The 121,799-nt window shown below is 35.7% G+C and overlaps 2 protein-coding genes, 2 non-coding genes and 1 pseudogene across 6 annotated transcripts in view; 2 read left to right on the top strand and 3 right to left on the bottom strand.

Moving 5' to 3' along the window:
• Positions 1-32,091: 32,091 nt before the first annotated feature.
• LOC136216738 (arginase 1, mitochondrial) lies at positions 32,092-36,878 on the bottom strand. 3 transcript variants are annotated; one of them, XM_066003300.1, is made up of 8 exons: positions 36,381-36,878; positions 36,058-36,217; positions 35,481-35,614; positions 34,630-34,839; positions 34,180-34,290; positions 33,868-34,095; positions 32,634-32,705; positions 32,093-32,540 (listed from the first exon to the last, which is right to left on the bottom strand). In XM_066003300.1, the coding sequence occupies exons 1-8, from the start codon at positions 36,519-36,521 to the stop codon at positions 32,535-32,537; spliced, it is 1,062 nt and encodes a 353-aa protein (XP_065859372.1). In that variant the 5' UTR covers positions 36,522-36,878; the 3' UTR covers positions 32,093-32,534. The 3 variants fall into 3 exon arrangements, with proteins under 3 accessions (XP_065859371.1, XP_065859372.1, XP_065859373.1); XM_066003299.1 differs by having other exon boundaries at positions 32,092-32,705; XM_066003301.1 differs by lacking the exons at positions 32,093-32,540; positions 32,634-32,705 and adding an exon at positions 32,733-32,929.
• A 30,289-nt stretch (positions 36,879-67,167) lies between these two features.
• On the bottom strand, positions 67,168-75,805 carry LOC136216675 (uncharacterized; annotated as a pseudogene).
• A 9,284-nt stretch (positions 75,806-85,089) lies between these two features.
• On the bottom strand, positions 85,090-85,196 carry LOC136221192 (small nucleolar RNA R71). The gene has a single exon (XR_010684974.1). It is a non-coding gene; the product is annotated as a small nucleolar RNA R71 (small nucleolar RNA).
• Positions 85,197-96,569: 11,373 nt separating this feature from the next.
• Positions 96,570-96,676, top strand: LOC136221191 (small nucleolar RNA R71). Its single transcript, XR_010684973.1, has one exon. It is a non-coding gene; the product is annotated as a small nucleolar RNA R71 (small nucleolar RNA).
• Positions 96,677-117,874: 21,198 nt separating this feature from the next.
• The window catches only part of LOC136216737 (uncharacterized), a 9,073-nt gene continuing 5,148 nt past the window's right edge, over positions 117,875-121,799 (top strand). The window contains exons 1-2 of the mRNA XM_066003298.1: positions 117,875-119,606; positions 120,789-120,978. Coding sequence (XP_065859370.1) covers positions 118,014-119,606; positions 120,789-120,978 — 1,783 coding nt within the window. The 5' untranslated portion in view covers positions 117,875-118,013. The remainder of the gene's footprint in view (positions 119,607-120,788; positions 120,979-121,799) is intronic.

Genomic DNA, 121,799 nt, shown 5'->3' with positions numbered 1-121,799 from the left:
TGGAATACAACTCCTTTTCTTAGCAATTTAGTTAATGGACCTACAATCAGAGAAAACCCCTCTACAAATCTCTTGTAATAACCAGCTAACCCAAGAAAACTCCTAAGCTCTGTAACGTTCTTTGGCGGTTCCCATTCATCAATAGCTTTAATTTTGGAAGGGTCGGGTTGAACCCCTTCACCTGACACCACATGACCAAGGAATACAACTTCATCCATCCAAAATTCACATTTGCTCAGCTTTGCATACATCTGATTATCTCTTAAAATTTTCAAAACAATTCTCAAATGTTGTTCATGCTCACCCACAGTTCTTGAGTACACTAGGATATCATCAATGAACACCACAACAAACTTATCTAGATATGGCTGAAAAGTCTTGTTCATTAATGCCATGAAAGCTGCAGGAGCATTAGTCAAGCCAAAAGGCATCACAAGAAACTCAAAATGACCACACCTTGTACGAAAAGCAGTTTTAGGTATGTCAGCTTCTGCAACTCTCAACTGCCAATAGCCCGATCTTAGATCAATCTTTGAAAAATGACGAGCTCCTCTAAGCTGATCTAGCAAATCATCAATCCGAGGCAATGGATACTTGTTTTTCACTGTCATTCTGTTCAGCTGTCTGTAATCAATACACAATCGCATACTTCCATCTTTCTTCTTCACAAATAATACAGGTGCTCCCCACGGTGAAGTACTAGGTCGTATAAACCCCTTCTCAAGTAGTTCTTCTATTTGTTTCTTCAATTCTTGTAATTCCATTGGAGCCATTCTATATGGAGCAATTGATATAGGAGATACTCCTGGCATGGTCTCAATAGGAAAATCAATCTCCCTATGAGGTGGTAATCCTGGTAGTTCATCTACGAATACATCTGCAAAATCTCTCACCACTGGAATATTCTCCAATTTGCCTCCATCCTCCCTAGTGTCCACAACATGAGCTAAATATGCCTCACATCCATTTCTAATCCATCTGATTGCTTGAATTGCAGATATTAAACAAGACGGCACAACCTTTCTCTCCCCCAACAAATAACACAGTTGACTCTGAAGTAAAATGTAACACAACTTCCTTTGAACAACAATCAACTTTAGCTTCATATTTACACAGCCAATCCATCCCCAAAATAATATCAAATTTTCTAAACCCCATAACTACTAAATCTATAGGGAACTCACTTCCCCTCACTTTTATAGGACAATCTCTCAGAACCTGATTTACAATAACATTATTCCCAACTGGTAGGATAACTCCCACATCATATCCTAATGGTTCTACCTTCCCATTTATTTTCATTATAAACTCAGGTGTTATGTATGAATGAGTGGATCCAGGGTCAATCAAAACAAAAGCTAAGGTATCAAGGATAGAAATTGTACCGGATATAACCTCTGGTGCTATTTGAGCTTCACCCCTCGTCATATTGAAGGCTCTATTTCGTGGTAAATTTTTGTGTCTGTCCACCCATAGGAGCATCATGTCTACCCCCTCTACCTCCTCCTCGACCTCTGCCTCTGCCTCTATCCACTCCAGCTGCACCACCTCCTATATTAGACTGAGGTTGAACTCTCTCTCCTCTATCAACTAGTAAGGGACAATCATTACGATAATGGCCTGTTTCTCCACACTCAAAACATGTACCCTTCTTAAATGAACCATAACACTCTCCTGTGTGAGATCGGCCACATTTGCCACAAACTAGGGAAGGTCCCCAACACTCACCTCTGTGTACCCATCCACATGTCTGACAAGCTGGAAAAGATGTTGTCCTCGCTCCTCTTCTATACCCACTATTAAACCGACCACCTGAAAATCTGTTACTACCAACAGATGGAGCACTACTCAAAACATCTCCAAATCCGCCCCGTGATCTAGTCCCACCACGATGGATACTACTACTACCTCTAAATTGTTGAGAATAGCCTCGAGAAGAAACTGAGAATCCACCTCTCTTTGATGGCCTGCTAGACTGACCCTCTGTATCAAATCTAGCCCTTTTGGTTACAAAAAGTTGTTCTCTATCTTTCACAATTTCCTCAGCTCTGAGTGCAGATTCTACTAACAATCTAAAGCTCGTTTCATGTGCATGAATCCCCATTCTAACATCTGGGTGTAGACCATGTTCAAACCTACGACATTTTGCTTCTTCTGTAGCCACATTTGCAGGTGCATATTTGGCTAAGGTGTTAAACTTAAGCTTGTATTCAGCCACATACATATCCTCCTGCATAAGGGTTAAAAACTTTGTTTGTTTCCTATCTTTGTATATCATTGGCATGTACTTATTAGTGAACAACTTCTTGAAAATATCCCATGTTATTTCAGTTCTAATTCTTGTCCTTTTTATAGATCTCCACCATTCTAAAGCTTCTCCAGTGAAAAGATTAGAAACACATTTGACCATTGAGTCTAGTCGACATTCTGTGTTCTCAAGTACATCTTCAATCTTGGCCCACCATTTATCAGCTATATCAGGATCTGTGCTACCCTCAAACTCTGTTGCACCCATCTTTTTAAGCCTTTCAAAAATTTTATCAAAGATTGGCGCATCTCGATGAGCTTGAACACGTGGCTGAGGCTGACCTTGAGCCAAATAGATTCCCATCATTTCTGCAAACTGGTTGTAACCCTGCGGATAACATGCATGTCCTGAAGCTCCTATATGTTCTGAGCCCCCAGACTCATGAACATGACCAACTGAACCATGACTAGACACATTACCGGATTGTCCATTCTCACCATCAGACTCCATAACCCTACATGAAACATGACCATGTCAACATGCTTTAGAATAAGAAAATATGATTATGTGGTCTTAACCTAGGAATCCAAAACAAGTCATACACAACCTAATCCCTAGGAAAGTAGACCCGCTCTGATACCACTAAATGTAACCCCCTTACATGGATCACATGATATCTCACACAATATCAGTTATAGATATGCTTTCAATTCTCAATCATATAAACTTCAATCTCATATAAACTTTACATATTATACATAAGAGAAAGCATTTACAATACACGTTTAAGTCATTATCCTACATAGAGGATTTACAAAACAAAAGTACATCACAAAACTCCAAAATGCCTAGATGAGAATGGACTGACACTGCTGGTGCGACCTTAAGCAAGAAGAACTCCACCTAACCTGTAAAATCTGTTGGCAAGGGGTGAGCTGCCTACTCAATAAACATATTACGCATATATGTATATACAAAAGTAATGTAAAGAGCACAAATCAAAATATATCATCAATACCAAGTTAGAATTTATTCACCTGTTTCACTTATTATAGTAATACTTATTTTAGAAAGGCCTTGCTGTACTTAGACAATATATATAAAATGGTCCTTGGGCCCAATCTGTATTCCGGCTCACTAAATTCGGAATACAATCATCTGTGCTACGGAGGAGTTACACTCAACTCACGTACTCATATATCTCAACACATGTGCTTCCGGGTCACAATATTCGGATAGCACTCTCAACTTGGACCATTTCACATATTCATCTAAGCAAGCTCATAGTCATTTATAATCCAACCATTATTCAGTTCCAGTATGTGCATAAGGCTCAACATGCCGTATTTACTCATAACACTGCAACATACTCAATCATATCACTTTCTTATCAATGATGACGTATCACAAACACTCAAACATTATTCACATCATTCACATCAGATTCAACCACATCTCACACTCAACAAGTTACAAGGCACAATACAGTCATACACATATATAAGCAATATGCTTACCGTCGCACTTGGTTCGATCTATTCAACACGATCGGGTGTGCGTTCAATTGCACCTTGTCCTCCTAATGTCACATAACATTTATACAATTAGCCTTAACATAAACTTAATGAAAATATAAACTAATGAATGCTATATGATTTACAAGACACTAACTCCACAAAGTTCATGCAATCTAATCCTTTTGTCTTAGATCATCACATGACCTACTTACACACATTCTGCCATAACTCTCTCTATATAAATCCAAATGCCCTGTTTCTTGAACCTACTGAAGCTAGACATATATGGGTATAACATATCCAAAATTCATATTAAGATCACTTCTACACAATCTATGGCATGCAAAATGATTCTGTCCTGTTTCCAGCCAAGAAACAGACTACCCAGATTTGCATCTACCATAATGCACTCAACCTATCTCACAATAAACACAATGTATTTCCAAATCCTTTTACAGACATATACTTCAAGTAGTTAGGAACACTTTTGTATAAAGAAACTTTCTCAATTCAGACTCTAAGGTCCTCAAAATGCTACATCAACATGGCTGCCTCACATGACATTCAATTTCGAGGCAGTCATGATCCATCTAAGTTTTCTTCCTCTATATATGGAATTAAAGTCCCATATTTTACAGAGGGTTTCATAACACATATAGGAACATAGTTTATTCTTTATGTATCTTCAAATTCGAACAATATCAATATGAAAAGCATGCTCCAAAATGACTGAAAGCAGTACCCTAGATTTCTATTTAGGGCACTTGATACATATCTTTCATTTGGACAGCCTATAACCACTTTAAACAACACCAAAACTCAACAAACTCAATCACAACTCATCCACAACAAATCCTATGATCATACTTAGGTATTTCAGAATCTCAAACTCATAGAAAACAAGCTAAAACAACATACTAACCTTCAACTTGTGTCTATCACCTAGTATGCTTCCTAACTTGACTTGTTTGACTTGAAACTGGAAGAAATTGGAAGAGTTTTCTTTGGAGGATGTTAGGGTATGAAAAGGGAAGATTTGATGAAGATTTTGTCGAAATTGTGGCTGGAAAGCATAAAGAATGAGTTGTGTACATCCATTTGAAATGAAGAGGTGCATTTTGTCTCAATCTTGGATGACACCTCGTGCTTAAGTGAGGTGCTTGCTCACAAAACTCATTTCCAGCCCTCCACAAGTCTAATTTGATCAATTAAGGACATATTCATTCATTCATTTAAGTCCTAACTCAATTAACCAATCATTACATCTTAACAACACACTAATCGTCTACTAATCGTATGATAATCGCATTATGCATACGAAACTTCCAATGCCAATTAGATGAATCTAAAATGTATGTATTCAATCATGAAAACATATATGAATGTGGGAAGATGTATATGTTAGGGTTTTAGGGATGTTACACTGACTAAGTCAGAGCCTATAAGATTGACAACCTTATGGAAGATTAACCCAAATTTCCGAGCCTTAGAGCTAGTTTCGGCCTTACAAGGGAATCACGCGCTAGGAACCATAAAAGGATAAGTAGGGTTAATCGCCTTGGGCACAAGTGACTCGGATTAGGTCAATAATTGAATGATAAAATAGGATTGGAATTGGTATTATCGTATCACCCCATATCATTCCAGGTCTAATTAGGAGTAGTTTAACTTTACAAACCATCAATCTCAAACCCCTCATAGCCTAGATAACATTAGAAGCCTAGTAGTTTGGTACTTGCGGTATAAATCATGTGGATTCGATACCTGGACTTGTCCATATTTATTACTTGATAACGATGGGGTACACTTATCCCTTAGTGAGTCCTTTAGAGCGACAGCTCCGGGGCGCATCACCTACTTTCATGAAACTCTTCATGATAGGCCACATTCACTATGAACAATTCCAGCTCCGCCAAATCCCCGACGGTAATGTTCCACGCCACCATCCACTTCTCCATATCTTCTCTCTTCCACTCTCGTAATTGGGCCAAAATCCATTGGCTCTAGATCGATCAACTAGAAATCATAAAGCTTTCAATCAGCATCAAGACATCTTTCTTCGGCTTTGAAGGGATCCCCTCCAAATACAAAACCAAATAACTTCTTTGATGTTATCAGTCTCTCCACCATCCAGTTTCCAGGGTCCATTGCAAGACCGTTACAGTTTACTAAATGGGGAAACTCTCGGTCAGCCATGTTCACTTTAAAGAACATGTGTCTTCACTCTGGTATTTTGTCCAATAGACCTCCGATGGCATTAAATTTCGGGCGGGAGAATGTTATATGTTGCTACTTTTCCCTCTTAGATGGTTTAAACAACTTCCAAAACACCAAACTGGTCACTTGGAACCCCACTTTCCGGCATAGTGAGTAAAACCTGTTGAAACACCTTTCCACATGATTTTGATTTGACAAAATTATTCACATGATTAAAACAATTAAATTTAAGTGCTTTGATTTAATTGTACTAATGTGTTTGTTCAATGTTGAGTATGTTGACTAACAAGGACAAGAACTAAGAGTCTATAAAAGAAAGACAGAACGAAGTCAGCATAAGCAAGGCACACAGCAGAAGCTAAGTAAGAATACAACTTAACATTACAAGATAAATGTCTTCTTTAGGAAAGCTTGAAGGCGAAGCTGCGGAGTCAAGCTGAGCAATATTCAAGTCGCCGCTAAGTCAAGCTGAGTGATAATCAAGTCAGTGTCCAATTATCCGTCAACTTGTGAGACAAGGTCTGACACATTTCAGAAGCCTCGGAAATCCGTTTCAAAGACCTTTTCGAGACGCATGGATCATATGACGTTTGGCAAAAAGACAAACCTGGCGCTAGAAGACGAACCTGGCGCAAGAAGACGAAACTGGCAAACCTGGCGTCTAGTAAAAACAGAAGACAGGATTGGCCTGCAATTCTGGAAGCTGACCTATCAATGACGAAAGAATACCATTTATTCTCAACGGATATGTCTTAATTCAAATCATTGAAGCTTCAGAATTCACTATAAATGGACAAGTTTATCACTTGGATTATTTGCTGCATATACAAGAGAGAAACAGACAAGCAAAATCTTCACTAAGTCGAAAATCCAAAATAGAAGCTGTCTGAATAGAAAAGCAAGTTCTTACACCAAATTCCTATCATTGTGTAAAAGTCTAGAGTGGATTTTATTCATCTAAAGTGTTCTTCGTTTTGTGAGAACAATCTTGTATCAATTGTAAAGGTTAGAAGAGTGAAGCTGAGTACTCGGTTATAGTACTCAGTGGTAGAGAAAATCTAAATACTCGGTTATAGTGTTCAGTGATAGATAGGATTGAGTAGACGAATAGAGGACGGTACTCTTGCATACTCAGTTACTATTGTAAACGGTTTGTGCTCTACCTTTAAAGAGCTCAGTAGTGGATTGAAAAATCCCGGAGGTATTCTGGGGACTGGACATAGGCGATGAGGCCGAACCAGGATAAGTCTGCTGAGTAATCTCTAACCCTTTCTCTTGATATATATATATGTGTGTTGCTTGCTTAAAATTACTCAGCAAATAATTTGTACAAGCTGACGCTGAGTAATCTGATTGATGAGTTGGAAACTGACCTAAGTGTTACTTCCCATCTCACAACTGAAATAGCTCTAGTTAGTATCTGATTAAAGCTGTCTCACACCACACTCAGCCCTGCTGACCTAAAACTGAGTTAAATTATCATATAATTAATTAAGTCAGCATTATTAAGCGAAAAAGTTATATTAGTTCCTAACCCCCTTGGAACTAATCCTATCACATTACACGGGACCAATAAGTGGTATCAGAGCTCAGTAGCTCACTATTTAAGATAAAACTATCTTGAGCTGATCCCTATAATGGCTGAGAACAGCACTCATTTTCTCCCTGGAAACCAAACAACTCAGATACTCCCTGAGGGATTATCTATTAGTCGGCCTCCTCTGTTCTTTGGATCTAATTATACATTTTGGAAGAACAAAATGAAAAATTTCATTCAGACAACAAACATGAGTGCATGGCTAGCCATAGTCCAAGGCCCGTTTGTTCCCTATGAAACCATTGAAGGTGTAAAGTCTATCAAAAGTGAGGATAAATGGTCAGAAGATGACCTTAAGAAATTACAAAATAATGCTTCGACTATCAATATGCTTCACTGTGCGTTAGATGCTGCAGAATACAATAAGATTTCATTTCAGGCTGTGAGTCAGCACAAGAAATCTGGAAGAAGCTGGAGGTAACCTATGAAGGAACAAGCAAGGTCAAGGAGTCTAAAGTGAATCAGCACATGCGGCTATACGAGCTGTTTGAGATGAATGAAAATGAAGACATCTTTGAGATGAACTCAAGATTCACTAACATCGTAAATGAGCTTAAGAGACTCGGCAAGAACTTCACAGAAGAAGAACAGGTGAAGAAAATCTTGAGAAGTCTCCCCAAGAGCTGGCAAGCTAAGAAGACAGTTGTTGAAGAAGCTCAGGACCTGACCACGTACAAATATGATGAGCTCACCGGTTCTCTGCTGACCCATGAGATCTCCATAAAAAATTTTGAGGCCAAAGAAAAGATTGAGGACAAGAAGCAAAAATCTCTTGTCATAAAAGCTGACTCAACGGAAGCTGACTCATCAGATGATGAGGAGATGGCCATGTTTACCAGGAAGATGAAGAAGTTGTTTAGGAAAAATGACAAGAACAGCAAAAGGCCATTTAAAAGAAGCGATAAGTACAAAGTTGAGTCTAGCGACAGCAGACACAAGAGGGACAGCTCCAAGCCTGTTACTTGTTTCGAATGCCATCAAGCTGGGCACATCAAATCAAGTTGTCCTACTCTGAAGAAAGAAAAGAAAGGTAGTAGAAAGGCAATGGTGGCCACATGGAGTGATAGTGATGAGTCAACCTCATCAGAAGCTGATGCCATTGAGTCAGCAAACATCTATTTTATGGCTGACGAATCCGCTGACAACTGTCGATCTGAGCAAGCTGACCTCTCCGATGGGTCTGACTATGAGGAACACTCTAATAAGGTAACATCTATACCCTTGCTCAGAAATGAAATGGTTAATGCCCTGATTGATCTCTATACACTGATCAAAAAGTGTAACAAGAAAATAAGAGCACTCAGCAGGCGGTGTGATGAGATTGAAGAGGTCAAACTCAGTGACCTCCGTCATCTTCTCCAGGACAATACCAGGCAAGATGAAAACTTGAAAATCATGCACGGGTTTGTCTCTGAAGTCCAATCAGACTCTAAAAAGCTGAGAAAGGACATCACATCCATACAGAACTAGCTGAGTTCATCGGCTAAGAAAAGGTACTATCCAAAAGCTGAGTATTCAGGTACTAGTCAGCAAAGGCGGTACACTCAGTAGAACAGTCAGTGTGACTGTTGTGGAAAGAGAGGACACACTATAAAAGTGTGTTGGTATGCTCAGCACCATCGTGCTGACCAAAAATGGAAATACCCTCAAAGGGTAGTTTTTTGTGACTTTGTGGAAAAGATGGCCACACCATAAATGTATGCCGTCACAAACTTAAATATGATGCATCACCTGTTAGCTCTAACAAACAAGGACCCAAAAAGAATTGGGTACCTAAAGATAACTAGTTCAATTGCAGGTGAGCCTGAGGTGCGCAGAGAAGTCAAAGCTATGGTACATTGACAGCGCATGCTCGAGGCATATGACTGGTGATGAAACTCAGTTCATCACACTTGTGCATAAACGAGGAGGAAATGTAAGTTTTGGAGACAACAAAAAGGGTAAGATAGTAGGGTCAGGTATCGTTGGTGGTAATCCTATTATTGAGTCAGTCTCCCTAGTCAAGGGTCTTAAATATAACCTATTGAGCGTATCTCAGCTGTGTGACAGCGGTAGAAAGGTTGTATTTGATGCCACTGAGTGTAGGATACTCGAGGGAAAAACAAATGAGTTGATTTTAACTGCCCCTCGTGTTGAAAATGTTTTTATGCTAAACTTAGAAAAGAAGTTTTCAAAAAATATATGTTTAGTGTCAAAGGAAGATAATTCCTGGCTATGGCATAGGAGACTTGGTCATGTAAGCATGGACCTCCTAGCCAAATTAGCAAGAAAGCAATTAGTTGAGGGTTTGCCCAAACTCAAGTTTGAAAAAGATCAGTAGTGCAATGCTTGTCAGCAAGGTAAACAAACTAAAAAATCCTTTCAAAGCAAAAATGTAGTCTCAACCAAGCGTCCATTAGAGTTGCTACACTTGGATCTTTTCGGACCAGTCCAGCCGCTGAACTTGGGTGGTAAGAGATTTTCCTTGGTCATTGTAGATGACTTTTCTCGGTACACTTGGGTAATCCTGTTGAGTAGCAAGGATGAAGCCTTTGAGATGTTCTCAACATTAGTTAAAAGGCTTGAAAATGATAAAGACCTAAAATTAGCTCACATCCGAAGTGATAATGACGGAGAATTCAAAAATCAACAATTTGATGAATTCTGTGAAGTCAACGGCATTGACCATAATTTTTCTGCTCCTAGAACTCCTCAACAAAATGGGGTAGTTGAGAGGAAGAACAGAACCTTAGTCGAAATAGCTAGGACAACGCTGAGTGAGAATAGGCTTCCAAAATATTTCTAGGGTGAAGCTGTTAACACAGCATGCTATATACTCAACAGGGCTCTAGTTAGACCTATACTTAAGAAAAACCCCTTTGAACTTTGGAAAGGACGAAAACCCAACATTGGATACTTTCGTGCCTTTGGCTGTAAATGTTTTATCCTTAATACGAAAGACAACCTTGCTAAGTTTGATTCTAAAGCTAACGAAACTATCTTTTTAGGCTACTCAACTAACAGCAAAGCATATAGGGTGTTTAATAAAAGAACTCAGGTCGTAGAAGAGTCTGTACATATTGAGTTCGATGAAGTTGACCCTATAGGGAAGATAAGTCAGCCTACCGAAGATGACCCATGCGCAGCTTCCGCTGATCAAAACGGAGCCATTGAGTCACTACCTCAAGGGCTGACCAATGGTAAGAGTGAACCTGAATTTTTTTTTTTTCTGACCAATATAATCCTGCAGAGGTTGTTGAAACACCGACTTTTGAAAACTCCACACTGCCAAAAGAGATCAAGGTTCCAAGAGGACACTCAGAGAAGTCCATTCTTGATGCTGCTGAGAACACCCTGATGAACAGAAATCAACTCAGGAGATATCTCAGTAATGTTGCGTTCGTCTCAGTTCATGAACCGAAAAACTTCTCAGAATCTGAGCACGATGAATTCTGGATCAATGTGATGCAAGAAGAACTTGATCAATTCAGGAGAAACGAAGTATGGGATTTAGTGCCTAAACCGAAGAATCAAAAGACCATAAGGACAAAGTGGGTATTTCGAAACAAACTTGACGAACAAGGTAACGTAGTCAGGAACAAAGCCAGACTTGTAGCTCAAGGTTACAGTCAGCAGGAAGGTATTGACTATGGTGAGACCTTTGCACCCGTAGCTAGATTAGAGGCAATAAGAATATTGTGTGCATATGTGATGCGCCTCGCGGCGTTCGGTATTGCAAGGCTCGCTAAGGGATAAGTGTACCCCGTCGTTATCAAGTAATAAAATCTGGAAAGTCCAGGTATCGAATCCACAGGATTTATTCCTGCACGTATCGAGCTACTTGGTCTCAGGTGTTATCTAGGCTGTGTGGGTTTTGAGGTTGTTTTGATTAAGTTAATCTACTCCTAGCTAAGTTATCTAATTCTAATTACGTTATTCTACTCCTAATTAAGTTAAACTACTCGTAGGTGATCTTTCACTAATTCAATTCCCCAAAGGAACATGGCATGAACAATAATAATGAAGTTAGGTTATTAGGTCAATAGATTAAAAACCTAATCTAAGTCACTTGTATTCAAGGCGATTAACCCTACTTACCCTCTTGAAGTCCCTAGTGCGTGATTCCCTTGTAAGGCCGAAACTAGGTCTAAGGCTCAACAATTTGGGCTTAATCGACTAAGAGGTCGTCAATCTCCTAGGCTCTGACTATGTCAGATTCAGCTCACAATATGTGCCTACTAGATTTTGCGGCTTTTGAATGAGTTAAACCAATTGAATAAAGCGTAAGACAAAGATTAAACTATAAATCATAGAACAAAATAAGAGCTAAAATATTATTAAAGGCGAAGAATATTGTCACGGGATACAATTAGCCTAGCATTCATAGACTGTATCAAAGGGTACAAACATAGTAAGATAAAAGGTGATAAGAAAATCCCTTTCAGGGAAACTGTCTACCCTGCAGCCAGCTTCCTAGGTCTTAAGGACGGACCTTGAATAATCCTCGGTGGATGGAGCTTCGGAGCTTCGGACCTTCTTCAATGGAGCTTCGGAGCTTCGGGCCCTCTTTCTGACCTAATTCATATCCTTTTACAGGTGGGAAGTCGTGGAGTCAATCGTGGCCTCGTGGGACCGGGAATCAGTCTTTTGACTGATTCCCACAGGGCAGCTCGCCGAGCTGGGCGAGCCAGCTCGGCCAAGCAGCGCCTGGACTGCTCGTCGATGCCCAATTCACCGAGCGACTGCCGAGGGTCCCCGAGACGCGATTTTTGCCTGAAATTGATCATGTTTTAACCTGCACACACACATAAACTCCAAACAACATTAGTCCAAAGGCTAAATTGACCCACCAATCGCTAGGTTTGAGTAAAAAAACTCCGTTCGGTGCGACTTTTGGCGAATCAATTAGCTATAAAAGATAATGGAAATTTAACGTACATGCCAATTTGGCCATATTTGCCTAAAATAACTAGAAAACGAGCCTAAACAACGAAAAGTAAATAGAACATATCCAATTTCTAACTAACTCACACAAAAGCATATAAATGCGAGAATTGCTCGCTTATTCATAAAATAACGCTAAAACCCGTCCTAAAACCGTACCCAAAGATAGGGGTTTTTGACCCCTATCAATATGCTAGCTTTATGAACTTTAAATTGTTCCAAATGGATGTTAAGAGTGCATTTCTTAATGGAGTTATAAATGAAGAGGTTTATGTTAGTCAGCCTCCAGTGTTTGAGGATCCAAAATTCCCAAACCATGTTTAAAAACTCAAAAAGGCTCTGTACGGCCTAAAGCAAGCAACACGTGCTTGGTATGAAAGGCTGACCAATTTTCTGCTGACCAGGAACTATGTCAGAGGAAAAGCTGACACAACCTTATTCATTAAGAAAAAAGGTAAAGATACCCTGCTGGCACAAATATACGTAGATGATATTATCTTTGGTGCTACTACTGAATCTATGTGCAAGGAATTTAGCAAACAGATGCAAACTGAGTTTGAGATGTCAATGATGGGAGAACTCAACTTCTTCCTTGGACTTCAAATCAAACAAGGTAAAAATGGCATCTTCATTAGCCAGACAAAGTATGCTAAGGAGATATTGAAGAAATTCGATATGGAAGGTTGTAAGCCAATATCTATCCCAATGGGTACTGACACTATGCTCTGTGCTGATGAGAAAGGTAAGTCAGTAGACAGCAAATTATATCGAGGTATGATAGGCTCTCTACTCTATCTAACTGCAAGTAGGCCAGACATTCAGTACTCAGTATGTTACTGCGCAAGATATCAAGCTGACCCTAAGGAATCTCATTACATAGCTGTAAAAAGAATCCTTAGATATTTGCAAAGCTCAGTGAATGCAGGTTTATGGTATCCAAACACAAATGGTTTCACATTTATCGGATACACTGACGCTGACTATGGACAAGACAAGCTCGAGCGGAAAAGCACTTCAGGAGGATATCATTTCCTTGGAAGCTGTCTAGTGTCTTGGTTCAGTAAGAAGCAGTCGTCAGTTGCCCTGTCAACAACTGAAGCTGAGTACATTGCTGCCGGAAGCTGTGTTGCACAAGTCCTATGGATCAAGCAATAGCTGGATGATTATGGAGTTCAAACGAAAACAATAGAAGTCAAATATGACAACAAAAGTGCCATTGACTTATCTAAAAATCCAATCCAACACAACAGGATGAAGCATGTTAGCATCAGGCATCACTTCATCAGAGATCATGTACTCAAGGGTGAGATCAAGCTGACCTATGTCCCAACGGATGAACAGCTTGCAGATATCTTCACGAAGCCATTGGCTCGTGAGCAGTTCAGCATACTAAGGGAAGCTATCGGTATGTGATAGGGGCGTTTCGTCCCTATCTTTTAGCGTGATTTACGGTTTAATTTTAGAAGAAATAAATAAGTTTAATTACAAAAATAGAGTGTTTTAATAAAATAACAAAATAAAAATAAATTCCTTACTTTCTGTTAATTTTCCTTATTTTGGATTAATATTAGAAAATAAAACGTCAAGCTAACTCGGCTCTCAAGATTTGTATTTCAGGTACGAGGAAGGAGTGAAAATCTACTCAAATACGCGGGGCGTATCATTATTTACGCGGGGCGTATCGTCATTTACGCGGGGCGTATCGTCATTTACGCGGGGCGTAAAACATGGTGTCAGAAATAATTGCCTTATCCGCAGGCACCATGTGGAAATGACTCAGCATACACGGGGCGTATGACACCTTACGCGGGGCGTATGACACATGTCAGCAATAATTGGCCTAATCCTGAAAGTCAGACTGCATTGTCTCCCAGAGTCAACTCTCCTTACGCGGGGCGTACCACCAAACACGCGGGGCGTAAAAGGCAGTTCTTCAACATAAAAAGATCAGAGACTCTTTTACGCGGGGCGTACTTCAGCTACGCACGGCGTAAAAGCACCAATTCAAGCAATAAAACTCCAGAGACTCAAACACGCGGGGCGTACAATCCTTTACGCATGGCGTGCTTGAGACAACAAGACAACGAATTGGTCCACATGCAGGAGATTTCTGACGGAATGGGCATTTACACGGGGCGTAGTCCAATTTACGCGGGGCGTATCATGGGATTTCTGCACCAAATAATGTTGCTCCATACTTGTGCTTTGAGAAATTACAAACCTGCCCTTGCTTGATGTCTATAAATAAGAAGCTCTTGAACTTCATTTGATACTAATTACATACTAGAGAGCTACACTATACTCTTTTCTTTCCTTGTAGTTTAGATTCAGATTTATGTAATAAAACTCTCCCACCTCGAGAGCTTGTTCGGTTATTCCGGCGTTCCATCGAAGTTCCGCTCCATCATTCATCACCAAGCTCGAGAGTTCCACCTCCAAGTCCTAAGAGACGGCTTTGAGTCCGGTTGGCTAGTTCCGAGGGCCGATTCTTCCCTCTTCGCTTGCTAATTAGCTTGCACTCTTCCTATGTACTAGGCTTGGTTGTATTCTTCATTTATGCTTTCCACATTTATAATATATGATTTGCAATTTCCGTTTCTATATACGTGTTGATGTTTATTACTTGTTTTGATACTCGTAATTGACTATTATGTAGGGGAACACGATTTCCGACGCCATTCGGGCTATCTTTAGGGATTCATATAGGTGTTGCCCTACCGGAAGTGACGCTCCGGAAGCCGTAGGAATTGACACACCACGGAACTTACGGGCCCTAGTTTCTGATCTCCAGCATTAGACACGCCTTGACTAGGAACCACGTAGTCTAAGTACTTCACGGGTCGGTCGAACTACACGTAGTCGTCTTTGCAAGAGTAAATCGTCAATCGAATATATTCGGAGTCATTGCCTTTTATATTTATAACTTATCGTCGCCCATATCATTCCGTAGAGTTTTCCGTTACATAAATCTGTCTCACCAATAGGTTAGGAGTAGTTTGTAGTTGCGTCCCACACCAACTCAAAATATTCACTGCTTAGATAACGTATAAAACCGAGTCGTCTAATACTTGTAGTTATAAATCCCGTGGATTCGATACCCGGTCTTAATCGGATTATTACTTGATACGACGGGGTACACTTGCCCCTAAGTAGTCGTAGCGTCTAGTGAATTTAGAGCAATTAAAAAGACCACATCCATAGTCCCATAGCACACTCATATCACACTACATCCGTAAACACACACTAGGCGTCGCGCCATCAAGTTTTTGGCGCCGTTGCCGGGGATTTATAATTTCTTGCAATATTAGACAAAAACGTTTTATTGTTAGTTTAAGCATTTGTAAATATTATTTTCTCTTTTTGTGAATAATTTATTTCATTTTATGTTGTTACTAATGATTTGTTCCGTGGTATGATGTCTCATAGTCGTCATCTATGGGGCGATCTCATGGACGACGAATGTTCGCACCAATATTCAGCCTCGCAATTCGATGTGGTAATCTCTATGCTTAAAGATATTCAAGTGAGATTATCTAACAATGAGGCATATTGCAGGGATTTAGGAAGTCAAATCGCCGGATTAACGTCTCGTCTCGATTCAACCGCGGACGAATCGATTAGAGACGCCAACCCGAGTGATCAAGATGTGGAGGTCGAGTTAATTGAGCCCTCTCAAGAGGAATCCCCAAATCATGTAGGTTGTCTCAACTGCGAGGAGCCGGAAATCCTAATCGATAAGCCGGTTATGTGCGGACCCATGGAAATAAACCTAAAGCTAGAAGAGTTCGAGGTTCCATCTGAATTTTTCACTCTTTTTGAACTACCAAAGGAGTCAAAAAGGGAGCAAACTAAACTCTTCAATAATTTCTGTAAATATTGTTTTTGGTTTTTGTTAATTTTTTTTGAAGCTAACAATCCGTTTTGTAGGTACGGATTGTTTATTCAAGAATTTTCATTTCTAACGCGAATGGAAGCATACACCTAGGAGGAAATGCTAAGTCGAGCTCACCGACTATAACATAGCGCTTCTTGGGAGGCAACCCAAGCTCGAATAAGGGAGTTTTCCTTCCCAATTTTTATTTTCCGCATTTTCTTTTCCAATTTCGTTTCTTTTAAATCACCGGAAAAACAAATCCCATTTTAATCCAAGAAATAAAATAAAATAAAAAAATAAGCCACGCGGAGCGTACACACCAGTACGCCCCGCGCAGCTACGTTTCTTTTCATTACCGTGCTTCTTATTTCTGTTTTTGCGTGAGTTAATAACATTCACGTGGGGCGTATCCCTGTTACGCCCCGCGTGCTCCACCTTTTCCATAATAAGATGGCTCAGAGCTCGGAACACGCGGGGCGTCCCTCTACGTGCGCCCCGCGTATCTGAGTCTCTGGCCCCGGTGCACTTAAAAAGCCTCTTCTACGCGGGGCGCCCCCAGGGATACGCCTCGCATAGAATCTGACCTTAAGGGTCCCTTTTTCAGCTCATTCTTTATTTTTGTTTTTGTTTTGTTTTCTTTTTGCGACGCCCTTGGAATAGGCATCATTTTAATAACGCGGAGGGACGTGCAACCCCGCACTTTTAGTTTGGTTTGCACTAACAAAAACAAAAACAAAATCAAATAATTATCAAAATAATTAAACAAATTTATTAACTCTTGAAATTCTTCCGACACGCTACACCTCCCTCGGAAATTAATTAAAGTTCCGTTATTTGTCGTTAAAAATAAAAACATCGGAACACAAAGGATGGTTTAACTGAGAAATTTTAGTCTTCGTTTTGAAGTTAGGGAATTTATGAAAAACTTAGGCTAGTACTAAACAAAAGCATTGAGTCCTAACTCACATGTCACCTCCATAATGAACTTTAAAAAGGCAATAAAAACGGGATAGTTGAGAATTTAGCGAAAACTTGATAGTACACAATTTAAATCCGAATCTTTGTGAGGTATTTTTGAGCCTAAAGGAGTTCGTACGAGAACTCCAATTCTTTCACAATTTTTCGAGAGCTTTGACTTCGCTCGACTCATAGAATTTGCATCCAATACCGGGTTAAGTACACTTATTTTTGGTAAAAAGGCAATAGATGATAAACCGAACCCACTTAGGCTAATTTGTCTTAATTTTTTCTCGTTTTCACTAAACATTAGGAAACCCCTTCGAGCCTATTAACCAACTTTTTTGCTAACACCCGTGTAACATTTAACCCTTTTTTCCTCTTGTTCGAATACCGACAAAATCAATTTGCACCCAAATCACTTGGAAAAAGTCACGGCCTTAACAAACGAGCACCATAAGCCTTCAAAATATTGTTTTTGTGCCTCTATCAAAACAAAGGATACAATAAAAATAAAAAGGCATTCTCAAGCTCCGCCCGAGCAATTTTGAAGTATATTTTGTAAAAATCGCCAAGGCCGAAATAAATAAAAACACGGTGCAATCACAAAACGGTATTTTGGAACTTGAGTCTCTTTAAACTAACCACTAAAAAGCCACCCACATTACAACCCCCCTCCGGGTTCATTTTTAATGTTGCCTAACCATGTTATAGGAGGAAAAAACCGGATGAAAATGCAAATTCAACATGATCTTGAGTAAGTGCAAAGAAGAGTGCTAAAACACCGACCCACCAAAAATTGAGCGTAAGAGTGAAATTCCTTGGTGAGGTACTACCGAGTTCTCAAAAGATGATCGGCTCCCATTGATATCGCCTATTAAACTTAATCGTGGAGGTCTCAAATAAGTTTTTGTACTCAATTTCTTGCGTATGTACTTACCGAAACCTTTGCATAAAACCGTAACTTTGAAATCACGCACTTGGTAAAACCAACCTTCGGTTTGTTTCTCAATTATCTCAATCCCTTGTCTTTCGATTTCTTTTACTTGAGGACAAGTAAAACTTTAAAGTCCGAGGAGATTTGATAGGGGCGTTTCGTCCATATCTTTTAGCATGATTTACGGTTTAATTTTAGAAGAAATAAATAAGTTTAATTACAAAAATAGAGTGTTTTAATAAAATAACAAAATAAAAATAAATTCCTTACTTTCTGTTAATTTTCCTTATTTTTGATTAATATTAGAAAATAAAACGTCAAGCTAACTCGGGTCTCAAGATTTGTATTTCAGGTACGAGGAACGAGTGAAAATCTACTCAAATACGCGGGGCGTATCATTATTTACATGGGGCATATCGTCATTTACGCGGGGCGTAAAACATGGTGTCAGAAATAATTGCCTTATCCGCAGGCACCATGTGGAAATGACTCAGCATACGCGGGGCGTATGACACCTTACGCGGGGCGTATGACACATGTCGGCAATAATTGGCCTAATCCTGAAAGTCAGACTGCATTGTCTCCCAGAGTCAACTCTCCTTACACGGGGCGTACCACCAAACACGCAGGGCGTAAAAGGCAGTTCTTCAACATAAAAAGATCAGAGACTCTTTTACGCGGGGCGTACTTCAGCTACGCACGGCGTAAAAGCACCAATTCAAGCAATAAAACTCCAGAGACTCAAACACGCGGGGCGTACAATCCTTTACGCAGGGCATGCTTGAGACAACAAGACAACGAATTGGTCCACATGCAGGAGATTTCTGACGGAATGGGCATTTACGCGGGGCGTAGACCAATTTACGCGGGGCGTATCATGGGATTTCTGCACTAAATAATGTTGCTCCATACTTGTGCTTTGAGAAATTACAAACCTGCCCTTGCTTGATGTCTATAAATAAGAAGCTCTTGAACTTCATTTGATACCAATTACATACTAGAGAGCTACACTATACTCTTTTCTTTCCTTGTAGTTTAGATTCAGATTTATGTAATAAAACTCTCCCACCTCGAGAGCTTGTTCGGTTATTCCGGCGTTCCATCGAAGTTCTGCTCCATCATTCATCACCAAGCTCGAGAGTTCCACCTCCAAGTCCTAAGAGACGGCTTTGAGTCCGGTTGGCTAGTTCCGAGGGCCGATTCTTCCCTCTTCGCTTGCTAATTAGCTTGCACTCTTCCTATGTACTAGGCTTGGTTGTATTCTTCATTTATGCTTTCCACATTTATAATATATGATTTGCAATTTCCGTTTCTATATACGTGTTGATGTTTATTACTTGTTTTGATACTCGTAATTGACTATTGTGTAGGGGAACACGATTTCCGACGCCATTCGGGCTATCTTTAGGGATTCATATAGGTGTTGCCCTACCGGAAGTGACGCTCCGGAAACCGTAGGAATTGACACACCACGGAACTTACGGGCCCTAGTTTCTGATCTCCAGTATTAGACACGCCTTGACTAGGAACCACGTAGTCTAAGTACTTCACGGGTCGGTCGAACTACATGTAGTCGTCTTTGCAAGAGTAAATCGTCAATCGAATATATTCGGAGTCATTGCCTTTTATATTTATAACTTATCGTCGCCCATATCATTCCGTAGAGTTTTCCGTTACATAAATCTCTCTCACCAATAGGTTAGGAGTAGTTTGTAGTTGCGTCCCACACCAACTCAAAATATTCACCGCTTAGATAACGTATAAAACCGAGTCGTCTAATACTTGCAGTTATAAATCCCGTGGATTCGATACCCGGTCTTAACCGGATTATTACTTGATACGACGGGGTACACTTGCCCCTAAGTAGTCGTAGCGTCTAGTGAATTTAGAGCAATTAAAAAGACCACATCCATAGTCCCATAGCACACTCATATCACACTACATCCGTAAACACACACTAGGCGTCGCGCCATCAGTATGTCTAATCCTTTTCAATAAATTTCTGAGTAAAATGAATGTTGAGTGATTATAATATGCCGAGTGACAATTACATGTTGAGTAACTATCATAAGCTGAGTAAACATGAATGCTATGAAATCACTATGTGCTGAGTTGTGCCAGCATCATTGGATGGAAGGGGAGGAGCATAGAACGTCCCCTATTGAACAGCATGAGTCAGTATGGATGAATAATGTTGCATGTGACCCATACTTTCTCGAAGACCCTTAAAGACCTGCACGCCATCGGCCATACTTGAAGCGGGGATCTGAATGTTTGCACTGAGCATACTGAGTAAATACTCAAGAGACTTCCCAATCCAAGTAATCGAGTCCGTCATCCGTGCATAGGATTGATGGTACATCCTTAGCATCGCAGTATCATACGAATGACGTTGAGCATTGATGTGCCGGACATGCGCAAGTGTTGATCGAGTGCATTGTAGAATATCATTGGTCTTTACTTGGTCAGTGTCCATTTCCTCTTTGCTCAGGTTGAGTAGGCGAATGGCTTCACCAATGACACGTTCGGCGTATGGGTTTCTAATCATTACACTTACGTCATCCTAGGTGGCTACATAAATACGTGTGCAAGTATTCTACTCAACATCTAGGATACTTAACGTTTAGAGTTCTGAGTGCATAGGTTATTATAGAAGGGATTACCAAATGCTGAGTTACTTCACATGATATGAATCCCTTCTACAATAACCTATGCACTCAGAACTCTAAACGTTAAGTATCCTAGATGCTGAGTAGAATACTTGCACACGTATTTATTTAGCCACCTAGGATGACGTAAGCGTAATGATTAGAAACCCATACGCCGAACGTGTCATTGGTGAAGCCATTCGCTTACTCAACCTGAGCAAAGAGGAAATGGACACTGACCAAGTAAAGACCAATGATATTCTACAATGCACTCGATCAACACTTGCGCATGTCCGGCACATCAATGCTCAACGTCATTCGTATGATACTGCGATGCTAAGGATGTACCATCAATCCTATGCACGGATGACGGATTCGATTACTTGGATTGGGAAGTCTCTTGAGTATTTACTCAGTATGCTCAGTGCAAACATTCAGATCCCCGCTTCAAGTATGGCCGATGGCGTGCAGGTCTTTAAGGGTCTTCGAGAAAGTATGGGTCACATGCAACATTATTCATCCATACTGACTCATGCTGTTCAATAGGGGACGTTCTATGCTCCTCCCCTTCCATCCAATGATACTGGCACAACGGGGGAGAAAGATAAAGATAAGCAGCCAGCTGACGGAACTCAGCAGAAGCCTAGTTCAACTTCTGCTGTCCCGAGCAATCAAAGTCAACAACAAAGAACAGCCAAGACCAAAGGCAAATCTAACCAAGTTCAAGTCAACATGAAGAAATAGAACTAGCAATAGTCTTAGCTTGTGACTTGTAATTTTGTATCTGGCATGCGTTATCTTTGTTGAACTGACTATCTATACAAGCATCTTTTTCTACAAACTGCTATGCTTACTTGCTATGCTTATATGCTGATTGAACATATGACTACTCATTGAACAACAAATTAAAACTTGTGAACGTAGAGATTAAACAAGTAAACCATACTCAGTACACCTCAATTCTGATAAATGACTCCATCTCTGATACCTGAACTTAACGAAATATCTCTGATACCTAAAATAGCTAAGTATCAAAGCTGAGTAATAACCGAATGTTCCAAGTATTGACCTACTTCTGAAAACTGACCTTAGGCTCAATTGAATTAGATCTTAGAAGGTCTAGAATTGAACTAAGTCAGTAAGAGCAAGCCTTAGTTACACTCGATTAGATCTTAGAAGGTTTAGAGTTAAACTAAGTCAATAGATCCAACCCTTACTGGGGAGTAATTTCAGAAGAATAAGAAAGGTCAACTATCATGGGGAACCTCAACACTGAGTTCCGTAATTGAATACTTTTGCCAACATCAAAATGGGGGAGTTTGTTGAAACACCTTTCCACATGATTTTGATTTGACAAAATTATTCCCATGATTAAAACAATTAAATTTAAGTGCTTTGATTTAATTGTACTAATGTGTTTGTTCAATGTTGAGTATGTTGATTAACGAGGACATGAACTAAGAGTCTATAAAAGAAAGACAGAACGAAGTCAGCATAAGCAAGGCACACAGCAGAAGCTGAGTAAGAATACAACTCGGCATTACAAGATAAATGTCTTCTTCAGGAAAGCTTGAAGGCGAAGCTGCGGAGTCAAGCTGAGCAATATTCAAGTCACCGCTAAGTCAAGCTGAGTGATAATCAAGTCAGTGTCCAATTATCCGTCAACTTGTGAGACAAGGTCTGACACATTTCAGAAGCCTCAGAAATCCGTTTCAAGGACCTTTTCGAGACGCATTGATCATCTGATGTTTGGCAAAAAGACAAACTTGGTGCAAGAAGATAAAACTGGCAAACCTGGCGTTTGGTAAAAACAGAAGACATGATTGGCCTGCAATTCTGGAAGCTGACCTATCAATGACGAAAGAAGACCGTTTACTCTCAACGGATATGTCTTAATTCAAATCATTGAAGCTTCAGAATTCACTATAAATGGACAAGTTTATCACTTGGATTATTTGCTGCATATACAAGAGAGAAACAGACAAGCAAAATCTTCGCTAAGTCGAAAATCCAAAAGAGAAGCTGTCTGAATAGAAAAGCAAGTTCTTACACCAAATTCCAATCATTATGTAAAAGTCTAGAGTGAATTTTATTCATCTAAAGTGTTCTTCGTTTTGTGAGAACAATCTTGTATCAATTGTAAAGGTTAGAAGAGTGAAGCTGAGTACTCAGTTATAGTACTCAGTGGTAGAGAAAATCTGAATACTCGGTTATAGTGTTTAGTGGTAGATAGGATTGAGTAGATGAATAGAGGACGGTACTCTTGCATACTCAGTTGCTATTTGTAAACGGTTTGTGCTCTACCTTTAAAGAGCTCAGTAGTGGATTGAAAAAGCCCGGAGGGATTCTGGGGACTGGACGTAGGCGGTGAGGCCGAACCAGGATAAGTCTGCTGAGTAATCTCTAACCCTTTCTCTTGATATATATGTATGTGTTGCTTGCTTAAAATTACTCAGTAAATAATTTGTACAAGCTGACGCTGAGTAATCTGAGTGCTGAGTTGGAAACTGACCTAAGTGTTACTTCCCAACTCACAACTGAAACAGCTCTAGTCAATATCTGATTAAAGCTGTCTCACACCACACTCAGCCCTGCTGACCTAAAACTGAGTTAAATTATCATACAATTAATTAAGTCAGCATTATTAAGCGAAAAGGTTATATTAGTTCCTAACCCCCCCCCCCCCCCCCCTTACAACTAATCCTATCACGTTACACAGGACCAACAAAACCCCACCATCATCCTCCATCCATTCGAAAGTATCTTCCCAGTACAGATGTTCAACTCCCTTAATACCTTAATAAAAAATGGCAGCAATAGCTAGCACAATTTGGCCTCTAGTTGCTCCTCATAAATAACCATCTCGTTTTGGCTCATGTGATCATTGGCCCTGGCAGCTTTGGGTAGGGTTCTCAAGTCATAGGGCTCCCCCATACGGAACGCCATCGAGATGGCTCCCAAATCTTTCCTCCTGATAATGCTCCAAGCATCCTCCAAACGCTTAAACTCATGAGCACTCCACCTGTCCTCCAAATTATAGCACGCGCCGTCAGATCCTACTGCTCCAACACCGCACTGCTGCACCTTACCTCGCATCCTTTTGTACAGGTCCACAAAGGTCTCCTCATCCTTTAACAAGGTCTCTAAAACTATCACCTTAATAGCTGCCTCGTTAGCATGGACACCGGTCAAAGGACGGGACAAAAATGGAGCCATCTTCACCACCGATGGTTTGCTCACAAAAGGCTTCTCCACCAGTGTTCTCCATTTTTTATCCGTCTCCAACTGATCACCCTCCAAAGCAGCTCCTTTCCTTTTTTTCTGTCTAACACGCCCACTCTATTGAGAGTCATTTCCTTCAGAACGGTGCGTAACAACCCTACTCTCCTAACAATAGCCTCGTCAGACATATTAATTCATCCACTAGCCCAAGCCACTCAAAAGAGGACCTAAGAAAAAGTAGAAAAAGGCTAAGAAGAAGAAGTAAGAATGAGACACTAACCTCACTACTTTTAGCGTCTCCCTCACGCCGTGAGTAGCTACTCACGATGAAACACTTGCCAACCACCGTCACCACAAGCATAAACATAGAAAATATGAGACTCAACTCTCACTTTTTACTTTGCTCTAAGTAGAATACACAACTTGCAAAATTTGTTGCAAGACGCAATTCTCCCGTTTTATAAAGCACAGACGGATAGACGAAGAGTCACACCACCCAAAGGTCACACCCAGCAATTGGTCCCCACGTGTCATGTATGCTCTATATAACAACATCACCTTTAGCCTTTTTAATGACATATGCCTTACGCAAAGCATGTTTCATCTTCGATCTTAGACAAGTGGCAGCTTTACAAACGCCACGTGCCACTTTTATAAATTCTTCTTTGATCAACCCCAACACTAGGCACAAAACACGAGGTTTTGGCCACGAAACATTCCTCCTCTATCAATTCCCATCCAATGGATTGGTCACTAACTTTTCGGAAGGTGGGACTAATTGATGAGGGAGGTGGACCAGCAAACATACAAAGTCCAGCAAGCCCACCTCCGCCACCATCCAAAGGGTTGGTCCAACTCAGGTCGCTAAGTCGGGTTATACAATGTCCATCTTGCTCGAAGTGGAGTTCCTTATCGAATCTAATGATGATACATTGAATTTATTGGGCACTAGGTCATTTTCCCAAAGGCACATTGATCTCTAAGTCCACTACTCAATCCCTGTAAATAGATAAGTTACTCCATTAGTAAAGTAATCGAGGAACTAATCTCTCTTTCTCTCTCTATTAATTGTTTATCTTGCTCTATCACTCTTCTACTTGATTATCGGAATGTCCACAAGGACCGTTCCTGGGACAGGAGGAGAACCAAGGGAAGGCATTGCCTGGAAATCTATAACCTTATTATATATGTTTTAATAATAAAAATCAAATTTTTATTTAAAAATAAATATTTAATATAAAAATATAAATTTAATTATTAATATTATGGAGTCGGACAAGGTTGGCCCTTTCTATTTCTACAAATCTCAAATCCATCCTAAAAATAGGCGGGTTTTGATGGATATGAACCGAGATTAGAGGTGGCAAAATGACACACGACCCGATTATACGACACGAATTTTTAGTGTTAGTGTTGAGCTTAATAGGTAATGGGTCATTTTTTGGGTTGACACGAAACTGACACACTAATTTTTGGGTTGGGTTAGTGTTGATATGTGAACCCAAAAACGACACGAAATGACACGGATATTGAAAATTATTGTTATATTCTCTCGTGTTTTTTATGTCACTTTATTAATAAAGATAATAAAATTATAATTATTAATTGCAAATATTGATTTGAATTTCCTAAATTGTTATAAACACATCACATGACCCTCTAACATGATATTATCGAACCTTTCGATAATTATTGTTAACATACTAATCTAAAAATGATATAAATTGTTTAAAAATAGTACCATATCTTCTTATATTTTTCAGAGTTATTATTAATATATATGCATAACAAAATTACATGTAACCCGAAAACACGACACGAAATCGACACTAACCCGAACAGGTTAATACGACTTTGACACGAAAGTTTTTGGGTTGAGTTTGGGTTTACTCTTTTTGACACGAACCTGAAATGACACGACACGAATACGACTCGAACACGATAATTGCCAGGTCTAACCGAGATGCACTAATGTCAATTTTCTTTGTTCAAATCTAATCCATTAGACTAATTGGACGGATACTTGTAAAAAACAAAGTAACCATAGAATGCATAATTTTCTAATCCATAGGTGCCTTCTATGGTTACTTTGTTTTTGACAAAGTAACCATTACTTGGTGTTTTTCACCATTGGATGATGGAGTGTAAAATTAATCCAATGGTGAAAACATACAAAGTAAGGCTTACTTTGTCAAAAACAAAGTAAGCATAGCCTCTACCATCATCCAATGGTGAAAATACACCAAGTAATGGTACTTTGTAAAAAACAAAGTAACCATAGAAGGCACATAAATTAACTAAGAAAATGAATGATTGTATATTCCTCCTTAAATATAAGAAAATTAATAACGGCTCATTTCATCTGCTTTTTTCACTCTTCTTTTCTCATTGTACAAATTTCATCATCTGAAGTTTCAAATTGTTATCTTTTGAAGATCTACTTTGGGTAGGAAGAAGAAATGAAGTTTGTCTTCCTTCTTCATACTCCATCAGATTAGATTTGATGTGTTTTCTTTTGTTATTTTTTTCTTTTTAGTCAGTTTTCATATATTTTATCGGATATCTTCATCCGTTTGAATTGTATTTGCTATCTATTATACTTTCATTTATATCATTTTCGAATTTAGTAAGTGCGGAAGCGGTTTATCTTGTTCGTGGATCAATAGATCTACGTAGTTGCATCAAAAGAAATGACTCAAATCTGAATGTTCGGAATGACATAAATGCTGAAGATTTGATTGCATCTACTTTTCTGCATATTTCGATTTACGATAATTATATGTTTTATTATTGTTTTGTGTTTTTGTATGCCTTTATGGTCTTTTTTGCTCTTTGTAGTCATTTTAGTCTCTTTGTAAATCTCGTAAGGTTTGATTCCTTACTATTGTTTTATTACTGTACTTATTGTGTTTTAATCTAATCAAGTTATAAGCATGTTTATAACATAAATATAAGGTGAATCACACTCTCAAATTCAAACTCTGACATGATCTATAATTCCAAAAATAGAGTTCATAATAAATCTATATGGATTGTGGAATAAATTAGTTTTATGCTTTTTTTAGCATCCTAATAAATCTATATCTCATTATTACGTATCCAGATGAGGGAATCTTACATATAATTTTCTTTCTTAATTTTATTTATATATTTATATAATGTATTATATATCGATTCACTAGTAAGAATAAAAAATATTATCAAAATACACAACAATATTATATACATAAATATTTTTTATATAGTTATATGATTTTTTAGGTCGTATACATCACCAGCTCCCTGAATTTGAACTTGTCCATAATAATAGATTGGCTCTCTAAATTTTACAAGTGTGTCACCAGCTCTTTAAACTTAATTATTCCATATCACCAATTTCTTGAACTTGTCAATAAAAATAGATTAGCTCCTTGAACTTTATAAGTGTCTCACCAACTCCCTAAACTTCCTTATTCAATAACAACTAAATACAAAAACCATAATACTAACTCTCAATTCTCATCCATTCGATCTCTCAAATCTACAACAATAACTCTTATAATAGGTTGAAAGGTAGGAGAGAGAATTTTTTTTTATCTTTGATGATAACATCATTTATATGTAGAATAGATATAACGAGATTAATTGTTCTTGGTTGAAGTTCAGCTCAACTTTCAAATGTTATGGGTCGAATTCGCTCAACTGTATCATTTTCGGCATTAAAAATAAAATTATTTTTGGCTTACCAACATTATAACTTATCCGGCAAAATAATATAAATATTTATAAAGTTGTTATTTTAAATATTTTAAAAAATTTATTATCTCTTCTAAAAAAAAAAAAATATTATCTAATTATTTAGATTTTTACAAATAGTCTTATAATATTTTTATTTATATAAACTTTGTATTTTAAAACATATTGTTAAATATCTTATATTAATTTAAACGTTATATGACTCTTTATATACATGACGTGAAACAATCCTCTTATTTTAAAGTACATTTTGAAATGTGTTAAACATTTATTTACATGGTATAAGTTGGATTGTCCATTTATATTTATTTCACGTCCCAAATGATTTGAACCTCCTTATATATGTGAGATAACACTCTCTCATTAAGATACCTTTTGAAACGAGCTAGATATTTATATATATATTAGTAACAAATTATAGGTTTATGAAACATTAATTATCAATCCGAACAACACCGAATAGTTATTATGGAAGGAAAATCTGATAATATCTCTAACAACAACTAAATTAAATAGATAGTACATTCCAAACAAAATTATCCCAATGAAAAAACCAGCAATGAAAATACCAGTAGTTTGTACCACAGAAAATAAGAGATCAATTAAATAAAAAAAATTAAGAACCCATAGAGAAAAAAAACAAAATAGAAAAATTAATTCAGGGGCATAGTAATCTGTTTTGATTTATAGAATTCAGTAAATTGCTTTTAATAATTGCATGAAATGAGGCATCACAATGGATATTTTTTTCCTTTAAATGCAACACCAAATCACCACACTCTCTCTCTCTCTCTCTAGAATTCAGTATTATCTCTGCTTTAGATTTCTTGAAGAGAGAAAACCAGACTCCATTGTTCGACCTTCTGAGATTAATTAAGGTACGTAAATAATCACTGCACTATCTTGGTCCTGTTTGGGAATTAGCTGTTAGCTGATTACATTAGCTGTTAGCTATTTGACTAGCTGATTTGATTAGCTGTTTGTGTAGACCTGTTTTAGTAAAAATTAGCTGATTGATAATAACGGTTTGTGTAAAAAGACGAATAAGGGCATTAATTTTGGCGCAGGAGAAGATGGAGTCTATCTATTAGGGTTAAAGAAGTCCATTAATTTTAATATTGCAAAACGCTAATTGAAAAAGCTCTTTTAAGAGCTTTTTCTAAATTAGCGTTTTCATCCCAAAACTCTCTCCTAAACATCTCTCCACCAAACACTCCAATTAGCGGTTTCAGTGGTCAAACCTCTAAAATTGGTCAAAACCGACTCTTTTTATTCCAAAACGCTCTTTACCAAACAGGGCCCTTGTCATAGTTTTATTCTATTGATGAAAATAAAATATGTTAAAAAATATATACTCTTATTGGGTCTAAGCATTGGTGATAGATAATTCTATAGCTAATACTAAATTCGTTACGCAAGCCATTAGCAACGAAAAATTCCATTTGATTTTGATTTTTTTTTTTAAATTTACGGATTCTATGACTCCCTGGGTAATGTCGATTGTTTGTATTAAAAGATGCATAAAATAGTGTCTGCTGTTGTAAAAGTAGAGATTCCTACTGTTTGCTGTAGAAAAAATGAAAATTCACTGCTGTTGTGAAAGGCAGAAAATAGAGTATACAAAAACCCCTAAAATTTGGAATGCGATTTTGGTTATGATTTGAGTTTTTTTTTTTTTTATGTATTCTTTTGTTCTTTGGGCTGTAATGCTCATTTTTTTATTTGTTATTCTTTAAAAAAAAAATGTGCAGAATTTTTAGCACTTCATCATTTTCAAACAAGTTAAATACTGCTTTCATTGATTGGTAATCTTTCACTGAAAATTCTTAATTTTCCTTTTTAAAAGCTAATTACAATATCATATTGATCATAATCTATAGGATTAAAAATTGCCAATTTTCGTTAGCGTAGGCAGTAACCTTTTTTTCGTTTTAAGAAAGACTTTATGATTTTTCCTTCTACCTAGAAGAAATTTAAATACTACTTGTTTTGCCAATTTGGCAATGCTTATCCTCCTAACTTTTTCCCCTAATTTTGTTTTCATTTGTTGATTTTTTTCATGTGACATCTTAAATTATTGTTTTTTGAATCTTAAAATCTTAATTTGATGCCATGTTAAGCCAAAATTCTTTATTTGCTAAACATACAGAACACGACTCCTTTTACAATAAAACATCACACTCTTGTATTAACAAATAATTAAAACTACATGGATTTTTTTGGTACTTTTCCATAACTTGTAAGATAATAAATTTATTAATTCAGTATGAATCATACTATGTCAATAAAAAGAAGAATACCACGGTTATGCTATATGAATGTTAATACAGGTGCCTTTTTATTTTATTTTACTCCATGCTATTTTTATTTTTATTTTAAATTGACAAGTTGAAGAGTACAAAAGAAGTTAGTTTTCAAACTAGAAATTGGAACCGTAATTCAGGTACTTGTAGCCATTGCAAAAATGTTCTAGGAATACATTACATTTAAAAAAAAATGATAAAAAAGAAAGAAAGAGAAAGACGTTAAGGCAGATATATACATCTATGTGCTGATTTGAGTTGTCAAGGAAACGATCACGTATTAAAATTTAATCAATAAATGAGATTGCTAGAAATTGAACCCTCGACCATTTGGTCTAAAAGACATACTATGTCAAGGAATTGATTGAACTAAAAATTTAAGCTACTAGTTAAGGCTCAATAATAGTTATTATTATTATTAACTCTAACACGAGTAAACTCTTTTCGTTTGAATGAGATCAGATGAGGGAGGAGGTACTTGAGGTGGATCAGTCGGGAATTTGTAATAAAGTCACAGGAGATGGTTCAGTTGATTGGCATGGCAAACCAGCTCCCAAAGCTACCACAGGTGGATGGAGATGTGGAATGATGTTATTAGGTACGTATTAAGTATAAATTCAGAGGCGGACCTACAACAAAACTGTATTAAGAGGCGGAGCTAGAACAAAATTCTTTGAGTATTAAGGAGACGAGGAACTAAAGCACTCGTGACTAGAGATGCTGAAGTAGCCCTCTCCTTAAGAACTCCGAGTGTTGCGAGAAACCGATGGTTAACAAATCTCATGACCCCTTTCATCTAGACCTATTCACGTGCTTGGAGACACGTATATCTGGGTCCACGTCTAATGGGCCAAACTTGAACAGGAAAAACGATATTGACCGACTCAGCCTGACTGCCTATTTTTGAGTCGGGTTTGAGATTTATAAAAATAGAGCCTCTCAAACCCAAAACTGACTCAGCCCAAGTCTAGTTAAAGGCTGAGCTTAGAGTCTTAGACAGGGTATTTTTAGATGTAACTCCTTGAACCTGGCTCAAACACGGCCCAATCCGAGTCATGAACATTTCTACTCTCATCTAATCAAATGAAACAGTTAATGTAGGACTAGTTACACTGGCATATACTGGAGTGGAGGTGAATATGGTTGTCTTCTCTAAATCTGTACTGAGGCAAGCCAATGCCGAGGCATCAAATACATTCAGCCGGTGGATGGGCACTACCCATCTATTCTCTCTAATGGGTGCCTTTCTTTGTGACTCCTACTTGGGCAGATACCTCACTTGTCTCATATTCCAAGTCTTCCTTATCCTTGTAAGTACCTGGCTCGGCATAATATTTTCGACTTTCGTCTAACACGTATAGTCTGGGCTTAATAAAACAATGTTGTTTTGGCCTGAGCTGGAAAAAAAAAAGATGCTAAGGCAGTTTCTTCATCTGCTGGAGGTGCAAATTGCACCCGAGCATATGAAATTGCAGGATTGAGGTAGCACAGAACTACCCTTCTCAGAGATTGTTCCGGGCAGCACGGGGTGCAATGGCACCCGTGCCTCCACCTCTGATAAGAGTCGAATGCTTTGAAAATAAAAGTGCAAGTCATAACTCTATGATAAGACCATTGTTATTGTTGCTAGCACAAGATCTCTTGGTGACATAACATTGTCTGTTCTTGCAGGGAATAATAGCTCTATCATTGTCAACTCATACATTTCTGCTTAAACCCCGTGGTTGTGGAACTATAGAGGTTCCATGTGAACCGCATGCACCAGTTGAAGTAGCAATATTCTACATATCAATCTATCTTATTGCTATCGGAAGCGGAGCACCTGAACCTGCTCTAGCTACGTTTGGTGCAGACCAGTTCGACGAAGAAGACCACAGAGAAAATCAATTAAAGAAATCATTCTATAGCTACTTCTACGTTGCAATAAATCTTGGGTCCTTGGTTGCAGAGACAGTTCTGGTTTACGTTGAGAATTTAGGGCACTGGGTGCTCGGGTTCTGGATATGCACTGCTTGTGCTAGCATTGCATATTTCTTGTTACTAAGTGGCACCTCCAGATATAGACATTTCAAGCCATCTGGTAATCCAATCTCTAGATTTTCTCAGGTAATTGTGGCTTCATTTAGGAAAATGAAGCTTCAATTACCCTCAGATGGAGAAGGCCTTTATGAATCCTCCCGAACAGAAGGTGAACTAAATTGTACAAGGAAAATAATGCATACCAGTGACTTCAGGTGAGCAGAGTTTACATGTTTTGCTTTTGTTGACTTGAATTAGCAGACTATTTGATCTAAATCAAGCTATGAATAACTTCCTTCCTACCCGATAAGCAGGTTTCTTGATCGAGCCGCCATTGTTACGCCTGTCGATATGGATAAAGGTCAACAGAGGAATCCGTGGCATGTTTGTACTGTTACTCAGGTTGAAGAAGTGAAATCCATACTGAGATTATTACCAATTTGGTTATGCACCCTTTTGTCCTCTGGAGCATTGGTACAATTGTTGTCACTTTTCGTTGAACAAGGAGCTGCAATGGACAGAGCAATCTCCAACTTCAGCATTCCTCCAGCAAGTATGACTGTATTTGACATCATCATCTCCACGGCTTTCATTATATTGTATGACAAGTTTATTCTTCCCTCAATCATCAAAGTGACGAAAAGGAAGCCTAAGCCTCTAGGTGAACTGCAAAGAATAGGCATCGGGCTCGCAGGCATGATAGTTGCCTTGATCGTTGCAGGTATTGTTGAACTACAAAGGAGAAAACGTGCAGGTAATATTGACAAGGAGACAAGTTCATTAGGGATTTTGTGGCAGATTCCACAATACATTATTTTGGGAACATCCGAAGCATTGATGTACGTTGCACAAATGCAACTCTTTGCATCGCAAACACCGGATGCATTGAAAAGCTTAGGGATCAGCCTGTCCATGTCTGCGACAGCCATTGGTAGCTTTATTTGCAGTCTAATTTTGACAATAGTTATGGCCGTAACAGCTAGAGATGGGAATTCAGGTTGGGTTCCTCCCAATTTAAATCATGGTCATATGGAGAGGTATTTCTTCCTCTCAGCTGCTTTGATAGCACTTAACCTTGGACTCTTCATAATATGTGCCAAGCGGTACAAGTTCACTTCTTTTGAGAAGCGAGATGTGGAGGCAAGTAACATAAATGATAGCCAGTGAACTATCTGGATTCTCACGATCTTGCTTATCTAGTATGATCTAATGAGCTAGAATTGTGATTTTTTCGAAAAATGAATAATAAAATGTAGTAGCAGGTAGCAGGACAAGTAGAATTCATGTTTAATTGTCAGTCTGACATATATGTAAACATTAAAAATGAATGAATGCAATTGACCCAACTGAGAGTATGATGAACCGGATTGAGATTGCCATGAAAGTTAATCAAAATGAATCTCGAATCAACTTTGAACTGGATTTATAAAATGTAAGTTGCTTTTATTTCATTAATTCGAAGCCCACCGGTTTAAGAAATAGATAAGTTGGTAAAACTATCTACTTTTCATGTTTCAGTACGAAATCAAGCAAGGCAACAGCATTAATGCTTATGCTAGAAGCCAGGAATTACTTGCAACATATTCCAGGTTCAAAAAGAACTATAAATGTGAAAAGTGTGAGAGAGTGTTGACATATCATTTTGATATCTTTGCAGTCAGTTCTCTTACCAGCTTGGCAGCAACCATTGCAGTCATCCCATCAACAGTGTCGCGCTGCGGATTGAACTCAACCACATCTGCTGCAACAACATCAGCTTGTAGGTTGTGGAGGATGTTGAGAACATCACGGAAAGAGAGACCGCCAGGTTCAATGTGAGATACACCAGGAGCAAAGGCTGGGTCAAGGCAGTCCACATCTATTGAGATGTATACACCCTTTACACCTTCCCCTAATTTCTGTTGAAAGGAATCCCAAGTTCAATTTTGTATAATCTACTAAAATACATGTGTGAAACATATAGGAGGAAAGAAGGGAAAGACCAAATTTTCCAAGAACTGTCGATCTCTTGAGAATGTCCTCATTTCAAATTGCTCCACTCCGAACCTTTTTCCCTGCTCACGGCCTTCTTCTGTTATTGATCTTATACCAACCTGAAAATGTCAGCAATCAAATTTACCATAAATCCAGAAAAAGTAAGCTCTCCTTGTATTCCTGGTAATAGAGATGGAGAGGACGAACAACAATCTAAATACCTACAAACAATAAAAGCATTACTAATCTCAAATTCATACAACAAAAGGATACAATTCCCTGAGGTACTTCTTGTACCTTTTATACACACATATCACATTTTTATTCTATACACAGTATTGTTCCTAGGTATGACACATAGATAAAGTTTCTGGCAGGTTCATTCTATTTCAAATTATTTACAGAATGGGTATGAAAGGTTAGAGCCGTGCATAAATATATGGTAATGCAGGACATACTTGTAGGAGCCTCCGTGCATATCCACCTTCCATTATTCGGGCAAATGAAGATGCGTGAGAATATTTATTTCCTTCAAACTCGTGATAGATATCAGGATGAGCATCTAGATGAAGAATATCGACCGGCCCCCCTAACTTCTCAGAGACAGCTCTTACCACAGGGAAAGATATTGAATGATCGCCGCCTAAAACCAGTGGACGTAATGGATCCTGGAAGAAACTTAAAAAAGTTAGAATTACATCCTTAGATTAGAACGTAACAAATGAAGAACTTAGATTAGAACGTAACAAATGAAGAACGTGGATCCGTTATTGCTGGAGACTGAAACAGAAAAAAAATTCTAGGAATGGAAATAACAGAAAAGATGTGTGCTCCATCACCAGGATCATTAGTTCAGTACCTCCAAAAATGTAATTCGAAAAAAAAAGTTGGCCTTGACATGTAGAAGCATATAGGACCAGAGGGATCTGAAAACATATTCCGGAAATCAAATAATTCCTTTCCAGTACCTATGCAAAAAGCTCCTAGGGTGCAAAGGAACTCGTCGTCCATTCAGACTAATACTTCCCCCATTGATAGAGATACCATTTAATGTTGTGCATCATTGCATATATATATGGATTAAATTTGTTCAGTTTCACATAAAAAAAAACATCTCACCCAAGTTTTGGGCATCTGATAGAATATCATTAAGGAGCAAATGCAACTGTGTATAAAGAAGGGTAGACACAAATTCTAACCAATTATCCTAATTATCCCAAATTCTCAGCAAGAAAGCAACCAGGAACTCAAGATCACTAAATATAACACGAAGTTGATCAAACCAAATATACAAGGAAAAAACAGTCACCTCTTCCATCACAAGCTTCACAGACTCACTTATAACATTCATCAATCTGTCATCATCTACACCACAATCTCGAATTTCTTGGACAGGGACATCACCAACATCTGTTAGCACCCGGGGATCATTTAACTCTTTCCCTGCACACAACCAAGCATCATCCATAAGCATATGTGATTAGACACTATTACAAAGTAAAGGACCTAAATAGCCAGAACTCCATAAACCAGTATGAGATCCATGGAGGTTATACTCAGGTGTCACCTCTAATTATTTGCGCATCATCCGAACAAACAGTAACTTCGTAGCTAGAGAATCGTTAGTTCTAGTGCTGCTTTTCCTACAAGCATATGCAATTAAGCACATAGCTCGATGCAATAACTTACAAATTTGCAAATATTTGATAGAATTCACTTTTTTTTAATTGCAATAATAAATCTGAGCCAGAAATAATAACCAATTCAGAAGGAAAAAAAAAAACAGCTCCCAGAGAGTTCTAAATATAAAAATTGAACATGAAGATAAATCAAGTGGATCCTGTTTAATAATTTCATAGAAACAAAAAGCAGTGTACTGTATCTACCTTCTTCTGTTGATGAGTTAGTGCTACCACACCATATAGCCTCCCTAATACGAGGAGGAGCAAAAGCTGGACCCTGAAGAAATGACGAGTTATGCCCTATAGGAACTCCAAGAAGAGATGAAGACGCCACAGCACCACCTAGAGTACGCACGAGTTCTCCCTGCGAAATATATCAAAATTAAAATACGGATGAATCGTTTTACAGATAATAGTTTATTCATATAAACATTCAATCAAATCAGCATAATTTGATCCGAGAAACCAAAACAAAGGAATAAATTAAACGCGAATTCTGAGAGCGATCAAATAGAGGTAAACCTTACCTTAAGCTTTGCTCTCTCCCGAATAAGAGTAAGCGAAGCATCAATGACGCGATTCTGGCCCTTCTCTATCAACTCAGCAGGGATATTTGCATCTTTTAGTTTCTGCAAGTAATGAATTCCTCTCCGCGCAATACCTGACATTTCTGTAGATTTGGAAATTGGAAATGAAAAATCAAAAAAACAAACAAACAAATAACTCTCCTTCTCCTCAGTAAGCAAGAACAGAGATAGGAAGAAAGATTAGGCGGGGAAACAGCAATTGCGATTTCGTAGGTGATTTAAGGGGAAGCAGCCATGCAGCTTTTTCAATGTTGTGTGTTAAAGATTAGATAAGTGATCTGATTATCTGTGTAATAAAATAATTTGATTAAGGCATTGCTTTGGGATTTGGGCTATTAATTCTGACGAAGCAAGTGGCTGTGGCTGTGGCTGCTGAGTCATTAAGCAGATCGGAGAAGAAGGTTATGTTTGTTTTAAACTTCATTAAAAATGGATTAAGAAAACAATGACGATAAAATGAGGGAGGGGATTTAAGTAACTAGTGAGTGATTACAAATTGTGAAAAATTAGTAAATTCTTAAAATAATAGTATGTTTTAGTAATGGATATATTAAACAACGTGATACAAACAACAAATTTTGCAATAACCTTAGTTTCTACGTGCAAAAATAACCCTAACATTTTGAGTCAGGAGCAATTTTATCCCTAACGTTGAAAGTTAAGAGCAATTTTACCCCTAATGTTAATAAATTGGGTCAATTTAAGAAATAATTCATCAAACTGTCTTCTCGGTCATGAATCGTGTTATCTACACTTCATACGTGTGTCATTTTATCAGTAATAAATCACAAACATTTGTTGGAATGTGAAAAAAATAAAAAATATACTGTCTTTTTGTACAAATTAGACAAAAAAAATTCAAAAAATCCTCCGAATTTATAAATATTAATCTTAAATTCTATTATTAAATTATAAAAAACATGAAATCCTTTTTTTAGAATGAATTGTTATGCAATTGGTGCATAATAATGGACAAAAATATCTGAGTTTTATAATACTGTCCGAAATTGACCCAATTTATCAACGTTAGGGGTAAAATTGCTCTTGGCTTCCAACGTTAGGGGTAAAATTGCTATGTTATTCAAGCTTTGCTAGAAAATTCTTGTTAACGCAGAGTCTTTAGGTGAGAGTTCTTCGGGAAAAATATTGTAAAAACCATGCAGGTCTAGATGTGTTTTTTTTAAGAGGGGTGGATTATAGTATTTAACAGAGTATTGTGCATGACTGTTCTTTTTTATAGCGAAGTAGGGTGAGTACTTGGGAACTAGATGCACGTTAATAGGAGGATAGTGCGATGACATGCCTCTTTTGCATATGGCCTCATGAAATGTGGATCGAAATTTGAAAAGATTAACGGTGGCTGATTTTAGGAATGCTTCAGGTTGTTAGGATTGGTTTTGTAGGGAATATTGGTATTTGCACAATCACTTTAGCGAAGCTTTGAGGTTCTACTACGAGTTAAACTTAGCCCGTAGAAAAGGGTTTTCCAAAATTATTATTGAACTTGATTCTCAAGTTGTTGTTGTTGGATTTAGAAACAAGCGGATTGACCATCACCATATAAGTGGATTTGGGAGAGGACTTGAGATGTTAGGATCGTTTATTAGTGAGTAGGCAATAAAGCTACAAACTAGACAACAAGTATGTAGGAGAATCATCATTTAAGTTGTAGTCTTCCTCTCATAACAAAAAGAAAAAGCGCTTTAAACATAATGTTTGAAAGATCCAGTATAATCAATTCAATTTGTTTAATTTTTTTATTTAGTGAGCGTAATATTAATTTTACTTGGGAATGTTAAATAATTTTTACTACTTAATCCATTATGGATAATTTTAAGTTTGTTTTAAAGCATTATCAGTTCATGATCTACCCAAAATATTTGTATTCATCTTATAACATATTCTTTGATAATATTTGCCCCTAATCTCTTCCAAATATTGACCATTGTCTCTATTATTTAGGCCATATTTAACAAGGAGTGATTTGAAGTTTTTAACACTATTAAAATCTTGACTAGATAAATTTCTAACAGTGGTATTTGATCATAAAAAGATATTTTAAATAAAACTTCTAATTTTTAAAAGGTAGTTTTAATTTAATAGGTTTTTCAATTAAATTATTGATACATCTCTTTCTCTCCTAAGTAGCTGTATTAATTAAGCTTATTTATTTTGCTTTGACAATTATTAGATATTCATTAAAAAATAATTATTAGATATTAGTAATGTGAGTTTATATTTACATGTCTAGATAAAAATTATTTGATAGATATTTGACGTCCTGCCATAAGATAAAGGGATAAAGTACTAAAATAGGTTTTTGGTTTTTGGAAAAGTATCAATTTATACAAAATAGCACAAATATAGGCTTAATGTTTAAAAAAAGGTACCAATTTAGGCATCGAGAACGGATTGGACACGTCATTCCTATTAGTCTGTTAAGTTCTCCACATACAATTGATAGAACTTAACGGAGTAATAATCGTTCTGTTATTGAAACTTAAATTGATACCATTTTTTAAATGTTAAGTCTATATTGATTCTATTTTATACGTGGAGACTAAATTAATATTTTTCCAAGAACCATATGCTTATTTTGGTACCTTATCCCCAAGATAAAGTATCATCAATCGAAATTTCGTGAGATAAATTCAAGAGAATCTTGAAAAAAATTCAATTGTGTTTATTCTTCATTAAGAAGTTGTATTGAAAAGGCATTTGACATTTTGAAAGCACATAGAAAATATTCGTTGTAAGATCAAAATAAAATAATTTGTATTGCATTTGCACCATATAACTAAATGAAGATCACACTTTTATTAATAAAAACCTAATAATAATTTCATTCTTTAAATATATTTTTATATAGGCCTAATGCTCCCCTAACCCCCTTAACTTATCCAAATTGGCCATTTTACCCCTCCAACTCATCAAATGTTCTATTTACCCCATTAACTCCATAAAATTGGTATTTCTCACCCCCTCAACTTATCTATTTACCCCTCCAACTCATAGAATGTCCTATTTACCCCTTTAACTCTGTAAAAGTGGTATTTATCACCCTTTACAATCCTTTATCGAGGCGTAAATTGATACCATTTTTTAAACGTTAAACCTATATTGGTGTTATTTTGTACGTGGAACCTAAATTGATACTTCCCAAAAACCATAGGCCTATTTTGGTACCTTATTCCTACATATAATATCTTTAACTTGTTTATATTAATATTTTGATTCTCTCTCTTTTTAATTTTTTTTTCTAGTTAAATTTTGATTATCTAATTATTGTTATGTACTATTATTGTAATAAACAAATGAATGATCAATATAATTATCAAATTAAAACAAAATAAAAAGTTGATATTAAAAAAAATATTTTGAAACTCATTTGAATAAGTCCTATTAATTTGCATTATGAATGGGTAAGAAATACCACTTTTATAGAGTTAAGGGGGGTAAATAGGATCATAAGAGGTGAGAAATGCCACTTTTATGGAGTTAAGGGGGTAAATAAAATATTCGATGAGTTAGTGAGGGCTAAAATAACCAATTTAGACAAATTAAAGGAGTGAGAAATACTATTTTTATGGAGTTAGAGGGGTAAAATGATCAATTTAGACAAGTTAAGGGGGGTGGAGGAGTATTATGCGTTTTATATATTATAAAGACCTAAATTATAGCATATGTACATGAATTTTTTTTAGAATATGATTAAAAATATAAATTACTTTTTTTGGTAACCTACGTGGGGAATCCCCAAAAGAACAAAAACTAAAAAGAAACAAATCTACTTAAAGTCATTGCGCATAAAGTCCTGGATGTCTGTAGGAGACACATCACACTCATAATGTCCTAAGGATAGAGATTCTGCGTAATTCACTAACCAGTCAGCTGCTCTATTACTTTTCCTATAAAGGTGAACAAATTGGATCCTCTAATCCTTCTCCTTAAAGGTTATGGACTTCATAAATTAGATATAAAAAAAGAAAATAACAGCGATAAAATATTAGTCTTTATTTATCATTTTATACAAATAATGGGCTAAATTTTACATAACAGGTTTACACAAATAGCTAATTAAATCAACAGCTAACAACTAAATTCTATTTGCAAACATCAATAGTTGAGAAACTATAGAACAAATGGATAAAAGTCAAATTTAACTCTAATGTTTTAGAATAAGTGCAATTTTAATTTTAATGTATAAAATAGTATAAATTCAATCTTAATATTTTTTTAAAAATGTCAATTTTAGCTAATTGTTGCAATTTTTTTTAAAAGAACCTGACTGTTATTTAACTGTTACATTGGACATTCCAAATAAATTTATTGATGAATTGAATCAGTTTCATAAATCAATATTTTCTATTTTTTTAGAGGTAAAATTGATTTTACTTGAAAATGTTAAGATTAAATTAACAATTTTGTATGTTAAAGTTAAATATGCACTTTCTTAAAAATGGTTTGGCTAATAAAAAATTAAATTTTGTACAATTGAAACCACTGAATATCTATTTATAATTACGTCTAACATGTTTAACCCTAATATTTTAAGAAAGTGCATATTTAACCTTAACCTATAAAATTATAAATTTATTCTTAATATTTTTTTATTATAAAAAATTAAAAAATACTGGTTTAACTGTTACAAAACAAGGTTGTCCATCTGCAAATCTATTCGTAACAATTTGTTATAAATTAAATAGGGGTGAGTGGATTCAGAACCGAATTAAAAAACCGAATACCAAATTTACTAAAATAATTCACACAACACCGAAGTAAGTAACATATAAAACAGAAAGAGGTGACATCAATCATGGTGGCCAAGGAGCCGGATAATTTTGATGGTGGGAATAGGCGTCAAAAAGCGGCGCAGGTTTCATCACGCAACCCTATGCATCAACGCCTGCTGCCAAAATACTCCTATCTGTTCATATAATTCTTTACATTATCCCCGATATTAACACAATTATTTTCATATGTGCAGCTCCGATTATCGATGATTCAATTAAAAATCCCAAAAAAATAAAAATCAAACAACAACAATCTCAATAGTTATACGATGAATAAAAAAGAATAAAAGAAGAATAGAAAGAAGCATCAGAGTCATGGAAGTAAGAGATAAAACAGTGCAGGCATTAAAACAAATGCTTGCTTCTCATATCCAATATTCCTCATCATTTGCTTACAATTTTATAATCAGCAACTTGATCCTACTTTATTTGAGAAAATTGGTTGCCCCAAGGAGAGATTACATTAAGAAAGTGTGCGGTGAGATCCCTTTTATATACCAATTGAGAACCCTAGGGTTTATACTTTATGGGCTTCGGCATCCGACAAATCAGCAGCTGGGCCCTTTTCAGCCATAGGATTTTGGCCCACTTTAGATTTTGGTGCACTAGTTAAAGAGTCACAATCAACTCTCTAATCTTGATTCACAAGATCAATTTTTCAACATTAAATTTTATTTTATGTGATCAATTAATACAATTATTGGGCGAGTAATTTCATCCCTATTCTCATTCGTAATGAGAATTTTCCATCCCCGTCCTGTTGAGAAAAATGGAAATAAACTTGTCTTTATCCCCGTAACAATAAGTAACGGGGATTCCTATTGATATACATGTCCCATTTTTTAAATTTTTTTTCTAAACTAATATAAAAAATATATACGATTTATCGAATATAATTTATTTAAAAAAATGAACATAAAATTGTGTAGATCTCTAATAGTGACTAAACACACAAAAAAAAAAAACAAATAAAGAAACATAGATGAAAAGTAAATCAACTTGCCTTATTATACGAAAAATAGAGATGAGCAGACCAATTTAATGAATCAAGTGAAAATTGTGGAATAGAGCTTCCCGTTTGAATAAATAGGAAATTAGAATTTTCATAGCCATAATCGGAATTTAAATTTTGTTATAATAGGACATTAAGAATTAGGAAGTTTTAATTATTTAGAATTCAATCGAAAAAAAGATTCATAGTTGATTTTATAGACTATAGGATATAATTGCATTTTAGAATTAGTTTTTTTTTTTTTTTTTTGCAAATTATAAATTTAATATATATATATATATATATATATATATATAATATAATATAAAATATAATTTTTTTATATCAATATTACATTGAAGCGGCCCTAAAAGAGTGGGACCTAATAGATATAGGTGTTACCCGCCTTATTGATAAACCTAACTGACATGACCTATTTAATAAATGGATAACTAATATGATATGTTTAACTTATATTTTTTTTAAGCAGTAACCATATTATAGATTAAATTGAAGCAATACACAATTCGTTACACACAAGATGCCAAATAGGAGCCGGATAATCCTCAATAAACACTAGTGGGTCATTCGTATCAACTGCCCATGCTGCTAAAGAATGTGCAACCCTATTACCCTCCATATGAGTAAAAGTAAATGCGCATCTACGGAATATGGAACTCCATGCAAGTACATCCTCGTATAGAAAGAATAGACTGAGGAAGCACTTTAGTCTGTAATGCCTTCACTATCATCTCAAAATCTATTTCTATAATTATTTCATTAAAGTTGCAGTCCCTAACCAATATGAGTCCCTCATGTAATGCTTGGAGTTCAGCCTCCTCCACCGATACACATGCCCCGATTGGGATTCCCGCTGAGACCATTATTTCCCCAACCAAATTAAAATTAACTTATATTTTTATTATATAATAAAATTAACTAAACGTATAAAAACTACCAACCCATTTTCCTTTTTATATTATCACTTAATAAATTAAATTCAAAATATTCTACAACTTAAATCACACTATACTTCAATTAAACACATATTTAAAAAAATAACTAAACAAATTAAAATTCAATCTAACAAATCAAAATTCAACTAATTATAATAAATTTATACTATTTATCATTAAGTTAAACAAGTTGATGAGTCATCGCCCAATTATTTTACAGATTAATCGTGTCGACCAAGTTTTGAACGGACCCATTAGCCTCAACCCTAATTTAGTTAGTTTGAGGGTTATGTTATGTGTTATTGTGATATGACCCATTTGGACAACCCTATGAACATATATATAGATATTAAAACTCAATTCCTTAATTTGATAAACCTTGAAAACTCTTCCCTTCCTTTTTCTCATAGTGCTAGCTCTCTGTAACATACACCATTTCTGCTAATGGAGAAGAGAGGCAAGAATGGAGTTGTTGATCCATCTATTAGGAAGCGTATTGTGATTGAGAATGTAGAAATTGTTGAGGTTTTTGTTCGGTAGAAGTAGATGATACTGATGTCATGAAGGATGTGATTACTAGAGAATTAGCAATGGAAAAGTATGGAGTTGGTCATTTTGCTTCTAGTCATAGGAGACTCTAAAGGGAACCACCTTAGGTGTTGGTCTAAGCGCTCGCTTATGGCTCCAATTTCAAACTTCTTTTAATCACGATACAATAATTATTTTTAATTGCTAAAAAATATTTATATAAATAATTATTACTCCTTATGTTCCTTTACATAAGTCATTTTAGGATCTCACGCTCAAATTAAAAAACACAATTGATAACGGATACAGACCTAAAGAAGGCATTCAGTCTAACATCAAGATCCTAGCTCATACGCTAAACTGGTGCCCCTCATAGTCAGCATGACACATGAGTTGCGAGGAGATCACAAGACACCTTAGGGGCCCTTAGCATATTCCCATGGTAAAAGATTGGTATTTTTCTCCTCCTTAGCTCTTTCTCTACCTTCTCTCTCTTACTACATTTTACTTCCCCTACTGACTTGATTATCACAGTGTTTCCTAATTGATTTAAGCGCAAATATAAAAGTCCAAGCCTATCAAGAGTCCTTCGGTCCCAACTTCTCATCATTTGGCTCGGTAATCATGGACTGATCACTTAAAAACTCCTTCAGAATCATCTAAAAGATACATTAGTATGTGAGAAACACCTCCCCCGACGGACCCTACTGATAGGGGTCAAAAACCCTATCTTTGGGTACGGTTTTAGGACGGTTTTTAGCGTTATTTTATGTAAGCGGGCAATTCTCGCATTTATATGCTTTTGTGTGAGTTAGTTAGAAATTCTATATGTTCTATTTTATTTTCATTGTTTAGGCTCGTTTTCTGATTTTTATGGCTAATTGGTCCGCCAAAAGTCGCACCAAACGGAGTGTTTACTCAAAATAAGCGATTAGCGGGTCAATTTAGCCTCGGAACTAATGTTATTTGGAGTTTACGTGCATGTGCAGGTTAAAACAGGAATGAGTTCGGGTGAAAAATGTGTTTCGGGACATCCGACAGTCGTGCAAGGTGTTCTGGGCATTCCCGCTCGTCGAAATGGCCTTTTTGGGGTCAGATCGGTGAGCTGGCCCCTCAGGGGCCTGCTCAGGCGAGCTGGCTCGCCCAGCTCAGTGAGCTGACCTGCGGGAATCAGTCAAAAGACTGATTCTCGGCCCCACGACGCCACGATCGAACCGACGTCTTCCCACTTGCAAAAGGAAATGAATTAGGTCAGAAAGAGGGCCCGAACCGCGACTATAAATAGGATTTTCCAATTGTAAATTAGAGATCTTTTATCTTTTTGTAAAAACCTAGCTTCCACCTTGAGAAATCCTCTCCACCTCCTCCATCTCCTTCAACCTCCATTGAAGACACCTCCGAAGCTCCGTTCATCGAGGATTGCTCAAGTTCCATCCTTAAGTCCTAGGAAGATGCCTGCATTGGTAGACAGGTTCCCTGAAAGGGATTTTTCTTCTTTTATATTTTGTCTAGCCTATAATCCATGTTATGAATCCTAGGCTCATTGTGTAACATCCCCAAAACTCTAACATATGAGTCTTCCCACATTCATATATGTTTTCATGATTGAATACATACATTTTAGATTCATCGCATTGTCATTAGAAGTTTCATATGCATAATGCGATTACCGTGCGATTAGTAGACGATTAGTGTGTCGTTAAGATGTAACGATTGGTTAATTGAGTTAGGACTTAAATGAATGAATGAATGAATTCATATGTCCTAAATTGATTAACTTACATTTTTGGAGGGCTGGATTAGAGGTTTGTGAGCAAGCACGAGGTGTCACCTAATGTAAGACAAATTTTGCCTCTTCATTTTCAAAAGGATGTATACACCTTAAGTCTTATTATTTCAGCCAAAAACTTTCGACCATATCTTCATCAAAGCTTCCTTTTGCATACCCTAAACCTCTTCAAACAAAACTCTTCCATTTTCAAGCCAAACAAGTTAAGTTAGGAAGCATACTAGGTGGTTAACACAAGTTGAAGGTTAGTATGTTGTTTTAACTTGTTTTCTATGAGTTTGAGATTCTGAAATACCTAGGTATGATCATAGGATTTGTTATGGATGAGTTGTGATTGAGTTTGTTGAGTTTTGGTATTGTTTGAATTGGTTTTAGGCTGTCCAAATGAAAGATATGTATCAAGTGTCCTAAACAGAAATCTAGGGTACTGCTTTCAGTCATTTTGGAGCATGTTTTTCATATTGATATTGTTCGAATTTGAAGATACATAAAGAATAAACTATGTTCTTATATGTGTTATAAAACCCTCTGTAAAATATGGGACTTTAATTCCATATATAGATGAAGAAAACCTAGATGGAACATGACTGCCTCGAAATTGAATGTCATGTGAGGCAGCCTTGTTGATGTAGCATTTTAAGGACCTTTGATTCATAATTTGAGAAAGTTTATTTATACAAAAGTGTTCCTAACTACTTTAAGTATATGTCTGTAAAAGTATTTGGAAATCCATTGTGTTTAGTGTGAGCTAGGTTGAATGCATTATGGTAGATGCAAATATGGGTAGTCTGTTTCTTGTCTGGAAACAGGATAGAATCATTTTGCATGCCATATATTGTGTAGAAGTGATATTAATGTGAATTTTGGATATGGCATACCAATATATATCTAGTTTCAGTAGGTTCAAGAAACAGGGCATTTGGATTTATATAGAGAGAGTTATGGCAGAATGTGTGCAAGTAGGTCATGTGATGATCTAAGACAAAAGGATTAGATTGCATGAACTTTGTGGAGTTAGTGTCTTGTAAATCATATAGCATTCATTAGTTTATATTTTCATTAATTTTATGTTATGTCTAATTGTATAAATTTTATATGACATTAGGAGTGCAAGGTGAAATTGAACGCACACCCGATCGTGTTGAATAGATCGAACTAAGTGCGACGGTAAGCATATTGCTTATATATGTGTATGAATGTATTGTGCCTTGTGACTTGTTGAGTGTGAGATGTGGTTGAATCTGATGTGAATTATGTGAATAATGTTTGAGTGTTTGTGATACGTTATGATTGATAAGAAAGTGATATGATTGAGTATGTTGTAGTGTTATGAGCAAATACGACATATTGAGCCTTGTGCACATACTGGAACTGAATAATGGTTAGATTAGAAATGAATATGAGCTTGCTTAGATGGATATGTGAAATGGTCCAAGTTGAGAGTGATATCCGAATATTGTGAGCCGGAAGCACATGTGTTGAGATATATGAGTACGTGAGTTGAGTTTAACTCCTCCATAGCACAGATGATTGTATTCCGAATTTAGTGAGCCGGAATACAGATTGGGCCCAATGACCATTTTATATATATTGTCTAAGTACAGCAAGGCCTTTCTAAAATAAGTATTAATATACTAAGTGAACCAAGTGAATATCTTTCTATTGAAAATTCTAAATTGGTACTGATGATATATTTTGATCTATGTTCTGTACATTACTTCTGTATACATATATGCGTAATATGTTTATTGAGTAGGCAACTCACCCCTTGCCAACAGTTTTTACAGGTTAGGTGGAGTTCTTCTTGTTTAAGGTTACACCGACAGTGTCAGTCCATTCTCATCTAGGCATTTTGGAGCCTTGTGATGTACTTTTGTTTTGTAAATCCTCTATGTAGGATAATGACTTAAACGTGTATTGTAAATTGTAAATGCTTTCTCTTATGTATTATATGAATAAAGTTTATATGAGATTGAAGTTTATATGATTGAGAATTGAAAGCATGTCTGTAACTGATATTGTGTGAGATATCATGTGATCCTAGTGAGGGGGTTACACATTGTATCTTCGTGACAATACTTTTCATCTTTAATATATATTATAGTTTTGTTTATTCAATTGTTCTATTGCTTAAATCTCTGTGTTACGCTTTTTCTGATTGGTTTAACTTATTCGATAATCCCAAAATTAAGTTGGCACATATTACGAGCTGAATCTGACCTAGTCAGTGCCTATAGGATTGACGACCCTATAGAAGATTAAGCCCAAATTGCTGAGCCTTAGAGCTAGTTTTGGCCTTACAAGGGACTCACGAACTAGGTACCTCAAGAGGATAGGTAGGGTTAATCGCCTCGGACACAAGTGACTTAGATTAGGTTTTAATTCCGTTGTCTAAATAATTTATTTTCATTATTATCGTATCACCCCATGTCCCTTCGGGTAATTACATTGGTAAAAGATCACCTAGGAGTAGAATAACTTAGATAGGAGTAGAAGTAACTTAATTAGGAGTAGGTTAATTTAATCAAAACCAATTCAAACCCCCCATAGCCTAGATAACACCTGAGACCAAGTAGCTCGATACTTGCAGGAATAAATTCTGTGGATTCGATACCTGGACTTGTCTAGATTTTATTACTTGATAACGACGGGGTACACTTATCCCTTAGTGAGCCTTCAATGGGAGGCGCATCACCTACCCCCATCAAGGAAATGGTTGGCACTAGCTAACCTGATAAGAAAAATGAAGTATATATGACCAAAGTCGTTCTCACCTTTGAGGGTAGGGTAACAATGGTGACAGAATCAGAAGATGAATCCCCAAACCCCACAGGAAAGCTCATAAATATGCTACAAGAGTTCTAGGGGGCTTAAGCATGGTAGGTAGATGCACAATGACAAATGATGGCCGTATAAAAAGCCATTCATGAAGATAATAGAAAATATATATGAGCTCCTCCAAGCGAAAAACCATCCTCAATAGAAGGCCAATCCTGGGGCAACGAGTGAACCCCTTATTCTCCCCGTGGGATAACCATCATTGCACCAGCGACCAGAACTTCCCAAACAACCATCATCACACACAAAGTACACTCCGAGTAGGGAGAGGACTGAGAGGAAAGATTCTAGCGGTTCCTCAATAAAAAAAAGCCTTGGGCAGGGTAATAGGGGTAACGTCACATCAAGCAAGACCTTCACCTCCCTTCCTACATTAGAATTAAGGACCCTAATAAACATTACATGACCTTCATGAGCATGATCAACCTTTACTCTAAGGAAGAACATGTCATGTGCAAGGTCTTTCCAACAACCATAGTCAGGATAACTTATGAATGATATAGGGGTTAGAGTCCGAGTTCTTTAACTCTTTTGACCTACTCAAATAACTATCCGTTGCTTGTTTTGTCGATGCAGTCAAGGCCAAAAGGATCAGTTCTGATCTCAACAATGTCAAGCAATAGTCAACCGAACCTTCAATGGGTATCTCGCGCATTTCCACTATATTTCATCTCAAGTAAAATCCATGAATAAGGGTCACATCCTAAGCCATCCATTGGGATTCATCCAAGCAAGAGGTAACTAGAAAGGATGTCAACATTAGGAATGTGAATGCCAAATCAAAGTGGGATCGGCTAGGTGACCGACGAGTGAGTCGAAGTGGCCTTCAATGCCTTGGAAAAAGGGACAACATGCCAACCCCTTAGATAAGGTTGTTACACCAACTCTCCCTTAACCTTACACGAGCTTATAGTCGTGGGGTAGAGCTTCATCTGGTACAATGACAATATGCGACCACCAAACTATAAAGACCATGAAGACAACAAGAAGGGGGATAGGAAGGTTGACAACAGTAAGGCCCTCGTTGAAAAAAAGGGACGCCCGAGTCCATAGAGAGGGAGGCATTATCCCTTACTTTTATAGGAGACCATATGGCAACATAGATAAGATAAAGGCTCATGTCGAAGCACATATAGAGAGGTGCACTACTCTAATGACCAGCGCCCTCCCCTAGAAACAACCATGCAAAACAGGGCAATCTTACCACCCCTCAGTTGCCTCTGAACGCATCGTTCACAACACTGATAAGTGCAAACATTACTCCATAGAATGTGAAAAACTCATGCTCCAAAGACTAAGTCCTTGAAATAGATAACCCATGGAGGGATCCTATCCAATGGATGTCTCCCCACAACGATCCCAAGTTGCCACGATATTAGGGCAAAATCCAGGTCATAGACACTCCTGCCTAACCGGATAGCTCCCATGAGGGAATCCCTATCAGTGAACCCTCTACTCTGCATAATCCATAGTAAGTCCATTGTTGTTTCCTTGTCTACCAATAACTATATAGTTCACCAAATCTTGGTCTTTACATACAGTTTGATGAATCTCATTTCCTACCAGGCACTCAAGGCAGTGAGGCTCAATAAAACGCGACTGCGTGAAGGCACTTTTCCTCCAGTGGGCCTCTCTGACATCTAAGTCCCTATATTGGGAACCATATCCCTTTTGATGATCCTTAAAGATGGTGAAAAGTTGGTGGAAACTCAAGCAGATTGGGTAGTGGTTGATATCCCTCTGGCTTACAATGTTAGGGCATGCCTCTACTCTCGAACATCAATTCCACTATCAATATCTATGATGTCACCTTCACACTTCCCATCGCTTTAGGCAACCTGAAAATCCAAGACAAGGAAATTCACTAAGCATCCAGGGACCCTCCACGTACGAATTTGCCAATTGATTCCATGGGAAGGCCAAATGACTTATGGGGATACACCCCCTAGTTGTTGGAACTCCTAAAAAATTTTGAGAAAAGAGGGAATCGCTTGTTTAAGCTAGGCACACTTATAGGCACCAAGCTCAATATTAGTGAAGAACACTCCGCTTGACCACACTAACATTTTGGCCTAGATAACAACCAATGTCACATGGGTCTCCTTCGACCATGCCTCCTATTGCCTTAAATCTGATCCCAACATGTCACTTGTGCAACAAAGAAAATGACTTCTGCTCGGGATAAGCACATTATGCAGAAATAGATAAATTGAAAGTTATATGCTTCATCAAACCAGTCTACTACCCTTTATGCCTTTCTAATGTTGTTGTTGTAAATAAATGCACGAGGAGGTATGTGTGTGGACTTCACCGGTCTTAATAAATAATGCCCTATGGATTTTTATCCACTACCTAACATTGACCAGCTGGTCGACCAGACGACTGGTCACAAAATCATGTCCATGTTTGATGCAATTATGGGGTACCAACAAATACCTATGCACCCTCTAGACATCGAAATAACAAGCTTTACCACTCATGTCGACATATTATATTACACAGTCATGCCTTTTGGTCTCAAAATGCAGGCATAACATACCTAAACTGATCAATAAAATGTTTGCTTAATTCATCAGGAAAACCATACATGTCTACGTTAATGACATGGTCATCATCAAAAAGCATGGAGAGGATCATCCTCGAGATCTCAAAGATGCCTTCAAAATATTTCACCAATACCCACTCAAACTCAATCCGGATAAGTGCATTTTTAGCATCAGACCATGCAAATTGAAAAAGAAAGATAATCATGATATAAATAGAAATTTAAAACTATTAATTATCCAAGTAACAAGTTTGATGTGAATTGTGATTTTAGGAACGTGGTAGAATTGGTTGAGAAATCTGGATTTGGTTACTTAAGAAAGATTCTTGCGATTAGTCTAGATAATCCTCTCATCTCAAAACAAATTCTGATTGACTAATGACTATTTATAGCCGCCAATTGAAGCTTGCTGCTACAACAAGAGTTAGTGTCTATTATGGTGGTAATGGTGGAATGGGCAAGCAATTCATAATGTAGTTGAAATTTGAAGCATTGATGGTTTTGTTAGTATGGTATTCTAATTTCAATTTTCATATTAACTATAACAAATAGAAATCAAAATGTCATAATTGAAATTTCAACCTCGATAATTGTATAGTGAAAGCTTTTGTTTATAATTTATACTGTATGTTAGTGTATTAAAAGAAAACAATAATTAAGTGAACAAAATAGAATGAAAACCCATGATGGTTATTATCTAGTACTTCTAAATTTCTTGATTTCTAAAGTTTCTATATATATTTCTATTCTAGTTATATTTTTTTTGTTCAATTATATTCTAGTTATTTACTTCTTAATAAAGAATAGCTAGAATATACATTTCACTCTATTATGTTTTGTAAGGTTAAAATATTAAGGACATCCAGTTATCATAAAGGTATCTAGAAGAAACTTTACTCTATAACCATAAAAATTACTAATTACAATTGGATGGTTTGAGCTTTGAAACTTCAGTTGTATTCCAACATTGTTTTATATTCAAATTTGCTATGAAAATTACTAATGATGTAATTCAAGTTTTTGGGTTGTGATGAGGCATTGCCACTTCATAGGTTAGTTAACGATAACTAACTGATAACATAAAGAAAACTAAGCATGTATGATTTTCTTTTTGTTGATCTTCTGTTCAGACCAAAGATGTAGTGTAGGACTTGAATCAACACATACTTTCTGTGCGTTACAACCCAATCAATGCAGTGACACATTCCAATATGAGGATGGTAGTGGTACATCAGGATATTATGTAGCAGATTTGTTGAATCTTGATATAGTTTCGGGTGGGTTCATGACTAACAATTCTTCGGCCCTATTTATTTTTAGGTAATAGCTGTCTAGGATCTAAAAATTATAGATAACACTTTTTTTTATCATCTCAGACTTTTAGAAGTCAGATTTTAATACAGGTGTAGCATATCGCAGTTTGGAGACTTGACAAAGTCTGATAGAGAAGTTGATGGGATTTTCGGTTTTAGGCAACAATCCATGCCGAGGATCTCACATCTTTCCTCATAGGGCATAACACCAAATGTGTTCTCACACTGTTTGAAAGGAGATGATAATGGTGGTGGTATATTACTCATTGGAGAAATTGTGGCACCGGCTGGACAACGGGTCGAGGTTCAGAAACTAGATTTAACATCAATAATTGCCTAGAAGTGTTGTTCCAAATTGGAATATCAATCAAGTACTTGAAATTGCAAGGGGATGATTCAGACCACATCAAAACCTGGCAAACTAAAGAAGACATTATAAGAAAAAGTAACAATTTTTGACGACAGAGCAATAGGAGAGAACAATAAAGATCATATCAGTGCTTAACTTCTCTCATCTGGTGGCTGTTCTCTTTATTCACCCTGTTTAAAACAGAAATATAAATTATACTAATGTCTTTTTTTAATTGACTTAGATCAATATGCCAACCATCAATATTAATATAATTCTATATTAGATTATATATAATGTATATTTGAATATAATTTTATCAGTCCAACTGACTTATAAGGGCGAGATTTTGCATTTTCAAATGATAATTTTTTTTATAAATATCCATTTCATATGTTTAAAAGAAAGAATCATCATCATAAGACTAAGTAATATGTCAAATTAACAGAATTAACATATATGACGCTGATTTTTTTTCATAACATCTGAAGTATTACATGAAAGCACGTGAGCATGTATAATGATGCTTAGTCTTACTTGCCACGGAATTAAGCCAAAGTAAACTCTCCATACTATTGTTGCCATCAATATTAAATATTAAACCCAACTGATTTTATATTTCAAAACAAAACAAGACTCTGATTGAGATAAAAAAATAGTTATAATCAAATATCAAATTGTAAAAAGAGAAATTATACTAATATTATATGGTTTAAATATATTAAAATCAGAACTATTAAAATCGTTTATATGGTTGTATAGTTGTTATCAACTTGGTGAAATTTAAATGATTGAACTTAATGTAAAGTACAAACTAATTATAAGTAATCTATATAACAAAGTTTGAAAATTAGAACCATTAAAATCGTAAAAATGTTTACATGGTTGTTATCAACTTGGTAGAATTTAAACAATGAACTTGATATAAAATAATAACTAATTATATTTAATCTATATAACAAGCGTTTTTTTAACCATATAGGGCAAACTTTAAGGTAACCTTTTAATAATGAAGTGAGAAAATGATAACTTTTAAGATGTTATAAAATATATATTATTAAAATAATTTAAGATAATACTATCTCAAATTAAAAAAAAAACAATTCAAGATAACAGATTATGGTTATGTTTCTTTCAAATTTTAAAATTTGCTGTAACAAATATTTAGAATCCTGGTGGATGGTGGATCTAAATTGCTTTAAATATCACACTAAAATTTTCATTTTTTTCAATTTTTCTTTCAAACCTATTATCAAATTCATAGAAGCTTTCAAAATTGTGTAAGTATGGTTCATTTGCTTCAAATATTTATATTTTTTATGTATATAACTATGTAGAAACTCAATTCATAACAATTAAATTCAATAATCTTCAAATTCTCAATTCTTTTTAAAGCCTTCATGTATCCTAAATACGATTACATCCAAGACACACTACAAGAAATTTGATCTTTTGTGACGCACGAAAATTGTCATGAAAACATGAATTTTCGTCACAATATGCAATAGATGACAAAAAATTGTTGTCATAGTGATCGTCATGGTAGGAGCGTGGTATTATGTATATATGACAAATTTTACCTTTGTCATAAATGGTTTATTTTATATGACGAATAAGAACATGCGTAATAGTACTTTTTTGTTTTAATGACGCTCGTTTTGTCACTATTATTACAAATATTTTGTCACACAAAACTTTATTTCGTCATGAATAGTTAATATTTCAATGACATAATTCATTCTTCGTCATCTAAATATATAGTTAAAGTGACGAATTTCTATACATGATAGAATTGTATTGGCTTATAGTTATGATATTTGTTTGTCATTGGAAATATAATATTGTCGTGAAAAGTAAATATTGAACTCACAAAAACTCATATTTTGTCATAAAAAATATATTTAAGGTGACAGAATATCTATAAAACTAAAATTGTAGAATTTTAATGAAATAATATTTATAATAATCATTTCGTCATTAAATGTACAATTTTTTTATTGACTACGTTAAATCTAATGGAATTGTAATAACAAAATATTTATATCATTTAATATTACATTTTGAAATTACAATATGAATTCTTTTTAAAAGAAAAAAGAAATTACAGTATGAATTAAAATCTTAAAATAAAACATGAACAATTTAATAGATAAGGATTTCCATTTATATTTTTGTATTCTTCCTCTTAAATTCTTAAACCAAGTCGTTCACCATCCGTTGAAGTCCTCGTCTTTAAGGCGGGTGTCACCAGTTTGTGGATTTCAATGCAAAGATACCATCTTCAGTCGTAAGCAGTGAGAAATAAACAATGACATCCACCAAATCGAAGATAAAAAACGATCTTCTCCTTCGTGTGGCTTGCCTTTTTGTGACTTGTCAAATTCATATGCAATGGCTGCAGTTGTAGGTCCATTGGCCTTTTTGTCGCTTGTCAAAACCATATGCAATGGTTGGAGTTGTAGCTTCACTGACTATGCGCATAACATTAAGGTTAGTAGTGATACCAACATCCTTAGTTGACTGACGCCGAGAATTATTGATATAAGCAAAGACAGCCACAACTACATTTTTTCACTGTTGATCCATGATTATCCTCAGCTATTTCTTGCATCCTAGAAAGAACCATATACAAAATCTCCTCAACAGAAAACTATTCTCATCACCCTTTTGTTAACAACAATCATAGGCTTATCACCGGGACCAATAACTACCTCTAAATGGTCAATTCTTTATGTCACTATGTACAAAGGCATCGGAGTATCTCCTATCAATCAATCGATTTGCATCTGTGAAGCCATGTACAAGTAGATTGTTAGTGTCCCAAAAATGAAAATAAACTTCAGAAAATATTGCATATAATCTTAATAATGGGAACAAGTATAACAGAAAATGACTTGGATTCAACATTATAATTTGACACATAAGATTGATCAAGTTCAAAGCAAGCTAAGCCAACCTGCAACTGCATATCTAGTAAATAAACTGATAGTTGAAAGAGAATTATTATACATCAAGTGGAACAATGAGCAAGTATGATTTGTGAACAAACTAGACGATGCAAAGAGCAATGCACACTCTCTTCTGATAAGAACCTTAACATCCTATTTGGTAACCGCAGGACAACATTATAACAGACAGACATATCTATATTAAAGATAGTTTATTTATTTTTTTTAGATTTCGAACTAATAGAAACTCAATGTATATATGTTTTGCAAAACCAAATGACTAGTTTCACTGAAATCAGTGTCTATGTGGATGTAACCTGCATGTGAAGGATGGCTGATTGTGGAAAATGCACCTAAGCTGTTGTAACCCATGTAGAAATGTGGATTCCCAGCTTCAGGCGCCATGTAAATTGCAAGGAATAAGCTCTCAATGTCAATCCTCTAGGGAAGAACTCCAGAATCTGTGGGATCAACGGTACATGCCCATACTCAATAAGGCTAACCGAATATCAGTACAATATAAGTCATAAAAATTCACTGTAAAACTATTGCCATAATCAAAACGTTTTCCTAATAAAAAATGTACGAAGTGATAAAACCAAAAACCTACATTAATAGCAATCACAATTGGAGAAAATTTTCAGCAGCAATTGGAGTACTTGGGAAGAACTGAATCTCATCATCTTCGTTGGCTCCAAATTGAAGAGAAATTGAACTAGTTACCGTTAAAAGGCTGAAGAACCTTGTCAAGACCGAACTCAGTACGTCTCTTATTAAGTTGGCACTGAATCCATACTGGTCCCAAATCACCTAAACCAAATAACCAAATACATCAAATAAATCTCATTCTGATCTCAATAAACACTAAGTTGCAATTTAAAATCGTTGACAGCAGAGACACGAAAAGTAGACCTGCAGATGTAGTTGCTGGTGGCGATGTTTGGAAGTGGAGGAAGCTTTTCATCCGGCTTGGAGGAAGCTTTTCATCTGGCTCGAATTATCGTTTTCGCCATGGCTGCTTGACATCAGCAGCGCCACAAAGGAAAGTAATGAAATTAGGGGTTTAGGTTAATGGATGCGTTTTTTTTGTTACTGAGTCAAGGGATAGTGGAATAAAGGTTAGTGGGGTTGTGGGGAAAAATTAAAAAAAGTGTAAATAAAAAATTAAATTCTTTTTTTTTGTTTATTTATTTAAAAGTTAAAAAATATAACAAATATTTATGATAGTTTTCCATTATCATAAATTAAAAGATGGTGTTCATAAAAAAAAATGGATTAAGTTACTAAAATAGATCTATGATTTTTTAGAAAAGTATCAGTCTAGGTTTCACGTACAAAATAGCATTAATGTAACACTCCCCTTCGAATATTCTTTTATTTAATTAATACTAGAACCTTGTAAACAACTAAAACGTCACCAAAATGAACAACTATGATAAATACACTGATTTACTAAATGACCAAGCCTTACATCTCAAAACTTCACAATAAGTCTATATTATTTTAACTATAGACTGCAATGTAGTTTAACATACTGACCATCCCAACAGTTGAACCGATAGTCAATTAGTGCATTTAACCTGAAAGGAAAACTGGTGGAGAGTGGTGTGAGCTTTGGGGCTCAGTAAGATAACTAATTATACACATAGCACTACCACATACATACATATAGCTCATCTTACAAACATCTAATAATGATTAGCTGACCAAGCATCATAACACGACTTTTACTATTTATTTATTAACATTTGATTAAAGGCCCCACTTGTCAAGAAGAGATATACCCAATGGTTCACTGTTCAATTCAAACTATCACAGTCTCAATCACAATCTCTTCACATTATATCAACAGCATATGATACCGTTTCCCGTCAGGTATCCCCGCACCACCCCAGTGCGTAGCAAGAACAGCACTGAGTATCTCCTGCATCCCGAGATACTCCGACACCAGCCTCAAGGACAAGTGCCTAGCAAATCATATCTCAACTTAACCATATATACCATCAACTCATACACGAATGAACCATTGAATATATCTTCGTCAAGACAAGCTATTAATTATCCTCTATTTCCTTCTTTACCAAACACATCAGATATTCATTTCCTTTAACAGTAATTATTTCATAATATTTAATATCGCACGAATGTGTATAACACTAGCCGCATTCATTAAAAGGTCACAACAGTCACATAGTTTCAGCCTGCATCGATATTATTATCGATGATAAAAAGCATTGACGTCATCAACCGTTTCGTATTCACAAACTAAACGCATCAATCAACAACCAAATACGACAATTATAGGTTTACCGATCAGATACAAGGAGCATATAAACAAACATAACTATGTATATAATTAACCACTTACTTGGAATCTCAACTAAATTAACGAGCTATGATCATCTATCTTCACATTGGCATTCCACGGCATATTTGATTTATTAAACTAGCTCATTAATCATATATACATATGCATATGATTTAATATTCAGCTTTACCATATAAGATCAATTAGGTAATAATTTACTAAGACCCAAAAACACTAAATATGGATTATAATGAATGACATGATATTATATAAGCTACTGTTTATCAAATAATTGAGGTAAGAATACTAATTAACATATTTAACACTTCTAATTATTGTATTTTCATCCCATCTGTACAATTTACAGATAAGAAATTATTTCGGCATTTATTTTTGTCAAAAATTAAAATATATATTTAACTCACCAATATTAAATTCTTATAAACCCTAAAGTGTATTGAAATTGAAAGAAACAAATATACAAAATCCCCTTGAAGAAAAAGAAAGCACAACCCAACATCTACTTTTTTATAATTTAATTAAAAAAAATTATGAAGAATAAATGTGGAATCTTACAATGCAATTCTGATGCTTGGTTTTGACCTCCCATTATTTTCTTCAATCACTCTCCCACCACAAAAGGCTCGGCGGCTCCTTGAGTTATGAGGGGAGGTAGTGTTTTGTTTTTCTCTCTTATATATATAAGACAATTTTGATAAATTACGGACTTACCCTTATTATAAAATAAATTATGCACATAAACTAATAATTATTTCCAATTAATATTATTACACCACGTCTACTTTAAATAATATTATATTAAAATTTAAAATAGTTTTACAGTTCTAGCAATAATTTTTTTTTGAACTATGAGGACGGTACAGTTCATCCCTCTTTAAAGGGATTTCGTTTCCGAAATTCATAAATTACTTACTGTTTATGAAGAAAATATACTGATAATAAAATACGTAGTCAACTATATGTAATATAAAATATTATATATCACATATTTAACTAATTCAAAAGAAATAAATTTAAAAGTAAAGTAAGATTAAATTTAGAATCTTGTTTTCCATCAAAATTCAATTCAAATAAAAGACTCAATTGAGTAATCGAACCTAAGAAAATGGAGTTAATAACGAAATTATTAGAAATAATAACGCATGACTGTAATCAAAGTCTATATGAATATTTTTTTTCCCGGGCGTTACAATTAATATAGGTTTAACGTTTAAAAAATGGTACTAATTTAGGCATTGATAACGGAACGAGACACGTCATTAATATTACTCTGTTAAGTTCTGTCAATTGTACGTGGAGGGAGAAATAAAAACTTAACGGAGTAATAGGAATTACGTGTCCAATCCATTACCGATGCCTAAATTGATACATTTTTTAAACGTTAAGCCTATATTGGTGCTATTTTGTACGTGGAGCCTAAATTGATACTTTCCAAAAAAAACTATAGGCTTATTTTGGTACCTTATCCCTAAAAAAATATTATGTAACAACTGTAAATATATCATTACATATTGGGATAAAGTGCAAAAATACCTCTAATGTTAACAGCCATGAGTAATTTTACGTCTAATGTCTAAAATGGTGCAATTTTACCCCTAACGTTGGCAGCCAAGAGTAATTTTATCCCTAATATTGGTAAGTTGGGTCAATTTCAGATATCATTATAAAATATAGATGTTTTGCTACTTATTATGTATCAGTTACATATCGGTTAGTTCCAAAAAAAAAAGTTTTCACATTTTTTTATTTAGTAATAGAATTGTAGATTAATATTTTTAAATTCGACGAAATATTTAAATTTTTTTGTCCAACTCGTACAAAATATAATATAATTTTTTTTTATTTTTTTCACGTATATCCATATGTTTGTAATTTTTTACTAATAATAAAATGAAGTACATCTAAAACGTAAATGATAATTTTTTGTTGTATTCATGATCTTATACCTATTAATCCAAGTTATTATTTATTATTTATATCTATTTTTAGCCAAATGTTTTATCCACTGCATTTTTTTTAATTGTGACTTTAATATTTTGTCAAAAAAAATTAAATATATATAATATATTAATATGGCCACATATAATGAACCTTATAATAATTATTTTATATTTCTTTTATGAACATTACAAATTATTATATTTGATCATAAATTAATATTCAATTATGACAATTTACCTTGTTGTCACACAAAAATTTGCATAAATAACAATATATCACTATTGTAACAATAGAGTAACAAGACATGATAATTTTATCACATTTTTCAATATTTTATCACGTATTATAATCGTCATTAAAAGATTATTTGCAACTACGAAACATTAATCGTCATTTATTATAAATATTTAGTCAATAAATTATTATCTTTTTCCCATTTGATATTACTAAAAAAATTTCCGAAAACATTATAGTGACAATCATTCATATAACGTCATAATAATAGCACAATGCATGACGATATTTAAATAATATCACAAAAAATAATAATAAATGACAAAGTCTAATTTGTCACTGTTTGTTCGAATTAAATTATCACAAATACAAAGTGTCATTAAAAAATATTTCTTATAATGACGACAGATCCGTCACCAATTATTCTCATTTCGTCACGGAATTTTTTTCCATCCAAATTTATTCTACTAAATTCTGCCTCCAAGACTATAGGTTACGATATTTTGGTTATCGTCATAAAATATATCTAATAGTAACGAATTAATAGAATAATGGAGACGTTCTTAAAAATTGTCATGAGAAAATTAAAAACAATGACGAAAGATAAAATTTGTCACGTTTAAGTGATTATTAGTGACAAAATTATATTCGTAGAAAACAAAATCGTCATAAAATGTCATATTTCTTGTAGTGACATTACTACTGCAAAAATAAAATGGAAACATCCATGTTAGAATCATTTGACTGTGGACAATCTCATACAAGAACAAGGCAGACATCAGTAGTCTCCATATGGTGTGTTTAGATGAGAAGGTAAATGCGTTACAAACATTATCAACATATTTTCTTTACAATAGTTAAAAATATTGATAAAATTGTTCTTCATGATTAAGAAGATATCACTATTAAAGCCTGAGTAAGGGATACACAAGTTTATTGATGAGTTAAAGGAAGGGAAAACCTATTACTTTGAGTATTTGAATGTCACCGAAAATGGAGGGTACTACAAGGCGTCCAAGCATCCGTATAAGCTTAAATTTGTGATCAAAACATATGTTTATCAGAAAGAATTTTCTCATATAAAAAGCAATTATTCAATATTGTACCAATAGATAATATCCTAAAAAAATCTTTGGATATTATTTCTTAGTGAGTGAGTTCAATAAATTAAAAAGTGTGCATACGTGACATGTACATTATTATAATATATTGTTTGTTTGACATATATAATAGCTCATGTAACATCAATTTGAGACATATTTTACACTTTGCAAAATGACAAGTTCAGCAAGAAAGACAGCAAGAGGGTGCGGTTAACTTTATTGGACCTAAAGTAAATTCTATATTTTGAGTAACCCTCCACCCAAAATAAAACGGTTACTATGTATTATAAAAATAAGAGCACCGAAACATTAAAGAAATGGACATAATTTTATGCTGAGAAAAAAATAGTGAATGTTGACAATGATTACAAATTTAGAACGTGAATGAGATAAATATTAGAAACTTATTTCATTTCTAATTAATTTATAAAAAATTAGTGGACCAATAGTAATAGTCACTTCTACTATGCATATTCTCACTTTTATTTTATGAATATAAAAGGGGAAAAAAACTTAAATTTATAATAAAATAATATATTGTTAAAGAATGATCAAAATATTTTTTAAACCAAAGGAAAAACTCAATTTATTGCATGTTGTGGATGACTATGTTGTGGAGATAACATCTTATCTTAAAGAATTTAATACTCCACAAATAATCATTCTCCAATTGACACAAATTAAGGAGTGGAATGGTAAAGTTCAATTTTTATTTTCTATTTCCACTTAATTAATGTCTTTTACATGTTATTTTAAAATTTTCATGTTGGAGATGTAATGACAAATTACATATTGAAAACATGCATTTATAATAATTAAATTTTATTTGAGGAGTTTGAAACCTAATAGGTTTCATACTTTTAATCTGACTCTCTCAACGATTATCACATACATACTTCAAAATTAAACCATGAATAATATTAAGAAAAATTTGCCATATTTTTGTAGAGCCCAGAAATAATGAATATATACGTTGAATAACTCAAAAAAAAAAAAAGAAACAACTTTAACATAAGAATGAGTCATATCACTAAGAGCAAGATTAAGACTATGGTAAACATATAAAGCTCTAAGATTAATTTCAAAAACCCTATTTTGGACTTCTAGATGTTTTCCTTGTATATTAGAACCATTGTCATAATCATGATCTCTCACATCATCAACACTAAGATCAAGACATTTCAACACTTCTAAAAGTTTATTAAAAAGTCATAATATAGTTGTATCATCCACTTTTAGAAACTCAAGAAAGTACTCAATTTTTATTTTCTTACGGACATATTAACATATTGCACTACTAAAGTCATTTGTTCTTGATGGCTCACATCAGGAGTACAATCAAGAATAATGGAAAAGTAGTTGGTTTCTTTGATTATCTTGATTACGATTTCTAACATTTTGTGCCAAAAGAGAGCTTAACTCATTTTGCATTTTATGCCCAAGATAATGATAATGATTCTTACGATTTTCAATACGTCATACACAATCTTGCATTATAACATCAAATTTCGCAATCATTTCAATCAATCCTAAAAATATTGATTGCTATCTTGATATAACTTTTCATTAGAGCCTCAAAATGTCATATTATGTTTTGTAACACATTTCACAACAGAAAATATTCTAATTAAACTTGTCTCCGACATTCTTTCTCTTTCATAGCCTATTGTTGCAAGTTTTTGTCAATTGTTATATTCTTATCCAATTAAAACTCTTAAATCATTCCAAGTATTCATACTAGTCATATGTTCTATATTATTCCCATGTTGCCCAAGTCTCTCAGTAAGATGCTTCCAATCACCATGTCCATCATTTGCTAACAAAGTTTTGTTTGTGCTAAATTTGAACAATTTACAATAGAAATAATAAACTTTGTCAATATGTTTAGAATAAACCAACCATTTTCTATTATTTATCTAACCATTGCTTAACTTTTAGAGTATAAGGCATAAGAAAAATATCTAGAGAACTTATCTAAAGAAAAACTCAAATTCTCTTCACGTATATAACAAACAAACTCTAAATAAAATTACTTAACTATTATTTTAAATAATATTCATATGAATTACTTACCACTAAAGATAGCAAAGGAAAGAGAGAAGAAGGTTGCACACACCGCCAGAAGGAAGAGCAAAGAAGCAAATTAAAATTGAAAGAAAATTAGCACGTCGCACCACCGCATGAAGAAAATAGGCAACAATAGGGAAGGGAATGAGAATAATGCAAATCGCAGTTAAAGATGAGTAGAAAATCAATGGAAAAAAATCACAGCAAGCAGTTTGCATAGAGGGTCTCACATTGCTTTTTTCTAACAAATAGTATTAATATAGAATATTAGAATTTTTATTTATTTATATATATAATATTATAAATTTCTTTTGGGTCCCTTAACATTATGGGTCTGGGCTTGTGCCCCAAATTTGAAGGTCCAATGCCGGCCTTCAAGATTTATATTGGTCTAAATATCCAATTTTATGTGTTATTTTTTTTGGTAGGGCAATTCTATGTGTTATTTAATTGTATAAGAATTTAAAATAAATAAAATTATTACTTTATAATTTTATTTTGTTTAATTGGTTTCATTGAAATTAAAAATTGGTTTCATTGAAATTAACATTTCTTAATAAATACACATTGTTTGTTTAATTTGGTTCTTTGCCTTTTCGGGGGTGCCAACCTGGTTGGGATTCCCGTTGGGCTAGGTCCGTATTTCAAACAAAAAAATACACATTGCTTAATGGCAAGTGGTAGAATATTTATCATGCTAAAATATTAATTGGTTAAATTGTTATATACTAACAAATTAATAATATGTACGATTAAACACATATAAATATTTAATGTAGTCATTATATAAATAAAATAAAAACGCATTTTAATAAAATGGTCTCCTAAATAAATATTTCAAATATTCAATTAATAATTTATTTTATTTTAAACGTTGCGCCCAATGCACTTACATTAAACAAAGAAAAATTACATTAAACACAAAGAAAAATACATAACTCACCCCACTCCAATGTGATTCGAACCCATAACTTCTACAGTCATATGTAAACTCTCAACCAACAGGCTAGAAGCTTCATCACTATTAATTTATTTTATTACATAAGCCTATAATAATAAGATTCATAATATAAATTTATTCGGAATTGCTTCATGAATCAAGAGGGTATGTACCTTTTGGTGTTCATTGTATTACGACGAAGAAAAATTGGTATTACATTTCTTCCCGTAAGTGCAAAAAAAGTTGAAATGATGGATGATAAATATCAGTGTCGTAACTGTAAAGAAACCAACTGTAATGTTATCATAAGGTAATGCACTCCTTCCATTAATTTTTTTTATCATTATATATATATATATATATATATATATATATATATATATATATATATATATAATTCAATGTCAATTGTATATTTATTTATATTGCCAATGATAGAATGTTATGCGTATTAAATAACATGTATAATTTTAAAACAAATATTAGCTATAAGGTCTAGATATGAGTGATGGATGAAACTTCAAGCGCATAGTTTGTATTATTTGACCGTATTGCTCAATAATTATTTCGTAAACCCGCTTCTGATATGAAATCAAGCAAAAATAAGGTTAGTGAATAAAGCACCAATAAAAATTGTATCAAAGAAACTCATATCACCTTTATGACTGGAAATTGTAAAATTATTTGTAGGATCTAGTAGAATATCCAACTGATCTCAACCTTTTGATTCAAAAGAAATTCGCCTTCAAGATTAAATTAACCGATTTCAAATTTAAAGTATGATGTCTCAACTTTCACCATTGCAAAACTATTGAATGACACTTAGAGATTATTTGGATGAAGGTTAATTAAAGTAAGGTAGGGTAAGTGTATGGGGGTTACTATGAGAGTAGGTGAGGGTAAATTTTGCCTGATTTTCTTTACAGCCCGATTTGGAGGGTAATCAAGCTTAACTATTTTTTTTTCCATAACTACCCTCATTTTTGTGTTTTATCCATATACAACATCAGACCTAAAATGAAATAGAACGACATACTCCAAGAACATAGACTCAATTCATCTCTTCCCTTTGTGTCAATCTTTAATCCATGTATATATTTTCTTCCTTCTATTTTGGTTCCTTCGAACCACATACCTCCTCTATTCGTTCTATTTTTGGCTCCTATTTTGGTTCCTTCGAATAAGATATCTCCAAAATATATGCATGTTGTTTCAGATTTTACACATTGCATAACATGAATATATGCATGTTGTATCAAATACGAAATCACATGCATTATTATATACTATTTTGTGGCCAAAAGTACCAGATCCAAAAAAAATCGTGACACACCATGTAACTATATAATCTTTTTGAAGTACTAAAATTATTTTGTGTCTATATAATATTTTGTGTCATAAGTATTATTTTGTGGCCATGTCTCTATATAATATTTTATGGCGAGAAGTACTAGAATCATTATTACAAATAAAACCTTTTGAGTATCACGTGTTTGTTCTAAATTTATTTAATCTTTTGACAACCATATAGCTATATGATCATATGTCATCCATGTCTTGATAGAATCATGTGTCATCCACATATTGTTAATTGTCTAATTTAATAATTTGAAATTTCTATTTTGTTGTTAGATGGATCGTAAAAATATTGATGATAAAGACTTTGAGAATTTGCAACACATACATCATTTAGCATGTGCACAAGTAATTTCTATAGCGGTGTTTTGATTTTGGAGGTATATGCGTCGAACTAGGAGTTGTAATAATCAAATTACACATGAATTAAGGCTTGAAAGAGAAAAAAACTAAAGATGATTTGCTATCAAAACTACTTTCAAGCGGTCATTGCCATATTATTATAAGAATTGGTCCATAAGCATTTATTAGATTGTGTGATATGCTAGCAAGAGATGAAGGTCTTAGACCAACAATGTGTGCAACTATTCAAGAGCAAGTTGCAAAAACATTTTACATGTTAGGGCATGGTACTACTAATAAGATCTTGTCTTTCCTTTTTCGATGTTTCGGTGAAACAACAAGTCGCCATTTTCACAATGTCTTAAAAGCTATAATAAAGTCGGAAGATAAGTTTCTAAAACAACCGGATGGGTCTTAAATTCCTTTAGAAATATTGAACAAAGACAAATCCCACCCTTTATTTTAGGTGATAAAAGATTTAGTCAATTTTTTAAGTTTTAACTTGCATAACTTTATATATTGATTTAACATTTAGTATTAAGATTTCATTAGTTTTATTGATGGAACACATATTGGTGTTAAAGTATCTAACAAAGATGTACGTAAATATCTTGGTGGGAAAGAATATCCGACGTAAAATGTATTAGTTGCATGCACATTTGATCTAAAATTAACATATGTGCTATGCGAGTGAGAATAGACAACCTCCAATTCGATAATTATAAAAAATGTGCTAACTAGACAATGTCATTTGAAAAATCCTCAAGCTAATACTAATATACAAATTATTTAGGCATGAAATATATAAATGTTTCACTTGTAATGACGATGTTATTACACCTTATAGGAAAATATTACCTTGTTGATGTTGGATACATGTTGAGAAGTGGACTTATTACACCTTATAGGGGAGAGAGATATCACTTGAAAGAATATTCAAGAAATGCATTCGAGTTATTTAATCTCCATCATGCATCGTTGCACAATGCAATTGAATGAGCAATTAGAGTACTTAAAGCAGAGATTTCCTATTATAGGTAGCTCAATAGAGCCTCATTTTGGTGTTCCCATGCAAAATAAAATTATTTTTGCATGTTTTATTATACATAATTATTTGATGGGTGTAGATCTAAATCAAGAAATTATTGCAGAAGTTGATGAAGAGCTTCTCAATGTTAACCACACCAAACATGTCTTAAACAATTTTTAGGCCATATGCTAAATATAAAAATTAGACCCTAAAAATATATTTTTAAAATTGATATAACAATTAAATTTCAAAATAATCTCATATATTGATAATAACATCTCAATGTAATTTTGAAGCAAATTCATCTACAAAGTCTTCAAACTAATATAAATTTTCTATTTAAAAAGTGTTATCCTTCGAACAATTTTCGAAGCAAAATCATCAACCAAGTCTTCATATTCTACTTTGTCTAAAAGATCATTCTCTAATTCATTAAGTCTTTCTTGTAACATTGTAGATCGCAAGTAGGACTTCAACAACTTCGGTTTTGAAAAGCTTCTTTCTTCAGATGCAACAGTCACATGAATTGTCAACAAAATTCTATATGTAATAACCATATTAGGAAAACAATCTAAGCTTTTCAAAAATATTAGAATATCAATAGGTCTTATTATATCTCCAGGCAAAACTTCTCGAAGTAACTTCAACTCCACCAATAATTCATTCTCATCAATATCAAACTGCTCATTATATTTAAGTGCATTTTCAAATTGAATACAAAAAGACTTCAAACTCATATCATCCAACGGCTTTAACTTATGAGACGTAAACAAAAAACCAAAGATACTTTGATATTCTTCATATTGCTCAAACCTCCTATTAAGAGAACTGATGGCTTGATCAACAATGCAAAGAAAATAATTAACTCTAAATGATTCATCTGGAGATAATGGAAGAAATGTTGAAGTACTTGGATTTTCATCAAAATGTTTTTTTCTTCGAATTTCACGCCTTTGGGGAAATATAACATCAATATTCATTTTAATGGCAAGTTATTTAGCACTATCTAAGGCACCATAAAACCCAGTTTCTCTATACCTCTCGAAAAAAGAAATCAACCCTTTTTATGTTTTTAATGGTCACATCAATAAGTATATCCTTTAATTGTAAAAGCTTGCTAACCAAATTAATTGCATATAATATTCCATACCAAATGATTATTGCAACTAAAAACTCAAAAACACCAAGTTCATTAGTTGCTAAGGATTTAGCTTCATTCTTTACTTTAGAATCATTATTATTATTATCCGTTGCTTGAAGTAAAGCTTCTCGTATTTCGAACATTTGAAACATTATAGCTTTAACATTATTAACACGACTCTCCCAACGAGTAGATGACAATGACTTAAAAGTCAATCCTTTTACATTGTCGTTCAAAATCTTCCATCTCTTAGTAGAACATGAAAAAATTGTATATATGTGTTGTATAACTCCAAAAAATTCTCTAGCTTTACCAAACATGTTAGCCATATCACATAATGCCAAGTTTAGACTATGACAACCACAATGAGTATAAAAGGCTATAGGATTTATGTCCAAAAGTTTCTTTTGTACTCTTTGATGTTTTCTTTTCATGTTTGATCCATTATCATAACATTGTCCTTGGACATCAAATATATCAGGATCAAGATTTTTCAATTCATTTTGCAAAACATTAAAAAGCCCTTCACATGTTGTATCATTACATTCAAAAATCCTAAAAAAAGATTCCTCAATGCTAACTGAATTCGAAAAAAAATTTACATATCTTAATATCAAAGACATTTGCTCTTGATGGCTAACATCGAGAGTACAATTAAGTATAACTGAGAAATATTTTGCCTGTTTTATTTTTCTAATGATTTCAGCTTTAATTGTAGAACCAAGCAATTAACTCATTTTGGATGGTATGACCAAGATAATGAAAGTGAATATCATTATTAGTAATACATCTAACATGTTTTTGGATAATTGGGTCAAACTCTGCCAACATTTCAATTAAGCCTAAAAAAATTTCATTACTATTTTGATACAATTTCTCATTAGAACCACGAAATGCTAAATTATGCTTAGCGAGAAATTTCACAATTGAAATAATTCTTTGCAAGACTTTTTCCAATGATCGTTTTGTTTCGTAATTTGTGTTTAAGCCATTTTATCAATAGTTTTATTCTTTTGAAACCTTAAATGAAAATCATACCAAATCGCCATATTTTTTAAATGAAAATCATACCAAATCGCCATATTTTTAACATGCTCAATGCATGTTTTATATTCTCTAAGTCTTAAGCCAATATGTCCCCAATCTGCATAACCTTCATTTATCAATTGACCTCTACCAATCCCTTTCGAATAAACAAGCCAATCTCTATCACACTTCTCTCTATTTGATAAAACTCTCGTATACAAATTAGCAGTAAATCGTCTTAAAAATTTATCTTTAGGACCTTTCACAATAGACAAATCTCTTTTAGGACCCTTTTCTACTAATAAATCAATCATTTTAGTATTTAGGCAATCCTAAGTTCTTGGATCATATATATCAGGCAAAGAATTTTATCTTTCTCAACAGGCACATCATCAACATTATCGTTCTCAACAGGCACAACATCAACACTATTATTCTTAAAAGGCACATCATTCTCAATAGGCACATCATCACCAATTTCAGCATTGACATTATTATTCTCAATTTCGACATCAACATTATCATTCTTAATAGTAACCAAATTTTCAGCAATAACATTTTGATTTTCAATAGGAATTTGTGATTCTTTTGTAATAAACTTATCAATATAGCTCCTCTTTGAGATTGAATTAAAACTTCAAAAAAAAATTTCATTCGTTTTCCATATCCAGATTCATATTTTCTAATTTTAGGAGGCATAATTGCAAACACAAAGCAATATTCTAAAAAATTGTAAATGAAAATGACAAATAGATCGAAACAACCTGGAAGGCTGAAACTTCAAAGCCCAAATTAATAAAAAGTTCTCCATTCTCGCTCAAACAAAATTCGACCTTCAAAACAAAATAAAGAAACAGATTAGTTATCTTTAGAACTTCAAAAAGCACTAAATTACAATTATTATATACAATTAAATAGAATTAAATTAGATTCTATTAAATAGAATTAAATTGGGACCATAATTAATAATTAAATGAATTTTACATGTCAATTAATTAACACATCATTGCATTTTTCACTTTTGATTCTTCTAATTAACAAACACAACATTGCATTTTTAAATTTTCAAATTCCATAACTATTAACTTCCATTTAATTGAAATTACCACTAATTTTGTATATACTACGAAAGATGATTTTCCAAAACATACATGTAATTATCATTTTTCATCCCTATAAAGTTTGGAAAAATTCCATGACCATGAAAATTCCTTGCATCTTTTTTTTTTTTTTTTGCAATTTACATTACATGAATAACCTACCTTGCATATATAATTGAATAAATATAATTTTCTCTATAATATAAAAAAATTACATTGAACAAAATGTGAGAATCAAGAAGTTCCCAACTTTTAAGAAAGCTAATTGCTAAATTAGAAGAGAGTGGATCAAAATAATTGTTTGATTATTTTATTTTTGGCAAAGAGAAAAAATTAAATTAGAAAGGAGGAGATTTTTGTACTTTGGATTGAGAGCTTTTGGACTTTAGGGGTGGTGGTGCGGCTGCTTGCAGGAAAAGGGGAGAAGAAAATCTAAAAAAGTAGAAGAAAAGAAAATTATAGTTTTTTATGTGTGAATCTAATATTTGAATGAGGTGAATAATCACAGTAATTTGGTAACAGAATTGGCCTAAGGGAGAGTTGACATTGAAGAGTTCTTTGGGTTGCCAAATAAAGCAGATAAAGAGTCGGTTGTTGAAACATAGCAGTTTAAGGCTCCCGATCTTAGCCATGTGATCTTCAAACCTGTGACTTCACCTGCTATGGCTCAAGAAGAAGATGAATTGGTGATGACTCAAGCTAGAGTTACCCGGTCCAAGAAGAAGATTAAGAAGAAGAAGAAGAAGAACTACCAATCTAATTGGGGGTAAATTTCATCAATGGTGTACAACATTTATCTCATTTCACACTTTGGTGTACAACCTTCAATTTGTCTCACTAATATGTACGACTTTATAGGTGACCTCCCACTATGGTGTACAACAGGTAAAGATGACCGGTCAACGTTGGTCAATGTGCCACATCAGCAGTTTGACCGGTCAAAAAATCAAAATTTGACCAATCTAATAAAAAAATTACTTTTATACCCTTATATTCTTTACATCTCTCTAACTTCCTCTTTCCCTCTCTAAAACCAGCAGCCTCTCTCTCTTTGGTGTTTGATGTAGCGCGTATGCCCTTTTTCCGTTGGACTCTCAACAATACATGAAATTACGGTTTGAAACCGTTCGTTGACATCCAAAGCCTAATTATAGGCATGTTTTAATTTCTGGGAATTTCTTTCATAATAATATTGTTATTATTTTGAATTATGTTTTCTTTTTCCTAAGTAGTGCGTTAATTTTAATACTTTAAACAAATAGTTTATTTATTCCAATTTCCAGCTGGGTGTAATTGTAAATGATGCTGGATGAATGGAAATAATTTTTATATTGTTTCTCTCTTAAAAACTGCAATTCGACATTGATATGTGGGAGTTGGCTAGAGCTTGTTTTGAGAGCTTGCACGAGAAGTTTCTGTTACTTCTTTTAGCCATTAACTGGATTTAACTATTGATATCTAGTGCCTTCTGCTCTCTTCGATTTAGCATATTTTGTTGTTAGAATTTCTATTTATAATTTCTAGTCTTATTGGCTTAAGAATTTGTGGTGAATTAGTCATGAAAGTCTCACACTTAATTCATTTGTTAGAGAGAGATGAGTTAGAGAGAGAAATTTGAAGAGAGAGGTTAGAGAGAAATGAGTTGGAGAGAGAAAGAAATTTGAAGAGAGAGAAAAAAAATGAAGGAAGAAGATGAAGAGATGGAGGGATAGGGGTAAAAATTTAAAATGAATAAAATAAATTGTTTTTATAATTTGTGGTCCCACTTTTACTAATATTTGGATGAAAAATGCTGATGTGGCGCGTTGACCAGGCGTTGACCGGTCATTTTTACCTGCTGTACACCATAGTGGGAGGTCACCTATAAGGTCGTACATATTAGTGAGACAAATTGAAGGTTGTACATCAAAGTGTGAAATTGAGTAAAGGTTGTACACCATTGATGAAATTTACCCATCTAATTGGTGATGGCTCAAGCTGGAGGAGTTACCGGGTCACATGCTATAAGGGCTTTGAAGGAGATGTAGTATATGCCATTATGGAGCTTACCAATTGATAGTATCTACAATATCTAAATTGTCTTGTGACTTATAGATAGTTTTCTTTTTGTATCAATTCTTATAGATAGTTTTCTTTTTATCTGAAAATAATTTTAAGAACTATTTTGAGGATATTGAGTGGTGAAGTAGTCTAATATGCTCTTAAGTTGTGTCAGTCTTTAAAATCTTTATATGTGTTGAAGTATTTGATGAAAAAAAATCTAATATTTGAAGGCTTATTATTTACTGGGCTTTAACTATTGTATATTTAATTTGGAGCCCTCAATATTTTGGGTCCCTATTCAATATGGTTGGTAGCACCCATTTTTTACGGGCCCGAACCACACGCAAGAAAAACATAATAACAATGTGGAACATAATGAAGAGACTGTTACAAGAGAGATGTTGAGGGATGTAATTGTAAATGATATGCGGAATGCTTACAATGCATGACTTATTTGTTTGTTTCAACTTATTTGTTCATTTGATTTATTTACATTATTTAATATCTTTCTACATTGTAAGCAAACCTTTATTTTTATGTCAATATGTTGAGGCTATTGTCTATTGTGTTTATTAATAACAAGTTTATCATTTTTATATAGCTATCAATATGTCAAGATCAATATTGAAAAAATCAGATGGAAGTAGCCAATGGACATGCACACTTCCTACGGATGATCTTTGATTGATGTATATTTGCATCAACACATGATAGAAAATAGGATTGGTGGAACTTTTACTAGTCATGCTATTTCTAACATTGTGAATGAGTTGAAGAATAAATTTAAGGATAGGCCTCTCAACAAAGAGAAAATTGAAAATCGATTGAAACATCTAAAGAGACAATTTGTTTATTATTATGATATTTTTAAGAATGGAATGAATGGATTTGGATAGAGTCCTACAACCGAAAGGTGGAGTGTCGAGCCAGAAGTATAGAAAAATTTGATATAGGTTAGTTTATTTTTTCTATTAATTTTGTTTATAAACTCTATAAATTTAATAGAGTTAACATTGATTTTTTATTTAATATATAGGTCAATCCAAAAGTTTCGGAATGGATGAACAAACCCATAAAGAATTATGAAAAGTTGGTTGAACTTTTTGGATAGGATAGAGCTACATGTCATCAATCTGAGAATGGTTCAGAACTCAGAAAAAATAGATTTATAATACATTTTCTAGTGGTTCAGCTTCAGCAAGTGCAACTTCTAATTGTCAAATTTCAGCAGACACAATTAATGGAATTGATTTTATGGTTAATGAAAACAAGGTAAATTTGGAAAAAATTGTATGGAGATGCTCATGATGATGAATATATTGAGCAACTAATGCAGAACCAGTATTTGAAGCATCATTTGAAGGTTAATGATCACTGAATATGAAATTTTGAATCATGAGAGTGAGATTTCACATGGTAGCAAATGATATCAAAGATTCAACTGCTGAGGTGGTGAAAGCAAAAACTCAAGATCTAATTTCTGATGGAAGTATATGGAACAAATTGAATTTTTTTTATTGAGTCACACTTGATACAAAGTTCTTATTTTTTCCTTGTCAAGAATCTAGATACATTAAAAGTTTTGCTTGAATGTCCAATTGAAGATCGCAAAAGTTTGTTGATGCTTATGATGCTTTGTATTTCTCTATGAAACAATAGAACTTTTTAAATTAATTAGTAATTAACTTTGACGGTTTTTGTCCTATATGCTTCTATTACTCTTTTTGCAATTATTGTTGGAATCGAAATTACTATTCGGGAGTGATTGTTGCTCATATAAAAGTAATTTTGTAATTGTTGTTGGAACAATTTTATTGGAACAATTGTGAAAAAAAGACTTATAATTTTACAATTGTTGTTGGAATAATCATGTGGTGGTTGTATAAGAGTAATTTTATAATTATTGTTGGAATAATTATGTTAGAACAATTGTGCAAAATTGGAGTTGTAATTTTGTAATTGTTGTTGGAACAATTTTATAGTTGTACTTTTATAATTGCTGTTGGAACAATTTTGTAGGAAGGACGTTGCTGAGTTCCTTTTTTGCAATTGTTGTTGGAACAATTATAAAGTTATTTTATTTAGTTTAAGAGTAGGGATATAAGGGTAATTTTGTATATAGCCTTACCTTACTTTACCTTCAAACCAAACACAATTACATTATTAAATCATCACTTACCTTACATTCTATTCAAACACAACAAGCTATTTCATAAATCTCACTTACTTTACCTTACCTTACTTTAAATAATCTTCATCCAAACAAGCCCTAAGTTGATTGGAAAATTTACCAAAAACGGAGAAGAAAATCAAGTGAGTACCTAATTATTAATAATATTAATTGTTATGATTTTTGTTATTAGAAAATTGCTAAATTTGGATATAATGTTATCATTGCTCCACAATGAGGAATGAATTGGCGGTGTAGGTGATAATCAATTTTTAGACGATTCAACAACTCCTATAAGTTCGAAAACAAAGTGAGGATTGCAATTTCAAAATTCAGGTGAAAGCAATGAACCAAAAGATGAATTTTCAACCACAAAACAATAAATCATGGAAGTTCAATCCATCAAAAAAAGTTAAGATTGAGAAGGAAAATTGACATCTACTTTTGGGTTTTAAATGTTTTTATTATTATTTACTATTGAGTATTTGACCATGTTAGAATCTAATAGTAACTGACAATTATATATGGTAAAAAAAATATAAGCCTATTGATATATATAATTGTATAAGGGGTTAATAAGAAACTCGAGATATAGTTTAAGCGATTTGAAGCCATTAACCATTCAAGTCAACCTTAATTAATATTTATTTATATTACTTTTAGAGAGTGAACTAAAAATCTGTTATTGAACGTTTGGTATTCTATGAGGATAGATATAGAGATAAAAGTTAGATAAGGATAAGGATAAAAGATTTTGATAATGATAAAAATAAGATAGAAGAGTTTTATTATCCCATGTTTGATATGAATGATAAAGACATGGATGTTGTTAAACATAGCCTTTATTTCCCATCTCTAGCCTCGTGAAAGGACAAAAATACCCATTGAGGCTTTGAGGTGGGAAATGATGGTAAAATACCTCTCCCGGCACGCTGGCGTGAGGTAATCACGCCTCACCCTATGGTGAGACGTGATTACCTCACGCCTTGATGATTGTGGTTAACTCGAATTAACCGTTTAGAAATAAAAATTACGGCATTTTAACTTGGGTTACCCTTTAACAAATAAAATTTAATAACATAAACATTAAAATAAAAATTAATAAACATAAATGAGTACATATAATATCAAAAGTGTTAAAATGTAATAAAAGAGTACATATAATTACGACATTTAGTTCGTCCGACGCCATGCGTCCATAAACTCATCCATTCCCCTCTTAATGAGTGGAGCATCCTCGTCAGATCGGTGGGTAGCCGCTAGTTGGGTGACACGCCACAACCAGCTAACCCACTGCAAAAAAAAAATATTAAAAAATCGCTATCAGGTTCTCTGTCATCAAAATCCGTCGCCCCCTCTGATCCACGAATATCGGGCTGATCCACAATCGGACCCCTCTGCACCTGCTCCGTCGCAGCCCCTCTCCGCCTACGACCAGATATATCAATACCACGCAATCTCGTATGCCATGGTGTATCATCCTTGTCGTCCATATCTAGACGATGAGCAGATGATGGGATGGATTTCCCCTCGATAGTAGGCCGCTCCGTCTACAAAAAATTACACTAAATTAATCTAAAAATTGTAACATATAAATTATAAATTACAAATTACACTAAATTAATTTAAATGTAAATATAATTAAAAAAAAAACCTCGGGCATATGAACATCACGCCCAAACCACAGGTCGGGCGTATGAACATCACACCCGACCAGTGGTGCGGGCGTATGAACATCACGCCCGACCAGTGGTATCACGCCCGCACCACTGGTCGGGCGTGATGTTCATACGCTGCTGGAACCACCGGTCGGGTGTTGTAGACACTGGAGTCATAGCCCTATGATGAAAATCTTTTAAAGATGATTGGAAATATGATCAGAAATGGATCACGGAAAAATCCCTCGTTAGAAAGTCAAAGTCAACCCTTTTCCATTCAAAACCAAATTTTTTTTAGAGCAACACATAGAACTTTTGCATATCTTAGTGAGTCATGTCCCTTGAGAGTGTCATAACGCACGTTTCCAGGCTCAATTCGGAGGTCTAACGAAGAATCTGTGACTAGTTGACGTTTTTAGGTGAAATTCGGGATAAAATAAGAAATAACCTTAGTTCGGGTCAGTTTTAGACTTAGGTTGTTAGATGCAAAAAATGTCCGTCTCGTCGAAACGAGTCCAATGGCGTAACAATCGTCAAAATCAGAGATCGATAAGATCATTTTTAATAGAAAAGAAATGCTTGGACAGATTACCGACGGAAAATTCCGTCCGTAATCCGTTGGTGCGGCTGGGCTCTTACTGCTGGCCGCTGGGCCGCGCGCAGGGCCCAGCAGCAGGCCCAGCTCGCCCAGCAACTACTGCTCCCCTTCCCTATATAATTAGGTTTGCGGCAAAGTTAGTATTTTGGGTTGAAAAATACCTTTTAGCCCCTGTCTCATTTAGCTAATTCCAAATTTAACCCTGAACCCTAATTTAAGCCTATAAATAGCAGCTCTTTCACAACTTTTAGGGGGACGAAAATACACTGATAGATAGCCGAAATTCTACCAAACCACTCCGAATAAATTCTAGTTTTTTTTGCGTTCATCACCCGTGTTCCAATATTTGTGATTTTTCCAATCATCCCACAACCTAGGTAAAGGTTTCCGAGGGACAAATCCTGTCTATTATTTAATATTTGGCACGGTAAAATATTAATTATTCATCCCTTTTTCTTATTTTTATTGTTGATTTCTATTGTTAATAGGCTATCAAATATATTTTCTGTATATATTTGATCCCTAAATTGATTTAATTTAACCCTGAAACAATGATTTACCAGTTAAATCATTTGTTTTGAGCCTTTTTATTTATTTCAATTAATCTACTCTTCTTATACTTTTATTTTTGAATCTGATATTAATAATATTACAAGTTAATATTATTGATCTAATTGGTTCTTTTTATTCATAATAATGATTTGGGATAAACGAATCAATTCGAAATAAATTTTATCTCTCTATCGTTTAGGTACCAATAATTATAATAAAACTTTATTTTCTATTTATTTTGATTCCTAACCTAATAACTTTTTATTTTTTTTCGTTTTAGTCCCTAATTTAGAACTTCTTGTTTTATTCATTTTAGTCCTTAATTTAGAACTTTATCTTTTATTCATTTTGGTCCTTAATTTAAAGTTTTCCACTTTCTTTCGATTAGGTCCTTAAATAAACTTTTTAAGTTTATTCAATTTAGGTCTTTGTCCATTTTTACACCATAACTAATTGTACAACTATGTTATTTGCTTCTAATCTTTTATTTTGGTTGATATGAGTATGGAGAAACATTATTTTGGTGCGGATTGAAGACCCGGGAATGCCCGAATGTAATTGTATTTAATTTTGTACATATTTTATTGCTTTTAGGGTTGTAATATTTTGTTTATTTTCTTTTGTATACAATTGTGCAATATGGCATGAAACAAAAATGATTTTTTCCAAACAAATCACATTCAAAACGAATTTAAAAAGCTTAAAAGAGTTATTAATAGCCTCATTGTATTTAGAAATGCTAAGTAGGAGGCCGGTGGGTTCACCGAGCGATTTTGGGGTGCTTAATATTTCCTTTCGAGGAGATATTAACCTTTCCCAAGCGTACCTAACTTCCCGAACCCACTTGCTTCCCGCAAGGAATCTCAGTAACATTCTCGAACCTAAAATCCGGGGTGGCGACTCTTTCTCCGACATCGGCCCTACCGAGCTAGTCGTTTTCTCTAGTGGACGTCGAGTCTAAACAGCACCGTAGTAGTCATGGCGGACCTCCCGCGGGTGAAAGCCTGTCGAGGTAGGCTTCGTCTACAGTGGCGACTCTGCTGGGGATAAAGAGAAGTTGATTCCGAAAAGCAATTTCTTCTGTACTTTTTGAACTATTCTTACTCTCTTTTAAGTTCGCATAGCATTTGCATACAAAAGAAAACCTTTTGGTCAATTCTCACGAAAGTTCTCCAAGAATCCATTCGATACTTGGGGCCTACCTAGTGTCAATGCCCCTTGTAAAAAGTTTTGAACTATTCTAACTCCATTCGAAAGGAATAGTTTGATCTTTTTGCAATGGTCCCTATGTCTCAACCAAACCTCATGTAATGGCTTTAGTTACTTTCCTTAGAATAAAGCATGACCCTAATAATGATTTTGATTTTCCATTGTATTTTGGCCTTTTGTTTGTCTTTTTTTATAGCCTATGACATACCTGAAGTTTCATACCTCTTTCATAGAGATTTTACCTCTTTGTTCAAACCGGAAAGAAGGAGCAAAATTCTAATCTAGCATGACCTATTCTGAAAGGAACTTAGTAGTCTCTTTAACCATGACTTATACTAGACCCAAAAGTTTCATGTTTCCCAAAAGAGATTTTTACCTCTTTCATTGAGAAGGGAAAAATGAAATCTAAGGTTGGTACAAACCATGATTCAAAGAGACCACTTTGACATCTTTTGTCTAAGTCGTGTCATATTAGAATTAAAATTTCAGTTTGCTATAATCTATGTCAAAAGAATAGGGTTTCGAGTCTTTTAGTATAGGATGTACTACACCCAAAGTCTCCGTTTACTTAAAAGAGCTTTTCATCTCTTTCAAATCAAAACAGTAATGGAGATCAAGGTTGGTACAACCAATAGTAAACGAAACGAACATGTCATTTAAAGGTAGTACGTGTCATACTTGAAACGAGAGAAAACCCCAGCAGAGATTTCAACTCTATCCTAAGGGTACTTTCGAAATAAAGCCGACATAACCTATTTTAAAAAGACATCGACTTGTCTAGGACAACCTTTGCTATATCCAAGTTTTGGAAATCACCCTGAGGAGGCTTGAAACTCCAAATGTTGAAACAGGTGAATTCTACAGACTAGATTGGTATAGTTTGTCCTAAATAAGACCCTAACCGTTAAGATAGCCCACGACGTATCCTATGGTCCCACGTGACCTAAAAAAACTGATACGGTCTATCCTAAAGGAAAACAAAAGTCTAACCTTGTATGATGATTGATTTACATTGCTTTGAGAGTTATGCATGTCGTCGGTTTCGTGCATCCCCCGTTGATGCAAAACGAACCAAAGCCAAAAATCCTAGGAAAGGACCTGAACCACTACGTGTATGGGAGGAATAAGGTTGGAAGGAATGATGTTGTGATATGTGTTATGTGTGTTATGACTAACTGTTTGTTCGTTTTGTTTTCTGTTTCTTTCTTTTTGTAGAAATAAAAAAAAGCACACACCACGAATCATTCATTAAGCCATGCATCATGTGTATATCTAATACCTTATGGTTGCAGTCATCATAGATTCTCATTGGGTTCGTGAAGGCTCTCGTTTAGTCCGCTCAACCACATCCGCTTACCATTATGACTCAGATAATTCTGTCAATCAGATGGTTGGCCACACAATGGAGGAGAAAATGAAACATATGGAAGACAGGTTCAACACTCTGGGGGCACAGATAGAAGCCCTCACCGCTCTTGTTACAAAAAATAACATGGGTCCTGTAGACACCGAGTCGGAGGACCTGTGATGAAAACCCATAACAGACGGTTAAAGCGGTTGATTCTAATAATTTAAAAAATAAAAACCACGAAAGGGCCCTGAAGGATTGCGTGTCGACAAATAGGCGACTCACGGGCGCCCAACGAACATAGGGCGTCGTCCAACGCACGCCGAAAGTGTTGGGTGCGTGCCTAATGACCGTTGGGCGAGCACCCAACGGCGCTGGGCGCACGCCCAATGGTAGTTGGGCGCACGCCCAACGGTAGTTGGGCGTGTGCCCAACCTGCGTTGGGCGTCCGCCCAGCGCCAACCTGTGTTGGGCGTCGCCCAACACCTGTTGGGCGCACGCCCAACTTTGGGATCCATGCCTATAAAAAGGCACGGATCCCCATGCATTGGGGGGGGAGGAGGATTTTGGATAGCTTCTCACTCTAGAATATTTTTTTTAGAGAGAGAAAGTAAATTTTTGGGAGAAAACATTTTTTTTCCTAAAAATTGAAAATCTCCAAAAAGTTAAATATTTTACAAAAACACAAAAACACCGAGAAACCATAATTCGTGGAATTAACCGACTTCAGCCGTCAATACCGATCTTGAGTTATTATCCGAGGACTAGACTCGTTTTATTTATTTCGTCTATTTATTTTATTTATAGTTTTGTTCCTTTATTTATTTATTTAGTTGGTTATTTATTTATCACGTTTATTTATTTTTTCGAATTTATTTAATTTCCGTCTCGTATTAAATAGACGTTTGTTTTGTTTTGAAATAAAAAACCTTGTTTTAAGTCGCAATACGAACCGTGACCCGATTTAAGGGTAGTTCGGGACTAAAACGTTGTAAATATAGGATTTAAAAAGCTTTTTAAAATTAACGTTTTTAAATAAAACATTGTTTTGGGAGGCTCCGCTATAGACTATGACCCGATTTGGGTAGTTCGGAGACCAAAATGATAGAATAGAGTAGATCTAAAGTATTTTAATAAATCTGGAAAGTATAGGGGTTGTTTCTGTAACTTTGCTGTTTCTGTCACTAAAGGTTGTTTACTGACGAATTTTCCATCGGTAAAGCTGCTGGAATTTTGAAAAATGGCTTTTTAACCCTCTTTTCTCAACTTTTTGACATTTGGTCCTTTATATATATATGTATAATTATGTAATATGTTTATTAAAAATTATTTTTGAGGTATATAACTAGTAATTACTTATTATGTATTTACTTATTTTATATATTTGGGCATAATTTACATTAATTTGGTTTTGTAAAGCTATTTGTATATATATATGTTTCCTTTAAAATCATTTAAACTGATTAATTATTGGTTAGGGTGGGTTATTCTCTATATATTTATTATGTAAAGAAAATCTATTTTGGGTATTAAATTTAGTTTTCTTATTCATGAATTTTATTCATTATTTTTACATTGTTTTTTCTTAAATTAAAATCAAAGGATATTATAATTAGCATTATCTTTGTTTTCACTTGTATATATATTATTATTATTTTTCTTATCTTATTTTCTTTGATCTATAAGTATTATTATTATTATTATTTTTATCATGATGTATATTTATATAAATATGTATATTTATTCTCCTTTTGAATTTCCTATATATATATGTTTTAAAAGTATTTTGGTTGGGTGAATTTGGGTTTAATTTGTTAGTTGTTGTAATTATGTTTAATGGAGGTTAATTGAGTGAAAAAAGGAAAATAAACCACAAAAAGAGAGTTCAATTTGCTCATTTAAATTAAAGGTTTCTAGAGGTGCTTAATGTAAATAAAAGGTTTTTAGTTCTTTGCCATTTCAAACGACTTTCTAAAATCCCACGTTTTAAAACCTTGATCCGTTCCAACGACGGATTAAGCGAACCTTGTAATTAAAATCGTTTTCCTTATAAATAATAGAGTTTTGAATCGTTTTCCTAACTAAACGGTTTTGTACAAAAATAAATGGACTTGTATGCTTAATCACGTTTTTGAGTTAAAACTTCTTATGCCACGTTTTCAAACGCTCGAGTCGTTCCAATGGCGATTCGAGTGAAAAGCATGTAAATCAACGGGGTTTTGAAACGTGCCTAAATCGTTCCAACGACGATTAAGGCATGAACCATGTAAATAAACCTTCTTTTGGGGAGTGAGATTAGTTTAAATTTAATGTATAATATAATGCATAATTCACGTAGTAAATAAACCAATTCTTCCTTCTATCTCCCCCTTTCTTCTATATACTCTAAATTCATGTAAATGGGTGATTCTTTACTAAAATGGCTTTCAATAATATATGCTCAAAACGGTTTTCAAAACGAGAAAGAAAAGGTTTCAAATGAATTTTAAACTTAAAGAAATATGCGATTAGTCTGTTAGCGCCTAACATGCTAAGTAGGAGGCCGGTGGTTCAGAACCGGGCGATGTCGGGGTGCCTAGTAGCCTTTTTCCGGAAACGAGCTAGCCTTCTCGACTCGTACCCAAATTTCCCGAAATCTCACCGGTCTCCCGCAAGGGATCGGTGTTCATTTTCCATTCGTGGGTGGCGACTCTTCCATACTCCAAGCTCCGGCCCTGTCGAGCAGCTTGATTCCGCGATTGGTTGCTTTCAGCGCCAATCACAGCATATGTCGTCAACGGTGTCCACCCCCCGGGTCTTCTGGGCGAGGCCGCGACACCTACAGGTCCCCAACCTAATGGACCAGAGACTCATATCGAAGATGAGGAAGACATGGCTGATTACTTGATCAAAAGGAATGTTGCTGCAAGGGATAAAGCCCTAAAAGAAGAAATATTGAATGAGGTCGAAAACCTGAACGGAGATGGTTCAACCCACGATGAGGTCTTCAATCTGAGAGGTCGTTTGGCCCGAGGTGGTCTACCAAATAAATTCAAGCTACCTGATATTAAGAAGTTTGATGGATCAGGTGACCCCACTGCTCATGCCACCTCTTATATGGAAATCATGCTCTTGACAACACTGACAGAGGATCAGATTGTAGACCTTTTCAATGTTTATCTAGAAGGCCCAGCCTTAACATGGTACCACACCGTGTCCCCCTCAATCAAGAAGAATTGGATAGAGCTAAAAAAGGCCTTTGTGGGGCAATATGGCTTCAATGTTGGACTAAAAGTGACTTTGAAGGAGCTTGAAAGCACCAAGCAGAAGCAAGGTGAGTCTTTCGCTGATTATGTAAGGAGATGGAGAGCTAAGGCAGCCTTAATAAAAACCAAGCCCGAGGGAGCCGATCAGATTCAAATGGTGGTAAAAAATTCTTTACCGTTCATCAGGAACGAGATCAGATATATGCCTTTCTCTGGATTTAAGGAGATGTATGATTGTGGCCTATCAGTAGAATCAGATCTTGAGCTAGGAAAGAAGCCATTTTTGAAAAGGATCGGGGGTAGTTATGAAGGAAGTACAAGTGGAAGTAGTGGGTCTACAAAGGCGATGGATGTTCATACAGTAACTGGGAGGAGGTTCTCAAATTTTAATCAATCGTTATCAAAGATGTTGAACCGACTACAACAAAAAGGGTTGCTCTCTCCCTTAACGGCTCGCCCAAGTACACCTTCTACTCGAGCTAAGGAAAATGGATATTTCAATTTCCACCAACAATATGGTCATAAGACAGATGATTGTGGTAGGCTGAAGCATGAGATTCAAGATCTTATTGATGCGGGAAAGATAAGTGATCTAGATTCTTTCTGCAGGTGAATCCTCCATCAATGCCTTGAACAAAAGAACTCCATAATAAAGTAGAAGGAGCTGAAGAAGAGGCTCTCAAGATTGAGGATGCTGTTGAGCGATTTCCGCAAGTGCACGGTTTCGCTTGTAGTAATAAAAATATCGATCCCACAGGGATACGTTTTTTAACGAAAAACTTATTTTTGAATCTGTAAATTTCGAACTTGTTAGATTTACTATTGAATGTTAATGAAAAGTGAAATTTGTCTAATTGAATTTAGGAAAAATAATTGTTTAATTGAGTTTGTGGACTTTGGGTATTTGAAAATGCTAGAATAAGATTTTATATTAGAATATATCGATCGTTAGAAAAGTTTTCTGATTTAGGGATGAATTTTACAAAACAGGAACATTTAGAACTTTTAGAAAAACAAATAAATGTATTTGTTTGCATTGAGCAAAGAAAACAACTTAAACTTTGTATTAATTATGATGTATTAATACAAAGTTTAAGTTGTTTTCTTTACTCAATGCAAACGAATACATTTTTTTGTTTTTCTAAAAGTTCTAAATGTTCCTGTTTTGTAAAATTCATCCCTAAATCAGAAAACTTTTTTAACGATCGATATATTCTAATATAAAATCTTATTCTAGCATTTTCAAATACCCAAAGTCCACAAACTCAATTAAACAATTATTTTTCCTAAATTCAATTAGACAAATTTCACTTTTCATTAACATTCAATAGTAAATCTAACAAGTTCGAAATTTACAGATTCAAAAATAAGTTTTTCGTTAAAAAACGTATCCCTGTGGGATCGATATTTTTATTACTACAAGCGAAACTGTGCACTTGCGGAAATCGCTCAACAAGTTTTTGGCGCCGTTGCCGGGGATACGCCAAAAATTTTGACAAAATTTTTATTTTTCGTATTTTATTTTCGAATCTAGGTTTACACATTATTTTTATACAACTTTTACATTTTATTTATTTTCAGTTTATATAACATATTTGTTTTCAATTTTGTTTTGAAGGTAGTTTGGTTCGTGCAACAATTTCAAGTTCATGCGCAGTTCGCGAAGTTCGGGCACGCCACCAGACCCACTTGATCCAGAAATTGAAAGAACACTTAAGAAAAACAAGAAAGACAAAAAAAAAACAAAGACAAAACACCCTTAAAAACCAAAGTAGTCCAGCCAGAAAATATGGCCGATCCACCGACACTTATGGATTATGCTAGGCCAGGAATGGCCGGTGTAACTAATAGTGTAGTTAGACCCCGTATAAATGCAAATCAATTTGAAATTAAGCCTGCTTTGCTTAATATGTTGCAAAATAACGTAACGTTTTATGGACTACCTAACGAAAACCCTAATGCCCATTTGACAAATTTCTTAGAAATTTGTGATACTTTTAAAATTACTGATGTAACAGCCGAAGCAATCAAACTTCGCCTCTTTCCTTTCACTTTGAAGGATAAGGCAAAAATTTGGTTAACTTCTATGCCTGCTGCAACATTTGAAACTTGGGACCAATTAGCCCAAGCGTTTTTATCAAAATATTTTCCTTTAGCAAAAACCGCAAGAGTCATCAAAGAATTGACATCTTTTACCCAAAATGATAATGAAACTCTTTATGAAGCTTGGGAACGTTTTAAAGAACTTCAACGTTTATGCCCACACCACCAATTGTCAGATGCACTTTTAATGCAGACATTCTATAATGGATTAAATCCTACGACTAGAGGTTCATTAGATGCTATGTCTGGAGGGTTATTTATGAAGAAGACGTCCGTCCAAGCAAGAGAATTTTTGGAGGAAATGGCAATCAACAGTAGTATGTGGCCCACAGAGCGTGGACATATACCAATGGCGAAACCATCATCCTCAGGTACATCATCGGTTAAAGGTATAATGAATCTTGATCCAGTTGCGATGTTACAAGCCCAATTTTCTGCCTTATCGCACAAAGTTGATAGGTTTATGGCACCGTGCGATCCTAATGGTAATCCGATCCAGACAAACATTGATTACGAAGGTATGAATGAGATAGAACAGGTAAATTTTGTCCAAGGACAAAACCAAACTACTAATCCTTATTCTAATACTTATAATCCTGGATGGAGAAATCATCCTAACTTTAACTGGAAAGATAGTAGTAATAATAATAATGCAAATGCTAATCAATATCGTGTAAATAATTATCAAAATCAAACAAGAGATACGATTAGCACTTTATCTTCAAAAATCGACAAATTTATAGATGCTATGAATGGAAAGGTAAGTAATCAAGACGATGGTTTTAAACGGATCGAAAGTAAATTCGATCAACTTATCAAAAACCAATCATCTAGCATCCATAATTTGGAGGTTCAAATTGGACAACTTGCTAAATCAATTCCATCCCGCAAAGAGGGAAGTCTTCCCAGCCAAACGGAAGAAAATCCGAAAGAGCATGTTAAGGCTATCACTCTTCGCTCAGGGAAAAACTACTTTGGTCCGGAAATGCCCGGAAATTCAACTTTACCTGGAAATGATTTACTAAAATCCAAAGAAGATACATTAAAACAAAAAGATACACCAATTGACTCTAGTACGAAACCTTTTGTACCAAAGCCACCTTTTCCACACAAGGTCCGAAATAAGGACCATGATAAACAACTTTTATCATTTTTAGATAAACTTAAAAATTTGCATATAAATTTAACATTCATGGATGCAATTACGCAAATTCCTAACTATGGAAAATTCTTGAAAGATTTAATTTCAAAAAAGATTAGTTGGGAAGGAATTTCATCCATTTCACTTACTGAAGATTGTAGTTCGATAGTATCAAGCAAATTACCTACTAAACTCAAAGATCCCGGATGCTTTACCATTCCGTGTAAATTGGGAAATATGGAATTCCCAAGTTGTCTTTGTGATTTAGGAGCTAGTATAAACTTGATGCCATTGTCTATTTTTGAAAAATTAGGTTTAGAAGAAGACATCAAACGTACCAATATGGTTTTGCAATTAGCGGATCAATCCACTAAAAGACCATATGGTATAATTGAGGACGTTTTAGTAAAAGTTGACAAGTTTATTTTTCCTACTGATTTTGTTATCTTAGATTTTGCTTATGATGCTAATTGTCCGCTAATCTTTGGTAGACCGTTCATGAACACGGGACGTGCTCTAGTTGATGTGTCGGAAGGAAAAGTAGTTTTAAGAATAGGTGACGATAAGATCGAGTTCGATATGAATCAAGCAATGAAATATCTTATGGAGGATTTCGCCTGTATGAAACTTGATTTAGTTGAAGAATGTGTTAATGACATTGTTCAAAGAGAAGAAATAATAGAACCTATAATGGGTGAAGAATTAGAAGATAAGGACCCAGAGCCTTTGATTCGAGAAGATGGACCAGTTCCGCCTTCAGTAGTAGTTCCACCTAAATTAGAACTTAAAGAATTACCAAACCATCTGAGATACACTTTCCTAGGCGGAAGTGATACTCTACCTATAATCATCTCTAACAAATTAACAGAAAATCAAGAAGAAAAATTGAAAGAAGTTAGAAATAGAATAGGAAGTATGGGATGGCAGATTTCAGATTTAAAAGGAATTAATCCTAGTATTGTAATGCATAGGATTCACTTAAAAGAAGATAAGCCACCTAAAGCGGATAGACAAAGACGTTTAAATCCGAATATGAAAGAAGTAGTAGAAAATGAGATTACTAAACTTTTAGACAATGGAATCATTTATCCTATTTCGGATAGTGAATGGGTTAGTCCAATCCATTGTGTACCCAAAAAGGGAGGCATAACTGTAGTAAGGAATGATGAAGGTGAATTAATACCTACGCGAACCACCACTGGTTGGAGGGTTTGTATAGATTATAGGAACCTAAATAAGGCAACTAGGAAAGATCATTTTCCTTTACCTTTCATTGATCAAATGATCGAAAGGATAGCCGGTCATGCATTTTATTGTTTTCTTGATGGTTATTCCGGATTCTTTCAAATATATATTTACCCGGATGACCAAGATAAAACAACCTTCACATGTCCTTATGGAACATTTGCATATAGGAGAATGCCTTTTGGTCTATGTAATGCACCAGCAACTTTTCAACGTTGTATGACTGCAATTTTTAATGATTTCATTGAAGATATCATGGAAGTATTTATGGATGATTTTTCAGTTTATGGAGATTCTTTTGATGCATGTTTAAAAAACTTAAATAAAGTTCTTTCTAGATGCGAAGAAACGAATTTAGTATTAAATTGGGAAAAATGTCATTTCATGGTTGACGAAGGAATTTTGAAGAAAAAAAAAATATATTTTAAAAATTTTTTTGTTTTGTTGCATTTATTCGTTTGTATAAAATGATATATGTTTATATCTCCTCCCACACTGAAATTGGACCATGTCCTCATTGGTGTAAAATTGAGATAAAACATTAAAAATAAAACATACGAAAATAAAAGAAAGATTAGCAAAGAAAAACATTCAACAGAAAATTAAATTGGAATTGTACGAAACATAATAAATAGAAATGGACGAAACTGAAATTAAAACAATATAATAAGAAAATGAAAGATAAAACCTAAACATTCGGCGGGGAATCCGGAGGTGTTGGTGAAGTTTCCACATTTCGGCGACGGAAAAATGAAAGCATCCGATGCCGAGTCGATCTATGCTCACGCCTCAAAGTATTGAGGTGGTCATTCATCACAATGTTGTTCTCCACCAAATCATCAATTCTTAAATTCATTTGTCTATTATTTGCATTGATTTGGTTCAAAATACGCCTTAAATCCACCGGATCATCATCGCGAGTTGCTTGGGCTTGTGGTGCATCGTCCGCTCCTTCCTCCGCACCTCCTTCCTCGGTACCTACATTTTGGGAACTAGAAGTACCTCCACCCATAGTGCCACGAAGATGTGCAATACGGGAAGCATAAGAAATAAAAACGGGAGGAACCACAGAAACCAATAAATGAGCCTGCTCAAGAGCCGCAATGTCCAAAACCGGAACATACCCATGGTAGGTGGACATGTCATAAGTTTCCAATTCATCCCGTGCTCCCAAAACAATAGCGGTGATTAAATTACCGAGAGGGACTTGATTGGTATGAGCCCTCGAAGCACGATACAAATTGTCAAATATCATTCCAATACTATCAACCTTTAAACCTTTGAATAAACAATCCCAAACAAACAAATCCCTGACTTGAATCTTCGAACTCTCAACACGACCAAATAGTGAAAAACTCAAATATTTGTGAAAGAAGAACACACAATTGTCCTTAATCAATTTGCTTGAAGTGTTTTTAGAGTCGAAAGAAGTTTGATCCGAAAGAGTTTGCCAAAAAGAGTTATTGTCGAAATCCTTAGGCTTATCATAAAAATCACTAGTAGGGAAACCAAACATATTCCCCATAGCCTCATAATCTATGGTATAGGTAGTACCATTATTCCTAAAAGAAATTTCCATTGTCTTTTTGTTCATCTTCAAAGTAACCAAAAACTCAACCACATAATCTGTAATTTGGGGAAAACGCATAGAAGCAAAAGTTGCCCACCCCAAAGTCTCAATAAAAGTATCAATTTGAGTAGCGAAGTTCAACTTCCTTACCGAATCAAAGTCAAGACACTGCATGTCCACGAACTTACGAGTGGCATTTGAAAAATGCTTGAAACGTCCAACTTCTTCCTCGGAATGAATATCGAAATAAGCCCCGCAACCAACACGAAGGCGATTAGCCTCGGTGACAGTCGGCTTGTGTCCAACACGCTTTGCTCTAGGCATGGTTATGGTGGTTAGGGTTAGAAAAATAAAAGATGAAAAGAGAAAAGCTTGAGGTTGAAGATGAAGTAGAAGTTGTATTGAGTCTTGAATTTGAAAGGTGTAGGTGATTGAAAAGGGTAATGAATAAATTGGGAAGAGTAAAAGTAAGGTATTGGGAAGAGGTTAGAGTAAGGGATTGGTTAAAATTGGAGGTGATGTGAGGTTTGTGTAAGTAATAGGGATATATAGGTTTGAATAGGAAGAGTAATAGTTAGATTAGGAATAGGAATAGGCTGAAAATAGGCAAAAATCCGGACTGATGAGTGCCTTAACCACGCGTGTCGCGACCGAGGACGCACATCCGCGGCCGCGGCACGCGTTTTTCAGAGAATTTTTCTCCGAATTTCTGTGTGCTGCTTGCTGAAGTTACCGAGAATCTACCATTCTCGGCCGCGGATCAGCCCCTGGTCACCCAAATTCTGAAGATTAACTCCATTTTGTGTATTTCCTTGATAAATTTTATCCTGAACTCCTTGAAAATGTAATCTGTACTTAAAAATATAAGTGTAAAACATTAAATGATAAGGAAAACCAAAGGTTTATCCTTATTAATGGAAAAATAAACGTAAATGCTTTAATTAATGTATGTAAGTTAAGAATATTAAAGGTTTTGAACTAAAATTAATTGAAGCATTTATGTTTGTTCAATAATGTAAGTTAAATGAATCTTTATTTAAGGAATTAAAACTTAGTTATTAATTTTTAACTAGTCATGAATTTACTAAAGTTTCATTTAATAGATTCATTAATGTAGAATAGTGAAAATAATGATAGTTTAACCATATAATCAAAATCAGGATATAATGCAAAAGAGAAATTTTTATTTATTGGAAATATGTACAACATATATACAAACAAAACAAACAAAGCTATGCTATAAATTCGTCCCTTTCAATCGGGATTTCCTTAGCCCTATAGCGGTCTATTTTCATCTGCACGAAAGCTTGACGTTCTGGTGCAGAAAGAAAATGTGGGCCTGATCGAAATACTCGTTTCACTAGACCTTCATATTCTAAAAATTCATAGTCTAGCGTCGAAAAAGATTCAGCATCACTCCAAGGAACAGAAATACTTCCCTTGGTCCCTAGAATTATTCCACATATGATATTCCCGAATCCAACCTTCTTAGCCTTGGATCTAGACGCGGCAACAAGACCCTCCATCAGAATCTTTGAAGAATCAACCATGTTGCCTTGAAATATATCTCCAAGAACATAAAGATCAGTGTCTTTGACCACACTACTGAATGTGCGACCGAACAGACTGTGACTCAGAAATTTATGCAAATACAGCATAGAGTTGGAGTGAAAAGACTGATTATAGGCAAGTTTAGGATTGAAATGCCAGAATCCGGTGAGCATTCTCCAAATATCAGTGGATGTCATGTCTCTTCCAGGATGACGTTTGATAGTATCCTTTAAGGGAAAACCAAACCAAGCATGCAATTCAGGATATCCAAAAGTAAAGGTTTTGCCATCCCGACGAAAGCTAAGACGCACCCGACGCTTGTTAACAAAACGAACCGTACAGAAGAATTCGAATATCCAGTCTCCAATTATAGGAAACTTCATATCAACGAATTTGGTCCATCCTAAACGTTCCATATAGCGACTCATATCGTCTCTAATTCCTAGTTGATGGTTAAGAAAGTCATCCATGTATAACATTCCTACAAAGAATGTATATCGATGCCTCAAGAAGCGCCTTCCCTCATCATGATTGAAGATAGGAAAGTTACATCCATAGCGCTCTGATATGTCACTATGTTTATTGCGTGAAGCAACAACTTTCTTAGATGGTGTGTTGTTAGAAGTCATGGTGTTTGGAATGAGTAAGGAAGCAAAAGGTTCTGAACTTAGTTTCTGGTTTGATGAATTGTAAGAATATCAGAGAATTGTTCTGACAGAGATGAAAAGAATGTAACAGAAAACTAAACCTCTAGAACCTATTTATAAAATCCTAGGATGAAAAGAGGTGTTTGTTTTAAAGTGAAAAGGCATAAAATCAGACCTCTTAAAAATGAAGAAACTCAATTTTTTGTTTCTGAAAAGTTGTGTCTGCTGGAAGATGAAGAACACAGGTCTGATTTCTGCAGAAATTCACCGTGTCGCGACCGAGGATTCTGAGCCGCGGTCGCGACACGCTGATTTCCTTATGGAAATCAGGCGTCAAAACCTCTATTTTCTGATCCTCTACCGAGAATCCCTATCCTCGGTAAGTTCAGAATTTTCCTGTCTATTTGAAAATCAATTGAAATCAGAATTCTCAACTGAGAATCCCAAATCCTCTGTAAGTTCAGAACTTCCCTAGCTAACTAGAAATACCCAAATTCTCAACTGAGAATTTTAAATTCTCTATAAGTTCAGAAAATTCCTTATCTTTTAAGAATTCTAAATATGTGAATTCTCAACTGAGAATTCCAAAATCTCAACTGAGAATCACTAAATTTCTTCTAACTCACATTAAATCCCTAAAATTTAATTAAAATCACGACTTGAATATATTTTTTATGTATCTAAAATTCTAACATAAAGTGATATAATTTAAAACAAAATAAAAATAAATAAAAAAAATAAACAATGTGTAGAAAAACGAAATGATTTATATGTCAGTTAATCTTGTTACGAAATCAGTTCCTATTTCAGAAATATTTTCGTAATAAATTTTACATCGATTACCATTAACTTTGAAACGATTGCCGTTAGTTTCCTCAAGTTCTAAAGAACCATAGTCGAATGTTTTGACGACTAAATACGGTCCTGTCCATCTGGACTTAAGTTTTCCTGGAAATATACGAAGCCGTGAATTAAATAACAACACCTTATCTCCAACATTAAAGTGTTTGACTTTGATCTTGGCATCGTGCCATTTTTTCACTCTTTCTTTATAAATCCTCGCATTTTCATACGATAGATGACGTAACTCATCTAACTCATTTAAATTGAGCAAACGTTTCTTTCCTGCTTGTTGTAAATCAAAATTAAGTTTTCTAATAGCCCAATAGGCTTTATGTTCTAATTCGACTGGCAAACGGTATGGAGTCATTCCTATTGGTGATTTAAATGCAGTACGGTATGCCCATAACGCATTATTGAGTTTTTATGACCAATCTTTTCTTGATGATGAAACAGTTTTCTCTAGAATCCATTTGAGTTCTCTATTTGAGATCTCCGCCTGACCATTTGACTGAGGATGGTATGGCATTGACACGCGGTGGCGTACTCCATACCTTTTCATAAGTATATCAAAATTTCGATTCATGAAATGGGTACCGCCATCACTAACAACGATTCTAGGACAACCAAATCTACAAAATATATCGTCAAGAAAATTAACAACTACTTTAGAATCATTCGTAGGGGTTGCAATTGATTCAACCCACTTCGAAACATAATCAACGGCTACTAATATGTAAGTTTTACCATTGGAAGGCGGAAAAGGTCCCATGAAATCTATTCCCCACATGTCGAAGATTTCAACTTCCAATATGTTTGTGAGGGGCATCTCATCTTTCCTTCCTAAATTTCCTATTCTTTGGCATTTATCACAACGAGTGATAAATGAACCAACGTCTTTAAACATCGTAGGCCAAAAGAAACCACATTCAAATATTCTAGCTACCGTTTTATTAACTCCATTATGTCCTCCGTATGAGCTGGAATGACATTCCGATATTATAGATTCATATTCATTTTCTCCAACGCATCTCCTAATTATCCCGTCACCACATGATTTGAATAAAAAGGGATCTTCCCAAAAATACCGTTTAATGTCGAAGAAAAATTTCCTCCTTTGTTGGAAAGATAATCCTTCCGGAACAATATCGGTTGCAAGATAATTAGCAATATCTGCATACCATGGTGACATGACACTTTCTACTTGATAGAGATGTTCATCGGGGAAATCATCTCGTATACCGATAGTTTCACCTATAGGACCGTTTTCATCTTCTAGTCTTGATAGATGATCGGCGATAAGGTTTTATACTCCCTTTTTGTCTTTAATTTCTATATCAAATTCTTGTAACAACAAAACCCATTTAATCAGACGCGGTTTTGCATCTTTCTTAGCAAATAGATAACGTAAAGCTGCGTGATCTGTATAAATAATAACTTTAGATCCTAACAAGTATGACCTAAACTTATCACATGCAAATACTACGGCTAACATCTCTTTTTCTGTTGTTGTGTAATTTAACTGTGCACCGGACAATGTGTGACTTGCATAATATATAACATGTAATCTTTTATCCTTTCTTTGACCTAAAACACATCCTACATCTAGGTCACTTGCATCACACATGATTTCAAAAGGCAAATCCCAATCGGGTTTAGCAATTATGGGTGCACTGACTAAGGCTGTTTTCAATGTTTCGAAAGCTTTAATGCAATCTTCATTAAAATCGAAGGTTGAATCCTTCATAAGCAAATTAGTAAGTGGTTTGGAAATCACAGAAAAGTTTTTTATAAATCGTCTGTAAAAACCTGCATGTCCTAGAAATGATCTTACTCCCTTGACAGTTGTTGGTGGGGGTAATTTTTCTATTACTGAAGTTTTTGCTCTATCCACTTCTAATCATTTTTCAGATATTTTATGACCTAAAACAATTCCTTCGTCAACCATGAAATGACATTTTTCCCAATTTAATACTAAATTCGTTTCTTCGCATCTAGAAAGAACTTTATCTAAGTTTTTTAAACATGTATCAAAAGAATCTCCATAAACTGAAAAATCATCCATAAATACTTCCATGATATCTTCAATGAAATCATTAAAAATTGCAGTCATACAACGTTGAAAAGTTGTTGGTGCATTACATAGACCAAAAGGCATTCTCCTATATGCAAATGTTCCATAAGGACATGTGAAGGTTGTTTTATCTTGGTCATCCGGGTAAATATATATTTGAAAGAATCCGGAATAACCATCAAGAAAACAATAAAATGCATGATCGGCTATCCTTTCGATCATTTGATCAATGAAAGGTAAAGGAAAATGATCTTTCCTAGTTGCCTTATTTAGGTTCCTATAATCTATACAAACCCTCCAACCAGTGGTGGTTCGCGTAGGTATTAATTCACCTTCATCATTCCTTACTACAGTTATGCCTCCCTTTTTGGGTACACAATGGATTGGACTAACCCATTCACTATCCGAAATAGGATAAATGATTCCATTGTCTAAAAGTTTAGTAATCTCATTTTTGACTACTTCTTTCATATTCGGATTTAAACGTCTTTGTCTATCCGCTTTAGGTGGCTTATCTTCTTTTAAGTGAATCCTATGCATTACAATACTAGGATTAATTCCTTTTAAATCTGAAATCTGTCATCCCATACTTCCTATTCTATTTCTAACAACTTCTTTCAATTTTTCTTCTTGATTTTCTGTTAATTTGTTAGAGATGATTATAGGTAGAGTATCACTTCCGCCTAGGAAAGTGTATCTCAAATGGTTTGGTAATTCTTTAAGTTCTAATTTAGGTGGAACTACTACTGAAGGCGGAACTGGTCCATCTTCTCGAATCAAAGGCTCTGGGTCCTTATCTTCTAATTCTTCACCCATTATAGGTTCTATTATTTCTTCTCTTTGAACAATGTCATTAACACATTCTTCAACTAAATCAAGTTTCATACAGGCGAAATCCTCCATAAGATATTTCATTGCTTGATTCATATCGAACTCGATCTTATCGTCACCTATTCTTAAAACTACTTTTCCTTCCGACACATCAACTAGAGCACGTCCCGTGTTCATGAACGGTCTACCAAAGATTAGCGGACAATTAGCATCATAAGCAAAATCTAAGATAACAAAATCAGTAGGAAAAATAAACTTGTCAACTTTTACTAAAACGTCCTCAATTATACCATATGGTCTTTTAGTGGATTGATCCGCTAATTGCAAAACCATATTGGTACGTTTGATGTCTTCTTCTAAACCTAATTTTTCAAAAATAGATAATGGCATCAAGTTTATACTAGCTCCTAAATCACAAAGACAACTTGGGAATTCCATATTTCCCAATTTACACGGAATGGTAAAGCATCCGGGATCTTTGAGTTTAGTAGGTAATTTGCTTGATACTATCGAACTACAATCTTCAGTAAGTGAAATGGATGAAATTCCTTCCCAACTAATCTTTTTTGAAATTAAATCTTTCAAGAATTTTCCATAGTTAGGAATTTGCGTAATTGCATCCATGAATGTTAAATTTATATGCAAATTTTTAAGTTTATCTAAAAATGATAAAAGTTGTTTATCATGGTCCTTATTTCGGACCTTGTGTGGAAAAGGTGGCTTTGGTACAAAAGGTTTCGTACTAGAGTCAATTGGTGTATCTTTTTGTTTTAATGTATCTTCTTTGGATTTTAGTAAATCATTTCCAGGTAAAGTTGAATTTCCGGGCATTTCCGGACCTAAGTAGTTTTTCCCTGAGCGAAGAGTGATAGCCTTAACATGCTCTTTCAGATTTTCTTCTGTTTGGCTGGGAAGACTTCCCTCTTTGCGGGATGGAATTGATTTAGCAAGTTGTCCAATTTGAACCTCCAAATTATGGATGCTAGATGATTGGTTTTTGATAAGTTGATCGAATTTACTTTCGATCCGTTTAAAACCATCGTCTTGATTACTTACCTTTCCATTCATAGCATCTATAAATTTGTCGATTTTTGAAGATAAAGTGCTAATCGTATCTCTTGTTTGATTTTGATAATTATTTACACGATATTGATTAGCATTTGCATTATTATTATTATTACTATCTTTCCAGTTAAAGTTAGGATGATTTCTCCATCCAGGATTATAAGTATTAGAATAAGGATTAGTAGTTTGGTTTTGTCCTTGGACAAAATTTACCTGTTCTATCTCATTCATACCTTCGTAATCAATGTTTGTCTGGATCAGATTACCATTAGGATCGCACGGTGCCATAAACCTATCAACTTTGTGCGATAAGGCAGAAAATTGGGCTTGTAACATCGCAACTGGATCAAGATTCATTATACCTTTAACCGATGATGTACCTGAGGATGATGGTTTCGCCATTGGTATATGTCCACGCTCTGTGGGCCACATACTACTGTTGATTGCCATTTCCTCCAAAAGTTCTCTTGCTTGGACGGACGTCTTCTTCATAAATAACCCTCCAGACATAGCATCTAATGAACCTCTAGTCGTAGGATTTAATCCATTATAGAATGTCTGCATTAAAAGTGCATCTGGCAATTGGTGGTGTGGGCATAAACGTTGAAGTTCTTTAAAACGTTCCCAAGCTTCATAAAGAGTTTCATTATCATTTTGGGTAAAAGATGTCAATTCTTTGATGACTCTTGCGGTTTTTGCTAAAGGAAAATATTTTGATAAAAACGCTTGGGCTAATTGGTCCCAAGTTTCAAATGTTGCAGCAGGCATAGAAGTTAACCAAATTTTTGCCTTATCCTTCAAAGTGAAAGGAAAGAGGCAAAGTTTGATTGCTTCGGCTGTTACATCAGTAATTTTAAAAGTATCACAAATTTCTAAGAAATTTGTCAAATGGGCATTAGGGTTTTCGTTAGGTAGTCCATAAAACATTACGTTGTTTTGCAACATATTAAGCAAAGCAGGCTTAATTTCAAATTGATTTGCGTTTATACGGGGTCTAACTACACTATTAGTTACACCGGCCATTCCTGGCCTAGCATAATCCATAAGTGTCGGTGGATCGGCCATATTTTCTGGCTGGACTACTTTGGTTTTTAAGGGTGTTTTGTCTTTGTTTTTTTTGTCTTTCTTGTTTTTCTTAAGTGTTCTTTCAATTTCTGGATCAAGTGGGTCTGGTGGCGTGCCCGAACTTCGCGAACTGCGCATGAACTTGAAATTGTTGCACGAACCAAACTACCTTCAAAACAAAATTGAAAACAAATATGTTATATAAACTGAAAATAAATAAAATGTAAAAGTTGTATAAAAATAATGTGTAAACCTAGATTCGAAAATAAAATACGAAAAATAAAATTTTGTCAAAAATTTTGGCGTATCCCCGGCAACGGCGCCAAAAACTTGTTGAGCGATTTCCGCAAGTGCACGGTTTCGCTTGTAGTAATAAAAATATCGATCCCACAGGGATACGTTTTTTAACGAAAAACTTATTTTTGAATCTGTAAATTTCGAACTTGTTAGATTTACTATTGAATGTTAATGAAAAGTGAAATTTGTCTAATTGAATTTAGGAAAAATAATTGTTTAATTGAGTTTGTGGACTTTGGGTATTTGAAAATGCTAGAATAAGATTTTATATTAGAATATATCGATCGTTAGAAAAGTTTTCTGATTTAGGGATGAATTTTACAAAACAGGAACATTTAGAACTTTTAGAAAAACAAATAAATGTATTCGTTTGCATTGAGCAAAGAAAACAACTTAAACTTTGTATTAATTATGATGATGAAATAAATGACGAAACCTCTAATTAATTGGCTTTGAACGTGGCAAAACCCTTTAGCCGGCATAATGCCCTTAACCAAATTAAAACTCTACCGAGATAATAATTTGCCTAAGTGTTCAACAAAGTTTCCTTGTAATGATTTTGAATTAACTACGTTTTAATGAAAACACCAGCAATCACTTTAGTGGGTTGGTTACCATAAGTGCTGCATAACGATTTATCGAATAGAACGGACTTTATTAGATGAAATATAAATTGATACAAGTTTACAGAGAACATGGAGCATCGAGTTCTTCGAGGGCGTGCAAGTGAACGGCTGGTCAGTCCTTTCCTTGGGTTTCCTTAGAGGTTGTCAGGCTCAGGGGCGAACACTCTACTCAATCTTCTCGCTGTAACTTCGTAATAGGGATTCGGTCGGCCTCTACCAAAATACAAACTAAAACTGGAACAATGTCTAAATGCTACTGTGTTTGTAATTAAACTATAAACAATATGTGTACCTCATCTTGTTTTGTACAGAATCTAATTTCTAACTCTCGAATTGTTTTTACTTAGAACTTATACATTAGTTCTACGCTCTGATTCTATATCTATATTACATAACATTACATCGCATTTTTCTCAACATCAACTCTTTATTTATAGATGTTGAAGGGTTGTGATTGAAGTGATATGTCCTTTTGTGAAAAGACGTATTCGTTGGTAAAGAGTCGTGTCCGTTGTTAAGAATTGTGTTCTTTGTGAAGAGTCATTTCTATCCACCCGAACGAACGCGTTTCTTGATTTTCAACATGTGTTCATTGCACCTTTGGCAGAATTCTGCACTTACCGAGAATGGGGATCCTCGGCCGTGAATGGAGGAACATCAAGTTAAGCTTTGGACGAAGGGAGGAAGTAGCTGAAGGACGCGTGTCGCGACCGTGGGTGGTGGATTCGCGGTCGCGGCACGGTGCGTTTTTTCACTTCTTTGCTCTCGTTCATGTCCTTGACTTGGCGCTTTTGATTTACGTCGTCTTTGACTCCTTTTGTAGGGTTTTTCTTCTGTTTTTGATCCTTTTTCGTTCCTATTTGGATTTTACCAAATATTTAGGTACCTTGCAAGAAAGAAAGATATTTGAGAGTAAAAGTAATCTAAACAGATATAAATAACAGAAATTTGTAATAAAAATGATGTAAATATTAATGATATTTTAGGTATATTTTGGGCTTAACAGATGCTAATGAAGCAGAGGCACCTGAAGCTCCTTGAAGCAGCACGAGAATGGAGGATTGCATTTTTAGTCTTGATCATTTATCTTTGTTTTTGTCCAATAGGATATCATGAATTACTCTCAATAAAATTATGTTTTTGTGCGATATTGATAATTTTGTACATTCTCATCTGCACCACATATCAGCATTTGACATTCACTCATTTGAAACACTTCCATTGTTATCATGGCATGGATGAAAGTCCTAAAAATATACTTATTGCTCAAAACTTAACCACTGAAGAGAGAAAATTAATGGAGTGGATAAATAAAATAAATCATGAGAAGGGTTTCCTTGGCCTTACAATGATAAGCCAGACCTAAATTCATCAAGCGAAGAGTTCTAACCTACTTGCACACAAAGAAGGTCAACCAACAATTGACAGAGCTCAAAGAGGCGAGCAGTAAGCCAAAATCATAATGGTCTTAAGCACTAAGATTTCTATAAGAAGGTCACCTCCAATTCCACGAAGGACACCATCACATGGATACACCATTCAGATTGAAGCATGAAGAGGCAACCGATCCATAGATGATAAGTGACCCTACCTCATGAGCAACAACAGGGTCCAAACCCATGATGTGATGATCCAACATTACAAAAAAGGTGCCAGAAAAATTCAGGAGCAAAGTCTAGCAATAAGAAATGAAGATGAAGCCATCCAAAGCCATCTTGGAAAAAGATACCGCAGAATTCGAATAAGACTAAAAGCCAACACAATCCACTAAGTGGCTTTAAGGAAAAAAACAATCAATAGTGCTACACAAGTGGCTAATCAAGCCTTCAAGAAAAGCTCACTTTAGTCAAGGAAGAAAATCTGGAGTCTATCAATCATGTCCTCAGAAAGTTCATATCCAACATGGAAGTCCATAGCTAAGATCAAGAGTGCAGTTGAGTGAAGATAGGGACGACCACAATTTTGGGAAGACAATCACCCTCAGTGAAGCCAAGAAATCCTTCTCATAAAAAATGCAAAAAAGAACAAAGAAAAAAAAATCCTGATAGGTTGAAAATCTGCAAAGGACGACCTATGCAACAATAATGGACTTCCCCCAATGAGTGAAAACCCGTAAAAGGCATTCATTTGAAAATTCCAGGAACAAAAGTGAGTAAATAAAATAGTTGAAACGTGAAAACCTGTAAAGGCGCACTTCAGTGACAGTGGTTAGGAATCTGAGCAATAAACAATTCAATGTATATTTGCCAAGTGTTCTGTTTGAGTTGAACAGTTAGAAGTTATATATACGATGAAATGTTTGAATCAATAGATATCTCACTTCAAGAGAATTCTCAAAAAAAAAATCAAATAAATAAGATATGAGTAAAAAAGACTACTCCTCCATCTTTATGCTCCCTGAAGCTTGGTCTCTCTACTCCTCTGTTGTCCTCTCAAGAGCCGACTTTGACAGAAGTATCTTGCGTTTATAATCATCCAGAGTAGTGAACTCTAGTCCAAACCGAGGAATATAGTGAGTTCTTCACTCCTCACCTGTATACACAGACCAATCAGCATAGTGAGTGACAATGGTTCACTCCCAACAGTGGTGTTCCACAATATAAATGCAAATGATGCCTCACCTCAAGTTTTTCACGGGCATCCACCCAAACTCTATTTAGCACCCAAGATATCTCCATCAAGGGGTACATCCATATGATCTGATCACCTGTGAGCCAGTTCAGAAGGCTTTTCCACTAGTCAAAAGACTGGGCACCAACTCACCTTCGATGCTAAGTATGGAAATCAACAAAAAATGACTCTTGGGTCCATGCACTTCAAAATACCCAATTTCTCTTGCATCCATGAAAATAAAGAAAAAAATGTTGAATTGAAAACCTCAAAAGAGGCAATCCAGGCAAAAGGAGAGATAGAGAAAAAATTGTGAGATGTTAAAAAGCTTAATTGAAAACCCATATGGGCAATTCAGGCAAAAGGAGAGATAGGGAACAACAAAGAGATCCCGCTGAGTTGAAAACCCGAAAAGGGCGGCTCAGGCAAAAATTAGGGAAAAACGAACATATCAACACTTCCTGAAAAAGATATGAGCCTCATCAAGCTGAAACCTTGCCCCTAGAGCTTCTCACGTCAGACCTATCTATCCTCATCAAGCTGAAATCTTGCCCCCAAAACTTCTCATGTCAGACTTATCTATCATCATCATCATTTGCAGACAGTATAAGCTCTCATAAACTGGGCATATCGTCAAAACACCATTCATTGATCCTAAAGACGCCCCATCTCTCGAGTCTGGAAAGAGAATCTATGGAATCATTTCATCCAATCATGCATAATCTTCACACATTTACCAATGTATCGACACCGAGTAAAATGCACGTGTAGCACACACATTCATTCGCACACACATACTTACATGCATATATGCATACATTAGGCTACATACGCATCACTACACATTTTTCATTTGATTTGATGTCAACTCTACGAGAAAATGGGCATCTTGCTTTATTGCAGGGAATACTTGAAACTCCAGGGACCGTCACCAAAACAACATCTTCTGAAGTAAGAGAATCCAGGGGCATTGAATGAGAAAATTTAGTCCTAAGCAAAACAACAGAATTGTCAACAGACAGAAAAATTTCTCAATAGCGGCCTGAAGAAAGAGTTAGCCCACAAGAAAAAATTATCATCAATTCAACAAGGCCAGATGGCTCTTGAAGGGAGAGTGGGGTTTTGTCTTCTGCAGATCAGATGGCTTCCGAAGGAAGAGTTGGGTCACAGAAAAAAAAATTATCATGGCTCCTCAAGGGAGAGTTGGGTTTTGTCTTCTGCAGATCAGATGGCTTTCGAAGGAAGAGTTGGGTCACAGAAAAAATTTATCATCAATTCAACAAGGCCAGATGGCTCCTGAAGGGAGAGTGTGGTTTTGTCTTCTGCAGATCAGATGGCTTCTGAAGGAAGAGTTGGGTCACAGAAAAAATTATCATCAATAATTCAACAAAGCCAGATGGCTCTTTAAGGGAGAGTGGGGTTTTATCTTCTGCAGATCAGATGGCTTCCGAAGGAAGAGTTGGGTCACAGAAAAAAATTATCATCAATTCAACAAGGCCAGATGGCTCCTGAAGGGAGAGTGGGGTTTTGTCTTCTGCAGATCAGATGGCTTCCGAAGGAAGAGTTGGGTCGCAGAAAAAATTATCATCAATAATTCAACAAAGCCAGATAGCTCCTGAAGGGAGAGTGGGGTTTTGTCTTCTGCAGATCAGATGGCTTCCGAAGGAAGAGTTGGGTCACAGAAAAGATTATCATCAATTAACAAGGCCAGATGGCTCCCGAAGGGAGAGTGGGGTTTTTTCATCTGCAGATCAGATGGCTTTCGAAGGAAGAGTTGGGTCACAAGAAATTTTTTTATCATCAGTTATTCAACAAAGCCAGATGGATCCCGAAGGGTGAGTGGGGTTTTGTAGCTCACAAGTGGATTATTTGACAAGAATGATCAACTTTTGGGACAGACTGTTGAAACACCTTTCCACATAATTTTGATTTGACAAAATTATTTAAGTATAATTGAAATACATATTCTAAACACACTAAGTTTAAATGCTTTGATTTATTCTACTAATGTGTTTGTTCAATGTTGAGTTAAAATTGTTTATAAGACACAAGAATTAAAAGGCCCAAGCCCAATACGGAAGTCAAGGCCCAAGTTAAACAACTCAGTACAACTCGGCCCGCGTTTGTTAAAACGCTGTCGCTTTGGACAAAACGCAACTCAGCAAGAGAAGGATCTAGAAGACCTTCGGGAACAACTTCAAGATGAAGCTGCTGAGTAGTCTCGACAAAGCGTACAAGATAGCAGCTGGCTAATGAAAACTTCCAGACAAAGTATTACTACTTTGGGTAAAGTTCAGACGACACAGTATGCTGTCTAGTTGACTTTACCATAAAAGGAGAGACAGTCTGCTGAGCTGACCGAGGACAGAAGATACACAAATCTGATTGGCCGAGAGCTCTGAGCAAGTCAGGATGACAACGACAGGAAGCCGTTTCCCTCCAACGGTTATTTCGAAATTCGAAATGACCGATGCCCAGACGTCTCTATAAATAGTGCCATCAGAAGCTTCATTCCACACAGAACTTGATCAAGCCATTACGCTGACCAAATTTCTACACAAGTTCTGCAAGCAAAGAAGCAAAGCAAATCTTACACTACAATTCATACATTTGTGTAAAAGTCTAGAGTGATTGTTTCAATCGTCTAAAGTGTCTTAGCAAATCTTTGTATAGGACAAAACACTTATCATTTCTAGAGATAGAAAGGAGAGGCTGAGTACTCGGTTATAGTACTCAGCGTGAGATTAGGATTGAGTAGAGGTATAGAGGAAGGTACTCTTGTTATACTCAGTTGCTAAGATTGTAAAAGGTTTGAGGCTCTACCTTTAAAGAGCTCAGTAGAGGATTCGAAATCTCAGAACGTGTTCCGGGGACAGGACGTAGGCTTAGAAGAAGCCGAACCTGGATAAATCTGCTGAGTGAAGTATTTCTTACCTTTAACTCCTTATACATATTTCTTGCTTAAAATAACCAAAAACTGACCAAGTAAAGAGGTCAAGTAGAGTTGTGCGCGTTGAACATCTGAGCTCAGGAATAGACTCTAAGTGTTATCTCCTGACTCAAGCTAAGAAACTGACCTAGTCACCAGTTGACTAAGCCAGTATCTTGTTGTTTACTCAGCGCCGCTGTTAAAACCTTTTTCCTTAGAAAAAGAAGTCTGCCCTAATTGCAAAAAGTTTAAATAGTTCCTAACCCCCCCCTTGGAACTATACTTGCAACCTTACAAGGGACCAACAAGTGGTATCAGAGCTTAAAAGCTCACTGTAAAAGGTCTAACAACCTTGAGCTGATCCCTACCATGGGCGAAAACAGCACTCGGTTTCTCCCTGGAAACCAAACAACTCAGATATTGCCTGAAGGGCTGTCCATTACTAGGCCTCCCCTATTCTTCGGGTCAAACTATACCTTCTGGAAGAATAGGATGAAAAATTTCATTCAGGCTACAAACATGAGTGCCTGGCTATCTATAGTCCAAGGCCCATTTGTATCTGTCGAAGTTGTGGCTGGCCAAACAGTTGTAAAAGCTGAGGCCAAATGGACAGAGGATGATCTTAAGAAGCTTCAAAATCACGCTTCGGCTATCAATATGCTTCACTGTGCGCTCGATGCTGCAGAATATAATAAAATCTCAGGTTGTGAGTCGGCACAAGAGATCTGGAAAAAGCTGGAAGTCACCTACGAGGGAACCAATAAAGTAAAGGAGTCCAAGGTGAATCAGCAGATGAGACTGTACGAGCTGTTCGAGATGAACAATGATGAGGGCATTTCAGACATGAATGCAAGGTTTACCAACATCATTAATGAGCTCAAGAGACTTGGGAAAATCTTCACTGAGGAAGAACAAGTCAAAAAGATACTCAGGAGTCTTCCTAAAGACTGGCAAGCAAAGAAGACAGCAGTTGAGGAAGCTCAGGATTTAACCACCTACAAATATGACGAACTCAACGGTTCATTGCTGACCCATGAGATATCTATGAAAAACTTTGAGGTGAAGGAAAAATCTGAAGACAAGAAGCAGAAATCCCTTGTCATGAAAGCTGACTCCACTAACGGGAGCTCAACTGATGATGAGGAGATGGCCATGTTCACAAGGAAGATGAAAAGGCTATTCAGGAAGAATGACAAATACTCTAAGAAGCCTTACAGAAAGTTTGATAAGTATAAAGCTGACTCAAGCGACAGCAAATACAAAAAGGACAGCTCAAAGCCCATTACATGCTTTGAGTGCCATCAAACCGGCCATATTAAGTCAAGCTGCCCCACACTGAGGAAAGACAAGAAGAGTGGCAAAAAGGCAATGGTGGCTACATGGAGCGATAGTGATGAGTCTTCATCAACAGAAGCTGAGGCCACCGAGTCAGCGAAGATATGCTTCATGGCTGACGAACTTGCTAAGCCATGCGTCTCTGATCATGTTGACCCCTCCGTCGAATCTGACGATGAGGAGCAATCAAATGAGGTAATATCACTTTCTCTGCTCAGAAACGAAATGGGTAATGCCCTGAGTGATCTCTATACACTTATCAAAAAGTGTAATAAGAAAATTAGAGCACTCAGCAGGCGCTGTGATGAGGTTGAAGAGGTCAAGCTGAGTGACCTCAGATACCTCCTTCAGGACAACTCAACGTTGCATGATAACATGAAAATCATACATGAGTCTGTCTCTGAAGTCCAATCAGTTTCAAAGAAACTGAGAAAGGAAGTCACAACTATCCAGAACCAGTTAAAGGTTCCAAATAAAAGAAACATTCCTCTGAGAACTCAGTGCCAATGTACTCAGCAGAGATGGAATCCCCAACGAAAAGTCCAGTGTGACTTTTGTGGGAAGAAAGGACACACCACTAAGGTGTGCTGGCACGCTCAGCACTGGGGTGCTGACAAGTCAGTGAAATATCCTAAACAGAAGGTCAGCTGTGACTTCTGTGGAAAGAATGGCCATACTGTCCAAGTATGTCGCCATAAAATAAAATATGATGCTTTACCTGTTGCACCTAACAAGCAAGGACCCAAAAAGAATTGGGTACCTAAAAGTAACTAGTTACAATGCAGGTAAGCCTGAGATGTGCTGAGAAGTCAAAGATGTGGTATATTGACAGCGCATGCTCGAGGCATATGACTGGTGATGAAACTCAGTTCATCACGTTTGAGCGTAAACGAGGAGGAAGTGTAAGTTTTGGAGACAACAAGAAGGGTAAGATAGTAGGGTCAGGAACCATCGGAGGTAATCCTACTATTGAATCTGTCTCCCTAGTCAGCGGACTCAAATATAACTTACTCAGCGTAGCTCAGCTATGTGACAATGGGAAAAAAGTTATATTTGATGCTACTGGATGTAAAATATACGAGGGTAAAACAAATGAGTTAATTTTAACTGCCCCTCGCATAGATAATGTCTTTATGCTAGACTTAGAGAAAAAGTTTTCAAAAACTGTGTGCTTAGTATCAAAGGAAGAGAATTCCTGGCTATGGCACAGGAGACTTGGTCATGTAAGCATGGACCTCCTGGCCAAATTAGCAAGAAAGCAATTGGTTGAGGGACTGCCCGAACTTAAATTTGAAAAAGATCAATTATGCCACGCTTGCCAAGCTGGAAAACAAACCAAACAATCTTTTCACAGCAAAAATATTGTCTCAACTAAGCGTCCGTTAGAGTTACTACACTTGGATCTCTTTGGTCCAGTCCAGCCGCTGAGTCTGGGTGGAAGAAGATTTTCCTTGGTCATTGTAGATGACTTCTCTCGGTATACGTGGGTCATCTTGCTGACCAGCAAGGATGAAACTTTTGAGACATTTTCAAATTTGGTTAGAAAAATTGAAAATGAAAAAGACCTAAAATTAGCTCACATCCGTAGTGATAATGGTGGAGAATTCAAAAACCAAAAGTTTGTTGAATTCTGTGAAGCCAGCGGCATTGACCCCAATTTTTCTGCTCCTAGAACACCTCAACAAAATGGGGTTGTAGAAAGGAAGAACAGAACTCTGGTTGAAATAGCCAGGACAATGCTGGATGAGCATAGGCTTCCAAAGTATTTTTGGGGAGAGGTTGTTAACACAGCATGCTATATTCTTAATAGGGCTTTAGTTAGACCTATATTAAAGAAAACCCCCTATGAACTTTGGAAAGGACGAAAGCCCAATATTGGATACTTTCGTGCCTTTGGCTGTAGATGTTTTATTTTAAATACCAAAGATAGCTTAGCAAAGTTTGATTCAAAAGCTGATGAGGCTATCTTTTTGGGCTACTCAACAAACAGCAAAGCATACAGAGTTTTTAATAAACGAACTCAAGTTTTAGAAGAGTCAGTACATGTAGAGTTCGACGAAACTAACCCTGCAGGTAGATACCAGCCGCTAACCGAAGATGATCCACACTCAGTAACCACCGCTGACCAAGAACCAGCTACTGAGTCATTCACGAAAAGGCTGATCAAGAGTAAGAGTGAACCTAAGATTACTTTTACTGACCCATCTACTTCTGCAGAGATTGTTGAAACACAGACAGCACAAGATATGAATCTACCTAAAGAGATAAGGATCCCAAGAGGGCACTCAGAAAGTGCAATCCTTGATTCTGCTGGGAATACCCTGATGACGAGGAATCAACTCAGGAAGTACCTCAGCAATGTTGCTTTCGTCTCAGTTCAAGAACCGAAGAATTTTGCTGAAGCTGAGTATGATGAATTCTGGATGAACGCAATGCAAGAGGAGCTCGATCAATTCAGAAGAAACGATGTATGGGAGCTAGTGCCTCATCCAAAGAGTCAAAAGACCATTGGAACAAGATGGGTCTTCAGAAACAAGATGGATGAACAAGGGAATGTAGTCAGGAACAAAGCAAGGCTTGTAGCTCAGGGCTACAGTCAGCAAGAAGGTATTGACTACGGTGAGACCTTTGCCCCAGTGGCAAGGCTAGAAGCAATTAGAATTCTATGTGCATATGCATCTTACATGAATTTTAAATTATTCCAAATGGATGTCAAAAGTGCATTTCTTAATGGAGTTATAAACGAGGAGGTTTATGTTAATCAACCTCCAGGCTTTGAGGACCCTAAATTCCCAAACCACGTTTATAAACTCAAAAAGGCTCTGTACGGCCTCAAGCAAGCACCACGTGCTTGGTATGAGAGGCTGACCAGTTTCCTGCTGACTAGAAATTACGTCAGGGGCAAAGCTGATACAACCTTATTCATTAAGAGAAAGGGTAAAGATACCCTGCTGGCCCAAATTTATGTTGATGATATAATATTTGGTGCAAGTAACGAATCTATGTGCAATGAGTTTAGCAAACAAATGCAGACTGAGTTTGAAATGTCCATGATGGGAGAACTCAACTTCTTCCTCGGTCTTCAAATTAAACAAGGAAAGAATGGCATCTTCATCAGTCAAGCCAAATATGCCAAGGAGATATTAAAGAAATATGATTTGGAAAATTGCAAGCCAATATCCACTCCTATGGGCACTGACACTGTCCTCTGCGCTGACGAGAATGGTAAGTCAGTAGACAGCAAATTATATCGAGGTATGATAGGCTCTCTACTTTACTTAACAGCCAGTAGACCGGACATTCAGTTTTCAGTATGCTACTGTGCTAGATATCAATCTAACCCTAAGGAATCTCATTACATTGATGTAAAAAGAATCCTTAGATATTTGCAAAGCTCAGTGAACGCAGGTTTATGGTATCCCAATACTCATGATTTCACACTCATCGGATACACTGATGCTGACTATGGACGGGATAAGCTGGAACGTAAAAGCACCTCTGGAAGGTGTCACTTCTTAGGAAGCTGTCTTGTATCCTGGTTCAGCAAAAAGCAGGCGTCAGTAGCCTTGTCTACCACTGAAGCTGAGTACATTGCTGCTGGTCACTGTGTTGCTCAAGTCCTATGGATTAAGCAACAGCTTGAAGACTATGGTGTTCAAACGAAGACAATTGAAGTCAAATGTGACAACAAAAGTGCAATTGATCTTTCAAAGAACCCAATTCAACACAGCAGAATGAAGCATGTCAGCATCAGACATCACTTCATTAGAGACCATGTACTCAAGGGTGAGATCAAGCTGACCTTTGTCCCAACGGACGAACATCTTGCGGATATCTTCACGAAGCCACTGGCCCGTGAGCAGTTCATCATACTGAGAGAAGCTATTGGTATGTTTAATCCTCTTCAGTAAATTCCTGTACTAAATGAATATGCATGCTGAGTGAATTACTATGCTGAACGATTGGCCTTGCTGAGTAACTCATAGAAATTGATTGAACATCAAATACTGAGTAAACTTGCACACTGAGTAAGTCAGTTTAAACTTAAACTTAAAAATCATCCCTTTATGCAATACTGACCACTCAGAATATCAAACGATTAGTATTCTAAACGCTGAGTGTTATATCCGTTAGAATCATTGCAAAAGCACGCGTATAGCCACCTAGGATGACGTACGCACCGAATGTGTCATAAATGCTAGGATTATTGTCGGTTCACAATCCCGAGGCAAAACTGACACATGGATTCGATAAGATCCATTTCTCACCTCTATAAATAATGGGTAATTCCCCATTTTTATTCTTTATGCTTATCGAATACTCTGGCTAAGAAATTCTTTCTCTCTCAAAATCCCTCTAAGCTTTCCCATCCTCAACAATGACTAAGGTTTCCTACAACATCTCCAGTGCTGGCCACTCTAAACCCAGCTCCGATGACACTTCCAGGCAAACCTCTGTGCCGGAACCTACTAAAGTCATCTCGCCGAGCAAAGGAAAAGCTGGCCAAACCTCTGGTCAGGGAAAGCCTGTAAAAGTCAGGACCTACTCCAAGGTTTTTGAGAACGTCCGCGAATGGAAAGTTGAGCCCTCAAGATGGGTATCAAAAAACTTCGTACAAAACGAACAACCCTTCTGCGAGTGGATTTCAAAAAATGGCTGGACGGAGCTGTTTTCGGTTAGGGATGACACCTACCCTGACCTGGTAAGGGAGTTTTACCACAACCTCAAAGTTGCAAATGACAACACTGACTATCTATGCACAGTGGTGAAAGAGAAAACCATCTTCATCAACCCTCTCTACTTAGGCAATCTGCTCAAATTAAAAACTGAGGGAGCAAGGCTGAGGAGATCTGGAGATCAGGATGGAACTGGGTATGAAACTAACTTCTGTAAACCTAAGGGTCACTCAGGAGAAGTCTCAGCTTCATCTATGGGTCAGCACCAGAAGATGGCTCATTACTTGCTGACCTACTTCATCTACCCGAAGATCAACTGCACTACATCAGCGACTAACTTCGAGCAATGCTTTATATGGCATATGCTGACGTACACACCGATCAATATGCCAGTCTTTCTTGTCGCTGGCTTCCTACGCAACTCTGGTATGCTGAGACTCCTTCCAAAAATGTTGAGTCTCCAGCAAAAAGACAGAAGTCAGCTGGTAAGTCAGCTGAGAAACGAAGCAGGCAAGGTGAGCCTGGAACTGAGGAAACTGCTGAGCAACCTCAGAAGAAGCAGAAACCTTCTACACTGACTCCCCTCAATGCCATACCTATAGACTTTGTAGTACCGGGTGACTCTCACTTCACCCAATGTCAAGGTAGTGTAGCTGAGTCCGAAGAACATGAGGTACAATTGGATGATCATTTCATCTCACAAGTTGAGGAAGAACTTGATGGTGACAGTACAGAGGAAGAAGAAGAAGAGGCCAGCGGTCAGGATGACGCTGAGGACTCTGAGGAGACAGCCAGTGAACATGAGACTGAGCAGGCCAATGCTGGGTTTGCTGCTGGAGATGAGCAAGTACTTGATCAACACAATGTTGATCCAGTCCAAGAACAAGCTAACCAGCCTCATGATGAGCAACACGAATCTTCTCCTTCTCACTCAGGAGATCCTACTCAAACTGTCACTCCACCTCGTAGAAGAAGAAAGTTGGTTAAGGCCAGTGAGAAGCCTGTCAGTGAAGATTTTGTGCCACCACCAACTCTTCCTGACTTTGTCATTTCAAAGACAACCAAGGACACCTCCTCAGTAAAGCTAAAATTCTTCAAACGCCAATCAACTTCCACTACATCGGCGCCATTAGAAAAGCAAGCCTATGTTTCTTCTCTACAAGAACATGCCGACCAAAATGCTTCCACCACCTCAACCAGTCAGGTTGAGCCGATTACTGTTCATGCCATTTCTTCAAGCATGGTGCTGACTCCACACACCTCTGCCGTCAGCACAGACAGTATTCGTATTACCACTTCTCCAACTCCACTCTCTGCCGATCAATCAACTATCCCAGAAACTCATGTGCAGATTGGTACAACACTTCCAGTCACTGACCAGGTCACTCCTTTCACTCCTCTTCCTTCCGGTCACACTGATGTCCCTGAAGGCTCTCAAAGCTATGTGAATGCCACTGAGTCCGGCAAAAAGCTCATTGACTCAGTTGCAAGCGTTGATCAGAGACCTTCAACATTCCACTCCTCCTGCGGCTGGGTCTTCATCTATTGAGACTAATCAGCTCTCCCAGGTCACTCAGCTTCTCAACGAAGTTAAGGGACTCAAGGACTTGCTGAATCTCATCATTTATTTTCAAGCACAGCAAGCTAAGCAGGATTCAATCGCCAAGCTGGCTGAGATCCAGCTGACAACTGTGCAACACTTGAACTCCTTACAACAACAAGTTCAGAAATTGTCAGCTGTGAACACCGACTATGCCACCTCATCTGAAGTAAAGATGCTCTTTGCTCAGCTTCACACCGAGCAACTCAAGACCAATGAGCAAATGGTTTCTTACAATCAGTGCTCAGTAGAGCAAATTGGTGAGGCTATTCGCTTGCTTATCTCAATAAGCAAGAGATGGATACTGACATAATGAAGCAGAACAAGATGCAGTCTATCATACAACAAACCTTCAACCACATTCGTCATAACAATATTCAACGTCAGTATTACGACACAGCCCTTTTAAAGACCTTTCACCAAGTCATGGCTGGTCTTACTGAAGCACTCATCTGGCAAGGCAAAGCTCAGGCGTTTAGCGTCAACATGCTCAGTGCTGCTGAACTCAACATACCCGAAGAGGTATCAACTGATGGAGTTGCAATTTTTGACGGCATCAATGAAAGCGCTGAGAAACTTAAGGAGCTGTCCCAGGAACTGACTCGAGCTGTCTTAACTGATGCTTTCAGACTTCCTCCTCCTGATGCTAACAAAACGGGGGAGAAAGAACAAGCAGCTAGAGCTCAGCATGAGCGAACTCAGTTGCAACACAAGAAAAAGAAATAGATAGGCTAGCTCAGTATAGACTAAGTCAGATGAAATCTATATGCCTTATCTATAAGTTTTGTTCGCAACACAAGAAAAAGAAATAGATAGGCTAGCTCAGTATAGACTAAGTCAGATGAAATCTATATGCCTTATCTATAAGTTTTGTTGTGTAAACACTGACTACTATCAATATATCATATCTGCATCTTTTATTCTTATTCCTGAGTTATGATATATGTTAATATATGTTACTGCGTACTGAGTCATTACGTATCTTCAATTAAATCGGCTATGTTTGACATTGTCCTATGTGCTTATAAAACATTGTTTGTTAAGAATCCATTGAACAACAAATTACTCAGCGCACTCTATATGTTTAAACCTTCCGCTTTATACTGAGTAAATAGAATATGTTTAATAAGCTGACCTATATCTAAAAACTGACCTTAGACTTACTCAATTAAACCTTTAAATGTTTTGAGTAAAACTAAGTCAGTAGCTCAACCCTTACGGGGGAGTTTGCTAAATTATACTAGGTCAACTATCATGGGGGAGCTCAATGCTGAGTTCCTCGCTGAATAGTTTTGCCAATATCAAAATGGGGGAGTTTGTTGAAACACCTTTCCACATAATTTTGATTTGACAAAATTATTTAAGTATAATTGAAATACATATTCTAAACACACTAAGTTTAAATGCTTTGATTTATTCTACTAATGTGTTTGTTCAATGTTGAGTTAAAATTGTTTATAAGACACAAGAATTAAAAGGCCCAAGCCCAATACGGAAGTCAAGGCCCAAGTCAAACAACTCAGTACAACTCGGCCCGCGTTTGTTAAAACGCTGTCGCTTTGGACAAAACGCAACTCAGCAAGAGAAGGATCTAGAAGACCTTCGGGAACAACTTCAAGATGAAGCTGCTGAGTAGTCTCAACAAAGCGTACAAGATAGTAGCTGGCTAATGAAAACTTCCAGATAAAGTATTACTACTTTGGGTAAAGTTCAGACGACACAGTATGCTGTCTAGTTGACTTTACCATAAAAGGAGAGACAGTCTGCTGAGCTGACCGAGGACAGAAGATACACAAATCTGATTGGCCGAGAGCTCTGAGCAAGTCAGGATGACAACGACAGGAAGTCGTTTCCCTCCAACGGTTATTTCGAAATTCAAAATGACCGATGCCCAGACGTCTCTATAAATAGTGCCATCAGAAGCTTCATTCCACACAGAACTTGATCAAGCCATTACGCTGACCAAATTTCTACACAAGTTCTGCAAGCCAAGAAGCAAAGCAAATCTTACACTACAATTCATACATTTGTGTAAAAGTCTAGAGTGATTGTTTCAATCGTCTAAAGTGTCTTAGCAAATCTTTGTATAGGACAAAACACTTATCATTTCTAGAGATAGAAAGGAGAGGCTGAGTACTCGGTTATAGTACTCAGCGTGAGATTAGGATTGAGTAGAGGTATAGAGGAAGGTACTCTTGTTATACTCAGTTGCTAAGATTGTAAAAGGTTTGAGGCTCTACCTTTAAAGAGCTCAGTAGAGGATTCGAAATCTCGGAACGTGTTCCGGGGACAGGATGTAGGCTTAGAAGAAGCCGAACCTGGATAAATCTGCTGAGTGAAGTATTTCTTACATTTAACTCCTTATATATATTGCTTGCTTAAAATAACCAAAAACTGACCAAGTAAAGAGGTCAAGTAGAGTTGTGCGCATTGAACATCTGAGCTCAGGAATAGACTCTAAGTGCTATCTCCTGACTCAAGCTAAGAAACTGACCTAGTCACCAGTTGACTAAGCCAGTATCTTGCTGTTTACTCAGCGCCGCTGTTAAAACCTTTTTTCTTAGAAAAAGAAGTCTGCCCTAATTGCAAAAAGTTTAAATAGTTCCTAACCCCCCCTTGGAACTATACTTGCAACCTTATAAGGGACCAACACAGACCGTTGAAGACACCTACAACCCAGGATCGTTGAAGACATCCGCAACTACAGGTCGTTAAAGATACCTACAACCCAGGATCGTTGAAGACATCCGCAACTATAGGTCGTTGAAGACACCTACAACCCAGGATCGTTGAAGACATCCGCAACTACAGGTCGTTGAAGACACCTACAACCCAGGATCGTTGAAGACATCCGCAACTATAGGTCGTTGAAGACACCTACAACCCAGGATCGTTGAAGACATCCGCAACTACAGGTCGTTGAAGACACCTACAACCCAAGATCGTTGAAGACATCTGTAACTACAGGTCGTTGAAGACACCTATAACCCAGGATCGTTGAAGACATCCGCAACTATAGGTCATTGAAGACACCTACAACCTAGGATCGTTGAAGACATCCGTAACTACAGGTTGTTGAAGAGACCTATAACCTAAGATCGCTGAAGAGATCAACCATAACAGGTCATTGAAGAGACCTACAAATCAGGGATCATTCAAGAGATCCATAACAACAGGTCGTTGAAGAGACATACAATCTGAGATCGCTGAAGAGATAAATAATCAGATATCTATTTCCTCCCAGTCGTTTAAGAGACTGGATCGATGAATCAATCACAACATCCTCCAACTCCAGATGAGTATTTACTTTATCATACTTTATTCTACTACACATTTTCTTTCTACATCTTCAAAGTAGGGGCAAAAACCGTTTTTTTAAAAACATCTACTTTGAATTCAGTTTTCTAAAAATATACACAACTCACAATGCATGATAAAGTAGGGGCAACTGTAGACACTGGAGTCGTAGCCCTATGATGAAAATCTTTTAAAGATGATTGGAAATATGATCAGAAATGGATCACGGAAAAATCTCTCGTTAGAAAGTCAAAGTCAACCCTTTTCCATTCAAAACCAAATTTTTTTAGAGCAACACATAGAACTTTTGCATATCTTAGTGAGTTATGCCCCTCGAGAGTGTCATAACGCACTTTTCCAGGCTCAATTCGGAGGTCTAACGAAGAATCTGTGACTAGTTGACGTTTTTAGGTGAAATTTGGGATAAAATAAGAAATAACCTTAGTTCGGGTCAGTTTTAGACTTAGGTGAAAAAATGTCCGTCTCGTCGAAACGAGTCCAATGGCACAAGAATCGTCAAAATCGGAGATCGATAAGATCATTTTTAATAGAAAAGAAATGCTTGGACAGATTACCGACGGAAAATTCCGTCAGTAATCCGATGGTGCGACTGGGCTCTTGCTGCTGGCCGCTGGGCCGCGCGCAGGGCCCAGCAGCAGGGCCAGCTCGCCCAGCAGCTGCTACTCCCCTTCCCTATATAATTAGGTTTGCGGCAAAGTTAGTATTTTGGGTTGAAAAATACCTTTTAGCCCCTCTCTCATTTAGCTAATTCCAAATTTAACCCTGAATCCTAATTTAAGCCTATAAATAGTAGCTCTTTCACAGCTTTTAGTGGGACGAAAATAGGACGAAAATACACTGATAGATAGCCGAAATTCTACCAAACCACTCCGAATAAATTCTAGTTTTTTTGCGTTCATCACCCGTGTTCCAATATTTGTGATTTTTCCAATCATCCCACAACCTAGGTAAAGGTTTCCGAGGGACAAATCCTGTCTATTATTTAATATTTGGCACGGTAAAATATTAATTGTTCATCCCTTTTTCTTATTTTTTATTGTTGATTTCTATTGTCAATAGGCTATCAAATATATTTTCTGTATATATTTGATCCCTAAATTGATTTAATTTAACCTTGAAACAATGATTTATCAGTTAAATCATTTGTTTTGAGCCTTTTTATTTATTTCAATTAATCTACTCTTCTTATACTTTTATTTTTGAATCTGATAGTAATAATATTACAAGTTAATATTATGGATCTAATTGGTTTTTTTATTCATAATAATGATTTTGGATAAACGAATCAATTCGAAATAAATTTTATCTCACTATCATTTAGGCACCAATAATTATAATAAAATTTTCTTTTCTATTTATTTTGATTCCTAACCTAATAACTTTTTATTTTTTTCGTTTTAGTCCCTAATTTAGAACTTATTGTTTTATTCATTTTAGTCCATAATTTAGAACTTTATCTTTTATTCACTTTGGTCCTTAATTTAAAGTTTTTCACTTTCTTTCGATTAGGTCCTTAAATAAACTTTTTAAGTTTATTCAATTTAGCCCTTTGTCCATTTTTACACCATAACTAAGAGAAATTGTACGGTACTCCCGGAGTAATACACCCGACCAATGAAATTCATGTTATCTACCACTACATGGAAGATGATTGGTGTAATGTCTAAAATATATACATGTGGCACAACTTAATTGGTAAGGAGTATTACTCCAGGAGTGCTCTAAAATTTTCCCATAACTAATTGTACAACTATGTTATTTGCTTCTAATCTTTTATTTTGGTTGATATGAGTATGGAGAAACATTATTTTGGTGCGGATTGAAGACCCGGGAATGCCCGGATGTAATTGTATTTAATTTTGTACATATTTCATTGCTTTTAGGGTTTTAATATTTTGTTTATTTTCTTTTGTATACAATTGTGCAATATGACATGAAACAAAAATGATTTTTTCCAAACAAATCACATTCAAAACGAATTTAAAAAGCTTAAAAGAGTTATTAATAGCCTGATCCTATTTAGAAATGCTAAGTAGGAGGCCGATGGGTTCACCGGGCGATTTTGGGGGTGCTTAATATTTCCTTTCGAGGAGATATTAACCTTCCCCAAGCGTACCTAACTTCCCTAACCCACTTGCTTCCCGCAAGGAATCTCAGTAACATTCTCGGACCTAAAATCCGGGTGGCAACTCTTTCTCCGACACCGGCGCTGCCGAGCTAGTCGTTTTCTCTAGTGGACCTCGAGTCCAAACAGCACCGTAGTAGTCATGGCGGACCTCCCACGGGTGAAAGCCTGTCGAGGTAGGCTTCGTCTACAGGCGTGATGTTCATACGCTTGACTGCGATTCCGGCGTATGAACAAAAACGCCCACAGATCTCAATTCGAACCGTAAATCAAAAAAATAAAACCGTAAATCTTACCATTTTCTCTTTCCCTTTACGGCCTCTTCACGATCCATGATTTGGTTCAAAAACGAGTCCGGATTTGATCGAATAGTGTATAGGGTATTTGAGAGGTTTTGTCTTTTTTCAATTTTTGGGCAAAGGGTAGTTCGGTCAATTCCCGAGGCTAGAGGTATGAATTTGAGGCTAGGTATAGTAATTCACTAGAGACATGGATAAAATGATTCATTTTACTATATTACTCCTATCCAAATTTAAATTGAAGGTATATATTATTGTAGTATTAACGTGGACTGGAATTAATTATTAATCTATTAACTTAACTTGAGAAATACTTAGAACACCTTATTAAATTTTCAAAATACAACAAATGGAATAACTTGAAAAGTACTTGAAACATTATATTAAATTTTCAAAATACAAAAAATGGAATAAACTAAGAAATACTTGGGATCTGTATTAAATTTTCAAAACACATAAAATAGAATAACTAATGTATTTAGAAAGATAGATTAAATTTATTTTATTTTATTCGAAATTGATACTACAATAATATATGGATAAATTTAGATTTTTAAAGTTCAAATATTAAAATTAATTTGAGAAATATTTAGAACCATCTACTAAATTTTTAAAACACAACAAATGGAATAAATAATTAAATTTGAAGGACAAATTAGACTTTTCTATTTAAATAAGTTATCCGCATATCTTATACCACTCGCTTCTAGGTATAACTTTAGTGGGATAAGTTTATCTCTCACTTGTGTCACTTTCATATCTTCCAAACAAACATATGAAATAATTTATATTGTTTTTTTATTCATATCACACCTCCTACCGAGTTAAAGATGCTCTTTGGAGATATTTTAGCTAAGGATGTATTTTAGATATTTTACTTCCTATTCTTAATGAAGTTCCTTTTTTGTAAAAGCAAATAATAATAATTAATAAATTCTGAGTTGAAGTATATAATAATTATTGTTATTATTATTATTTCTTTTTTAAAACCAGAACCAGGGAGGTTAATTAATAACTCCACATGTGTATGTATGAGTTTAGAAAACATTTTGAAGAAGAAGAAGATCTTCATGATTCTGGAAGGAATGGTGGAGCCATTAACTACTAAATTATTATAGAACAAGCAGCAAAATAAGGAACAAAGATGCCACCGCCTCTGTTTACCAGATTCTCTTCCCCTCTCCACTTCTCCATTTTCCCTTCAACCATTAAACTCCTTCCTTGTATTCCCACACCCAAAATTCCAACAACTTCCATGTCCTTCTCCTTCTCCTCCTCCTCCTCTTCATCACCATCTTTAACCACCAATTCCAACGAAGAAGACCCCGACAAGCTTAATCAAGTTTTCAATTATCATAATCAGACTAAACATTCCTTCACCAATTACGCTAGAGGCCCTCGCGGCCTCGACTGGGCCAATCAACCTAACCCGTTTCGCCGTTACATCTCTTCTCCACTTCTTCCTCTTCTTCATTTTCCATTAGATCATCCAGATTTTGATTCTGATTCAGCTCCTTTGTACCATTCTGTTTTTGGTTCTGTTCCTTCTCCAAAACCCCTCTCGAAGTCTTCAATTTCTCAATTCTTTTACGATTCTCTCGCCCTTTCTGCTTGGAAGACTTCTGGTTTCTCTACCTGGTCTCTCCGGGTTAATCCGAGTAGCGGCAATTTACACCCGACGGAAGCTTACCTTATTGCTCCGCAAATCGATTCACTTTCGGATTCTCCTTTTGTGGCGCATTATGCTCCGAAGGAGCATGGTTTAGAGCTTAGGAGTGCAATTTCATCTGATTTTTTCCCCAAATTTTTCCCACGGGATTCTTTTCTGATTGGGATTTCATCTATTTTCTGGCGGGAGGCTTGGAAATATGGAGAGCGCGCGTTTCGTTACTCTAATCACGATGTTGGCCATGCTATTGCTGCAATTGCAATGGCTGCAGCGGGACTTGGATGGGACGTGAAGTTGCTTGATGGTCTAGGGTTTAAGGAATTGGAAAGGCTTATGGGTCTCGAATTGAATCAAGGATTTCCCATTCCAGATAAGCCAATGAAAGGTAATTTTCCAGATATTGAATTTGAGCACCCGGATTGTTTGCTTCTTGTTTTTCCTAATGGTGTCAATAACTTGAATGTAAATTATAAGGAATTGAGCTCCGCCATAGCTGAATTTAGAAGCTTGGATTGGAAAGGGAAACCAAATTCACTTAGCAAAGAACATGTGTTTTGGGATGTAATTTACAAAACTGCAGAGGCTGTAAAAAAACCATTAACATTAGGGGATAAGGTGTTGATTGATCCATTTCAAGGTAGTGGTATCTGCAGTGATGGATCCTACAAGGGTTTAACCATTAGGGAAGTTGTTAGGAAGAGGAGGAGTGCACTAGATATGGATGCAGTTACAGAAATAGATAGAGAGACATTTTATCAGATTCTGATGCATTGTCTTCCTTCGGGTTCCGGCATTGGAGAACAGCACAAGAGGCAGTTGGGTTTACCGTTTCGGGTTCTTCCATGGGATGCTGAGGTTCATGCTGTTCTATTTGTTCACAGAGTTACCGGGCTGGAAAAAGGATTGTATTTCTTGGTGAGAAATGAAGATCATTTTGATGAACTTAAGAAAGCTACAAAAAAAGATTTTAAATGGGAAAAACCAGAAGGGTGTCCTGCTGATTTGCCTCTTTATGAACTTGCTAAAGGTGATTGCCAGTTGCTTTCGAAACAACTCTCCTGTCATCAGGTAATTGTAATTGAAACTTCTGCATTATGATATTTTTTTCTATTTTACTGCTTGTTGCATCTAGAGTTGATTGTAAGGTTTAAGCCTTGAAATTGTTGTTTAACCAACTATTTATGTTTCTAGGATATGGAATTTGAGCTGACTGCTAAACAATGAATTTCTCTAACAGAAACAGTTCTGATGTAATTTTGTTTACTTGTTTTTCCACGACTTGATTTCACGGTTTTATATGATGGTTCATGTTAGCCGACCCCGAATCATTTCGGGACTAAGGCTTTGTTGTTGTTTTTCCATGAATGTCAACTTAGGATTTCTCATTGTTTATCATTCCTAGTGCCCGTTTGGTTCTCTTTTTTTCTGTTTTAACATTAGATTTTGGACTAGAAATTTTTGAAACAAAAAATTAAAAAACCTAGGGTGTGTCCCTCAAATAAGCAAGATACCTAAGTAGTTAAGGGTCGAGATACTGTCAGTATAGGAGTGTTTGGATAGAATTCAGAAACAACTGTTTAATAGCTATTTTGGTACACTAACACTAACAGTAACAGTAACAATAAACACAGACAGCAGGTGAACCAAATATGTCCAGAATGGTAGCTTGTTTGTTTGCCATTTTTTTCTATTAGAAATCAACCGAACTCTCTCATTATGGAGAAATTAACGCCTCAACTTAAAATCATCAAAATTACAATGAACAATGATTATCATCAAATTTCAGAAATTCTGTATATTGTTTGTCTAGTTATTTGCGCTAAGAGTTTTGGAGCTTGTGCTCTTGTAATTTGTATAAGTATAAGATTTTTGGGTATAATCAGGTACCATGGGATTTGTGAGTTAGAGACTTGGGTGAAGGATGATATTTTCTTACTGTTCTACTAACTCGCTGATTACTAATGAATTATTTGCTCCTCGCCCCTTGATAATAAATATAGGCAAAAATAGCTGAACCACGTAAAATCTCTTGTTCTTGTGATTGTGATTACATGTCTAATTTCTTATTCCGCATATCAAACTTATTATAAACTACCAATCCAATTCTTAACAGATAAGTTTTCAAATTTGAATTTCCACCTGATTCTGAGGACTGTCCTTGTTTATCTGACAAAGTGAGATTTACCAACTTAGGAAGACCTAGAATACATCATCTCTAACTCTTTGCTAAAATCACCAACTCTGATGCAGGACATAGCAAGTGATGGCTGCTTCAGCCTCGGTATGGTGGCTCATTTTGAGCCTACCTTGCGTAGCAAGGGTGCATGGATGTATCCTCGATTGTTTTGGGAGACAGGAGTGCTTGGTCAGCTACTATACCTTGAAGCACATGCAATTGGCATTTCAGCCACTGGTATCGGTTGCTTCTTCGACGATCCTGGTACGATTTTTTCCCTCTATCTGATCTAAATAAGATTTCCTATGCTGGGTTTCAAGCTTGGTATAGTTGCTCATTGAAATGTTGATGTTACCTTAAATTCAAGGCTTAATACATATTCAGTCCCTCCAATTTGCACCCAATAATGACCCCTTAAACTTTCAAAACGACCTTTTGTGCTCCTCAATTTGCTTAAACTGCCATGACTAACCCGTGAAACTCGCCACTGGCAGTTTAAGCAAGTTGAGGTGGCGCCAATGTCATTTTAAGGAGGTTGAAGTGGCAAGATTGTCGCTTTAGGCGAGTTGAGGTGGTTGAAAAGTTGTTTCAAGCAAATTGAGGTTGCAACAAGGTCGTTTTGAAAGTTTGGAGTGTCACTAGACGTTTGGGTGCAAGTTGGATGGCTTAGATATGTATTAAGCCTAAATCTATTGAACACTATTTTACGTAAGTCTCTTTAGTCATGCACATATTGCTAAAACGTTTCTCATACACTAGCTTATTTAGTTTATCATGCTACAAAAAGTCTTAAGCAAGATTTATCATACTTCGATTTTATAAAAGATTGTTCTACTCTGTTTCAAGATTTAGATGAGTGTTCTATCTTTTTTGTTAAACGTTCAGCGAATGTGGCGACTCATAGTTTAACTAGAGTTTGTAGTTCAAAGTCTATTCATGGGATGTGGGCATATCCACCTCCTTCTATTTCCGATGTTTTTTCTTCTGATTTGCTTGAGTAGAAGTTGTCTTTATTTCGAAAAAGGTTTATCATGCTACTTGAAGATGCACATTTTTCAATTAAAATTTTGCAATCATGGAGAATT

The sequence above is a fragment of the Euphorbia lathyris genome, chromosome 2 (assembly GCF_963576675.1).
Source record: "Euphorbia lathyris chromosome 2, ddEupLath1.1, whole genome shotgun sequence".
NCBI lineage: Eukaryota > Viridiplantae > Streptophyta > Magnoliopsida > Malpighiales > Euphorbiaceae > Euphorbia > Euphorbia lathyris.
This window is presented reverse-complemented; position numbering and strand designations above follow the sequence as displayed.

Bases quoted from the DNA above. Each gene is read 5' to 3' on its own strand.
- LOC136216738 (XM_066003299.1), bottom strand. From the start codon at position 36,521: ATGTCAGGTATTGCGCGGAGAGGAATTCATTACTTGCAGAAACTAAAA. The intron at 36,218-36,380 runs GTAAGGTTTACC...TATATTTCGCAG, and splicing joins GGGAGAGAGCAAAGCTTAAG to GGAGAACTCGTGCGTACTCT. The intron at 34,096-34,179 runs GTCTTTCCCTTC...TCCTTTCAACAG, and splicing joins GACAGTTCTTGGAAAATTTG to AAATTAGGGGAAGGTGTAAA.